This window comes from Furipterus horrens, unplaced genomic scaffold, assembly GCF_987537825.1.
Source record: "Furipterus horrens unplaced genomic scaffold, mFurHor1.1.pri manual_scaffold_3, whole genome shotgun sequence".
Classification (NCBI taxonomy): Eukaryota; Metazoa; Chordata; class Mammalia; order Chiroptera; family Furipteridae; genus Furipterus; species Furipterus horrens.
Genome location: NW_028327173.1, coordinates 17,077,482 through 17,199,377, shown reverse-complemented (window position 1 = coordinate 17,199,377; position 121,896 = coordinate 17,077,482). Strand labels below are relative to the sequence as shown.

General features: G+C 50.3%; 3 protein-coding genes and 1 pseudogene across 3 annotated transcripts in view; 3 read left to right on the top strand and 1 right to left on the bottom strand.

Annotated features, from left to right (window-relative positions):
• The first annotated feature begins 957 nt into the window (after positions 1-957).
• SLC9A1 (solute carrier family 9 member A1) lies at positions 958-50,246 on the top strand. The gene is made up of 12 exons (XM_090268877.1): positions 958-2,119; positions 38,160-38,620; positions 41,559-41,809; positions 42,652-42,869; positions 43,810-44,012; positions 45,795-45,884; positions 46,288-46,358; positions 46,486-46,659; positions 46,936-47,050; positions 47,206-47,307; positions 48,813-48,885; positions 49,482-50,246. The coding sequence occupies exons 1-12, from the start codon at positions 1,768-1,770 to the stop codon at positions 49,811-49,813; spliced, it is 2,442 nt and encodes an 813-aa protein (XP_090125003.1). The 5' UTR covers positions 958-1,767; the 3' UTR covers positions 49,814-50,246.
• Positions 50,247-73,871: 23,625 nt separating this feature from the next.
• On the top strand, positions 73,872-74,386 carry LOC150014429 (ferritin light chain-like; annotated as a pseudogene).
• Positions 74,387-104,866: 30,480 nt separating this feature from the next.
• Positions 104,867-111,771, top strand: TENT5B (terminal nucleotidyltransferase 5B). Its single transcript, XM_090268876.1, has 2 exons — positions 104,867-105,319; positions 109,903-111,771. Exons 1-2 carry the CDS (start codon positions 105,056-105,058, stop codon positions 110,923-110,925), a joined length of 1,287 nt encoding a protein of 428 aa, XP_090125002.1. The 5' UTR covers positions 104,867-105,055; the 3' UTR covers positions 110,926-111,771.
• Positions 111,772-115,339: 3,568 nt separating this feature from the next.
• Positions 115,340-121,896, bottom strand: part of TRNP1 (TMF1 regulated nuclear protein 1) — an 8,002-nt gene continuing 1,445 nt past the window's right edge. Inside the window, exon 2 of the mRNA XM_090271506.1 lies at positions 115,340-116,081. The gene's annotated coding sequence lies outside the window, so the exon portion shown is untranslated. The remainder of the gene's footprint in view (positions 116,082-121,896) is intronic.

Here is a 121,896-nt window from a genome sequence, read left to right as displayed (position 1 = left end):
TGAATCCTACCAATTCCAACCAACACTATACATTCAAATCTCAGTTCCACTACTATTGTAGGCTGAACTGTGCCCTCCAAAAGATGCTGAAGTTCAAACCCCCAGTACCTGTGAATGTGGCCTTGTTTGGAAGTAGTGTTACTGAAGATGATCAAGTTAAGATCAGTTCATTAGGATGGGCCCCTAATCCAGTCTGACTGGTGACCTTATAAAAAGGAGAAATTTGGACCCAGAGACAGAGACACAGGGATATTGCCATGTGAAGATAGGAGTTGGGCTGCGACAGTCAAGGAACACCAAAGATTGTCAGCAAACCCCCAACTTTGCCAACACCTTGATTTCAGAGCTCTAGCCTCCAGAATATGAGACAAAAATTTCTGTGTGTTTTGTTTTAAGCCATCCAGTTTATGGTATTTGGTTAAAGCAGCCCTGGCCAACTAATACAGCTATTTACATACTAGCTAAGCAACTCTCTTCACCCATTTCCTCATGTGCAAAACTTAAAACAATAATAGTAGTTCTGTGTACCAGGCTTCTTTTTAGACACTTTACGCAGACTATCTCATTCAGTCATCCCAGTGTCCCACTGATAGGTACTACCACCATTCCACTTTACAGATGGAAAAGTGTGGAACGGGGAGGTTAAGTAGCTTGCTCACACTGTAACTGAATTCGTAAGATAATAATATATCCGTCACAAGACCATTGGGAAGCCTTATGAGACTGCGGAGTGGATGTGAAAGAGCTTTGTAATTAGTAAAGCCTTTTACCCCTTTTTGATAGAATCTGTAGACTCAGGACTTTTTTTTGCGCCACCTCTGACTCTTTCTCTTACGGAATACTTCCTTCCGTTGGTGGCAAGGGGTCGCTGCGCCGCGCGGCTGCTGACGGGTCCCTCTAGCCTGCTTACGCTGGGTGCTCGTTGGTGCCTATAAATATCAGCTACCGGCTCAGTGAGGCATCAGTCTGTCGTGGCTGGGACTGGACCGGTGCAGGAGCTGGAGCTGGAGCTAGCCGCGGAGAAGCTGAAGCGGGGTCCGGGCGGAGCGCAACGCCGCGCCGGGGCGCAAGGAGGGGCGTGTTGCTGCTGGCCCACCGCGAGCAGCCCCCAGCTCGCATCGAGGCGTTCCAGTTCCACAGCCAGGCCGCCTGTCTCCGCCTTCCTCCCCCCTCCCTCTCCCAGGAATCTCACCCCGGCGCGCCTGCACCCCGACGCTTCTCTGGGTGGGGGAAAGCTCCGGGCTGCCTTCTGGCTTCACTCCTTCCTCGCAGCCTGGGCTCCCAGCCCCTTTCTTATCTTCCTGGACTGGGCCACCCCACCCCCTTCTGTTCCCTTCCTTAGGCTCAGGTTCCCTGCCTCCCTTAGTGGAGTCCCCGGTCCTCACTCACCTTCCTCAGCCAAGGGTCCCAGCCTTCCCTCTTCCTTTTCCTTTCCCGGGGTACAACCTATCCTGTCTCTTCCTCTGTTCTAGGGTGCAGTCTATTTCTCACTCCTTTTCCCTGGCCTGGAGTCCCAGACCTTTTGGTCTCCTGTGGACCTTTCCTGGGTCCTTGTCTCTCTTTCCCAGTTTGGAGTTCTAGATCGAGAACCCAGCCTCCCTCCACCTGCAGAGGACTGCTTCCACAAAAAGACCTCTCTAGAAGATGAACTCTTAGAGACTACTCTAGTCTTTTTTCCCCCGCCTGCTAACCCCTTGCTACCTATGTCCCAGGTCTGATTTTCACTTTGCTAAAGGTCAAGGCCTGCTGGGCTAAGGGAGGGGCAGGATGCTTCTATGGTCTGGCATCTGTGGCCTCTCTTTGCCTCGAATCTTCCCTTCATTCCTCGTGGTAGTAGCCTTGGTGGGGCTACTACCTGTTCTCAGGAGCCATGGCCTCCAGCCCAGCCCGACTGCCAGCACCATCCGAGGCTCAGAGCCACCACGGGAACGCTCAATTGGGGATGTCACTACTGCCCCCCCAGAGCTCACCCCTGAGAGCCGCCCTGTTAACCATTCCATCACTGAACACAGCGCGAAGGCTCGAAAGCCCTTTCCAGTCCTGGGCATCGACTACCCACACGTGCGCAGACCCTTCGAGATCTCCCTCTGGATCCTGCTGGCCTGCCTCATGAAGATAGGTAAGTCCAGTTTACTCTGATGCGTTCACGCCACCAGGCTGGTGAGCTTCTTGCCCCATCCTTACCACTGGAGGTAGGAATAAAGGTCTGGACTCCTTCTGTAACATAGGCAGCTTCCATCCTGCTGTCTTGGGTCTCCTCAAACTTGAACTGTGGCCTCTATGGTCTGAGACCTCCCAAGATTGGAGCCAGCATCGTGCGTGGGAAAAAGCAGAACTAGAGCATGGGATGGCTCTGATACTAGGTACTTTCAGCAAGGCTACCAGACCTGGCAAGTCTCCTGTGGCTGGGCCAGGCCCTGAGGGGAGCCAGGCATCCAGCTGTGTGTAAGGCAGAAGGGAGTGTCTTCCAGCAAGTGGCACAGTCTGCCCTGTGAAGAGCAGCTCGTGCAATTACATGCTTCATGGGAGGGTGTCCCAGGATGGGGTATATTTCTACTTGGCCCAAGGAGTTTGATTATAATAGGGGATCAGTGTGCTGGAGACCTAGAAGTGTGGTAGAACATGAGAACGATATTGTCACCTTCTTTACCTCTGGAAGATTGTCTGTCAGCTTTGCATGTCCAGGCTGGTCAGGAGCTCTTGAGTCAGTTTCCGCCCCAGGAATGCCATTCTTTACACAGTTTATGGTACAGAAGGTCCTGGAATTTCTGAAGTCTGTTTTGGGGGTGGAGGGGGAATGGAGGCAGTTGAAACTTGGTCTGATCACAGCTCATCTCCAGACTGGCACCCGACTGTGTCTTAAGGTGGTGTCTGAGCTAACCAGTCATGTACCACTCAGTCAAGTGGGAGAGGGACTCAGGATGGAGGGGCTCAGGATGTTCTGGTCTGAAGAGACTTTGAAATGTTCTTTTTGGGAGAAGGAAACATGAAAGTTGTTCCCTTCCAGGGGGTTGGTTTTCCTGCTAGGCCTGAGCACTCTGTTCGGCTAGGTGATTGATGGAGCTCACCAAGGCTGCATAGCCCAAAAGTCCCTGGAAGGAGGGGGGCGGGCAGCTTTAAAAGCTGCCTTTGCTTTTGTGGCCCCAGCTAGCTGTAGAAGCCTTGAGGATCTGGGACTCTGATGGTTTGGGTTTGGGGACTTTGTGACTCTTGGCAGGAAGCCTTGCAGCGTTCCCAAGGACATGCAGGAGCTGAGTGGTACTGCCAGGTTGGTGTGAGGCAGGCTCTGGGACATGCTGCAGGAGGGCACTCCGTTTGAACATATCCAGGAGCTGGCTTCCTGGTGCAGGGCTTGTGTGCCGTGACAGAAGCAGGGCCTGGCCTATGCATAGACCTGGGCCACTGACATCTACACCCTGCGGGTAGCCAGCTTCCTGGAAAATGTCAACAACTGGGCCTGGGGAGCCATGTGTACAGATTCTGACAAATAACATGACCTTGAACAAGCTGAGTCCTTTTTCTGCAGGTCTTGCCCACCTGTGAAACTGACAAGAATCTAAATTTCAACATATCAGTTGAGCCATAAAACCTGTGTTTTAATTTGTTGTAAGAAACTAAAGTAACCATGGTGTGTCATTTGCTGTGTGAGACCAGGAAGAGACCTCACAAGCACCGTCTATAAACTGTCCTCCTCTCTCCAACCCCCTTACCTCCCAACCACACCTGGCCTTGTGTTAGAACATTGGGGGCTGGTACACACATTGTAGGTCTCAGTGACTTCTGGTGGGATGACAGCATGGCTACAAAGATCCTACTTTTGGTAGGCAGGAGTTTGTCCCTACAGGCCTGATAGCTGTAGTCCTAATGGAGTCAGGCTTGGCCTGCTTTGTCCCCACCAGAACCTGTGCCAGGGACCCTGGGCAGCAGGAGAGCAGAGGTGGTACCATGGCAAGGGTATTAGTCTAGAAGTTAGAAAACTTGGCATCTCATCTCACCTCTCTCTTTGACCTCGGGCCAGTCACCCATCTCCACCTATCAGTTGATCTTTGTGGCCCCTTCTAGTTCTCCTGCCATTTCTGCCATTTCACTGACTTGGGTAACCCTGGCAAGTCACTCGGCCTGGGGGGCCTCAGTTTTCCCATTGTAAAATGAGGAGGTTGGATATGATCTTGAAGGCCTTCACTGTTCCAAAAGTCTGTGTTTCTGGCTTAGAAGAGCATTTTTCTGCAACTGAAAACAGAGGAGTCCTAGCATCTGGCCATCCTGGGGAAGAAAAAAGAAAGGTGAGCAAAAGATCTTAAGGATCCCTGTTCAGGTGGCAAAAGTGAAAGGCCATTTTTTCTTCACCTTTGCAGTGTAGAATTAGATATGGGCTCCACGACTTTTCCGCTCGCCCTCTCTGTGCCTCAGTTTCCTCATGTATAAAATGGAGAAATAATACATCTAGCCATAGTGCTGCTGATGTGCCAGTGTCATAAATTAATGCACATAAAGTTGTCTTTGTACCCACAGGAAGCACTCGGTGAGTGGCAACTGCCCCTGTTAGAATTTTAACCACCGAAGGCAGAGCATCCCCCTTCCTCATCCTCCCACAGTCTTCCTCTGAGGCTGGAGGATTACATACCTCTCAACCCTAGGCTGCCACAGGGTGTCTTTCCTTAAGGTTTCAGGGTTTGGGGTGTGTCCTACCGACTTTGTTTTTCCTTTCACTTAAGCTGCCTCCCGAACTGGTCCTAGCTGGAGGGGAGATGGCATCAGCTGACTTAGGAGATCAGGTCAGGGGCTGAGGCCATGCTCTGTCTGCGTTATCAGATACCCAAGAACCTAGGAGTTCATTCTGGGGTCTTGTATGTCCCCTCAGTGCCCCAGTATGGGTAGGAGCATGTCGGAGCATTCTGTCATGTGTGGCAGCTGCTTCCCTTGCAAGGTACCCCTCCTTTAAGAATAGAAAGGGCTGTGTGCAGTTCTCATTCCCATCCTAATCTTGAGCAGAGCCTTAGGCAGACGCTGTCAGAGATGGGTGGGGGAGCTGAAGTTTTAGAGTAGATGCTTCTGGTTTCTCTGATTGAGTGGGTGGGTAGGCAAATCACTTCCCTTCTCTGGGCCTTTTGTCTCGCTGACAGTCAGGCATTCTTGCCTTTTCCCTGGTGTGGAGGGGCTGGTGGCGTGAGGGGGTTTAGACTCCTGGGAGAACTGTGAGAGTGACCCCAAGCCTTAGGCGAGGTCCATTCCCCACCCCCACCGCACATTGGGATTTGGACCCTGCATGAATTCTGCTTTGTCCTCTGTTCACCTGGCTCCCCAGTCCAGTGCTTGTTCCAAGGAAGAGCCTCTCTGTAACCCAGCTCGCCACTGGCACCCACTGGGTTTGTTTGCCCATATCCCTGACCTGGAACTCCTGGCAGAGGCCTGGGAGCCCATAAAGCGGGTATTCATCTTGTCTCCTGACCAGAGGCAAACAACATCTTATAGCTTGTTTTGATCTTTGCAAGGTGTATCCTGACATTTCCTCCTAGAACAAGCCTGTGAGTGGGGGAGAATGGGGGTCATTATTGCCCACTTCCCATGTGTGGATATCAGAGCCAGCAACTGGTTTCCTGTAAAAATAATACTAGAACTCTTCCCTCCCACTTCTCAGAAGGAGAGAGGAATAACTTAAAGGTCACCTTGAAACTGTCTCAAGAAATCCAGATGGGACCTTTCTAAAAAGAAAGAGGTGACCTTTTTCTCTTTGGGAAAACAGCTGACTGCAGGACAGTGGGAGGGGAGGTCAGCTGAGGACTATGAGGAAGCCTTCAGATAGGATATGTGTCTTCAGAGGTGCCAGGGCACTTACAGGGCCTGGGTTGGTCATACTGCTTGCCCTTCATTTAGCTGAGCACCCGTGAGGCATGCCTTTCCTCTCGGCCCTGCCCTACCCCACCAGCTCTGGTGGAAAGGAAAGACATGGTCGGAAAGCCTGGGCCAGGCACCTTGTTCCTCTGGACCTAACTTGCCTCATCGGGACGGTGGCATGCTGTCTCTACTTTGTAGGACCCAGGTAGGGAGTGAATGTGGGAATGCCCAGCGTAGTGCCCAGCTCTCTGTGGCAGCTCTCAGGGCCTGTTCAGACTCTGATCCCTTTGGGCCGTCTTTTCAGACCTTCCAGCCCACAGCAGTTGCTTTCACTTCTCTCCCTGGACCCATCTCCCTTATTGTTTATCCACAACTTTGGCATCAGGCCTAGCCTGTCCTGTGACATCTCTTCTGTTGGGTGTGTATGTGTGTTTTAATGAGAATTACCATTTATTGAGTATCTACAGAGTAGAGTCAGGCACTTTATAAAAGTGATCTCACTTAATCCCTACTAAAATATGAGATAAAGGCTATCTTTGTTTGGCAGATGAGGAAACAGCGCAAAGAAGTCATCTGCTATGATGCCGAATTGTTTATTTTCTGCTTGAGTCCTGGCATAGCCTCCCTGAGGTGCAGCTACAGCTCCTGCCTCTCACATTCCCCTTGGCAGATGCACATGGCACTGCCCCGAGTAGGAAGGTGCCCCGCTCACTGCACCTACACTGGGGAGTTGTAGGACCTTCTCTAGGGACTGGGCAGATGTCAATGGTGGGAGCCCTCTTCTTGCCCTGAGAAAACTGTAAGGGTTCTGTGCTGGCTTTGGGCCCATTCTCTCTCCCTGTGAGTCCACATGGGTGCACCTGAATCTTGCAGTCAGGCCAGGCCTATCCCTTATCCTCTGGTAGGGACCCTGCCTGCCATCTCTTTGCTAGTGCCCTTTTGGTGGTCTGACCAGAGCTTGCTTCTTCCCTGCTTGGGCAGGGAGGGTGCCAGTTAAAGGGTGGTTCCCTTTAACCAGCAGGGGGTAGCTAACCTTCTGAATGTGATCTCCTGCCTCTGGGCAGAGAAAGGGTGCTGGGTTGCTTTTGGTTACCCTCAGGGCCCAGCAGAATCCCCTGGGAGACAGCCTCTGTGTTGGGATCAGGTGGCACAGCCTTCATTATCCCTAAAAGGCAGGCTGAGTTTAATAGTAATTCTTACTGGTACTATAATTTGCATATACAGTAGTTAATTCTGATCAGCTCAGTGGTCCTGTGGGTTAGAGTAACAGGTAATACTGATGTACCCATTATACATATAAAGAAACCGAGTCTCAGGTTGTGACCTGCCTGAGGTCACTTAGCAAGTATATGGCAAAGGACACATTCCTGGACTTCTAACAAAAGGCTCTATTCTCTTCCCTGCCTGCTGACATTCGGGTCATTGAGAGGATCAAGGGGAACCAGAAATGCCAAGGGACTCTGAGGAGAGTAAATGACCAGACGCATCCACGCTGGTAACCTGAATGGTTATCAGGAGGAACACCAGTTCTTCCTGCAGGAGGGAAGGGGGCTGAAAGAGCAGGGTGATCTAGGGTCCAGGTCAGCTAGGGTCCGAGTTCTTATCAACCCCTCAAAAACACCTGTACTTGCCCAAAGGTGGAGCTTGAGGGCTGGCCCAGCCTTGGGGCCTGTCATTCTCAAAGCTCTCTCTGTGGAGCATCAAACCTTTGCAATGGAGGGCTTTTCCTTTCCCTTGAAGTGCTGTAGGTCCTCTGGGAAGAGAAAGGAGAGACAGAAGTGAATCAAAACAGAAGACATGCTGGAATGGGGGGGCGGCGAGGGGCGGAGGTCAAGAGACCTGAGATCTGATTTTAGCTCTTTGCTGCATCGCTGTGTGACCTTAGGCAAGGCTCAACCTCTCTGAGCTCCTGTTTCCTAATTTGTAATGTTTGTGTTGCATATTTGTTCATTATATTAACTGCCACTTACTAAGCTTCTGTTTCAAAGGCTGGGTCGGGTACTTGCAGATCTGTCTGACTTGGGAGCCCATGTTCTTTTCATCATCATGCCCTAGTTTGGAAGTTTTGTTTTTTTCCAAAATTATTTTGAATAGGGGAGTCTTGGCTGCTCTCTGTGGATCATTTCTTGGATTTGAGGGAAAACTGTGACCCTCTCCTCCAAGTCCCACTGTGAAGCAAATAGTCCTTCTCAGAGGTGGCTGGCATTGAGAAACAGGAGGGGCTGGGAATTGGAGCTGAGGGGCCCCAGGCTTCCTTTGGGAATGCCAGCCTATACACAGCTGGCAGGCCTTCCTCCTTCCCTCCCTCTTCCCATCACCCCCCATTTCCACCCTAGCCCTGCCCCCTTTCCTTCCATGGTGGGGAGAAGGCTCACTCAGCAAGCCCCAGGCCTGGGTTATTCCTGAGTCATCCATCGCCTGTGTGAGCCTAATTTTGCAGCACTCACTCCCTCTGCAAACGTCTGAGTCAGACATGTCTCCCCAAGGTTGTCTGCACACACCGCACTGGGCCAAACCATCTCTTTAGACACCAATAAACGTCAGCTGATACTGTAAGGCAGCCCGTGATTATGTGTGGGTATTTTTAATCTTATGGGCCAATCTAATTTTAACTGAACTAAGTTTTGGATTGGGCCTGGATTAGTGGGCTGCCCCCTTTCCCTGGGGTCACGTTGACTTCATTTTCTTTTCCCTAAAGCTCATTCAACATGCGGGGTATGTTTTGGGGCTCTGTTAGGCCAGCCCTGACCCCTGAGTTCTGATACTGACTTGCTGAAAATCTGGAGTTCCCTAATTTACCCCAGCAAGCTCTTTCCTGAAAAGATATGTCCTTAAGCAGCTCTGAGTGAGGCTCAGGATGAGAAGTCCTCTTCCTTCCTAGTTGCTCTTCCTGGTCTCTTGGGGCACACATACCCCTAAACCCAGACCGGCCCTTCCACAGTGCTCAGGCTCTTTGAGACCAGGTGGAGAGATGACGTCACAGCTGTGTGTCAGGCAGAGCCCACAAGCTCACCAAAATAATAAATAGCTAACAGTTACATAGCACTTGCCTTGTGTCGGGCAAAATTCACAAAGGCTGTGCCTGCACTGGCCAGCCAGGACTGAGAGCAGCTAATTAATTTGTCAGTTCAAGTGGGGGGTGGGGGGTGGAAGAGGCAGGTCAGCTGAAATTATCCCCTTGGCCTTTAACTTGTAGCCCATCGGGGAATGAAGAAGAGTGAATCCCTGGCCCTGCTCATTAGGAGCTTCCAGTCTGCTTAGGAGAAAGTGGTTGATTTGTGTGGAGGGCTGGGAAGATTCAAGGCAGAAACAAAGTTCTGAGGGAATAATCAGCCCTCTAGGGCAGGGGTGGTTAGGGAAGGCTTCTCAGAGGAGGTAGAACTGGAGCCAGTCTTGAAGGATGGAGAAGAATTAGATAAGCAGGCAGGACATAGAGAGCTTTTTTATTAAGATATTATTTATTTATTTTTAGAGCGAGGGGAAGGAAGGGAGAAAGAGAGGGAGAGAAACATTGATGTGTGAGAGAAACATAGATTGGTTGCCTCTAGCATGCCCCCAGCTGGGGACCTTACCTGCAACTCAGGAGTGTGCCCTGGCTGGGAATCAAACCGGCAACCCTTCAGTTCTCAGGCTGATGTTCAATCCACTGAGCCACACCAGCCTGGGCTAGAGAGCTATTCCTAGTACAGATTCCTACCAGAATGTAAGCCCCTTGAGGACAGAGCATTTCTGTGCCTGGAAGAGAGCAAGGCCTCCTGAATATTTGAGGAATGAATGAGTGCTTGACAGACTTCCAGGTAGACATGGGGTTCTTGTGACGCCTTCGGCCACACAGAAACCAGTTTGCTCAGAGGAAGGAGAGCAAGGGTTAGAGAGGCTAGTCGCCAGACTGAATGCCAGGCCGGGGAGTTTAGCTGAGCCTGGAGAATGGCACTGAATGATGCTTTACATGTCTGTGTGTTGCTCTTGCTTCCTGCCTCCTCGCTCCCAGCCTCCTTCAGCTTAGCTCTAATGGAGGGTCTAGCAAGGGCATCTTCTCTGGGCTGGGTGGGGTCTCTCTGGGCAAGCCTGGGTTTGTTTGGCCTACCCTTTATCTGTGTAAATAAAAGCAAGATACCAGAGCTTCCTCAGGGAGCTGCTGAGAGCCCTAATTGAATTAAGCTTTTCCCGGGAAGATTCCTCAAAGCCCCTCGAGGACACAACCACACCGTGACTGTGAATTAATGAGACCAGTGGCCATAAACCACACAAGAAGGCAATCTTGTTAATTTATAGTTGTACCTGGACAGGTTGACTTATGGCTTCTCTTTGCTTTTATGTGTGTGTTGGGAGTGGGTTGGGGCCAGAATCTCCTTTCTGTGGCAGATTTATATTTATAATATGAATGAATAAAACAAATTTGTGGTAAAAAACAGCAAAAACCCAAACAAATAAAAACAAAACCCAAAAGTACAGAAGGGTATTAAGGTACAAAGTAAAACTTACCCTCCTCACTTCTCTGACCAGCCCGCTGTCATGCTCCCCAGGACGTTTCTGTGCATGTATGAGTGTCAGAGTGTGAGGGCAGACTTTAGTTTTCATAAAACCATTGTGTAAAGGAAAAGAGCTGTAGACTGGGACTTGGGGATCTGGGTCCTAGTACTAGCTCTGCTGCTTTCTTGCATATTGACCTGTGGTGAGTCATTTTGCCTCCCTGGGCCTTAGTTTCCCCAGTCTGTCAATTTACACTGTTGAAAGGCTCTCTGGGACTTTCCAGCTTGAAAGACAATCATGGGGGCGGGGGCCTGCACTGGTGAGGCCTGGGCAGACTGTGAGGCCCTTGGAGGGAGAGGTATCTACACAGCCTCATCATTTGGAGGATGGCGGGCCCATTGCTGTCATGACCCCTGGCTTCAAAGCACAGAATCCTCAAGTACAGGATCATGGTCATTTCCACCTCCAGCTCAGGGTTATGGGATTAAGTAAATGAGTCCTCAGGGAGCCTTGTCTCTTGTTGGGGAAGACAACATACAGGGAGAAAGCACAGGTGGGAAATTGTATAGCTCAGGCTGGGATGCTCAGGGGATCAGAGAGGAGGAGGAGAGGTAAGGGAAGGCTTCCTGAAGGAGGTGATCTTGAGTAGTGGGCCAGGTGGAGAAGAACATCATTCAGGAGGCCTTGTTGTTAGAAGGGAGTCTGGCTTAGGTGGGAGAATGAATCGGATGATCTGTTGTTCTTCAAGAGTATAGATTTTTAAGATTCTTCCTGAGTGCATGATGGAGTTGAGGGGATGTAGGGACTCACCCCAAAATAATCTGTGGATATTTATATATGTGTGTTTTTATCAGAGGGAGAAGGCCCATAGTAGCATAGCCCCAGATTTTCAGAGGGATCTGTGGACCCCCCAAAAAAGTTGAGAGCTTTGGCCTTTTGTGCTATGTGAATTTGAAGAAGAGTAGAGGATTTTCCTTGGAGAAAGTGGTACTAACCCTGGGATGAATGGGGTTTGCTGGGGGAACTGCAGAACTCCTAGGTAAGGGGGACAAACCCCGTCAGAATAAGTAAGCTGTGTCTTGGGAGAAGAGAAGGGGAAATGACTCCATGGAAAGCAGAGAAACACTTTTCTGGATGGGGATTGAAGCAGCTGCAGCAGGGAAGGTCATGAGTTCCTTCTGCCCCCTGGGTCTGCTGGGTTTCTATCGTGAACATAGTAGGAAGCTCAGTTCCCTGCCTGTTCCCTAAAGTGTCTATGGCCCAAACACACCTCTGAGGTTCTGTTATGTGGGGCAACTACCTCTCAGGCAGCAGAAGCAAGGGATTGCCCCTGAAGGGGACATACTTGGAGGGCTTAGTGTTAGGCAGCTTCAGGTGGCCTCTGCTGTTTTTTATCACCTGCTCTCACCCTGCTTTTGGAAGTAAAAGTAGAGAATATTATTCTACCTCTAGAATATTAGAGGTAGGAAGAACCTTATCATAGCCAATGGCCTGAAAGGGTAAATGGAAATGTTTTGATCCAGTCCTCTCGTTTTCCAGCTGAGGCCCAGAGAGGATGTGCCCAGAGCCACATATGAATCAGGGGCAGAGGGAGTGCTCTTTCTGTTCTGTTAACTAACCCAAGGGTCTGTAAGTGATCAGAGCTGGACCAAGAAGAGAGACTATGGCCTTTGGACTAGACGTTGGTATCTAAGTATTGGTTAGTCTCTAGTGGGCCCTTTAAGGCTAAGGAAGGGCAGCTTCCTGCTCAAGTATCTATCAGAGAATTGTTAGTGGCAGGGAAACCATGTGGCCGTGGCCACACAAGTCCCTGCAGGAGAACCAAGTGCAAGGCATGGGACCTCTGAGCCAGCCTAGAGGCTTCTACCCTCACCCATCAAATTCCTCAGGCTTTTGTATTCCATCACAAAGCAATGTTGAGCCTGGGTGCTGTGCTTTTTATAGCATCATTTGCCGTCAATCCAAGGAATGAGATCTTATCCTGGGTCCTGGGCCAGGGCCTGCAGGAATCTGGATGCTGCACAGGCTTAGGCAAACAAGCAGGCAGGGTGCCAGCATGAGGCGGAGCCAGCTCACCTAGTTGAGCACAGCCCCCGCCTCAAGTTACACCTCAGTGGGGGAGGGCAGCAAGCACCCTTCCGGGCCTGCCTGCCTGGTGCAAAGAGCGGGATGCCGGAGAACTGCTTGCTCTCTCTTAAGGAGCTCAGGGACTGGTTTGAGAAGTGCAATATAGACGCAGAGAAGTCAGGCAGTAGAAAGTGGCTGCAATTCAAGGTGCAGATGGAATTCTGTGAGGGTTTAGAGGAGGCAGAAAAACCTCACCTGGGAGGGTGGGGGGAGTTGTGGTAATTGGTGAACTAGGGTTTAGACGAGATCCATTGCGCAGAACCAGAAACCTCTACGTGGAGCAGGACCTTTGGATTGCACAGGGGTGTCCCACAGCAGTTCCCTTGGGAAACACGGGGGTTAAGAACATAGGCTTTGCAGTGTAATAGACTCCGCTTCAAATCTCAGCTTTACCACTTTTTGTGCACCATGACTCCGGGCAAGTCACTTCCCTTCTTTTTTGAGTCTCAAGTTGATCATCCGCGACATGGGGTAACACCTGGCAGGGATGTCAGGAAGATATGGGGAGAGTACTCGTGTAAGGTGGGTGGCACAGAGTTTGGCATGTTCTGAACATACATTAATGGTGGCACTTAGGAGCCCCTCTCAGATTCAGGAGGAGGGGAAGTGCTGGCTTATCTTCTCTGACTCCTGAATCTTCCAGCATCTGAATAAGTAGGAGGTACTGGTGCTGTGCTATGTGTCCAGTGCCGTGCTAAGCGCAGGGGCACGGTGGCTGTGGATAAATACTATTTCTCCTTTGAATAAGTATACCCTTGAGGCAGGCAGAGCGCTTTCCAGCATGCATCAGGATACCTTTTGGGGAGATGCTGTTATTCTCTTTTTTTTTAATCAGTGAGAACAGGCCCAGAGAGGTTAAGTGACTTGCCTAGGGTCATATGGCCTGACTGGCGCAGCTGAAGCCAGACCCAGGGCTTCCCGTTCCAAGTCCTGTACTATTTCTCCTACTTAACAGTTATTTCACTACCTAGCTGGGGTAGCAAGACTCACCACTTTAAACGCTTAATAAGCAAAGCATGATTTTGTGTGACAACTTGACATGTAGCTCTAAAAGCTACAATTTTGCAGAACAGATGACGGTTTTTAAAATAGACCCAGCTATGATGAGGTGCCAGGTGAGTTGTGCCAGTCTTAAGGGCAGAAGGTTCTGCCACTTCGTAACTGCGTCGCCCTCTCTGAGCCTCAGTTTCTCCAGTGAAGTGGGGTAAAATGCCTTTAAAGCCCTGAGCACATCATAAGCACCCAGAAGTGGGTGTGGCCCCTATCCTGGCAGCATTTAAAGAAGAAGAGGTGAGAGGAGAGTCTAGCAGTAGAGCATGGTTTTAGGTATGTGGGCCAGCAGGCATTGGGGTAGGGCTGAATGTCCCCAGGACTGGTAAGACCGTGAACTGAAGTGTCAGAGTTTGGTCATTAGTTGGGAGAGGGGGAGATGCATACTCAGTAAACACCGATTCATGCCTGATAAATGCTGTACTACAGGTGGAAAGATGAATAAATAGGATCCCAGCCTCATGGTGGGGGGTAAGGGAGGCCACTATGCAAGCAGGCACTTGTGATGTGCTGTTAAGTGCCACCACGGGGACCCGCAGAGCTGTGGGTGCATGGGAGGAGCTGGTTGGGGGTGGGGGGGGCGAATCAGGAAAGGCTTCCCAGAGCTTTAAGCTGACGTTTGCCCGCTCACATGGAGGGGGAAAGGCTCAGAGAGATGTGAATAATGCAGAGCCATAGGTCACGCGGAGCCACTGACCTTAGCTTTTGAAACCCATTGGGGAATTCTTCACCCCGCCCACCTCATCCCCAAGCATATTTCACCCACCTGCCTGGCTGTGCAGAGAAGCTGAACCTCCCAGTGGGGCTTTGGGCCCCAGCGGAGGGTGTTGCCACGGGCGGACGGGAAGGAGGGAGCTGCCATTGATTGAGACCTGTTGATCAAGACCTACAGAGTGTCTGGCCTGGCGTGAGGGCTCCACATAGCACATCATGTCCTCGTGTTATGACAACCCTGAGGGACGTGAATTGTGGTATCTGCCTTTATCTAGCTTATAGCTGCCTCAGGAAGGTAAAATAGGGAATAATTAAGTGTATAATGATTGCTCTGCCATTGCCTCAAAGCCCAGAAGGACTTTAGGGAGTGGAGAAATGTGGCTGGAATGGGCCGGGAGCAGAGGCCTTTGTGCGGGTGTGGTCACAAGACTTTCCCAAGAGGGGAGGTGGCAGATCAGGCGAGGGTCACAATACCAGCTGAGGCTCTGAGCAGTGGGTGTGAGTGGCACCTGAGAGGAGGCCCAGCCAGCTGAGGCTGGGTCTGGGCTGGGCTGGGGGTCAGTGAGAAATAAGATTGGGGAGTTGGGCCGGCTGTATTCCTGAGTATCTAGGACTCCAACCCGAGGGGTGTAGACTTGGCCAGAGCTTCTCAGGCTGGTGGAAAGCATGGCTCCATGGGTTGAATGTTTGCCCCTTCATTTGATTTCCATTTCTGCTTTCCCTGTCCAGCCATGAGCATCACTAACCTGGGTGACTCCAGTGGCCTTCCGATTTGTCTTCTGGCTCCACGCTGCTTTGCCTGTTCTCAGTTCTCCATACAGCAGCCAGAGGGATTGTCTAGAAATGTAAACCAGAATGTGGTGCTCCCCTGCTAAAAACCTTTCCATTGCTTCCTGACGAACTCGAGGTAAAATCCAGGGGAGCTGTGGCCTACACCTGTCTCGACCTCACTCCCTGCTGCTCTTTCCCTGACTCTGCGCACACCAGCCTCCCGGGGTTCCTCCAACCCACCAAGTCTCACCAGGCCAGTCCCTCCAGGCAGCCACTGCACCCGTGTTCCCCAGCCTAGAACTCTCCTCAGACACTACCGGCTCCTTTGTTCAGGCCCTAAATCAAACCTCATCTCTCCAGACAGGCCTCCCTGGTCACCCAGTCTAATGTGTAACACACCCCCTGGACCAGTCCCACCCCCCATGTCAGACATTATTCTGGGAACTAAGAACACAGCCAGGAGCAGGACGAGGAGGCTTCTGATGTCGGGCTCACTTGCCAGTGTGGGGTGTGAGAGAGTGGACACAACCGTGTTGGTCAACGATAAGTGTCCTGAAGAGAATAAATATGAGAGATTCGCTATTTTCTTTTCTAACTATAAGCAGAAGTTTATTTAGAAAGTCACAGAGCTAGAAGAGGAGTCAGGATTGGCTACTTTGGATGGTCAGCAAAGGCTTGTCTAACGAGGTGGCTTTTGAGCTGAGCAATGAGAAGAAGGAGCTGCCTTTCAAAGACCAGGGGACATAAGGAGTGTGTGCTCAAGGAACCTGGAGTAGAGAGGAAGTGTGTGAGAATGGAGAGGAAGGGAAGGGTCAGGTCACATTGAGCCTGTGGGCCTTGGCTTAGGCGTTGGGTTGGATTCTCGGTGCTGTGTGGTGCCACCTGAGGGTTTGAGCAGGAAGGAAGATGTGATCTAACCCAGGAAGGATGTGCAGACCAGCCTGGGAGTCAGAGATGGAGAGGTGGCTCTGGCTTTGGGCTGGCCACAGAGAGCCAAGCAAAGCAGGGCCCTGGGCCGTATCTGCTGGGTTTGAGAGCAATGAGAGCAAAGCTTCTAAACAAGGACCTCTGGCCAGGCCAGGGTGGGGCAGAAGCTCTGGCCTGGGAGAGCTGTTTTTCTGGAAGGGTGAACAGGGAGCAGGAGCAGAGCAGGAGGGATGAGGGTAGGACGGGATGAGGATACCAGCCAGCATCTGCTGAATTCCTACCCCCTCCTTTGTCCAACCCCAGCGCCTGCAGGCAGGCGATCACCAGACCTGTCATGTGGGAGGCATGGCACTGTTGAGCTGCAGGGCCCTGAGATGCCTGCTCCCAGTGAACCCTGTGGTCTCATGTGGCCTAAGGAGCTGTCAGCCCCAGAGAGGGCAAGCCTAGATTCTAGCAGAGAATCAGACCTTATTGTTGGGAGGGATCCTAGAGACAGAGTGAGGAGTCCAGGAGACATAATAGAAAAGATAAGGGGGTTGGGGATCAAAAGGCCTGGACTTGAATCCTGGCTCTTGCTCTTGCAGCTGTGTGGTGCTTGATGTGCAGATTTGTGGAGGTTCAATGACAGTGTTAGGGAGTAAGGGCTCGGAAATGTTTGGTGAACAATGACAGCGCCTGGGCCCCCCCTCCCCAATCTCATAGAGAAGGAAGCAGAAGGCCAGAGCGGAAATGACTTGCCCACAGGCTACAGTGGGTGGGGGTAGAGCTGGAGTTAGGTCAGGTCTCCCAACCCCTAGTCCATAGCTCTTCTGCGATGGTGTAACTGGTCATTCTTTCCCACACATTTCCCTCTGGAACAGTCCCCTGTTCCTCCTGCCGAGGTGAGGTGGCTGCCCCTGGGTGTCCCACCTTCTCTTCCTCTGGCCTCTGAGCACCTACTATGTGTCAGCACCACTGTGTGGGTGGAGCTTCCCACCCTTGCAGCGCTGCCAGTTTTGTGTGGGAGATAAGACATGCAAACAGCTAAAATACAAGGCAGGCTGAAGTGACACAGGGAGGCAGCGTGGGCCCTGGTGACAGACAGCTCTCGATTCTGGCACTGCTACTTAGTGGTAGTGGCGATGAGGCCCATACCTACTTTGGGTCAGATCAGGAAGGCCTCTGATTTAATGCAGATGGGCAGGAACTGCAGAGGTTCTGGGGGCATAACCATGATGGGTCTGTGTTTAGGACGGTCTCTCCTGGCAGGTGGACAATGCACTAGAGGAAGTTTTTCCCGGTGTTCTTGGCTCTGGGAGTTTTCCACCTCCTCTCTCCGTGGATAATTATCCTTTCTAAGAAACTGGTCAGATGGGAAACTGCAGGAAATGGTTTAGGACAAGGATTGTGTAGGAGTTGGGGGGAGAGTGGAGAGGATGCAGCCGGAGTGGGGACAAATGCCAAGCAGCAGGAATGGCTCCCTTTGGAGGGGGCGGGAGGAGAGCCTGGGCAGGCTGGGAATTGAAAGCAGAGTGGGTGGTTCTGGGGGAGCCAAGTTCCTCAAAGCTCCTCTTCTCCTGAACCCTGATGGGTAAGAGGGGTCTGGTTGACTGGCAGGGTCTCGCTTTTCTGAATCAACAGGGGCTGGGGTCCTAATGGGAAAGTGTGAGGCAGTGTGGCCCAGCGGCCAGAGCACTGTCTAGTTCTGCTGCTCAGCTATCCTTCCACGACTGAAATCCCATCACTGGGGGCCAGAGCCTCTTACGGCAAATGAATGGGCACCGGCCCCCTTCCCTGGTGTGGGGCACTCTTTCAGCCCCAGTTCCCAGTAGGCTCAAAGCTTTAGTTGTGGGCCTGGCCTTTGCTCTTGTTTGGCCTTGACAGTTGTTGAACGGCAGTTGTCAGTGTGCTGAGGCTTATGGGACACCGGGCTCTGCTCAGCATGAGCCACAGCGACCGATTCACAGTGAGGAGCAATTAGATCCCTACATTTGAACCCGGGGACCAGGCTGCCCATACAGTGCCCGGATGGTGGAGATTCCGGGCATCCTTTAGGACAGTCAGGAGTTAGTTATCCTGGTGGCTTAAGGTCATCAGACCTGTTTTTGAATTCCAGCTTCACTACCTGCCAGCTGTATGACCTTGGGCTGAATACCTGACTTGTGAGCATCATTTTTTCTGGAGATAATTTTCCCCTGCATGTTTTTTTTTTTAACCTTTTCCTTCTCTATTTGTTGAATTGAAAGATAACATACATACAGTGGTGATCTTCAAGTGTGCAGCTCAATGATTATTTACAAATGTTTGCATCCACGTTAGCAACCACCCAGATCCAGATAGAGAACATCTGTGTCCCCTGTGTCCAACTGAGCCACACCAGTCAGGGCTCTCTGGCCCACTTTTCCCTGCAGGGACTTCCTGCTAAGGAAAAAGGACACTCTGGAAAAGTTCCCAGCCCCAATCTCCCTCCAGTCCCTGGCTGAGTCCATAGGGGTGACTAGAACTTCCAGGCAGTGATCTGTGCCCATCCATTGGTTCAGGAAGATGAAGAAGCAGGAGGGTGGGGCAGAGGAGTAGGGGCTTGGCTGGGGAGGGATATGCTGCCCAAGTCTAGGCCACAGCACCTTCCCTATCCTAACTATACCTTCAAACCTGGGTCCACGGAGCTTAGTCCTTCTCCCTAAGAAGCCAGGCTAGCACCCCTGCTCCCTGTCCTTTTGGGTGGATGATGGCCTGGATTTGAGTAGTCTCTTAGACTTCTTTCAGCTCAGTGTTCATGTCTCCTTAGCCTTTACCCTCAGAGCTGCCATAAGGATAGAGAGGTGTCCCCTGGTTCGTGAGATTATGGCCTAAGCTGAGGTCAAGAATCCGGAAACCAAACCCTGATCTGCATGGGCTGAGGCCAGTGCCTCACTCACCCTGCTCCTCCCCAGGAAGAATTTGGCATGATAAGGTTTGCACTGTGCCAGCCCAAGTGGGCTCCACTCTCCCCTGTGTTTAGCCACTGTGCACGGTACCAGACACGGGTGGTGGAAATGGCTCCGCAGTTCTGGTTCCCACCTCCCTTGGAAAGCGGAAGCTCATTATGAAAACGCCCGCAGCAGTGATATTAGGGAGCCAGGCAGGGCCCGCCTGGGAGTGCCCTGTTGGTCGAGGGTAGGGTTTGGGGACTGGCGCCGAGCTCTGGTATTTGCTTTCAGGGTGAGGTTGTGGAGTGACACGTGTTCTGGTGGCTGTGAATGGTAATGCCACAAGAAAGGTGTGGAAATGAGTGACCTTGAATCTTAGGAAGCCGCAGTGGAAGAGCCATTTGAGGTTACCAGGTCCTATTTCCTCATATGTCTGAGCAGACCCAAGGCCCAGAGTTAGGGCAGTGTAGGGACTGGCGTTCAGGGCCAGCGTTCTTTCCGCTACATTGATGACAATAGCCTGCTCCTTTGAACATTCTGAGACAGTTCTATGAGCTCCATCCTTTGGAGAATTGAGAAAATAGTATCCAGAGCATTTGAATCTTGCTCCCTGGCATGTGTCCGCAGTTTGACTCAGATAAACTCAGATAGTTGAGAAATGTCCTTTCAGTTTCAAGTCAGCTTCCTGGGCTTGAAACCTGCCTGGCCTTGCCACTACCAGCTAACCAGCCAGGTGGCATCAGACAAGTGACCTAGTCTCTCTGAGCCTCAAGTTCCTCACCTGTGATGTGGGTATGATAGCTCCCTTCACTCTAGGTATCTGCGAGGACTAAGGCGCCCTCAGTGGGTACTGTCATCATCAACACCCCCATCTCACGAGGAAGGTGCGCCCCCTTGCTGATGAGAACCAGAGCTTCAGCTGAGGTCCAGGCCCTTCTGGGCCTGCCCTTGCCTGCATGGCTGCTTCTCCAGGTCCTCCTGCTGCTTCCAGCAGCCCTGCCTCTGGGCCACGTGCAGAGCCCTGCCCAGGTGGAAGCAGGTGCTGGTGGAGGCTTTCTTTACTCCTCAGGGACTTCTGTCGCGGTAGGCTGGACGGATTCCCAGCCTCCAGCCAGGCTCTCCTGCGCAGCACGTCTGAGCCAGACTCTGGAACATGTGCCTTGAGGATGAGGGCAGCAGCAGGAAGCCGTTTCAGGCCATTCCCGTGGAGCAGCCTAGCGTGAGGGCAGAGGTTGGCCTCTAGGATCAGGCAGTCCTGGGATCAAGTACCGGTTTTGTTGCTTCCTGGCTGTGTGCCATTTGGGCAAGTCTTTAGCCTTAGTTTCTCCTCTGGAAAATGGAAATAGTGCCTTATCTCACGGCATTGCTGAGGCTAAGTGAGAAAGCACAGGGCTTGGTGATAATTATCCCTTTTCATGCTGGCGTGTGAGGCTGGAGGGCTGTACTATGTCTCCCCAAGGCAGCGTGCACAGGTGGTCAGAGGGGCCTTGCAGGCCTGGCCCAGCCGTGGGGTGTTCCTGGAAGAGTTTCATTCCTTCTCACTAGGGTGATAGCCCCTGGTTCCCCTGCTGGCAGAGCACTCATGGAACTAGGCCGTACTGGTTCTGCTAGGGGCCTTCGAGGGAACCAGAGGTTTAGAGTGAGTGGGTAGCTCACCCCCAAGATTATATAGGAAGTGAGTGACAGCCTGACATGATCCGGGGCTCCTGTTCCCACACGGCAGACAGAAAGTCAGGGCTCAGTGCTGGAGGAAGCGTGGTTGGGCCGTGGCTGTGGAGTCCCAAGACCAGCTGTAGGGCCTTGGTTAAGGCCCTTCACCTCTCTCTGCCGTGGTTTCCTTAGCTGCAGAACGAGGGTAGTGATACCTACGTCCGAGAACTCCTAGGAGCACCGTGCAGTTAAGGTGTGTGAAGCATCACAGTGAAGTGCGCAAAAAAAGCCAGTTTAAACAAAGGTGGGAGTAGATGAGGGGTGGCATTGGGTTCCAGGTGAGGTTCAGCTTTGGAATACGAATCCAAGCCACTGCCTTTCTGTGTGATCTCAACCAAGTGCCTGCCCCTCTCTTGGCTTCATTCTTTGCATCTGTGAAATGGAGAGGTATTATTGGAGTAGCTTTAAACAAATTTTTTTTAATAAGAGTTTCTTTGAATCAAACTGACGATTTATGCTGAGGAGCAAGATCTCAGATGTTTCCCCGAATGGTCTTGGGAGGCCCTGCTTCCTCTAACCTCCTGTGGCTTCTTGGTGCCCCTCTTCTGCCCCAGGAGAGGCCTGACCACCCTTTGCTGTTCCTGGAGCCCTGGGCCTTCCTGGCACCGGAACCGAGGCCTGCAGCCGACCGTGTCCTCATCTTTTCTCTGCAGTGTCCTCTAAAGGGCAGCATTCTCTGAGCATGCTCAGCTCTTCATCTGTTTAGTACATCTTCTGGCTCCTAGAGGCCTGAGATGACAAACTGTCCCCAGTGGGCAGGGAGAACCCCTCCAGTGTGCCCTGTGTCCCCCTCCTTCGTGATGCTCAGCCAGCTGGGCTGTTCTTAGGAGATGCGCTGGGGGGACTTTCAGGGCATCCCCTGGAGATGGATGCCTCAGGCACCTGCCTAGGGGGAGACTCTGGCCTCCCCACCCTGCCAGCCAGCTTCAGGGACCTGCAGCTTAGGTTTTAGGTAACCTGCATCTGCCTGGCTCAGCCACTTGTACAGCTCTTGTGACCGATACTCAGGTGGCCTGGAAGGAAGTTTTACAGATTATATAGGGGCCAAGAAGTCAGTGCAGTGGGGCTTCAGAGGGCTTCTACCTCCTCTCCGCCTCCTCCCAGCCTCCCCCCACTTCCCTCAGCACCTCTGGGTACTCTTGCCAGCCAAGGCTGAGCCTAGACCCAATGATGACAGGGACAGGCCACCAAGCTCCGCTTTAGAGGGGCTGCGTCAGTGTGCCCAGTCTCGTGACTCTGGCTGCTTCCTTGGCAACTGTGCGGCCCTGTCTGGGCCTGGGGATCTTAACCCCAAGGGAGGCTCAGGGCAATATCACGGCAGTGATGTGATTTGCCAGAGATCACTGAGTTCAGGTTTAGAACTGGGATAGAAGCCAGCTCCTGGGGTCGCCGGGGTGCAGAGATGGAACCCTGCTCTTTGCTGTGCATTCTTAGGCAGTCCTTTGCTCCCGATACATAATCTCATCAAATCTTCAGAACAACCCTTTGAGATAGAAATGATCATGAGGTCACTTTTCAGATAAAGGAGACTCAGAGGGTGAGTGAGTACCTGTCAGTGCTAGTAGATGGCAGAGCCAGGAAACCAGGCCACCACGTTCTCAAGACCGGGCTCTCTCTTAACCACAGGGCTCCCTGCCTCCCCTGACTCATAGCTGAGTTTGAGTTGAAACTTAGGGCAGATCCCTGAGCCAATGCTCTTGCTTGTTTTTTCAGGTTTTCCCTTCCCAGCAGTCTCACTCAGGATCTCCCAGCCTGCATGTGGGACCACCTCCCCTGGACCGGCCCTCCTTATGGACCAGGCCCAGTCCCTCGGCCTCAGTCCCCAGAGTGCTGGCTGCGCAGCCTCCATGAGCAGCTAGCTGCCTTTGATACAGGCTGCTGCCTGGCTAGCGGGTCCCCCTCTCAGTAGGACCTGGCTGTGGGGCTGAGCTGAGGCCCCAGAGTGAGCCAGGCAGGGAGGGACCCCTGCTCCAGCATGATGTTCCTGCAAAGAAGAGCTGTCACAATGACCACTGCAGTTCTCTAGGTGTTTGTTTTTTATTTTCTCTGAGGGTTTTTTGTTTTTTGTTTAAACCTCCATTCCTTCTTCTTTTTCACAGCTACCCTGGGGCTATGAGCATTGCTTATCTTCATGCTAGATAGGAAGGAGGTGAGGCTCAGGGCAGTATCAGGGCAGTGACGTGATTTGCTAGAGATCACAGAGAAGTTCAGGTTTAGAACTGGGATAGAAGCCAGCTCCTGTGGTAGCAGACCAGGGCACGTTACACTGCCCTGTGCTCCTTGTACGATCTTTTTTTTTTTTTTAAGTATATTTTATTGATTATGCTGTTACAGCTGTCCCAGTTTTTTCCCCTTTGTCTTCCTCCTCCCAGAACCTCCCTTTTCTCCAGCAATTCCTCCCCCTTAGTTCATGTCCATGGGTCATGCATGTAAGTTCTTTGGCTTCACCCTTTCCTGTATTATTCTTATAGTCCCCGTCTGTTTTGTTCCTACCAGTTATGCTTCTTGATCCCCGCACCATTTCCCCATTTCTCTCCCTTCCCTCTCCCTGTTGATAACTCTCCAAATGATCCCCATACCTATGATTCCGTTCCTGTTCTGGTTGTTTGATTAGTTTGCTTTTGTTTTTTTTATTTTCTAGACTCAGTTGTTGATAGTTGTGAGTTTGTTGTCATTTTAATGTTGATAGTTTTGATCTGCTTTTTCTTAAATAAGTCCCTTTAACCTTTCATATAATAATGGTTTAGTGATGATGAACTCCTTTAGTTTTACCTTGTCTGGGAAGCACTTTATCTGCCCTTCCATTCTAAATAATAGCTTTGCTGGATAGAGTCATCTTGCTTGTATGCCCTTGCTTTTCATTACATTGAATACTTCTTGCCAGTCCTTTCTTGCCTGCAAAGTTTCTTTTGAGAAATCAGCTGACATTCTTAAAGGCACCCCTTTGTAGGTAACTTTCTGCTTTTTTCTTGCTGCTTTTTAGATTTTTTCTTTATCTTGAACCTTTGGCATTTTTTTTTTTTTTAATTTTAAATTCCAAATTACATTTTTTTTTAATATATTTTATTGATTATGCTGTTACAGTAGTTCCAATTTTTTCCCCTTTACTCCCCTCCACCCAGTATCTCCCTCCCCCAGCATCCCCCCCCCAAGTCCATACCCATGGTTCGTAAAAAATAACTATCCCTCCCTCTCAGATATTAAGACCCTTTGTAATCTTGTAAAGGACAATGGGCGAAGGTCTCAAGCTCCTCTAGCTGCTTCAAGCTGGACATGGTCGTCGTCCTACCTACCCTTGGGTCCAGAAATCCCTAATAAGAGTGGGGGTGTGGAGGGGAGGGTGGCCTTCCCACATGGGGAAGGATCATGCAGACTCCAGGTCAGTTGGCTGTCTCCGGACAACGGCGTGCTTGGTTTAGCAGGCTGGCATCCTTGTTGTGTTCTGGGGGCAACAGATTTGGCAAAAAGGGTTAAAAAGCATCATTCAATCCATAACTACTAGGTGGCAAAAGGCAGGGATTAATTTTTCAATGTTCCACATTAGGAGAAAAAAAAAAAAAAAAAAAAGGGCTTCTTTGGAGGAAGGTGTGCTAGGCACATCTCTCCTGTCCAAAACCCTTTTGCCCATTTTATTTAGTTTGGGCTGAGGGAAATAGTTTATGTTTCCCCCCTCTCAGACCTCTGGGCCCTTTCTGTCCAAGCCATTAGGATAGAAAAGAGAATTCAGTTTTAAAGTGAAGCCCACAGACCACCCCATTCTTTACCAACTCAGCCATTTAGTTCAGCCAAACTGTTGAGTCTCCGGAGGCAGCGCTGCAGAGAGGATTAAGTGAGGCTTATGCGTACAGACAATCACTCAGGTAATGCGGTCATAGGCTTATGCCCTTTGAAAACAGAAAACACATGTTAATTTATGTAACATAACCAACAAAAAAGTCTCTAAATCTGTAAGACTGTCTTAAAACCTTTGGCATTTTAATGATGATATGTCTTGGTGTGGTCTTCTTTGGGTCCAACTTGTTTGAGACTCTGTGTTTCCTGGACTTGTATGTCTATTACCTTCATCAAATTAGGGAAGTTTTCTTTCATTATTTTTTCCAATAAGTTTTCAATTTCCTGCTCTTCCGCTTCTCTTTCTGGCACCCCTATGGTTTGGATGTTGGTAGGTTTAAAGTTGTCCCAGGGGTTCCTAATCCGCTCTTCGTTTTTTCCATTCTTGTTTCTTCTTTCTGTTCCGGGTGAATGTATGTTTTTTCCTTTTGTTCCAAATTGTTGATTTTAGTTTTCTTCCCATCACTGTTGGTTCCCTGTATACTTTTCTTTATTTCACTTTGTATAACCTTCACTTCTTCCTTTATTTTGTGACTATACTCAATCATTTCTCTGAGCATCCTGATCACCAGTGTTTTGAACTCTGCATCTGATAGGTTGGCCACCTCTGTTTCATTTTATTTTTTCTGGGGTTTTGTTGTGTTTTTTCATTCGGGCCATATTTCTTTGCCTCCTCATTTGGCAGCCTCCTTGTGTTTGTTTCTGTGTATTAGGTAGAGCTGCTTTGACTCCGTGTCTTGGTAGTATGGCCTCATGTAGTAAGTGTCCTGTAGGGTCCAGTGGCACAGCCTCCCCTATCACCCAAGCTGGGTACTCGAGATGTGCCCTTTGTGTGGGCTGAATACACCCTCCTTTTGTAGTTGAGCCTTGGTTTCTGTTGACAGATCAATTGGGGGGATTTACTCAGGCCAGTCAGCTGCAAGGACTGGCTGTGACCACTGACCACCAACTCTTCCCTCTGCAGGATCAGCTGTGTAGGGGCAGGGTGGTGGTGCTTCAGTATGGTCTGTAGCTGTCCACAGGGTGTGCTAGCCCTGGGGTTCTCCAGGTGTTGCAGACCAAGATCAGCCCCCACCTGTGTTTTGTCCAGGGCCACCCTGCCTGAGCTATAAAGCAATCTGAGATGGCTGCTACTTGTGCTGGGCTTGGAGATTCCCAAGTGAAGCCAAGCTATGAATCTAGGCTGTCTGCTGGTAATGCAGGGCCTGGAGCTCACTGAGGCCAGCTGTTGCTTGTTTGAGAGGATTTAGGAAGTTGTGAAGCATAAGCCAGGACCAGCCATTCATATGGAAAAGCAACTTGGGTGGGCCCGGACATTGGGTGGGGCAGAATCTCTGGGGATCTCCAAGGCAGGTCAGACAGTGTTCCAGGGTGATGGAGTCTCAGCTATGGCACCAGCTTGCCAGCTCCAGCTCTGTCTCGATGGATGTGATTTCTTTATTTAATTCCATAGTTGTCAGACTTCCGTTCAACTCAATCTCTGATGTTTCTGGTTGATGGCTGTTTTATATTTTAGTTGTAATTTTGATGTGGTTGTGTGAAGAGGCAAGCCACGTCTTCTACGCCACCACCTTGTTTTGAATATCTCCTTGTGTGATCTTGCTCTGCACGAAGACTGTTCTGGGCCTAGACACTGTGCTGGATGGTGAATGTACTGGTTTTATCCAGTAGCAGAGATCATCAGTCAGATTTCAGAGCTGGAAAGGCTTTCAACACACCTCTGAGGGTGGGGAGACTGAGCCCAGAGAAAGGACCTAGCCAGTTGGTAGTGTTACAGAGTAAGTCCCCCCAAATCCCCAGAGCCTGTGGTTGGGGGGTGGGGGAAGGGGACAGCTTTCAAGATACCTTTGCATATCTATGGCTGGTAGCTAGTGTCTTAGTTATGCAAATGATTGGGTTCTTCCAAGGCCTCAAGAGATGAGAGGGGTTTTGACTATGGAATGGTGAGGAACGAGTATACAGGGCCTGCGCAAGGTTCTGTGAATGGTCAGAACTGGTTACCCTGCCCACTGCGTCACAGGCCACTGTAAGGAATTTAAAAATAAGAGGCAGCAGCCCATTTTAGAGAGAGTTCCACATGGTTTCCAGAGATTAGAGATCTATGCGGTTTGTAAGGGAGAGTGAAAGAGGGACCCACAGAGGTAGAGAACCATGCGGTTTATAAAGAGTCAGGAGTGCACCATGCGGTTTTAGAAGGAAATAGAGATCCACATGGTTTGCAGAGAGGGAACTCCATGCAATTCGCGAGGTGGTAGAGGAGAGAGTGATCCATGGGATTTGCAAGGAAGTGGAAGAAGAGATCCATGCGGCTTTGAAAGGGCAGAGAGAGAACCACGCATGATCCAGTGCAACATGGCACATGTTTTCCTGGACTGTTATATGGAGGCTGATGACATCGTACCCCAGATCCTGAAGGAGAGAGCTGACAGATAAGGGATGGGGAACTTCTGGGCATGTTTTTGGCTTCTAGCATTTGGGGGAGCAAGGGAAGTGCTGGGTCCCGTGGGAGAATGGGCTCTGAGCTGAAGTGCTCACTGCCCTCCCCAAGTTGGGATATTGTAAATAAAGACTTGTTTTCCTCAACACTAGTTGTTGAGTTGTACACCATGACACCACGTGAAAGAACCCCCTTTTGCTCTGTAACAGTAGCAGGGTCTAGACTCAATGGAACTCAAGTTTTCTGATCCCAGCCTGGACTAGGTTCAGGCCCTCCTTCCTCTCTCTGAATGTAGCTTTGTGGTCTCTTGAGGCATTTGGACGTGGGGTGGAGAGGGCTCACCCATCCTGCTAGAATATTCAGGAGGCAGTGGCAGCTGCTCCTGGAGCCTAGATTTAATGACAGTGCTATAGACAGCTCTGCCCCACCCCAGGGTGCTGAGCCAGGGTAGGGGTGGGGGCCTGCACCATGCAGGGCTTTCACATGATCCCCAGGTCAGAGTCCCCTGGTGGCTCTGCCTGGTTCACCAAGTTGACTCAGAATTCCCTCTTAAAGATGTTTAAGGCCTTGTACAATCTGGCCCTGAGTGAGCACTGAGCTGGGAGTCAGCAGTCCAGATTTGAGACTTGGCTCCAGGCTATCCATGTGATCTTGGGTGAGTGTGTGGACCTCTCTGAACATGTTTTTCCTCATCTGTTGCGTGCTGCCCAGTGAGGACCTGAGGAACAGCTGCTTTATGGCCACCTAAGTAGTTATTTCCTCTTCAGCCTTCGCTCTCATTTGCGCCCAACAGAAGTCTTCTACTGTGGCACTCGTTCTCCTGTCCTGCCTTTCCACACGCTTCTTCGCCCAGAAGGCCCTCCCAGTGCCTCCCTAATCCCAGCCCTTCCTTCAGGTTCAGGCCAGTTCAGCTAGTGTTCTGTGCACACAAGCTGAGTGCCAAACACTGCAGATTAGGAAATCAGGCAGGAATTCTGCCCTTGAATAGTCAAGCAGGCTCGGGAACAAGCCTTGACCCTTGCTGTGTGCCATGTTCTGTGCTATGTGCTGGAGGGTCAGAGGTGACTAAGACAGGGTCCATGCCCTTGAGGAGCGGTGTGGCAGGGGAGAGGACAACCAACCACATGCTGTGAGCAGACTCAGTGGGGCCATGTGTCCTGGGTTCTGCAGGACCAAGTGTGACTAATTTCTGCCCTGGCCGGTACTTAGGCAAAACTACTCTCCATCCTGACAAGGTCAGGGGCTGGTCCACACTATCATATCTGTGGTCTCGTGGGATCCTCACAACTTCATGAGGTCATTGAGGCAGGAGATGGTCATCCATTGAGGAGATACTGCTTGTGAGCCTACTGTGTGCCTGGCACAACTCTAGGTGCTAGGGGACAACAGTAATGGGACAGTCTGCCCTCTCGGAGCTTGTGTTCTGAGTGGGGAGGAGCGTCAGTGAGCACGTGCAGACTGTCAGGAAGCGCTGAGTGCTCCAAGAGGATAAAGCAGGGGAAGCCAAGAGACAGGCTTGGAGGAGACCCCCCCTGAGGAGATGGCGTTTGGAGCAGGGACCTGAAAGGGGTGGGGGGAATCTGTCCTTCACCCATGTGATGTAGAGTTCAGGCAGAGGAAACAGCACATGCAAAGGTCTAAGGGTAGAATTGTATTTGTGTGCAAGGAAAAGCAAGGAGGCCAGGGGGGTAGAGGAGGGTGAGTGGAACCAACAGAGTTTGCCACTAGACCGGATGTGGGGTCTGAGAGAAAGGAGTCGGGACGATTCCAGGGGTTGGGGCCTGAACCACTGAGTGATTCTAGGGAGATAGAGACCATTGTAGGAGGAACAGGTTTGGAGGTGGGGAAATGAGAGTTCTGCTCCTGTGCCCTGGCCACTCTGCAGGTCCACCCCTTGGCTCACCCAGACACCCCAGCCTGAGGGTCACCCCATGCCCAGCTCCCCACCTTCGTAAATCTAATCCAGGTTCTGTCATCTGAGAGTCATTTTCTCTTATCTGTGAGGAGCGCCTGACACCCCTTCTTCATCACCAGCCCAGACACTGTGAGGCACCTGAGAGACCCCGGAGCTGGCGGAGCAGCAGAGGGCCCCACACCTTCCCAGGGGCAGCTGTTCTCTCTTCCCACCAGCAACCCCGCCTGAGGTTTGAGGTTTGTTCTCCCCAGCAGCTCCCCTCCCTCCTCTGTAGCAGCTGAAAATGGGCCGCCTGACTCGCTTTCTGCTCGGCTGTTGTCCTGGAAATGGTAGAATCTCTCTTTGTACTGCTTTCCTCTCACCACCTATCTGCACTCCACCTCTAAGCGAGATGCTATCGCACGCAAGTCCAAGTTATATATAATGGGTGTAAGTCATCATTAGGCTTCTAAGCTAAGTGACTTTAACCTGGAAGGGACACTTAAAAACAACAGCTATTTGATATGCTCAATTTTGCAATTTGCATTTTGCATTTTGCAAATTTACCCTACCCCCACCAAAAGGAAAGAAAAGAAAAATCCACCTTCCCATGGCTCTAAAGTTTCTCAAAGTGGAACCTTTTTTATTGAGCCCCTTGTTCCTTCCGCTGCCCCAGGTATGTGGCAGACTGGTTCTTGGAGCCCCTGCTGCTGCCTGCAAGAAGTCACCGACAGCGCCCAGGAGCGTCTGGGTTGGGGGGAGGGAGAACTTGAGCTGGAGGACCCCCACACCTGGGGCCCCAGAAAAGGAAGGGGATAGATAGTGTCTTGAAACCAGACTAATCCCATGTTCTTTTCCAGCTCAGACATTCTGTGCTTTCACCCTCTCCACACTCCCTGGGGAAATTCGCGGAGCCAAGAAGGGCCTCCTTTGCAAGAAATGAGATTTAGGTTTTTCTGCTGCCAGTGTACCACAGGGTCAGGAGAAGGTGCCGAGGGAGTGGACACTGAGGCCCTCTGATTTCACTGCCAGCCACAGAGGCAACGCCTGCCCGGGGCTCTTAGTGACGGATCTCAGTATAAGAAACCTGCCTTCACCTGAATGCTGTAGTGGAGGAACTGACTGTTCAATACTTTATGGCACAGGCAAGGCCTTAAAGACAGTGAGGTCACTCCCTGGGGCTGGGAGAGGGGGTGGGGTCATCCTGGGGCTGAAACACTGCTCTTTAGCGCTGGCTCCTTGGAGCCTGTACGTGGCCATCCCTCTGATGTTCTCTTTACTTATCTTAAATTGGTGATAATAGGGTTGTTGAGAAAATTAAATGAGCTGCTGCGGTAAAGTGCTCAGTGTAGTCTTCCTTATTGAAACAGTTATAGAAAGGTACAAAAAGGTTAAACTGTAGAGCAGAAAAGTTTGGAAACTTGTATCCTGAACTGTTCACAGTGTAGACTTGGGGTTCGGGGAGATGCTTGTCCAGTGGCTGTAGGGAAAGGAGAGTCACTGGGAGGTTTTCTCTTTCTACTTAGATACTGTTAGAAAAAAAGTTTATATGACCATGACTCCATTTAAAATCACCAAAGCAATATATTTCCATTTTGAAAAAAAACAAAACAAAAAAAAAACCAGTGTGTGTCCTGGTCAGCTGCTCGGGACCCAAACCAGATGTGAGTCTCTGGAGCCTGAGGGTCCTGCCCCTCCCCCCTGAGCTGCCGCCCCTACTGGCTGCCTGGAAACCTAGCTCTCGCCAGGCCTGTTGCTGCCTGCCGGGCTCCGTATCTTGTGAACACATAAGGACTGTTTACTGCTCATTCCCGGTCCCTGTCCCTACCCTGCCCCAACTCCTGAGTCATTCTCCACCTCACTGCATGGGGACTCATTCCAGGTGCCTTTTCTGTGGGGGGAGGGGAGACTCTGCTAGAGTGAAATTCATTGAACAATGTTTATGGAGAGCTTAGGTGATGGAGGAGGCCAGGCTGGGTCCAAAAGGTGCTGCCCCAGCTCAGGGTGGGGTGAGGTGGGGTATATGAGACCCCCGGGTAGAAAGGCTGGTGGGACTGAAAGGCAGGACAGGAGTAGGACCTGGATTAAGACTAGGTCATGGGCACCTGGGGCCAGACCCGAAGGTCTGCGACGTCAGCTTGGGCCTCCTGCCTCAGCTCCTGGCTCCAGCTGTGTGCCAGTGTCCCCCACACCGTCCACTCACGTTTCCAGGCTGGCCGGAGGCTTCCAGGCCCTTGGAAGACTTTGAGATTTCTTTTCTTTTCATTTGTTTACACTCTTCCTCTACCACTCCCCTGCCCTCGAAACCCAACTTCGATCCATCAGTGAAGCTTCCATCATTCCCTTAACCTGCTTTTCCTGAGCATCACCTCCGCGGGGCCCAGGGCCGGGTGCTGGGATGCCAAGCTGACTAGAGCACCAGCTGCAGTGCTCCTGGCTCCTCATCTGTGAGGAGCACGTGACTCAGCCTGGGAGGTTCCAGGAAGGCTTCCCAGAAGAGGTGATACCTGCACTGGGGTTTGAAAAGTGGATAGACGTTCAAGGCAAAGAAGAGTTTCCTTCTGTGTGCAGGCAGACAGAGTTTGGGGACGTCTGGCAACTGGAGTACAGGCATTAATGTGGATGGGTGGTTACGTGCTAAGAGCTTGATCAGCTAGCTCCCCAACCCTCGAATTCTGATCAGTGTACAGCAGTCCCTCTCTCTATCGCGGTTCACTTATCGCGGCCTCACTGTATCGCGGGATTTCTAAAAATATTATATTTAATTATTTATCACGGATTTTTTGCTATATCATGGAATTTTGCGGTACTGTATACGTATGTTGTTAGAGTTATGTAGGTTTAAGAGTGTAGAATAAATGTAAGGTTCCTACTTCGCCGAGGGGTCTGGAACGTAATGCCCGTGATAAGTGAGGGAGTACTGTACTTGCTCTGGAGCAGACTCTCCTGCTAGGTCTCTGAGGGGGCCCTGGCAGTCGCTGCACCGCGACTCGGGTCTCCTTGGCTGCTGGGCCGCCTCCAGCCCATGTGGTTTTCCTCTCCTAACCTCTCCATTATCAGTCATCTCCGAGGTTTGTCTGCTACTTCACAGTGTGCAGGGTGCTTCTGTGCCCAGTCCTTTGATCTCGCTTGTCTACACACAAAGAAACTGGGGTCTCTCCATGGTGTAGTGGTTTGCCTAATGGTTACTAGAGGGCAGAGTAGGTCTTGAACCCAGGGTTTGGCCTCCTGGCCCAGTTTTCTTTTTTCCACACCCTCAGGTGGCCCAGCATATGCTGCTTGTGTTCTCAGGGAGCTTTTTAGCTAATTTCTCAGACAGATTTGATGTTCCCGGAGGGTGGGACCCTGTCTCCCTGAGATATGGATTGAAACGAGCAAGAAAATAGAGGTGCTGTTTGGAAGAATGATAGGGAAGGCACAGAGAGAGAGACTCTGCCCCCCACCCCCAGCATGGGGAACGATTCCCACCTAGGTACTCAGCACAGACTGTTTTATGGCTGTTTTTACGGGGCTGGCATGTCGCAGACTTTGAATTCTTTTCCTGTTGATTCAGACAGCTTACTTTTCATTGGTGCAGCGTGGCATAAAGAACTGGCAATAAGGGGGCCTGGGTTCTAATTTTGATTCTGCCACTTCCCAGCTAGGTAGCCTTGGGCAAGTCATCTCACCTCTCTGTGCCTCAGTTTCCTCATCCATCAATAGGAACCAGAGGATGAGATGAGATGAGAGACGTGTAAAAGGCCCCAGCACAGTGCCAGAGACTCTTAAGAGTCAAATCCATGGTTTTCTCCTTCTCTGTACTGGAGGTTGTATCTTGACATGAATCACTTGTTTACATTATTAAAAACTTGTCATTAACTGAGGGACTCCTGTGGGCTAAGAGCTCAAATTAAATGATCTCAGTGACTCTTACAGCCACCCTGGGGGTCGAATCACCACGCCAGTTACAGAGAAGGGACCAAGACGCAAAATGTGTCACAGGTGTTGTGCTAAGGGTCTTTACATGTATCGTCTCATTTACTCTTCCTTACAGAGCTCATATCTGGGAATTGGCAAAAGCTTGGTGAAGTCAGCCTACCTTCCTATTTGTCTTTTTCTTTCTTTGCTTTTCATTTATTTATTACCCATGCATCCATTTGCTGTGTGCAAGTACTTGCTCTGGGCTCTTTAGAGGACACAGACCCAAGAATGACTTTTCTCCTGATTCTCTCTCTCTGACAAACTTCTATTGAATCTTCAAAGCCCTTATTCAAACAGTCCGGACTCTGAGAGCATCACCTGCTCTTGAAATTTCAGAGCCATTCCCACCTCCTTCCTTTTTCTCACACTTCATATCTGAAAGTTAGCTTTATCTCATTTCACAAATAAGTTAATGCCTACTCTATACTGGAAGCTAGAGTTCTAGATGACTCTAGAAAGTTCCCACCCTTAGGGAGCTTAAAGCCCAGTGAGGGACAGATGTATACCAACAGGTCATATAATTTAGAGTAATTCATGTTTTACTTGGGTTTTGAATGAAATTATAATAATTATAGCAGTCACCATTTTTTGCTAACTTTGTTTGGCATTCTTTTACCCTTATTATCTCCTCCTGTACCCTCTGAAACAGGTTTTTACATGTTGGGAAACTGAGGATAGGAGATACAATGTAACTTGCCCATGGTCACCCAGTTGGTCAGTGGCTGAACCCTGATTGGAACCCAGGGCACAGTGGCTAGTGCCACGTGTCTTTGTCTCTGCTCGTCTGGCTGTGAGGCTGTTGAGGCAGCGGCTGAGTCTGGTTTATCTATCTCCCTGCTCCTCATGGCTGATGTTGTTGGTAGGACACTCTAGGCCCAGTGGAGACGAGCTGAGTACAGATCAGACAGGAAGTGGCTGAGCAGTCTGGTCCTTCCCACCTCCTGCCTGAGGAGTTTCATGGAGAAGACTGACCCCTTCTGGCTTGGTTAACTTGGGAGGGCTTCCTGGAAGGGGCAGGCCTAAAAGATAGGATTTCCCAAGGTCTTGACTAGGCCAGTAGAAGGGGAGGAGTGGTGAGACTTCCCTGGAGAAGAACTCATGGAAAGAAATACCACATCTGGCCCTCTGGGAACCATGTGGGGCCTCTTTTAGTTCTAGGTGCTGATGTCCCCTTAGAAACAAAATAAGAATAAAACCAGGAGAAAGCGTGTCTAAGAACACAGACTTTGCCTGGGTTTGAATCAGGTTGCTTAACTTTTTGGTGCCTTAGTTTCTTCATCTATAAAGTGTAGGGGACGGTAATTGTGACCTCTGAGATCTGTGATTAGGTGCAAATGAGTGAAAAAGTATCGAGCACACTGCTGTAAACTGCGGAGTGCCACGCTTTCCTTGGGAGGTATCACCTTTCATTACTGTGGTTGAGACTGGTTGCTGGGGCAGTTGAAGAGGGAGTTAAAGAAATGGAATCGTTGTGCAACCAGCAATCCCTTGGGACCTGGCCGAGTTGCAGCCCCAGAGTCCTCGGGTCCGGAACTAGGGCGGCGAGCCCCTCTTGTGCCCCTGGGTCCCTGGTAACCCAGCACCAGTGTGCCAAGGAGGCCCCTCTTCCCGGCACTCCCTGCTGACTGCCAAGGCCAGGGGAGAGACACAGGAAGGGGATCAGGGGTGTCTGCTCACCCTGGCAGCCAAGGGTGATGTGGAGCAGCCTCGCCTGCCTGCTTCTGCACCAGCCTCAGCAGATGGGGGCAGTTTGAGGAGAAGTAAGTAAAACACTCGCATGGTGCAGAGCACAGAAGCTGTGGAGGAACTGGAAGCCCCTCACCAATTCAAAGTTTGGTCAAGTGTCTGTCCAGTGTGTGTGTGTGTGTGTGTAACAGAGTGTGGGTGAATGTGAGTAAGAGAGATTGGGAGACTGTAAGAGTGAGAATGTGTGTGGGTAGGTGTGTGTGCGTGTGTGTTTCCCTACTACCCCACATCACCCAACTGCCACCTATACTGGACAGAATAAGAAACACTTCTTCCCTCCCCCAGCCTCTTCACTTAAAAGGGGAGCCAGGCCCGCACCGTATCAGCAGGTTTGTCCTGCGGCTGCAAGATGCTGAGTTCCACTCTGTCTCCCGCCCTTGCTTTGGAAGTACCGGACGCCCTCACAGAAAGCCATGGGGTCTGAAAGATCACTGGACTTAGAGCTTCACGGGCTCTCATGGTGGAATTGGTCATGTGACCATTTTTGAGTCTCAGTTTCCCTAACCACGTAATGGAAGATTTGGATGTTCTCCATGGTCCTTCCCGCTCTCAGAGATCTAGATCTGATTCCACTGCTGCCCCACCCCAGATTCCGTGCTGGCGACATCATCCTGCCACAAGTTTGTGCCTTGAAAGTTTTGCCTCATTTCTTGGCATCTTGCGAACTCACCTCAATGCTGGGCCTTTGTCAGGGGTCCAAGGGTTCAAGTGAGCCCCTTTCATCACACCTGGGGTCAGCAAGTTTCCTGCACTTTGAGGAGACACTTCAGGGACGCAGGGTGGGGACGGCTGGTGGAGTCAGGGCCGTGAGGGAGGGACAAGCCAGAACAGGCCGGCAGGCGGCCCCTTCCCTGGGCCTGCACATCTAATGACAGAATCTGCCCCCTTGTCCCTGGAAGCTCTTTTCCCATGGGCAAGGCGCCAAGAGTGGATAGCAGACCTTCCTCCTCAGCCTGGGTTCAGCCCTCCCCTTTCCTGGCCTGCCAGGCCCCAGAGTTGCAGCTGCTCACTGACAGGCAGGGCTGACACAGGAAGACCGGGGGAACCCACTCTGAGAACACGGCTCCAGCCCTGGGTCCTGGGGGAACGCACTGTGTCTGAGTCAGGAGGCCCGGGACCCGCTCCTGGGTGGCCTGGGCATGTCCTGTCTCCTCTGAGCTCCAGGTTTTCTCTCCAATAGGACGCCAGCTGTCTCTTCACCTGGTGGTGGAGACGTGATGGCCCAAAGGTCCCGAGGTTGGGAAAAGCATGGTGATCCCCACGAGCTCTTCACAGAGACTCTGACCCTAAGCCACCTTGGTGTCCCCAGTGCACAACTCCAGCCTAGCTCAGGGAAAAACACTTGAGTAACGGATTACAGTAATTAGCTCTCTCTGCTCTAAGTTTGAGATGCTTTCAGCTAGAGTAGAGTTCCTCCCTTAGACTCTGGGGAAGCCACCGAATCTTGCCGAGCCCCCGCTTTTCTCTTCTGCAAAATGGGGACAGTACCTATTCCACAGGGGTGCTGTGAGGACTTAAAGAGATGTTACGTGCCAGGCTTCCAGCACAGAACCCAGCTAGCTCATGGCACACCTTTAGGAGTAAGGAACGTTCTTCATATTACTGCTCTTGGCTTGTTTCATGTGCCTCCCTCCCACCCTCCCAGGGGCCATGGCTCACTCGTCTCTGGGTCTCCAGTGCGCTCTCCGGCACATCTTAGGGCCGGAAAAACTTTGTGGCATTTTAAAGTTCTAACGTGCTAGGTCAAAGTGGAAGCTATCATCTACCTGCCCTGCACTGTCTCTTTAGACTGCTTTCTCCTTGGGTGTTCATCAGCGCTCAACTCTAGGGCAGGTGGGGTAGGGTGTGGACAAGCCGGTCTGCTGGCTGGAACTGGAGCTGGACTCCTGGCCTTGAGAAGCTTCTTCCTGGCTCATGCCTGCAGGAGGAGCTCTGGTCCCCTAAAGCCCCCACTCTCTTATCTCCACTGGGAGTATGGTACCATTCCTGTATGCACAGGTTGTCTGACCTTGCTGGGTGCCAGGGAGAGAGAGGAATCTGGGCAACCACTGTGGATTGAAGATCATGAGAGACATGACCTGGACAGATGGGAGTGGTCAGGGAATGGTTCCTGGAGGAGCCAGGCAGAAGGATATGGTGTCAGCCACAAATAGTGGGGGTCCTCTCCTGGCCTAGAATGGAGATATGTTTTTCCCCTCAACATGTTTTAAGTGTCTCCTGGGTGCTCGGCACTGCGCCAAGGTTCTGGGCCTAGATAGTATTTTGAGTGCGAGTTGTGACTTGCAGCTAGTCTGACACTACCCAGATCAGTACCTGAGAGTAGGAGGGGCTTTGGACATGGGGCGGGGTGTTTCTCCCCCCCCCACCCCCCCCACCCCCCAGATCTCAGGAGTAATGAGAGCAGAGACCTGGTTAGATCAGCTGTTGGAAATCACGTGGGTAATGACCCAGCCCTGTGCCTTTTCAAATCAGTAGATACTTGTTCATCACCTACTGTGTCCCCAGTCCTGCGAATATAAATATAAACAGATATGGAATCTGCCTGCCCAGAGCTTACAAGGACAGGAGGAAGCCAAGAATTTTCACCTTGAGCAAAGTGCGGTACCTTCTTAACCAAGCTCAACCTGGGGCTTACAGTTCCCAACGTGCAGTGAGATGCCCAGGCCTTCACCCACCTCCCCACCCAAAAAACAACTCAAAAACCCAGAGGGAACTTGGGGCCAAACATGGCATTGAGAGAAACTGTCTCTGAAGGGAATTTTGCCACCTCTCAGCTCTGGGTTTAGAGCCCCAAGGTGGGTCACTGCAAGTGGCCTTCTGCCGCCGCCGGCCAGGACCTGCCTTGGGGAGATGGTTGGTGGGTCTCAGGCGGAGGGGCATGTCCAGGCCTTGATAGGGAGTGGGCATTGGAAGGGTTGACTTACAGAACTGGGGGATTTGATGGGAGCCGGGAGGTCTGCCCCTAGAGTCTGTCCTGGTTCTGCTACTGATTTGCTGTTGTGACCTTGGGCAAGTCCTTTCTCTTTTCTGAGCCTCAGTTGCCCCATCTTCAAAGTAGGTGAGGCTGGGCTAGAAATAGGGTGACAAGTAGGTTTTGTCTCACATGCGAAACTGATTGATTGCTGTTGGTTTCTTAAGCAGCTCTCTGGGCTTGGCAGGGAAGCATGCAAGTCTGGGACTGGAGGTCGCTGCCTGCATTCTGCGGGTTTGCAGTCTCCAGGTGGTATGATCCCCAAGCTCCATCCTGCACGGATATTCTTTGATTCTTCTGTGCTTCCTTCTATCTCCTGTGTCACTTCTCCACCAACCTGTGGTCTGCCTTCTGCTTAAACACCTTCATGATGGGGGAACTCATTCTCTTCCCTCAGACAGAATTGTTAGATTGTCATGCCTGGTCTTGAGCTCACATCTGCCTCCCTGAACTTGTGCCCGGAATGATGGATGGCTTGGGTTCAGGTGTAGGTAACGCCCTTGGGTACTTGGAGCCTCAGTGATGGAAATATAATTTCCACCTTGTGGAGGCATACAGAGAGCTGCTGCTTTCTGCTCTTTTATGAGCGTGACAGAGCTAACATCTGTATATCCCTTGGAAAAAGCACTTTAAAAACATTGTCACTTAGCTTATACGGCAACCCTGTGAATCCTGTGGTATTATCATCACCTCCATTTTATAGCAAGGAAGCTGAGGTTGGAGAGTTAACAGAGCCGCCCCCTGGGGCCAAGCCGCGTCCCTGTCCCCAGCCTTCTGTCCTGGCTCCCCACAGCACACAGCCTCCCGTTCTCTCGCCCTCCTCAGGTTTCCATGTGATCCCCACTATCTCGAGCATCGTCCCGGAGAGCTGCCTGCTGATCGTGGTGGGGCTGCTGGTAGGGGGCCTGATCAAGGGTGTGGGCGAGAAGCCCCCCTTCCTGCAGTCGGACGTCTTCTTCCTCTTCCTGCTGCCACCCATCATCCTGGATGCGGGCTACTTCCTGCCGCTGCGGCAGTTCACAGAGAACCTGGGCACCATCCTGATCTTCGCCGTGGTGGGCACGCTGTGGAACGCCTTCTTCCTGGGCGGCCTCATGTATGCCGTGTGCCTGGTGGGGGGCGAGCAGATCAACAACATCGGCCTCCTGGAAAACCTGCTCTTTGGCAGCATCATCTCGGCCGTGGACCCTGTGGCGGTGCTGGCCGTCTTTGAGGAAATTCACATCAACGAGCTGCTCCATATCCTCGTCTTTGGGGAGTCCCTGCTCAATGACGCCGTCACTGTGGTGAGGGGGTGGGGACCGCACCCACGTGCACACGGGACACAGACCCGAATCCGAGTCCAGAGTGACCCACATTCGCCTGCTAATAATAGTAATAAACAGCCAGTGTCCACGGCTGCTTACTGTGTGCCAGGCAGCATGCTGAGCATGAGACACGGGTGATTTTATTTCATCCTCATGGCAACCTTAGGAGGTGCTTAGTATTCTCACTTTATAGAGGAGTGATCAGGCCCAAAGAAGGTAAATAACTTGCGAGGATATGACAGAACCAAGGTTGGAAGCCAGGTCTGTCTGACTCCAAGGCCCGAGTTCTCGGCCTTACCAGGTCATATGCTCTGTTCCTGACTTGGATTGTGATAGATCTTGGTTAAATTACTTACCCTCTTTGTACCTCAGTTTACCCTTTAGACCATTTAGTCTGGAAGGGGCATTTCAGCTTTCATGTTGGCTGGGTCTTAAGTTAGAGCTTGATTTGTGCAGAGTTCTGGGGCAGCGGTTGTGGAAAGGAACCTTGTCCCCAAAACCTCCAGAAAGTGACTAAAATATGTTGGCCTGGGTTGGCCACTTCGTCTACTGAGTGACCTTAAGCAAGTTACTGTACCTCCCTGGGCCTCACCTTGACCGCTGCAAAGTGGCAAAGGATTTAGTGCTTTCCTCCCAGGGTCTAGGGAGGATAGACAGTCCCAAAGCAGGGCCCACACACGGCAGCTCTACATAAGCCTGCATGCGCCCTTCCTCCCAGCCAGCTTCCTCGGGAAACAGATACGTGTATGTCCACATTCACCTTGTGTTGTGAAAGCCTCCCCGTCCCCATCCCAGCTGGACCCCTCAGCAGCTGCACACAGAGGAAAACACAAGGACATGTGTGCACACCCAGCGCATGCTTGTACATGCACTTCCTCTTCACCCCCAGCCCCCTCAGGAAGCTGCACCTTAAAGGAGAAACAGACAGTGGTGATCGGCTGCCGCAGCCCATGCTTCCTCTTCTTACCCACACCTGCCCGCGTTGGCGCCTCACGAGGCTGGTAGAGCAGCAACCTGGCTTGAGCAGGCAGGCCTCGGTCCGGGCCTCTTTTAGCAGCCCTCTCGCCCAGGGTTACCACATGAGCCTCGTTTCTCCATCTGTAACAGGGATTGCAATACTTAGCCTGTCATCCTCCCAGGGTCCTTGCAGGAGTCACACTCACTAATGTCTGAAACCACTTGGCGCCAAAGATAAAGTCCTTTCCTTGGACCTGGGTGTTGGGTTGGCACTACCAGGGAGCAGCGGGACGTGGTGTGTTAAGTGGACACCTCACTCTGGCCCCCTTGGGCCATAGCCACGCCTCGCCACAGCAGTGCCAGCGGTGGTAGTAATCACTGGTGTTCATTGAGCACTTCCTGTCAGAATACATATTGCCTCATCTAATCTGTACAGAAGCTCCATGAGGTGGGCACTCTTGTTATCCCTTTTTTTTTTTAAATGAGGAAACTTGGACACTGAGATGCTGCTAACTAACTCATCTGAGGTCACATTCTCTGATAAGGGATGTGACCAGGGTTCAGAGTTGCACAATCTGAGTCCAGAGCCCAAGCGCTTACCACTATGCCATACTGCCTCCCTAATCCCAGGGAGAGCAATGCCAGGCCGGGAAGGAGGACCTGGTCCTTTATACCTGCCCCATTGGCCAAGGTGGCATGCCCTGAGGACTCCTGCAGGCCAGGAGTGAGTGTAGGTAGCCCAGGGGTGAGAACGCACCTGCCGTCTGCAGCTGTCCTGCCCAGTCTCCCAGTCACGCCCTTTCTGGAGCACCTGGTTTCCCAGACAGTAAACCTGAAGGCTGCCTCAGAGTTGCATGGTCTCAGAGCAAGTTGCCTCCCCCAGCCCACCCTCCCCGCCTTCAGCTGCTGCCCAGGTACTGGGAGCTTTGGAGGGTTCCCTCTCAGGGCTCCTCAGCAGCCCCCACGCCTGGAAACTTTCCAGCTGGTTTCCTGGCAGAGTTGTCTAGGAGTAGGCCAGGGAGCCAGCACCTAAGAGGGGGAAGAACCTCAAAGCTGAACCTTCCAGGGAGGCCCTGCCTAGTGCTGTCAGAAAGTAAGTTCTAGGCCCAGTTTTGCTGGGCCCTCTAGAAAGTTGCTTCACCACTCTGAGCCTCAGTTACAGTTAGCAAGGGAGCAGGCACCCTTGGCCCACCTACCTCCTGGGGCTGTTGTGTCTCAGGCAGCATGACCATCGTCAAAGGGCTCTGCAGTGTCTTAAGTGCTACTTAACTGTCTGGCGGTAGTGTTACAATGACTGTTTATTTCCCAGTCCAGGAGGTGGGGGGGACAGATGCTAGTTCCATGGCATCTGAACTTGGCTGTTCATTGCAACCACCTGCGGAGCTTGTCATGGAGATTTCCGGGGCCTGCCTCCAGAGGCTCCAAGTAGGGTATGGCCTGGCCTTAGGCATCTTCAGGAAGTGTCAGAGGTTAAGAAGTCCTGTTGTTCATTGTCTGAACTTTCCCTGCTTTCTGCTGAAGGAGGGACATGTGGTGCCCGTGTAGCTGACACTGTCACGGGCACCGCGCTAGACATTCTGCCTTTGCAAACTAATTTCATCCTCACAACAGCCCTGGGAGGTTGGTACTGTTACCCCCATTTATGTGGGCAGGAGAACGAGCACCGGGAGATTGAGTAATTTGCCCATGTGTGTGCTAGGAAGCAGCAGAGCCAGAGTTGCACCTGGGCAGGTTGGCTTCAGCACCTGTGCTTGTAACCAGCGTGGTACTGTAGGTCCCAAGCAAGACCCTCCGGCCAGTGGTTCTGAGCACCTGTTCGGCACTAGGGTTTCTCTGTCACCATGTGGCCTCTTCTTGTGGCTGTGGTCATTGGAGGGGACAGGATCACCCTAGTCTGACCCAAGGGAGCCTTGGGGCAGGACCGTGCCCTCCTCCTGACCAGCCCGCACACCTTCCCCAGGTCCTCTATCACCTCTTTGAGGAGTTTGCCAACTACGACCGCGTGGGCATCGTGGACATCGTCCTCGGCTTCTTGAGCTTCTTCGTGGTGTCCCTGGGCGGGGTCTTTGTGGGCGTGGTCTACGGGGTCATCGCCGCCTTCACATCCCGGTTCACTTCCCACATCCGTGTCATCGAGCCGCTCTTCGTCTTCCTCTACAGCTACATGGCCTACCTGTCTGCTGAGCTCTTCCACCTGTCCGGCATCATGGCGTGAGTCTGGGCTTAACATGGGGCGGCCACCCGCCGGGATTCCCTGGGCTTGTAGGGCCTCCAGGAAGCTCTCCAGGGCCCAGCCTCCAACTCCAGGGAGGAGACCCAAGCTCCACGCCCTAGGCCCTGGGACTGCCTCTGGAGGCACTGAGTTTCAAGTTCTGGAAGTCCAGCTTCACTACTTCTTTCCTTCATCTGTCTCAAGGAGGCGCCTTGGGGTTAGCTGGACACAGGTGCTCCCGTTCACTGGTCCCCTCAGCAGCCCCAGCAAGGAGGCTTGAGGCTCCTGCTGAAGTGAGGAGTCCTGAGGCCTCAGTGGGTCCTGAAGTCAGAGGCACAGGTGTTCCCAGTAGGGAAGGGCTTCGGGAGTGCAGAGGTGGGGCTGGAATGGAGGATTCTGGGTGACAGTGAGAAAGCCGACCAGTGGAGCCCAGGTGTGGGCTCCAGGCAGGGAGCACTTGGGCTGCTGCTTGGAACAGAGCTCCCTGTGGGGACCCCCATGCGTTAAGGGGACACCACACTCGGGGATCAGGGGGAATAAACCGTAGGCCACAGACATGTGTAATCGATTTCCTGTTAGGCGCAGGCTTTGAAGTTGGCCAGACCTTAGTTTGTGTCTTAGCTCTGTCACTCGCCTGCAGTGTGACAGTGGGCAGGAGACTGTTTTCCCTCATCGGAAGAATGTCTGTGGGGTTGAGTGAGAAGCTTAAGTGAGAACAGGTGCAGAAAGCCCATGAGAGGCGCTCAGTCAATGGGCAGCTGTCAGCCTCCCTGGCAGCGGAGGGGCCCCGGGAAGGTGCAGCTCTTCTCTGAACCCTGAACCCCGGCTTCCCTCACCCCAGACTCATTGCCTCGGGAGTGGTGATGCGCCCCTATGTGGAGGCCAACATCTCCCACAAGTCCCATACAACCATCAAGTATTTTCTGAAGATGTGGAGCAGTGTCAGCGAGACCCTCATCTTCATCTTCCTCGGCGTCTCCACCGTGGCCGGCTCCCACCACTGGAACTGGACCTTCGTCATCAGCACCCTGCTCTTCTGCCTCATCGCCCGAGTGCTGGGTGAGGTCCCCGGGCCCGAGCCAGGGGAGGTGTGTGTGATTGGAGGGTTTGGGTGTGTGGGGGGCGTGTGTGCGCATGTGCGTGTGTTGTGTGTGTGGAGCGCCTGGCTGCTCCCCGCACCGCTGGTTCCCAGGGGCTTCCTCAGTCCTCCCTCCACAGCGCCACGTGCTGGGCCCTATGCTCACAAGTCAGTCACAGTGCGTCAGAGCGGAGGGGCCTACCAGGATCTGAGGAGGGGACCGAGGCCCACACAGCCCAGGTCTGTGCGTGTCCTCTGTGCTGTCCCAGGGCACAGATGACTTCAGCGCTTGCAAAACTGTGTGCAGCTCCTCCAGACCTGTGCTGCCACCTGGGGCCACCCACGGGACCAGGCCTCGGGTCCTTGGGTTCTGCTTATACTTTGCAGGCACACCTCACCTCCGTGGCTACCTTGCTTCCCAGTCTGGGCCTCACTGACCTCTCTGAGGTCCTGAGCCTGACTGGGCGTCACAATTCCTTGGTGTACTGTTTTAAAATACCTCTAATCCTGGGTCTCATCCCCCGTAGATTCTGTTTCTGACGGTTGAGGTTGGACCCAGACCTCTGCATTTTTAAATTTTGTATTATAGGAAATTTCAAAGCAGAGAAAAGTGGACCCCATATACCCATCGTATTTATTTAATGGGTATCACTCTGTTTCATCTCTTTTCCCATCATCCAACCTTTGGCCACTGGAGGCCTCTGTGATGTCTCTAAAGTATATCCAGGTTGGGGGCCCCCTTAAGGATCCACCCAGCTCTTGGATTGAAGGCTTCAGAGCACCCTAGGCTGAGGGACCCAGAAAATGAGTGAGCTGGGTGGGCTTATCAGTGGAGGCTTCCACCAGACAGAGAAGTTTCTAGTGCAGAAGCCAGGAGGGATTGGAGTCAGCCTGACCCCTCTTCCCCCCTCTCCGTGGCAGGTGTGCTGGGCCTGACCTGGTTCATCAACAAGTTCCGCATCGTGAAGTTGACACCCAAGGACCAGTTCATCATCGCCTACGGGGGCCTGCGAGGGGCCATCGCCTTCTCTCTGGGCTACCTCCTGGACAAGAAGCACTTCCCCATGTGTGACCTGTTCCTCACTGCCATCATCACAGTCATCTTCTTCACCGTTTTTGTGCAGGTACTGGACAGGGTGGAGCAGCCCTGCCTGGGGACCCTGACTCTGCCAGTGGAAAGAGGAAGCTCGTGACCCAAGAGGAGGCCATGGGATCTAGTCCCAGCTCGACCAATAACTTGCTTCACAACCTTGGGCAACCCACTTCCCCTTTCTGGGCCTCAGTTTCCTCAATTGTTAAGGGGAAGTTGTAATATAAGTTTTTTTTTTTTTAATTTATTGATTTTGGAGAGAGAGGGAGACAGAGAAACATTGATTTGTTGTTTTGTTTTTCCACTTACTTATGCATTAATTGGTTGATTCTTACATGTGACCTGACTGGGGATCAAACCTGCAACCTTGGCGTATCAGGACAACATTCTAACCAGCTGAGCTACCGAGTCAGGGGAAGAGGGAATTGTGATAATGAGTCATTCTGAGAAGACCAGTTGGAATATAAAGGAGCGAGAATACTGCTTAACTTGGGAAACAAGAGGGAGAGAAGTTGGTACAGTCAGCAGGCCCCCAGTGCTTACTGTAGGGCTTTAGGGAAGTGATTTAGTGTTTTAGGATCTCAGATTCTGTATCTGTAAGATGGGAATAATGACACAACACAGGGAACTGGAAAGGTTGCTGAGCCAGGCAGCAGGAGGCCTGGAGTCAGCCCAAGCTCTGCTGGTCTCTTCGTGACCCTGGGAAATACCCTCCTCCTGTCTCTGGGTCTGTTCTCCATCTTTGAAGTGAGGGGACTGGACTAGACGATCCTGAAGAATCTTTCCATCTTGCTTCTCAGTGACTTCTGTGCACTTGAATGACCCAGGCTTAGCTGAGAGCCCACCCCCATCCCACCTGTAGTTCCCAACGAAGCCCAGCCTGGGATTGTGCAAATCCCACCTTGCCTGATCTGTGACCTTGGGCAAGTAAGAAAACACTCTTGTCTGGGCCTCCGTTTCCCTGCCATCCCTACTATCCCCTCCGTCTTTCCCGGACACTCATCCTTGCAAACATTGTTGCCTTCTCAGGAGAAAATAATGTAGAGGACACTTCTTGTGGCTGGACTTATTTTCTGTCCTTTAAAAGGAAAGGGGGCTGCCTCTCTTTTTCCTCTTGCGCTGCTTTCATCTCAGAAACATTTTATCACCTTGACTTTGCAGCTGTATATGCTCATGGTTTACAAAGTCCATTTCAATGAAAGTAGCACTGAAATAACCATCTCCCTGCTTGAGTTTGAATCCAGCTCTACTACTTCTTTGAGACTTTAGACATTTACTTAACTTCTCTGGGCTCCAGTTTCCTCATCTGTAAAATGGGGACAATGAAAGGACCTACCTCTTATGGTCGTTGTAGGTATTAAAAAGCTAATACTAGGGAAACACAACTGGCTCTGACGCGTGGTCATTGTGCAGTGAAATTAGCTGCTTCCGCCATAACTAGGTGCCCCTTGGTCACCATCCTGCAAGGCAGGCAGAGCACAGGTGGTTCTCCCCGGTATCCAGGCCTGACTTCCCTAGGGTTGTAAAACGTGCCTGCGGTGGAGCCCACACCTAAATCCAGGCCCTTGACACCCAACACAGGCTAGATGACCAGCGTGAGTCATTTGGCTAGATGGCTTCTCAGACCTCTCTGCATCTTCGGGACGAGCAGGCCTTGGGGACCTGCCTTTGTAGAAGTGCTGGCATGGAGGTTGAGAGAATGGGGACCTCAGAGCAGAGGGCATCTCAGCCTCAGGCCCTGGGGGGCGGCGGGAGGCTCCGTGACCTCCTCGCCACAGTAGGAGAAATGAAGGGCCTGACACCCACCTCTCTCTAGGGTATGACCATTCGGCCCCTGGTAGACCTGTTGGCTGTGAAGAAAAAGCAAGAAACAAAGCGCTCCATCAATGAGGAGATCCACACTCAGGTACTGGAAGCTGGGCCCTCAGCCGCAGGAGAGGGCTTGGGGAGAAGCTAGGACTCAAGTCTGTGTCCTCGGTCAGGACCACCAGGTGGTCTTTAAGCCTTTTGAGGCCACCAGGTCTTGTCATAGGGAGGTGTGGTATGAGCAGCTGGGAGCCCGAGGAGGGGGCACCAGTCACATGTGGGTTTGGAGAAGGGAGGTCAGCCATGCCCCAGTGGCAGAGGGTTTGAGGTGCCACTGAGGTTCACAATGACCGAGGTGTAGGCGCCACCTCCTGGCTGCTCCCAGAACTACAGGGATGGTCTGAGCAGAGCAGCGCTAAGTTTGAAGGTGGGGGTCTATTCAGAAGTCTTGGTAGGGAAGGAGCCCAGTAGTGAGGCTTGACCTGGCCCTGGGCCCATTTCAGTTCCTGGACCACCTTCTGACAGGCATCGAGGACATCTGTGGCCACTACGGCCACCACCACTGGAAGGACAAGTAGGTGGCAGGCCTGGTGGGCAGGTGGGTGGGGAAGTGGGGAAGGGCAAGTAAGAGTCTCCCAGGGCCTGGGCACCTCCCCACCCCTAGGAGCTCGCGCCATCCACCGTTTCCCTTCTCCCACCAGGCTCAACCGGTTTAACAAGAAGTATGTGAAGAAGTGCCTGATAGCTGGTGAGCGCTCCAAGGAGCCCCAGCTCATCGCTTTCTACCACAAGATGGAGATGAAGCAGGCTATTGAGCTGGTGGAAAGTGGGGGCATGGGCAAGATCCCGTCTGCTGTCTCCACCGTCTCCATGCAGTGAGTGCTGACTGCCAGCCCCGGCAGCTCCTGCACCCACACACCAACCCCTCAGTGCCAGCCTGGGGCAGGCCACCCTGGGGGGCGGGGGCAGTGAGCGGGGCCCCTCAGTCGTCCAGTCAGGGCTGATGAGAACTGCAGGGCCACACCGAGGACCTGAGGCTTTGCTCCCCCACCCAGGGCCATCCCCAAAATGACTTCTCTCTGGCCCAGTCCAGAAGGCTCCAGGGTCACAGGAACTTCCTTGGGGACCTAACCTGTGTTGTGTTGTCCCAGGAACATCCACCCCAAGTCCCTGCCTACCGAGCGCATCCTGCCTGCCCTCTCCAAGGACAAGGAAGAGGAGATCCGCAAAATCCTAAGGAACAACTTGCAGAAGACCAGGCAGCGGGTGAGGGGCTGATCCCCGCCCAGGCCCCCTGCAGGACAGGAGCCTCTCTGCCCCCTGTGTGCTCCAGCCCTGCCCCGCACGTGGCCAGAGCTGCTCCAGCCCCTCCAGGCCCAGCCTCTGGGGCCTGCCTTGCTTGACAGCCATTCCTCCCACAGCTGCGTTCTTACAACAGACACACGCTGGTGGCAGATCCCTATGAGGAGGCATGGAACCAGATGCTGCTCCGGAGACAGAAGGCCCGGCAGTTGGAACAGAAGGTGTGTCCAGGACTGGAGTGGCTCCTCCCCCTCTGGGTTCTTCCTCTTCCTGCACCCCACCCCCCACCACACCCTTTTGAAGATAGAACACTCAGGTCTGTCTTTTCGGCCTCCTCCACCTGTTTCGAAAGCTAAGCCCTAGAGCAGTTTCCAGAAAGCCGTCTTCCCCACTAGAAGCAGTGAAGAGGCCAGGCCCCTCATCATATTCTCAGGCACCTGCCCTGAAAGAGTGTCCATGTGCTCTCACTTTTCATTTTCTTCTGAGAAAACTAAGACCCAGGGGGAAAGCGAGCTGCCCAAAATCACAAAGCAAGGCACACGTTCACTCGTTCATTCATTCCGGGAGCATTTGTTGAGTGCTAAGTCCCTAAGTGCTAAGCCTCTGTGAATCTGGGGGTATCAGCCCAGCCCCTCCCTCACAGAACTTCTCATGCAGTGGCCCAGGCAAGACAGGCAGTGCAAGGGGCCCTGAGCACCTTGAATAGGGACAGGGCCAGGGTAAGCTTAGGAATCAGCCACGGTGAAGGCTGTGTGGGCAGAGGAAGATCCAGGCAGGAGGAAGTACATGTGCGTAAGTTCCCATCACAGGATGTGGCCCATTCTAGAAACAGAGGGTTCAGCTTTCAAAGGAAGATTGTGAATGGTGTAAGGGTTTGGGTTTTGTTTTGTTTTTTAAGATTTTTTTTTTTTAGAGGGGGAGGGAGAAAAAGAAGGAGAGAAACATCAACGTGTGGTTGCCTCTCATGAGCCCCCAACTGGGGACCTGGCCTGCAACCCAGGCATGTGCCCTGACTGGGAATCGAACTGGTGACCCTTTGGTTCGCAGACCAATGCTCAGTCCATTGGACCACACCAGCCAGGGCAGGTTTAGGTTTTATTCTACAGGCATGGAGAGCCGTGAAGAGTTCTGAGTGGCAGAGTGGCACAGGAAGGGGTGGTGGCAGGGAGAGATGGAAAGGAGTAGATTGAAGGGACATTTAGGAGGTGGAACTAACAGAACTAGGCCAGCAGTTTGAGGTGGGGCTGAGGGAAGAGGAAGAGAAGTCAGGGGTCATGTCTAGCCTCCTGAATGGGGGAGTTGGGAGTGGTGGCTGTGAAAGGGGACGCCAAGGAAGGAACAAGGTTATGAGGAAAGATAAGAAACTGAGTTTTTTTTTTTTCAGCATGTTGCATTGGGATACCTGGGGGCCATCCGGGGCCCAGGTGTCCGCTCCTGAGTTGACTTTCTGGGTCTGTACCTCAGGGGCAGGTGGGGCTGGAGCTAGAGACTGGGGCAGTGTCACCATGGGAGAGACAGAGCAGTGCAGAAGTGTTCAGGGCCTCCCGGGAGATTGCAGAGCTTGAGGAGAACCTGGGCCGAGCCCTCAGGAACCCCCGAAGTGACACAGCCTAATGAGGAATTGCCAAGAGGGAGCAAGTACCCCAAACACACCTGTGGCTGCCAGCCTCCGGGACCCCCCAGAGGGGCTGCCCGAGCTCACACCTGTCTGCTCTTTCTCCGTCAGATCAACAACTACCTGACAGTGCCAGCCCACAAACTGGACTCGCCCACCATGTCTCGGGCCCGCATCGGCTCAGGTAAGGCAGAGCACAGGGTGCCTGGTGAGGGGCCCCCCTGCTGGGCGCTGGGTGCCACCATCTCCCGAAGATGAGGCTCCAACAGGAACAGGCCTCAGAGAGCCAGCGGGGAGGGCAGGGTTCCCCTTCACTGACCTCCTCCCGAGTCATGAGCTCTCCTGCATCAGGTGGAGCTGGGGTCACAGCCCTGCTGCCCTCCCCAGGGACAGAGCTGCTCCACATGGGGCTGACAGTGAGGACTGTGAAGGGGGTGGGTGCCTGGCAGAGACGCAGGAGGGGTCTGCACCGCTGGGATCTCCAACAGAGGGAGGAAACGAGGGCCTGGGGGCCGACGGTGACTCAGGAAGGACCCCAAATTCTTGGTCTGAGGGGGATCACCCGTGGGAGCCCCTGGTGTGAGGACAGGAACGGTCCTACCTTTGAGACCCCAGCCTGAGGGGAAGAGAAGCTGTCTCTGTGAAGGCTCTGAAGGCCCACGTGGAGTAATTCGGGGACACACCAGGACTGCTGCACTCACAGGAGGTTCTGTGGGAGCTGCTGGCGTGGGCTGAGGCTCTCAGGCAGCAGCCAGCTTGTGCCTTGCTCTTGGTCCCCAGATCCACTGGCTTACGAGCCCAAGGCCGACTTGCCTGTTATCACCATCGACCCAGCCTCCCCACAGTCGCCCGAGTCTGTGGACCTGGTGAATGAGGAGCTGAAGGGCAAGGTCCTCGGGCTGAACCGGAACCCCAGAGTGCCTGCGGATGAGGACGATGATGGGGGCATCGTGATGAGGAACAAGGAGCCCTCTTCCCCAGGCACTGATGACGTTTTCACCCCTGGGCCCAGTGACAGCCCCAGCTCCCTGAGGATGCAGCGCTGCCTCAGTGACCCAGGCCCCCACCCTGAGCCTGGGGAGGGAGAGCCTTTCATCCCCAAGGGGCAGTAGTGCTGGGGCCAGCGGGTGGTGCCTATCCCACCACGGACTGTCACACCAGAGCAGGGGCTGCTGGGAGCTGGGGGGGCTCCCCTCGTCCTTCCCCCCACCGCATGGCCGCTGGGCCCACTGCAGCACGGCTTCCCCTGCCTTCTGGGAAGCGTCCTCCCTTCCACCAGAACTGCCTTCTCAGTTCATTTGGCAGAACTCCTGGGCTGTGAGGCAGACCCCGCCCCTTCCTGTCCAGGCCCTCTCCCACCCCTTGCTGGGGGGTGGGGTGGGTTGGGGGGTGCTCCGGGTTTCCCAGATCTTGGTGACCCCCTCCTTCTCCATCACCCTCCTCATTCAAACCAATCTTAGTTTCTAACCAAAGAGCCTCTGGCTCAGCCTTGGTCCCACCTGGGAAGGGAAGGAGCCCAGGCCTCTCTTGGCCTAGGCCAGGCCCTTCATTAACAGGGGAAAGACTAGGGAGAGCAGACTTTTTTTTTTAAGGTTTTTACTTTATAAGGGAAAGCACACTTTTTTTTGAAAAAAGTAAAGGGTTTTATTTTATTCTCATTTGAGAGAGAGGGGATGGAGGAGAGAGAGAAAGAGAAACTCCGACACGAGAAACACTGATCGGCCGCCTCCTGCCTCCTGCAGGCACCTACCCGAACCCGGGATCAGACCTGAAACCAGGGCATGTGCCCTGACCAGGAATCAAACCAATGATCTTTGGGTTACAGAAGACGCTCCAACCAACTGAATCATGCTGGCCTGGGCGCAGGGAGCAGACATGTGACAGGGGAGGGATTGGTGACCCATAGCAGTCTCAGCCTCCTGCCAGCTCTGTCATCCTGGCCAGCCACCCTGACATGTCCTTACTCAGAGCTGCATCTCTGAGCTTCTTATGTGGAACTGGGCCTCTCTGGACTGGGATGTGACTCAGCTTTTTAAATTGCTCCAACAGGGACCACTAAGCCCTCCAGCAGAGGGACAGACTGTCAGGGGCTCCGGAAAGTGCTGTCTTTTTTATCTCTTTTGTTTGTTCACACTTCCATATATGATCTGTGTGCACAGAGGCCATTCCTGTTTTTAAACCATTTTGAAAAACGTTGGCTGAATGAAGCTCTGGCCCTCCTACTCCAAAGAATTACCCTCCTCATTTGGGTCTGTCTGCCCAACAGTTTCCCAAATCGGCCCTCTGCCTCCTGGACTCATAACTGTGGCCCCAAGGCTCTGATTTCAGAAGTGACACCCCAGCCCCAATCATGGTTCTCTCCAGCTCGCAGATGCTGGGCCTTCTGGTCCTTCTTTGCTCTTGGGCCTGACACCCTCAGTTCCTGCCGGCCTGTTCTTTCTCTCATCCCCTCCGTTGGCCCCAGGAACCTCTCCCTCCTATGTTCACTGCACCCAGCTTGCTGTGGAGCCCAGTCCTCAGGGGAGAAGACCTCCCCTAAGTATCTCCCACCTGGCCAGGGCTGGTGGGTGGGCCGAGTTCTAGGCTCCCAGAGTCCTTTGCTCCCAGGTACACACTCCCATCCCCACTTGCCCCATGGCCAGACCCAGGACTATTGGTTATTGGTGTCTGTCCTTTTCCCCATGGTACTCACCCAGGATTGTGCAATAGTCAAGAGTGTCCCTCTTTCCAGTGGACTGGGCAGTGGGTGCTCATCTGTCCCCCCTTTCCATGCAAGTGCTGGTTTGGGCAGGAGTCACCATTGCAAGGGTGACGTTGACAACCATGTTCAAAGCCACCACAGCCGCTGCTGCTCTGCCGCCTATACAGAAGAAACCAAAACTTTTTCATATTCTAATAAATCCATGTGAGTTTTTGATAGAGTTGAGAGCTGTTTCCTGGGAACAGGGACTTTGGGGAGTAGGGTGGCCTGGGGGCCTGAAGGACTTAGCTCAATGGCTGACACAGAGAAACACCTTACCTGCGTCAGCTGCTGGTGAGGGTGCTACTGCAGGCCAGCACCAGGGATACGAATGAACAAAGCACAGTGCCCCCTGCCCTTGGTTGCCTTCAGCCGCGGGAAGGGCAGCAGTAGTCAAACATACATACCCAATGTGTGGAAATGACAGTGAATGAAAGGTGGGGGTGGGGAGGGGTGGGGAGGAGGACTTTCCTAAGTGATATATCCTAGGAGAGGACTAGAGAATGTGCTGAGGTTAACCAGGTGATGGAAGTTTTAGAGCAGCTCTTCTCAACCTGTGGGTCGCGACCCCTTTGGGGGTCGAACAACCCTTTCACGGGGGTCGAAAACACATATATAATTACATATTGTTTTTGTGATTAATCACTATGCTGTAATTACGTTCAATTTGTAACAGTGAAAATACATCCTGAATATCAGATATTTACAATTCATAACAGCAAAATTAGTTATGAAGTAGCAATGAAAATAATTTTATGGTTGGGGGTCACCACAACATGAGGAACTGTATTAAAGGGTCGTGGCGTTAGGAAGGTTGAGAACTACTGTTTTAGAGAGTTCCCAAATAATCTACTTGGGAGCGAACACCCCTAGGATCTGGAAAAAAGGCTGGTGTGGCTGGGTTAGAGTGACAGGAGGGGAGGCAGAGAAAGGGCCCTGCAGTCCGGGGTTAAGATTTTGGCTTATACAAAGGACAATGAAAAGATTCTCGCCTTTAAAGTAGAGACAATAACTGCAGAATTAAATGTACTCAGCTGTGGAAGGGGCTTAGCACACAGTACAGGTGCCCAGTGAGCTTAGTTCAGCTGGTTGGGTTCCTGCGTTTTCAGGAACTGACCACCAGAGGGCAGTAGGACCTTGGCACACCACCCCAGCGCCTTCGGGACCTGGGCTGTCCAGGAAAGCATCTCCTTTGCCCAGCCAGGGACCTCTGTAGAGCTGGTTTGACTCACAAAATCTGAAGTATTCAGTGCCAAATGACTGTAGGGAGGGACCACGCCATTTCTATACCAATTGGTGACACACCAGGAAATGGATGGTATACTCAAAGGGAAATTGAAGAGCCTTCAACTAAGGGATTTTTGCAGGGGTGTGGGTAGGGGTAAGGGAACCTACCAGGGATGGAAGCTCACACTACAGGAAGCCATTACAACCCCTAGACCTGAAAGGCGAGAGGAGAGAGTGTTACCATGGGCGGGGCTGCCCTGCTGCAACTGCAGCCACGAGGAGCAAAGCACGGCCCCTGCCAGGCAGAGACCCATCAGATAAATATTCTGACTTGGATCCTGCGGGTGTCTCTCCTTGGCCAAACCCAGCTGAAAGCCAGAGGAAAGGCATCTGAGTGACTTCATTGAGTTCAGTCCACAGAGGTCAGCCTTCCAGTAAATGGAGCAAGGGGAGAGTGGATTTAGAGGGGAGACAGAACACCCAAGCAGAGCAACTTAATTTGTCCCCCATCATCCACTCTCGTCCTTTAGATGAAAAACCCACATGTCCCTGTTGCTTGATGGTTACAGAATTTCAGTTTAGGGTGATGAAAAAATTTGGAAATAGTTGTGGTGATGGTTGCACAATTTTGTGAAGGTACTAAATGCTACTGATTGTTCATGGTAAAATGTTTCATTCCATGTTAGGTGAGTTTCACCTCAATTTTTTTTAATGGAAGGAAAAGAAGGTTATTCCCACCAGGGGAAACAGTATCATCAGTCACCACCTACTTGTCATATTCACCTTGAGCCTAACTTAAAACAGTTATTGGGGCTTTTTCAGTAAGAGAGCAGAGGGAAATAACAAAACCTGCTACACACACACACACACACACACACACACACTACCACTACCACCACCACCACCACCACCACCACCCCGCCCTGTATCTGGTCAGAAGGGCTAAGTTAGCAATCATGAATCCTCCTTCCACTCCCTTCCATGTTCCGCTTACCAGCTGCCAGCAGTTTAGTTGATTGGGTTCTTGACTTGGTGGAGTGTCCTAACCCTTTATTCCTAGGCAATTCAGGTTCTTATTGGTCTTAGGTTTGTCAGGTTCCCAAGTTTCCTGCTGACCGATATTATTGGACATGCCAGATCTGAGAGGTACCCAGTAAATCCTGGATGCCAGACATAGCCTTCATGCTCACCCTCCATTTTCCTTCTGATCAGTCACCCTATCTGGTATGGTTGACCCCCTCTCTGCCTTTTGGTTCAGCAACATACAAAGCTCAAAATGACCAGCGGGAAGATCTTCCAATTTAAAGAAACTACATCTGTGTTCCCTGGGGGAAGTATCCCTCCTTTGGGCACCGAGGACTCCAGACCCCTGAACACAAAGTTGAGGGGATGGAAAACAAAAAATTTTTCCATTAGGTTATTTGGAATAATAGTGAGAGGAGCCACTCCCATCTCTACACCCTGGCCCCTGGGCTTCTGTGTTCTGGCTGTGAGAGAGGAGCCATATATTGGCCATGATTTAAAGCATGTACTGCATCCTGCCCGTCAATAGCTAACCTTGCAGGTGTTGCCTCCCAGCTGGCACTGTAGTGCTATGCTATTCTATCTGGTCAACTGCCTTGAGTGACAGGCCCCATTATAAGTGCATTCCATGGGTGAGACCATTGCTGTATGCCCTTCACCCTAAAATGAAGATAGGCTATTTGCTGGTGGCATAGTGATGAATTAGGCATTCTGAAAAAGTCCAGAAAGGATGGTGCTGGCAGAAGTATTGCAGGCAGGGAAGTTCATATCTGGGATACATATTTATTACCATGAAGTAGTAACTATTATTTTTAAGAAATAAGGGGTCAGTGTAGTCAACCTGCCAATAGGTATCTAGCAGGTCATCACAGAGCAGTGGCTCTCAAATTTTTGGCTTCAGGAGTCCTTCATACTCTTTAAAATTATTGAAAAATTACACTCAAAATTACAAAGGGTTTCTGTTCATGTGGGTTATATATCTTTTAGTGGATTAGACATTAAAGTTTTCATTTGACTTGGGGTGGTGAACACACAATACAATGTACAGATGATATACAATTGTACATCTGAAACCTATGTAATTTTATTAACCAATGCATTCAATTAAAAATTAAGGCTTTATAGTATTTATTTAAAACTAATAAACCCAATTCAGGTTAATGTAAACATAACATTTTAAATGAAAAATAACTTCTTCAGAACACAAATTGTGAGAATAGCATTATTTGACATTTTCGCCAGTCTCTTTGGAATCTGGCTGAATAGAAGACAGCTAGACTCTCAAATCTGCTTCGGCATTCAGTCTGTTATACACATCTCATGTAGCCTCTGGGAAAGTCCCTGATATGCTCTTGAAAGAATGACAGTGGAAATGGCAAAGAATGTCTTAGTATTAGTATGTAAGTAGATTTGGCCTCACAAAACACATGAAAGGTTCCTGGGCACCCCAGGAGCTCGTGGTCCCCTCTTTGCGAACCATTGCCCCAAGGAATGGGACCATGTAGAAAACTCGGCCTGGTCTTTGCTGCTGGCAGCTTGAGCACTCAGCAGCCAGATCAGATTTGGTAGGAAAATGTGTTGGGCCCATGTGTATTAGTTTTCTATGGCTACTGTAATAAATTTCCACACCCTTAGTAACTTAAAACAACACAAATTTATCCTACAGTCCCGGAAGTCAGAAGCCTGAAAAGGGTCTCACGGAGCTAACATCAAGGTGTTGGCCGGGCTGTGTTCCTTTCTGGAGTCTCTACAGGAGAATCTGTTCTTTTTGCCTTTTCCAGCATCTAGAGGCTGCCTCCATTCCTTGACTTTCACCCTCCTTCCATCTTCAAAACCAGCCACGGCCAGTCAGGTCTTTCTCACATCACACACAATGACTCTGCGTCTGACTTCCACATTTAAAGACCCTTGTGATACCACTGGGCCCACCCACATAATTTAGGGTAATATCCATATATTTTTTAGAGATTTTATTTATTTTTAGTGAGTGGGGAAGGGAGGGAGAAAGAGGGAGAGAAACAGCAACATGTGCTTGCCTTTTGCACACCCCCAACCAGGGACCTGGCCCGCAACCCAGGCGTGTGCCCTGACTGGGAATTGAACCGGCGACACTTTGGTTCGCAGGCCGGCACTCAATCCACTGAGCCACACCAGCCAGGGCTCCATATTTTTAAGGTCAGCTGATTAGCAACCTTAATTCTGTCTGCTACCTTAATTCACCCTCTGCCATATAAAATATAGCATATTCACAGGTCCCAAGGATTAGGGCATAGACATCTCCAGGTCATTATTCTGCCTATCACACTATAAATAGCCCCCTCTCCCTGCCACCATGGCTGCTTTGTATGGGGGCCTATTGAGCAAGAACCAGAGTACCTGGGGAAAGGAGTTGACATCTACAGAATGGGTCACCTTGTCCACCTGATTATTGAGAGCCTCTTTCAAAATGGATGCCCTCTCAGGGCATTTGTGTGGATTAAAAATAGCTTTACTACCTGTGCCCCTTTCCAGCAGTCCATCCATGGATTTCGCCCTTAGATCTCCTCATCACCAATCTTGGTATTTTCAAGGCCCTGACCACCCAGCCAACTTGTTAGCCACTGCTCATGAATCAGAATAGATCTGTACCTTAGTTTATCTTTTCTCCTATGCAAAATGGACAGCCAATATAACCAGAAGGTCTGCCCATTAAGGAACTATGTCTTTTAGAGACACCCTGAGTGTGGCTTTAATGCAGTAGTTGTCCATTTGTGGCTGGTGCTAACACACCTTGCTGATTCACTTAGAAATCACGTCTGTGCTTTTCCCTCTGTGTTAACTGGTCACTTCCCCAACTGCGGGTTAAGGGAGAAGCAGTGAAGCCGTAAGAGTAGGTACCATAAAAATTTGCTCTATCTGCTCATTCAGCTTCCTTGTGCCTTCTGGACTTGCTCAGACCTAATCTCATATATACTCTTTAATAGCAGAATGCTACCATGCATGTCCAAGTTTGTGATGAGATGGATGAGGTAATATCAAGCTCTGGTTGCATGGGTCACAAGGTGTCCCACAGTCAGGCAGTTAGTCTCTGCCACAACCAGTTGTGAGCCAGGAGCTGTTTTTAAGCGGAGGATGGTTATTGGTAGAGACAGCATGAATTAATCCAAAGCCCTAGGGGTCTGTAACTCTAGTGCTACTTTCCTGTAGGAACTTGTCCATACCGGCATGTTTTTCTGCCATAGTCACTTCCAGATAAAAAGGCTCGTGTGACAGGGCAGCTTGCTCTGCAGCCTTGACCTGCCAGAGCCCTATGTTGCTGCAGGCCTCACCCAAAACTTGTAGTCTTACAGGTTTTACAGTAAATGAGCAGAACAGCACCGTCACATCTGGTATCTGTTGCCTCGGAACTCCAGAGGCCCATTAAACATTCTGCTTCCTTCTTTGTAGTGGGCAATAAAGTTTCAATAATTGTCTCTTACTTTAGCGGAGATATCCTGACATGCCCCAGATCACTGGATACTCCAAAAAGTTTGCTGGCATGACATGCCTCCCAATATTTATGAGATTTATCACCGTTCCTTTGGCATACATGTGTTCTACTAAGAATCTAAAGTCTGCAATTTCCTGCTCACTGGGCCCAATTTCCATAATGCCATCGATATAATGGACCAACATGTTTTGAACTATATCAGGATGGATGATCAACGTCCCTTTGGACTATCGCCGGCAGCCGTCCGTCTCGAGAGACGATGGTGTAGCTTCTCAAGAGTCTATCTGCACCGCCGAGAATGGCTGTGCAGTCCGACTCGGGAGTGACACGGTATCTGTCTCCTCCCGTGTTGAATCAACATCTTGCGATGACGCTGGAGTGTCCTCTCCAGTGAAGCTGAAGCTACAGAGCCTCGAGAGACGATGGTGTAGCTTCTTAAGAGTCTATCTGCACCGCCGAGAATGGCTGTGCAGTCCGACTCGGGAGTGACACGGTATCTGTCTCCTCCCGTGTTGAATCGACATCTTGCGATGTCGCTGGAGTGTCCTCTCCAGTGAAGCTGAAGCTACAGAGCCTGGGCAGGGTGATATGGAGGGTCTGCTGTTGCCCATGCAGCAGACCCCCCCTCTCTTCGCAGCTGAAGGGTCCAAGGGAAAGACGGAGTCAATACAGCTTGGCTTCAGGTGCGCCACAGGAGTTGCCAGTGTTGACTACAACGTCATACCGCCTTAGGGACTCCGGCTCCGGATTTTCTGTCGGGGTTTACTCCCTTAGCCTTTCCCCTGAAGAGGTATGCCGCAAGGCAGCGGAGGTTTTTTGGAGTCAGAGTTTTCCTTCTCTGATGTGCCCTGACTGGAAGATCGAACCAGCGACACTTAGCTCGCAGGCCAACGCTCAATCCCCCTTTGGACTATAATATGACAGAAATCAGGAGACTAGACATAGCCATGAGGTCGTAGAGTGAACATGTACTGCTGCCCCTGGTACACAAAGGCAAAATATTTCTGATTATTTTTACTTAGTGGAATGGAAAAAAAAGCATTCGGGGTCAACAATGTACACCAGGCCCAAAGCTGTGTTGGTTTGTTCCAGTAAAAATGTCACGTCTAGAACCACAGCTGCAACTGACATCACACTAACTTCACAGTAATCTACGGTCATTCTCCAAGGCCTGCCAGGTTTCTGCACCAGACACATAGGTGAGTTAAACTGAGTCTTGATAGGAATGAATGACCATCTGTACATATTATAGATCTTTGATGGTGGCACTAATTTCTGACATTTCTTTAGGGGTGTGGCATTACCTTTGGTTTGCTGTTTTGATGGTGGTGAAGTTGTTCAGGGGCTTCCATTCAGCCCTTCCAGCCTTAAGAACTCTCAATTCGTGAGTCAGGAGATCAGCAGGGGGATTCTGTCAGTTAATTTCCAGACACAGGATGGGTCTGTGGCCCCACTGGATCCACCTGGGCTTAGAACAGATTCAAAGCCTTGAACTTGTGACTCTGTGCAAGTGCAGAAGTTCAGAACACCTCTAAGGGCACACATGGCAGAAGACCAAGCCTGGGCCCTGACTGTCAGGATCCCAGGGTGGGAAGGTGCGTGACATGAACTACCCCACCCTTTGGAATGGGACCCCAGGAAAGGGATTGGGACATTTGGGTAGAACTTTGAAACCCCAACACACTCTGAATCTTCTTTGGAGAAGGCAGCACCCCCTGCCCTCAGTCTGAGGAAACAGCCGTTCCCAGCACAAAAGCCTTGCGGTGACTTCACTTGGAGCAGCCTCCTCACAGGGGTGCTAACTGTCCCCAGGACGCACCCCTATCCCCACTCATTGCCTCCAGGCCCACAATGAGAATTATATCCCAGCACAGCTCAAGTCAAGGCTTTTAGTGTTTTTTTTCTCCTTTGTGTGTTTCCCAAGGCAATCAGATGGAGCCTCAGAAGGCCACTCCAGTCTCTGTAATCACGACTGTCACCATAGTGACTAAGAGCCATAAGCACTTGTTCTCCCCGTATGGTACCAGTCTGTCTCTGGCCACCACCATCATAAAGTCAGTAACTGTGATGCCACTGCATGCCACAGATTGCCACTGTCCATTACCCCCATCAAAGAGGCTATTCATGCACTAATCAAGATGCATGAGCAACCCAATCCCCGACTCCAGAATCCCATCTGAAGATCGGTTTCCCAGGGCTGTCCTGGTGCCCATTATGGTAGCAGTCAGGGCCCTGGATGGAATCAGATAGCACACTTAATGGGGTGTTCGAAAAGGCTTGATGAATGGACTATTACAAAGCAGTGGGCAGAGTTAAAGGAAGCAGCGAGGCTGGTGAAGCCCTCAGGGCTAGCAGCAGCATGAAGTTTTTACCACCGGAGAGCAAAGGAGGGTCCCAGAGCTTGGGGAGAGCTGCAGCCCTGGGAAGAGTCAGCGCCGGCTGGCCAGCGCAGCATGGGGGAGGGGGAAGAGTGGGCCTGCACTGGCAAATAGGGAACGTCTGACATGACGCCCCACTGTACAGATGAGGAAACTAAGGCTTAGCTGCCCCTGTGCAAGTCTACAGATAGGCCCAGAGAGCACGACTGCGCGTCGTGCATGCGCGTGTGTCCTGCGTGCATCCGTGTGGATGTGGAAAGAGGGAAGCACAGAGCCCTGTCCGGTCCTGTCTGAACTGGCAGGCTGGCGGGGCAGGCACTCGGACTCATCCCCTCGTCTTTAACGGGGATTCCTAGTTCCTGCCCACAGCATACACTCAGTAAGAGAGTCACGTGAGAGTCAGGAAAGCAATTTTCCATCATGGAATATTTTTTGAGCGTCCACTATGTGCTGTGCTTTGTGCTCAGGGAAAGGATGGGGGTGGGAGGGGACACTTGTGGATAATTGAAACCCACCTCCTTAGCCCCCTGGGTGTCCCAGAGAGGGACTTCAAGACAGAGGACCACGGGCAGTGAACCAAGCAGGGAAAATCCCTCATACGAGGCGGGTCGGGGGAGGGGGGCAGTGTCACGAATCTCTGGACCTGTTTTTCCGTCCAGTCCCACAGGAGCCCCTGACACCACCCTAACGTGGTCTGTGTCTGCTGACTGGGCGTGTGTCCTGAAGGACACCAGCCAGACTCACTGTTTCAGAAGACCACCAGCGCAGGCCCACCAGCCAGCCCCTACGGCCCCCTTGTCTGGCGTGTTGCACTGGTTCGACGTTGCTGTCGTGTCTGAATTTGAGCATAAACAGTGGGATGTTAGGCGTGTGTTAGTTTAAGCTCTGCCCCAGGGGCAGACAGTTGCTCTGAAGGTGAATTCACACCGAGAGGAGAAAGGGCAGGTGGGGTGGAGGTTATTGGCCCTTGTTTAGCCAGCAGGCCATTCTCCAGCCCTGGCCACGACCAGAGCTTCAGTTTATTTCATTTCCCATCCATCCCAGAGGCTGTGTCAGTTAGCACCTTGCATATTAGAAATGGGTCTTGTTGGTAAAAATAAGTGGTGTTAAGATATGTGGACTGGCTGGAGTATTATAGAAACTTCACTGCCCTTGCCTGGACAGGGTATAAAAATCCAGCCACCAACAGTGGTTGCCTGTGGGGTTTGGGATTGGCTGGGAGGGGCAAGGGGGAGTTTCTGGGATGCAGAAGTGTTCTTTCTATATCTTGATCAGGGTGTTGTCAAACTCATTGAATAGTACACACAGAATTTGTGCATATTCTGTGTATAAATTTTATCTCCAGTAGGGAGACTGGAGAATCCCAGATAAGATGATGGTGGCCAAGACTAGGATGCAAACAGTGCTGATGTAGACATATGTCATTTCAAGGTAGAGTGACAGACCCTCATGCGCTGCATATGAGAAGTGAGGGAAAGGCAGGAATCAAGAAAAACTCCAGGTTCCAGGCTCTAGCGATGGGGTAGGGGTGGGGGGTTGGGAGGGTGCCATTCACTCAGAGAGAGGGTTTGGGGATCAGGCGATTCAAAGTTCCCTTTAGCACATGTTTAGTTTGAGATGGCAGTGAGAGAGCCACGTGGAACTCTCAAGGGAGTCTCTACATAATGATCTGGAGCTTGGGGGGAGCGAGCTAGAGATAAAATGGTATGATTCTTACAGTATCTAAATGGAGAGGGTGTGGGTAGAGAAAGGATGAAGGTGCCCGAGGAACCACCAGCATTTCAAGGTTCATTGGAAGAGGAGCGAACTGTGAAAGAAATCAGAGGCCTGGCCAGAGAAGCAGAAGAAAAGCCAGGAGTGTTATCGAAACCAGGAGTGGGGAGTATCTCAAGGAGGAGAAAATTGGCAGCAGTGTTAAATGCTGCTACAACCATGAGTCTGATCACAACAGAAGACGGCCTATTGGATGGAGGCAGGAACACGTGAAACCCCACCTCAGGGATTCAAGCAACCAAATCTGGAATGAGGGCAGTTCTGGAACAATGACTACGTCTCTTCAAAGATAAGTGGCACAACACAAAAAGGGAGGGAGGGTTAGAAAGGAGGATTGTTGCTGAGAAAAAGAAATTTAAGGACTATATCAACCAAATACAATGAATGGCTCTTGTTTGAATCTTTTGTTTTTTTAAAGATTTTATTTATTTATTTTTAGAGAGAGAGAAAGGGAGGGAGAAAGAGAAACATCGATCAGCTGCCTCTTGCATGCCCCCAACCGGGGACCTGGCTGGCAACCCAGCCATGTGCCCTGACCGGGAATCAAATTGGAAACCCTTCAGCTTGCAGGACAACGCCCAGCCCACTGAACCATGCCAGTCAAGGCTCTTGTTTGAATCTTGAGTCAAACTAACCCACTGTATAAGATATTCATGGAGCAATCAAGGAAATTTGAAGGCGGGTTTTAGGTAATATTAAAGAATTACTATAGCCCTGGCTGGTATGGCTCAGTGGATTGCGTGCCGGCCTGTGAACCCAGAGGTTTCTGGCTCGATTCCCAGCCAGGGCACATGCCTGGGTTGCAGGCCAGGTCCCCACTTGGGGTCATGCAACAGGCTATCAATCAGTATATCTCTTGCACATCAATGTTTCTCTCTCTCTCTAAAAATAAAAAAAAACTTAAAAAAAAAAAAATATGGGGTCTGGCTCTTTGGCTCACAAGCTGTTCTGACTCCTGAGCTGGCTCTGGCTCTGGTTCTCAGGCTCTTCTTCCTTGAGGGTGCCTGGGTGATGGTGCTGCAGCTGCCTGCGTTTCCCAGAGGAGGGTATTTTGGATGGGAAGCAACTCTGAACACAGCCTACTGTCGGGCTGGCCTGGCAGAGGGTGGCAGGTTTATTCTTTGGGTGTTCTAGATGGAACAGGCTCTGAGACAGAAGCCTGCCATTCTTCTGGAATTGTGTAACTTCTGTGTTTTATGTTGTTTTAGTTTGTAAAATAACCCTACAGAAACTAACAGGGGAATAATGGGAGAACCCAGGTGTTAGAGTTTAGCTTTAATTGATAGGCTTAAGTGATTGCCCTTGAATAAAGACTCCTTTCCTCAATCACCAAATAAATAAATAAAAATTTAAAAAAGGAATTACTATTAATTTTCTTATTGACAATGCTACCATGGTCATATTTTTAAAAGTCATTACCTTATAGAGTTCTACCCTGACGTACTGATTTATTTACTAATGATATAAATAACTGGAACTTGCATTAGTATAACCCAAAGAGTAGAGGGGAGAGAAGTCGTAGGGTAGAGATGAAACATTAGCCACGTTTTGATATTCATTGAAGCTGTGTATTCAAGGTCATGGACAGTCATTCTACTGTTCTCTTTATCATACTTATTTTGAAATTTTCTGTAATTAAAAAATTTTTTAAGAAAGAAGAACTCGAAAGGAAAGTTGCTATTGGATTTGGCAAAATGGGTACCAGTAACTTAACAAGAGTAATCTCAGTGGATGGAAGGCAGGTTGGTCTGGGATGAGGCGTGGGTGGGAAAGGGAGACAACAAGTCTAGACTATCTTCCAAGGTTGCTGTGTCAGGGAGAAGGGGCTTGAGGCTGTAATTGGAGGAGCTAAGAGTAGAGAGATGCTGTGATAGGCAGGAGCCTAAGATGGCCCCCAAGGTTCCTGCCTCGTGGTGTGTGTGTGTGCTTGAGTGTGGGCTAATCCCATTCAAGAATGAGGCCATGGGAACCTCTGATTCGTAGCCAGGTCATTGTGGGTAACCGGGGGACCTACTACTTGTGATTGGCTTCTGAATTGGGGGGCAGTCTCCTCGGACAGAATTGAGTTAAATTGCAGGATGCCCAGCTGGTGTCGCGGAGAATTGCTTGGCGTGGAGAAAAACTCCCACATGTGTGGTAACTGGAAGTATCAGTGTGAAGTGTTCTGTGTGAGTAGCACAGGAGACACAGGAAACAAAAACACAGGAGAAAGACACATACACAGGAAAGAAGAACTGGGTTTTTCCTAGCACAGAAGAAAGAAGAACTGTGTAGGTTTTTCCAAAACACAAGCTGTCACCCGATGCCTGGCTGAGCTTCAAAGGTCCAGTTTTGGCCAGTCAGAGGTGATGGTAGCCAGGCTGGCTTAGGTGGGGCGTATTCATGCTGCTGGGGCCAGGCAGAGCCTCCATCCTGCTTCTGTGGCCACTCATTCAGGGCCTCAATGATTGGGTTCTTGACCAGCTGTGGCTTATGGGAGACGCTCAGAACCCAAGACATCACTATGTAACAATCTGCCCTCCACTGGGAAGCTGATGGAATTAACAAACTGTGACTATTAAGGAAGTTATACCATAGGATAAATTACATATACACATTGCAACAAGGGGAAAGAGAACATGTGATATTTGTGAAGTTATTACAGGAATTTGTCCTTGTCCTGGAAAAAAAAAAAAATGCTGGCTTGCTGTTTACCATTTCTATTAGAAAGTTGAGGCTCTTCATATTTCAAGTAAAACAAGAAACTCATACTGGGATGTCACCTCTGTAGCTGCTTTAAACTAGTAAGAGTCACAACCAAGTTATGGCCAATTCTGTCTCCAGGGAATAATAGTCCAATATTGCTTGGTATTACCTTAGGTCATAATAATGGGGCAGGGAAGAGCCTGTGAATGGTCTGTATCTCTTGTTCTCAAATTTAAGATTCATGGCAATTAGAAGTGTCAAAGGTAAGGCCCAGCTGAGGCTGAAATATATTCTTGAATTTTGTCCAGGTCCTAAAAACTGAGAGGGGAAGATGGACACCCATGGATGTCCCTGATTGTTAAGCATTGCCTTCCAAGGGATGCTTCTTGATGCACAGTCCCTTGGCACAAGCATTCTCTCACAATCTAGGCCCCTTCTAAGGGTCTAACCATGGAGCACCTCCTCGTCCCGGATCCTCCAATCTCCCTCCTTCCACGCCCTGCCCACATGGCCAGGCCACCAGCCACTGCTCAGAGCTGACATAGAGCCCGACCTCAGGTCGCTTCTCCTTTGTGTGAAACAGACAGCACACTGAAGTGCTGGAGCCCTGGGATGGTTTCTCGCCACTGTTACTGCCGCAAACAAGCAGCAGTGTCACCACAATCGATTTTGGGCTGCTTGCAGAACCATCTGTTAACAGGCCTGTGGAGAGAGCTCAGAATTGTCTGAGAAATGACCTTGAAGGCTCATCCTGGGTTACCTGGCAACTAGCAAGCCAACGATGGCTCCCTGTCCCTAAGGAGGAGCGATGCCTGAACTCAACTTCCCATGGGATGAGGGTGAGGTGGGGCCCAGGGGCCAAGTCCTCTAGACCAGCACTTTCCCCAAACAGCTGACCCTTCAGTTCAGTCTGCTTAGCTTTCATTCCTCACCCTCCATCAACCCCAGGTCATTCTCATAGTCACCAATGAAAAGGGAGAACATAACGGGGACCAGGGTCCCTCTGTCCCATTGTGTCTTCAGCCTCAGAGAGAGACCCAGTGCTGCTAGTGTTCAGCCTGTGAGTCCCAGTCTTCACCAAGAGTTGCTGTGAGTCTCCTGAGCTCTTTGCATGGCACAGGCTGGAGTTTTCCTTCTTGGGGCAACCCGGCCTAGGGACCTGCACCTGAGATGTGGGTGGAGGGAGGGACAGTTGGAAGCCCGCTTGCCTCGGCTTCAGGACAAGCCTGGACCTAGTCCCTCCCCACATGTGCCTTCTCCCCTTGACGACAGATGCTGCTGGGCAGACCTGACTTTGTGGCAAGGTCAAACAGCACTCAGCTCGCATCACACGGTCCCCAGGAGCCTCATGTCAGGCTTTCAGTGTCTCCCAGGGCCCAGCAGCTTATGAAAGCCATGAGCTGTTTTGCAGAAGGAGGCACAGCTTTGCTCTAAAATGCTGGCTCCTGAGCAGAGCTTTGCCTCCTGGGGCTTGTCCCAGGCTCCATGAGGGCATCTCAACATGCCATAGACACACGGGGCCTCATACAATTCCCGGTCTGGAGCAACTGCCATGTGTGAGGGCTGGGGTGGGGAGGCAGGTGGTCCCTCCACACCATCCAGGAACCCTGGTGACAGAGCTGTCCCCTGGGAGAGGACTGCACAACACCTGCCTCAGGAGATAGATACAGATTAGCTGAAGCCCTGGGACCCTGGACCTCTGCCCACAAGCCCTCCCCAATCCCAGAGCCCCTGTGTTGGGACCCTGAGCTCTCCCTGCCTTTATTTCTACCCAAGGGATCAGAATGGAGCCCTGATTTTTAAAGACTCACGAGTACTAGAGGCAACAATAACACACTGTGTTCTCACCTGAGTGCGTCAGAAACCTCTGGGTAGGCAGCTTGCTTAAAATAGAACTGCCCAGGCCCCAGCTCTGGAGAGTCTAAATCAGCAGAGCTAAGGTGGGACTCAAATACACACTTTAACCAAGCTCCCCACCCTGTGGTTCTCATTCAGATCGTCTGCTCTTTCCACTGGTGCAATGCCTCAGGGTCAGGCAAGCCTGGGTCCAAATCCCAGTTCTGTGCCTGTATTGGACCAGAATCATTTCAGCTATGGGTGATGGATAGCCAAACTAACCGGGGTCTAAACAAGACAGTTTACTTCTCTCATGTGATTGTCTAGGAACACAGTCCAGGATGGTGCGATGGTACCACAGTCATTAAGGACATAGCCTTTTTATATCTTGTTAAAAGTGCCAAAATCCTCCACATTCAGCTTTTGCCTCTTGGTCCAAAATGGCTGCTCCTGCCCCAGCCATCATGCTTGCTTCCTCTGGCAGGAAAGAGGAAGGAGAGGGAGCACAATTCCTCCATTTAAGGGGAATTCCTAAAAGTTGTGTTTACCACTTCTACTTATATTCCATTGGCCAGAACTCAATCTTACAGCTAGATATGCTGCAAGGGAGGAGGGAAAACATAGATATGTATTTGTTTACAAATGATGATTTAGGCACAGAAAGAGTGTCCAAAGGAACTGAAACAGAAGGAAGGGGGTGATGGAAGGGAAAGATATGAGTAAAATCCGCTAACATCTTGTATACTTATTGCGTGCCAGTCATGGCTCTAAGCACTTTAAACATAACCATGACTTTCATTTGTCTAATCATCCGTGGAGGTAGGCCCTGCCATTCCTTACTTGCCATAATGGGGTCACACACCTACCCCAAAAACACACAACCTGGAAGGTCAGCCTTGCCTGCTTACTCCCTAAGTGACTTTCAGCAAGTTCTTTGCTGGTGAAAAAAGAGAGAAGGAGAACCATATTTAGTTCAGGCCAGATACAATTTACACTGCCCCCAAGACCCGGACACAATGCCCCCCAAAATCTTGACAAAGTTAGGCCTCTGCCAGCCTGGAAGAAACGGCACGTGCTGCCCTGATGTCTATAAACGAGGAATCAGTAGGGGTGTCCCATGAGACTGAGGTGAGTTTTGCTCAGACCGCATCTTGCCCTGTGGACATGCTAGGGCTTTTCCGGCTTGGGCTTCTTGCTTCTGCTGAATTCCTATCTGTGGGTGTTTGGCGCCAGGAGGTGCAATTGCTGGACTCTGGCATCTCGGGGTGGGATAGGGTGTTTGCGGTTGGTGCAGTGCTGGGCCCAAACCAGATGCTCCATAAATGCTTATTGAATAATAATGGTAACAACTGTTATTTAATATGTGCTTACCATGTGCCAGGCACTGTGCTCAGAGGCACTGAACACTGACAACTGCCAAGATTTTCATTTCACCAATGAAGAAAGTGAGACTCACAGAAGTAAAGTACTTCCAAGGTCTCACACCTGATAAGTGGCAGAGCTGGGATTCGAAGCCACAGATTCTGAGCTGCACTGCTCAAATGTCCACACCCTCAATCAGCCGTCCTTCTCCACCCACATGTACCTGGAAGTCCCAGGAGCCTGGAGTGTAGGCTGATGGTCCTGTGGACCAACACCCGCAGGGAGGATGAGTTTTGTCTGGGCTTCCAAGGATGCAAACAACTGCTGGACACTCCTGTTCTGTCTCCTCTCTTTCCTCCCCCAGCTGCCCACACCCCACTAGAGTGAGCCTGCACAGCACTGAATGGAGGCCATTCACTGTGGAAGGAGGAGTGAAGGACGGGCCTCTCATCCACAGGGCACTTGCAATTTCCAGAAAAGCAGAATAGCATACAGTTGAGAGCCTGCCACTCCTCAGCTTTGTGGCCTTGACCAAGCCAGTGAGGATTAAGGAAATGAATACACCTTGCATAGAACATGGAGAAAGGGCTGGCTGCTGTAAGTCCTGAAGCGTCAGCCATTGTCAGGGCTATTTCAACTCAAGCTGGTAGCAACACAGGCCAACCACCCCAGAGAGGGCTGAGAACTGGTCCTGCTTCTTTCTTTTTATACAGAATAAAACTAGTTTTTAATTAACAACTGGTAGAAAATATAAAAATTCAGGTTCAAAAAATCACCAACAATCCCACTCTTCAAAGATCATCCTCCTATTCTTCTATTTAACAAATATAGTGATTTGGTGCTTCCCCCCTGCCCTTGGAGGGTGACTGGCATTTGTGGTTCTCCTGCCCATCAACACCTGGGGCACACTGGTTCCAAACACAGTAGTCACCTAAGCTTCTGGGTTTGCTCATGAGACAAGTGAAAGAGGCTGAAGAACAGGCCATGCAAGTGTGCCTGGCTTGTCCCCAAACACCCAGAGATTTTATAAGCAAAGCATTTTAGCAACTTTTAAAAGGTGACTCAGAGCTGCCACCTCCTGCTTTATATCCTTTCAGCAGCTTCCCATTGCACTTAGGAAAAGGCCAGGATCCCACGCTGTCCTGTGCCTGAATCTTGGCCTCCATACATTAGTTAATTGTATGACTTCGGACAATTTATTTAAACCTTCTGCACCTCAATTCTCTCATATAAAATGGAAACAACAGAAACTACATCAGAGCTGTAATGAGGGCGAGGCAGGAGAGTAAAGAGCTAAGAAAATTCCTTGGCAAGTGGAATGGGGAAACTGAGACAGACAGCTGAACAAAACGGCAGAGCAATTTATAGCCAGCCACAGAAGGTCACCAGCAATGACTAATGGCCCCCTGCCCTGGTGCTGACCAGTCAGTAGAGACCATGACCCTGAAAGGGCACACCTGGAAAACTGATGAATATTCTGCTGAAACCCTCCCCTGAGACCTCCTCTAGGATTCCTGCCTGCAAGAGATAAAAACCCTCAAGAGGAAGAACCCAGCACCTGTGCCTTCCCTTCCCCCACTTCCCCTCTAGGCATGCATCTCCTAAACTCTAAGGGGCCCCTCGTGACTTGCAACCAGGGGAGTGATGAGCAGTGGCAGCTTGTTCCAGACTAACTCCCTGATCCTGTCTGCAAGGCCTCCTTTTTTCTGATTTCCCAGTGAGCTAAATCAGCCCCACCTAGGCTCATTTCTTTCCTATAACATTTCTAGAGAACCAAAGCAGCCCCACCTAGGTCTCCCCTGTTGCTTCTTCTATGCTAAGCCCTTCTTTGTTTCTGTGTCCCCAGATTTAATAAAAGTACCATCAAAGTCACCTGGGTCTGTATTGTGAGAATCTGCACAATACCAGCTGGCCCTAGGCAGACCAGCTCAGGGCTGGGTCCCCTGTCTAACAAGGGCAAGTACACTAAGGGAAGTGCTCAGAACAGCACCTGGCACGTGGAAAGCCCTTGAGACATGTTAGCAGCTCTTAGTATTATTATTTTGATCCATTTTTCCCTTTGTCCTCTCCTAGGACGCTCTCCCCAGCAGCCTAGCTTTGAGCCCCCACTTACAACCCCTCTGCCTCATGATCTCTGACAGTGTCCAGAGGCAAAGCCACAGGGCAAGGCTTCTCCTCAGACGTCTTTCTTGTTTTATGAGGGGGTAGGGATGGCGGGTCTTTCCAGAAGCCCCTTCTGTCTCATTGACCAGAACAGGATTCCACCCCTGCTCCTAAACAAATAACAAACAGGGAATAAGTGGAATGCCCTAGTTAGACAACACCTGAACAAATCCGTCTTCTCTTAGCTTTGACCACTGCTTCTCAAACTCCATGTGCATTAGAATCCCCTGGAGAGTTTGTTAAAACACAGATATCTGGGCCCCACCCCCCAGGCTTGATTAGGTAGGTCTGTGGGGGGTCAAGAATTTGCAATCTCACAGGTTTCCAGATGCTGCTGGTGCAGATGGCTAGGAACCACACTTGGAGAATCCTGGGGGGGAAGAGGGATAAATGTCTTCCCCAAAGATGTAACCCAGTCTCCGACTGCCACCTCCGCCCCTGGAGATTGAGATGGGATGTGTGCAAACCCCGGCGTGACCGTGACTGTGACCATGACCGTGTGAAGAGCTCCTAGAGATTTCTGCCAGTTCTCAGGCTATGTTCTCATGGCCACTGTCCGGCTTCAGCTGATTTCTTGCAGCTGTTGCCTTTATTTCTGACCTGGAATTGAACCAAATGAGGGACAAGGGAGGGAGAATATTTTCCCCAGCTCCCAGAGCAGCCGTGTGAGCAGGACTTTTACTAAAGACACAGCGCACAATGGAAAGTAGCACGGGAGACATTGCTGTTCTCAAAGGCCCTGAGGCCGCCCTGACATGAGATGGTTCTCACGTTCTCACAGCCCTTCACCCCACACAGCTGCCCTCCCTTCCTCCTCCTACACGCCCCTCCTTCCCAAGCTCCTTAAAGGAGTCACTGAGGGTTTTGAACCTCAGAGGCAGAGAACCTGCAGGCCAGGCAAGGTAACCCCTAAAGACAACCAGAGGCACCAGTGAGGGGGACAGGGGGTTAGAAAACTCCAGGAAGACAGTATCTTTTAATGCAGTTTGATTCCATCTCATTAGGTTCTGGAAAAGTGACTGTGTTCTTCATTGAAGGTGCTTAGGGACGCCTGATGACAGGGGGAGGGAAGACTCTCCCGGATGTCAGCTTATTCTGAAATTTCAACTTCCAATGCACCTGGAGGAGTCCAGAGCGAGGCATTGGTATTTATAATGCTTCCTTCGCAGGAGAGCAGATCCTGCATTGTTAAATAAAAGGCCCTTTTGTTCTGAAGCCCCTTGTTGGGTCTGGTCCAACAAAGGCGGCCTGGCAGGGAGTTTGGGAGAAGGAGGGGCTGGGAAGGGCCAAAATGCACCGACTGTTGTTGGTGTCAGGAGGGAGCACAGGAAGCCCCTGAGGACACTGCGGTGGTGGGTGGGGAAGCTGTGCAGGGAGGAGGGGAGGTGGGACTGAGCCAGTGGAGGGGAGCAGGCAGCCCTGCCAGGGCAGTAGGGAGGGAGCGGGGAGCGAGGTGAAGGATGAAAGAGGACCACCTGGTGGCCACGGCACAGGGATGTCCCAGTGCCACTTTCAGTTGTGTGCTGAGCGGCACATCACTCCCAGAGACCCACGACATATTCAGTGAAATTCTGCTCACAGAGCAGCCTGCTGTTCATGGTTTCTTGGGAGAAGAAATGGGCTGTATCCTACGTTTGAGTCAATTCCAGGTCAGAAATAAAGGGAACAGCTGCTATAATTCAGCAGAAGCAGGAAACCAGAGCCACAGGATTGTGAGCCGGAGAAATTGCAGAAATCGGGTGGAGGGTGAGGGATGGTGTCTGAGCCAAACTTATTTCAATCCCAGTGAGCTGGAAACCCCCGCTAAGGCTGGGTTCCACCATCGCCATCAGGCCAGACACTAGCCCCCGTTTTCTTGCTGAAAGAAGTCTGTTTTGTTCAGGTGAGAAGGTGGAGGTAGGGAGGCATTATGAATGGTCAAAGGTAATTATATGTGTTTCCACTCCCCTCTACTGTGATTGGGTTGAGTTAGGCACGTGACCTTGTTCTGGATGATGAGACTGAAGGGGAAGGCCCCCTGGGGGCTTTTGAGAAGGACATCCCTCTCTAATAAAAGGAGAGAGGGGATTTAGGGCAAGCCCTTTCCCAGCTTTCTTTCCTGAAATACTGTCTGCGGCAGAGCAGCTGGGCCCTTAAAAGTGGGGGCTCCAGAATCAGAGTTAAAAGCATGAACCTGCTGCTGATTAGCTGTGCGATCTTAAGCAAGCCTACCGAACTTTCTGCCTCATGTTCCTCATCTGCAAAATGAAAATAATGGTACCTTCCTCAGAAGGTTGTTGTGAAGATCAAATGAGTGACTACACCTAAAATGTTTACGCAGTTCTGGCCCATGGTGAGCACCTGATACATGGTAGCTGCTATTATTTTCGTTATCTGTGGATACGATGCTTGGAGCCACTGTGGCCATCTTTCAGCCACGCAGTAGGGCGCTTGGCACAGCAGATGGAAAGGCAGAAAGAAGAAAGGAGTACTGATTGAAAAACGTTCTACTTCAAGACCTCTTAAGATAATGATACAGTAGTCCCTCTCTATGTCGCGGCCTCACTGTATCGCAGGATTTTTAAAAATATTATATTTAATTATTTATCCCGGATTTTTCGCTATATCGCAGGATTTTGTGGTACTGTATATGTATGTTGTTAAAGTTATGTAGGTTTAAGACTGTAGAATATATTTAAGAACATGAATAGTTTTTGTAAAAGTGTGGAAAAGGTTAATAAGGGAGTGGGGAAGGTTAATAAGGGACCGGGAACAGTTTATAAGTGTGTGGGAAGGGTTTATAAAGCCTTAAAATATATATAATAAATGTAAGGTTCCTACTTCGCAGATTTTCACCTATTGCGGGGGCGGGGGGGTCTAGACCATAATATCTGTGATAAGTGAGGGAATACTGTAATCTCTTCTCAGCCTTTCGGCTAAGATCAAGTGCAAAGACAATAAAACTCTTAACTCTTTAGGCAACTTTTAGTCGACTATTGTTACTTGCAGCCTAAAGCATCCTAACCAGTTTGTACATTTGCTTGAGACAGACCATGGCATTGATTGCTGGTTAATATCAAATATTTAGTTTCTCCCTCTTTCTTTAATAAAAAGAACTGCCATAGTTTAGCTGGGCATGTGCTGCCTAACTAGAATTTCCTTTGTAAGTAGGTGAAGCCATATGCCCAAGTTTGAGCCAAAGGAATGTGAATAGAAGTGATGTGCGCCACACTCAGGCCTGGCCCTTAAAAGGACTGGAGTGCCCTCCCCTCGCTTTTCTCTCTTTTTGCTTGTGGGAAGACAGCACGAGCTGGAGCAGTCACCCTGGACCCAGAGATGGAGGAGCCATTTCGTGGGTGGGCAGAGTAGGCCCACTAGCCCTGAACCTCCTACCTCTGACCTCTTACATACAAGAAAAAGAAACGATCTTGTTTAAATCACTGTATTTTTGGATTGCTCCTCTACTGCAGATCTCTATGAGGTTTCAGAGCATCAGGCCAAATAGTGGCACAGAAATACTGTTCTGTGGTTAGTACTGTGACTCTATGTATCAGTTAGCTATGGTTGCATAACAAAACACCCAGAATTGAGGACTTAAAACAATGAGTTGTTCTTTCTTATGATTCTGTGGGTCTCTTGCCTTCTTATGCTGGTTTTTCCAGGGCTTGTTTGTGCAGCTGAGACAATGGGGATGGCTAGGCCTCCCTCTCCATGTGGACTTTCGTCCTCAAGGAAGATAGTCCAAGCTAGGTTTCCTCACATGGTGATTCCCTGAGAGTATCAAGAGAAAGTCCCAAAGCACACACTCTGTGTGTGTCATGATTGCCGATACTCCATTGGCCGAAGTAAGCCACATGGCCAAGCCAAGCATCAACATGGAAGGGTGTAGATACCAGGAGGCCTGATTCACTGAGTCATTTGGGTAACAATCAACCTCACCCTCTCATGCCCCATGAATTTTGGAAGCTCATTAAGGATAATTAGAAATCCTAGTGCAATGCTCATTAGGCCCATCTGCACAGGGACTAATTACCCCCTAGGAATAGGAAAAATTGAAATTCATTCCCTTATTTGGTTATCACCTAGCTCCAAAGAAGTGTTTCAGATTGTTTATGTAAATACAAAAGGTTTTTAAATGATTAAATTTAAAATGAGCATTAGAGAGAACCAGAACAGGAGGAACATGAAGGTAGGAATAAAAGAAAAAGATGGACCAGGATGAAGGTCAGAACAAAACATTCATATGGGGGGGTGCATACTCCTGCTAGGAGAGAGGCATGAGGGTGTCAGGAGGGTGCTGGGACAAGATCAAGAAATGGTCAGGGCTCATAGTGGCCTCCGCAGTCCTGGGGCCTGCGTCTTGCTTCAACAGGTTTGGACAGAATAGACCTAGGGACGCCCCTTCTTTCCAACTACCATCCAACCTCTTTTCTAGTCACCACCTTTGAACCCACGTCAGCCATCCTCAGCCTCCGAAACCAGCCAACACGGTGTTTTGTTTTGTATTTTACACTAATTCTTCATTGCCAACAACCATGAGCTCCCAAATTCGTCAGAATTATTCCACCGAAGTGGAGGCTGCCATCAAGCACCAGGCCAACCTGCATGTGCAGGCCTCCGACACCTACCTCTGTGTGGGCTTCTGGGACAATGTGGCTCTGCAGGGCGTGGGCCACTGCTTCTGAGAGTTGGCCGAGGAGAAGGAGGGTGCCAAGCATCTCTTAAAGCTACAAAATCAGCACAGTGGCCTCATTCTCTTCCAGGATGCGGTGAAGCCTTCCCAAATGAGTGGGGTAAAATTCAAGATGCCATGGAAGCCACCTTGGCCTTGGAGAAGAACCTGAACCAGGCCCTTTTGGACCTGCATGCCCTGGGCTCTGCCCTCACAGACCCTCATCTCTTTGACTTCCTGGAGAACTACTTCCTGTGTGAGGAGGTGAAACTCATCCAGAAGATGAGCAACCACCTGACTAATATCCACAGGCTGGCCAGCCCCCAGGCTGGGAGGCGTGAGAATCTCTTCAAAAGGCTTCCCCTGAAGCACGACTAGGAGCCTTTGGAGCCCAGAGGCCTTTGAGGGGCGCCCCCTGCATTTCCCTGGTATCTGGCTTTTGCCTGAGCCTCTCCTTGCAACCCTTTTAACCAGCCTGGAACCCTATCCCATGCATTGGACCAAAGAGAGAGAGAGAGAGAGAGAGAGAGAGAAAAGAAAGAAATGGCCAAGGCAACCTTCCCCTGTATCCCACTTTTGGCTGAGTTGGCTTCAGTCCCTGGCTTCCAGAAGTACTTTAACTGCTATAGGCTGGCAGAATGAGATGGGGTCAGAGTTAGTGGGTGTAAGGTTTTCCCTGTGATCCCAGACTGGGCTGTCCCCAAGAAATGGGCGCATCTAGCCAGAGGCAGATTAAGGTTGGTTGAGGCCTCAGGCACAGAAGAAAATATTGGACCCTTAAAAAAAAGAGAGAGACCAGGGAAATAAAAATACCTGTTAACCATATTTTTAAAAATTATGTACTATTAATGTTTTATTTCCAATAAAATTTGAATATAATATATGCATAATATAATTAATAATAGCATAATAATAATCACAAAGTTTTGAACTAATAGTTGAACATATGTAAAATTATAATTATAATTAATGATAGTATATGTATAATAGCAGTAACAATCAGAAATATGAACAAAAAATCATAGAATTTTACTTGAAATTAAAATTACAAATGTGAAAATATTCAAATAAATTCAAAAATTATTCATAAACTACGAAAATCCAGGCACTGATTAACAACAGGGATTAATTTTATCTTAATATAATTTCAACAATAGAAATTAATTTTATTTTAATATAATTTCAACTTACCTGAATATTTATTTATACCACAGGAAACTATTTTTAAAACCGTAAATGAAACAAGTACCTATCCACAAACTAATTTCCATCCCTGCGTACTGGCCGGTATCATAAGTCTGCACCGCAGGAGAACCTCTGTAAGTACAAAGTAGCAAACGCGATTCCGTTGCTCCGATGATGAGCGGGAGCGCAGCCGCGCGGGGCCTATGCAGCGTAGTAATGAGATAATGAAAATAAGCGAATGTAAACATACTATCAAGTTTTACCGCTGATTGTAAACTTGTAGGTAATTAAAATTACACATATGAAACCAATCTTGGTGTCATTAGAAAAAAGTGTAAAGTTGGGGTTTTGCGGGGCCCTTCAGAAGTCGGGGCCCAGGCACGCGCGCGGTGCACCCGCCGTTAAATCCGCCTGTGCATCTAGCCAAAGGCTGAGGCGCTACTGCAGGAGCTGGGGCCGCCTGGGAAATACATTTCCTGCGGACTCTGGACTTGCTGCCCAGATGCAGAAAGGGGGAGATCAGTGAGGAGCAAAGGGGGAGGAGAGCTGAGGGGAAGGTAGCGGGGCCTGCAGGGGGCATCATCTGCACAGCTGCTCGGACAGAGCCCTCCACGGGCTGAAAGAGATGCTTCCGGTGACTAAATAGTCCTGGGGGGCAGGGAAGTCTCAGCGACTGAGGTCCACATTTCTGAAGATTTACCCGAGGGCTGATGTGGTAGCCAGCCTCCACAGTGCCCGGCCATCCCCGCCTCCTGTTGCTCAGGTCCTTGTACAGGGGCTGCCCTGGGTGACCAATAGGATATGGCAGGAGAGATGGCAGGTGATTTTCGAGGCCATGTCATTCAAGGCATGGCTTGGGACTCACTCTTCTGGATGGAGAAGCCAGCGCCATGTGAGCCTGCACAGCCGCGCTGTGGAGAGGCCCGTGAGGCGAGGACTAAGGCCACTGGCCATGTGAGTGAGCCACCGTGGGAGCAGTGGCTGCCGTCCTGACCGACATCTTGACCACGACTTCATGGGAAATCCTGAGTCAGAACCACTAGCTAACCTGCTCCTGGACTCTGACCCACAGAAGCTGTGTGAGAGAGTAAGTGTCCATTGTGGCTCAGTGTGGGGACAGTCGGTGGCCTAGCAGTAGATAACTAGCACACTGAGCGTGACGATGGGCCGGACTTGGAATATCTCTCCAGAAAGAAGTCACGAAGGGGATGGCAGGATAAGACTGTGACTCAGACTTCCCTCAAGGGGACCTCGGGCACCAAAGGCAGCCTCGCAGACCCCCCCAACTTTTCCTGCCCAGGCGATAAGGGGAAGGGGAGCCCCTCTGGTAGTTGGGGGAAGGATCCCAAACCCTTGGAAACAGCTGCCAAAGTCCATGTCCTTGTAGGGTATGTCCTGCTTCATCATCCCGAGGGCCAAAAGAAATTCACAGCTCCTCTGATATTCAAGTTGCCGGGATTTCTGAGTGCCCATCCTAGTGGCCTTTTCTTCTCCTGAGGTAAAAGTCCAAGGATCCCACAGTGTCTGCTAATCCAAACGAAGCCATCTTGATTTGTTTTTCCTAGTAAAGGAAAAGAAAACAGAAAATCCGGTCTAGACCATAGAGGGGACCCAGTTCCCAGCTGCACAGCCACCTCCAAATCAGGCGTTGCAGCAGTTTCTCAGCTCATTCCTGAGAAGTGAAATATTGCCTTCACAAAACACCCAGGGACCTGTCCTAAAGGAATGATTCAGGGATGTCCCAGTTTGTTAGAGCAACGAAGTCCAGGCCACTGGTACAAGCTGTCCTGGAAGGCTGTCAGGCTGCACACTTCCCGGCTTGTGCTAACAGCGTGGGCACTTCGGGCCTGTCTGGACCTGCCATTCCCCTCAGGGAAAGGTAGGCTGAGGGTTTATGATTCTCCTTCTCTTTTCTGCCTTCCAATTTTCCACGTGCTTTTCACCCCACCATCGCTACCTCATCCCCAGCACCTCTCACTGCCTGCAGGCCCAAGGTGCGCAGAGACCTTTACCCCTGGGATCCGCTTCCCAAGTAGTCCCACTCCTTTCTCTCAGAGGTTCCTCTTTCGGGAAAATTCGGATGGGCTTGGCAATAGCACTGTGGTGACATCTGTCCTCCTGATGTTACAGTCATTGTGTGGGGACAGGGACCCTCACCCAACCTCACTCCCCACCTCCCATGCTAAGAGGAAGTTTTCTTCCACAATCCTGGACCCAGCATACAGGGAAGGGCCAAGGAGCCAGGGTAGGACCCTCCTGGGAAACTCTGCCTGGTCCCCAGTGGGACACATGCACCCTTGGGTGGCCCCTCACCACGGCCCCCACCACCACTCTTTTGTCCCAGCACAGACTTCAGTACCATGATGGCTTTCAGGACCTGTCTGCCCGTCTCTACCCCTGGGCAGGCTGTCCCTATCCCAGAGCAGGGGTCTCAGCTGAAGAGGGAAGTGAGGTCACTCCAGAGAGACTTGTCTGCTGAGTTGGAGTGGGACTGAGTTTGTAGTTACTCCCAGTACATTCTGGAGAACTTCTCAGCTGGGAAGAGCTGGGGAGGTGCTTTACACTCAGGCTTCTGTGAGTGGGAGATTATAAGAAGGTCAGAGAAATGGTGTGGTCTAGAGGGCACATCCTTGGGCCTCAGCATTGTCAGGGCACAGCCTAGAGGGAGGGAGGCACGGCCTTCCCACACGCACACCACCCCAGAAGAGGAGGAGTCTGCTTCCCCACCTGGGAAATGGGAATAATAAGGAGATTATAGAAGTGATGCCTTTATTCAGCCTCTGATGAGGTGAATTTTCCAAAGGGAGATGACACCCTGGTAGGCAAGGCAGACTTGGGATGAAGTGAGACCCTGAGATTTCAGAATTCAGCCTCAGAGAGGTGGCGCTGAGTCCAAAGCCAGGCAAGCAAAGACAAGGGCTGATTTTTTGACACAGAAATCTGTCTGGAGACCCTCAAGAACATGATTTGGTGTCTGGCCACATGTTTGTTGAATGAAAAAAATGACTGAATAGGTGAATGACTGAATTCACGGCTCGAGGTGAAATCACTTGGGAAACGGCACTGTGAAACTCTGAAATCATAAAATCTGACTCCTAGAGGTCAGCAGTGGTCGAAAATTGGGAGCTGTCCCCCAATTTCTTATGGTGCTGCTGAGAATCGCCTCACGCCACCTGCTGGCGGGCACTGACTCTGGCCAGCTCCTACTACAGTTGGAAGTCTGTCGTCACCTGGATCCCGGAGATGATGAAAGAATGGGGACTGATCTCTCTCCAGGAAGAGCTTTTACCTGACTTAATCCATGGGTCAGTCAAGAAAATATAGCAAAGCCTTGGAAAAAGCAAAAGAGATTCCTGTGTTTCCTTCAGAGGAGGGGTGGGTGTCAGCTAGGTGTCCTCTGGTGATGATTTGATTCTTTTTTTTTTAATTAAATATTTTATTGTTGTTCTATTACAGTCATTCCAATCCCCCTCCGCCTTTGCTCTCCTCGGCCCAGCCCACCCTGACTTGATTCTTTAAGGGTGAGTGAGATGACTTTGACTGACTTTATAGCCCACAGAAATAGAGGTAACTTGCTCAAAACAGGTAACAAGGCAAGTGGTCCCTGTTCATAACAGTGCAAAGGAATTTTGTCCAGTAGAGAATGTAAACACCTGAAGTCAAATTCTCACTTGAACTATTTTCAACATCTTGCTGGTTCCTTGTCAATAAATGAGCTAAAGAAAATCTTTGAGGGTCAAATTCTTTTAAATTGATTTGAGCGGGAGAGAGAGAGAGAGAGAGAGAGAGAGAGAGAGAGAGAGAGAGAGAGAGAGAGAGAGAGATCAATTTGCTGTCCCACTTATCTACGCACTCATTGGCTGGTTCTTGTATGTGCCCTGGCTGGGAATGGAACAAGCAATGTTGGTGTATCAGGACAATGCTCTAACCAATTGAGCTACCCAGCCAGGGCCAAGATTTTACCTTTTTAAAAATTATACTTGAGCAGATTCTCGGTCCTCAAGGAATCTGCAGTCTCTCCCACCTTCCTTCCCTTCCTGCCCCCCTACCTGTTCAGGTGGCACCAGCAACAGCATCCTCTGGGTCACCACTGTGCCCAGCACAGACTTTGAAGACAAGCTGCCCTGACAGCCTTTTCCTCCAAACAGCCAGCTCCCAAGGGCAGGGGTCAGTTCTGCTTCTCACTGGATCTGCAGAGCTCGGTAGATGCTATTGAATGAATTTATGAATATAATTAGTTTGAACCACACTTCACTGCTGGCGAAGGAGCCTGGTGTATAGGAAGCCAGGTCTACATGGGACATAACACTTCTTTTTATTTTTTAAATTAATTAATTAATTTTAAAGATTTTATTCATTTATTTTTAGAGAGAGGAGAGGGAGGGAGAAAGAGAGGAAGAGAAACATCCATGTGTGAGAGAAACATCAACTAGTTGCCTCCTGCACATCCCCGGCTGGGGACCTGGCCCACAATCCTGGCATGTGCCCTGACCAGGAATCGAATCAGTGACCTTTCAGTTCATAGGCCAATGCTCAAAATCCACATCAGCCAGGGCTATTTATTTATTTTTATTTTATTGAATCTATTGGGGTGGCATCGGTTAATAAAACCATACAGGTTTCAAGTGTACAACTCAATAAAACATCATCTGCATACTGTATCACGCACTTACCACTAATAGCCAAGTCTCTTTCTGTACCCTTTTTCCTACTTCCACCTCCCCTTGTAATGGGGTGCTGAGTGGGGGGGGGGTCCCCTGAAATATTCCCCACATTCCTTGGCTGGGGAAAGGGGGTAGTGGATGATACAGCATTTAAAGATAGTTTGCATAACAATGGCAAGTTAATAGCCTTGTCTTTCCTGAAGGGAAACGAACTGCTGCCCAGGGCAACAGGTGTACAGACTTTAACAGTGTAGAATGACTCATGACATAGCCAGGGGAGGTGGTTGCCCCCGTATCACAGGGAACTCTTGGCCTGACTAAAGGTGGCAGCCAAAAAAAGGGAAAGGATCCGGGGGAACCGGCAAAAGTAGCACATCATAGGAAGGGCTGGATATGAGGTCACAAGGAAGTTCTGGGACAAGCACTTAAAATAAAGGCAGGCGGGAAGAGAAGGGGGTCTAGTTTGCCATGAGGTCTGGTGTGTAAGGGGGAAGCTATGTGGTTTGGAGGAAGAGCACGCTATGAAGGAGAAGGAGAAGATGGCAGCAGAGCTGCTAGAGCTGTGTGGGGACCTGCCTAACCAAGCACGGATCCGTGGGAGATGCTTGAAGCTGAACTGCGGCTGGGAATGCTGGACTGCAGACTCCTGCTTCTGTAACGGATGTGTGGAGAAGCCACTTCCCTGGGACGTCTGCCTCGTGGGCTCCACCAGGATCCAGTGGAAAAGGGCACATGTTCCCCTGAACCACTACATGGCGACTGAGGACAACGTCCCTCAGATCCTGAAGGACAGAGCTGGTGCACATTCCAAAGAGGATGAACATCTGTTTGTGAAGCCGGCTTAAGAACAGATAAAGATATGGAGAAGTTCTGGGCATGGTTTTGGCTAATAGCCTTTTGGGGAGCAAGTAAATGCTGGGTCTCATGCGAGAGGAGGGCTCTGAGCAGGAGAGCTCTCAGCCCGTTCCTGAGAACTAAAAACCTGTTTTCTTCAACACTAATTCTTGGGTCATGTGTCAAGGCCCACGTGGCCAAGCCCGGGTTTGCTTGGTTACACCCCCTTCCCCTAGGACATAAAACTTCTGAGCCTCAGTTTCCACATCTGTGAAACGAGGATAATAGTTTCTATGTGTTGAACATACAGATGGGAAGGAAGTTTTAAGTAACTGCTGCATGCCTTCCATTTCCCCTCTTTTAGTTTCTAGTCCTACCTCCCAGCCCTCCCCCAGGATACTACAAACAGGAACAGTGTCATTTCCTCTGGCTCCCCACCCTGCCAGCCCCACAGAAAGTGTTCGGTTAATGAATGATAAGGGAAAGGGGAGGTGGCTTGAGGGGCTGAGGGGCGCCTCATCAGGTGGACAAAAAGCAGGACTTTCTTAACAGAAGCCCTAGGCACAAACGCTGGGGGAAAGGCAGGGCTACCTGAAAACAAACAAGGACACGCCAAAAGAAAAACCAAAGGGAGAGAGAGGCTGGAAAAGGCTGGATTTCAAGTAGCTGCAAGGCCCCACACCAGCCCCAACCCATTCTAAGTCACAGGAGCCCATCTACTTCTAAGGTCTCTAAAGTTTCATCAGCTAAGAACCGCCGGCTCCCTAATAACTGGTCTTTGGGCGCCACCTCGTGGCTATTTCTGAAACTGCAACCCAGGCTGAGCGGAGCCAGACGTCCAAGAGCAGAGGGAGCCAAAACACTCTTCCAACGTTCCTGGCCTACCCATCATTTTCATCCTTATCTTCCTCTCCCTTCCATTTATTGAGCGCTTACTGTATTCCAGGCTCTGTGACCAGCCATTTTTTAGGACTTTAGCATATCTAATTCCTGGAACAGCCTTAAAAAGCAGGTAATACTTAATACCATTTTACAGGTAAGGAGACTGAGGCAGAGTGGTGAAGGACTGCACAGCTAGAAGGTTGACCAGAAGAGCTTCTCTCCGTTCAGGACAGTGTCGGTGAGGGAGTCAGTTCTGCCCCTTGGGGCCTTTCAGCTCTATTCTGATATATTTCTGTTGCTAGCTATTTGCCAGACCCTATACTGGGCAGGCACATCCTATACGGGAGCTCCTGTTATCCTCTATCTTGGTCCCTGTTAATCCCTTCCACAGCACTGATCACCATTCGTATGGTCTGATTTACTTAAGTGTCAATCTCCCACCGAGACTGTGGGCTTGGTGAGAGCAGGGACCTAGTCTGGTGTGTGTTTTTTTTTGTTTTAAGATTTTATTTATTTATTAGTTTTTAGAGAGATAAGGGAAGGAAGGGAGAAAGCAAGGGAAACATTAATGTGTGGTTGACTCTCCTCCGCCCCCAACTGGGACCAGGCCCGCAACCCAAGCATGTGCTCTGACCGGGAATCAAACTGATGACCTCTTTGTTCACAGGCTGGTGCTCGGTCCACTGAGCCACACCACCCAGGGCTTATTTATTTATGTTTAGAGAGAGAGGGAGAGAAACATCAATGTGAGGGAGACACTGATCAGTTGTCTCTTGCACGTGCCCCATCCAGGGACCAAACCTGCAACCCAGGCATGTGCCCTGACCAGGAATCAAACTGATGATCTTTTGCTTTACAGGACAATTCCCAATCAACTGAGCAGCACTGGTCAGGGCCCTAGTCTGTTTTCTTCACTGCTGTGTCTCCAGAGCTCAAAATTGATCCCAGAACACAGAATAGGTGCTCAATAAACATTCATGAATGAACTAATAAATCAATAAACGATACAAGATTTAAAAAGCAAACCTGTCCCTGCCCTCGAAGCACTGACAGCCGAGTGAGGCAGACAGATTGGTAGAGGGGAAAGTGGTTCTCGTGCCGCCCCCACTTTCCCTCGGCGCTTTACCAGAGGGAACTACAGGAAGTTCAAGAGCCCAGAAGAGGCATGAGACCTGGCCCAGGGCTTCAGGCTTCCTGGGACAAGGCAGCAGAGCTAAGACTTATAAAGGAAGGAAGAGGAAAGACACTCCAGGTAGACGCCACAACATGAGCAAGTGCCTGGAAAGGAGAACCTGGGTGGTGTGCATGTGAGTTCTAAGCCTTAAGGAGGAACATAAAGGGAGAAAGAGAGGTCTGCAGGGGATTCATCAAGTGAGCCATTAGAAACAAACCCCCTCTCTTGACTATGCTTTAAATTCCTCATCCTCAAAATGGGAATAAGAACGGAATGAAACTCAGGCCTTCCCACACAGTAACTGAGGTCTCACCACTGGCCGATGAACATCAGGAGTATGACCACCAGGGGGTAGTATCAGGGCACCAGAATCCAAGCTGAAAATAGCCTGAGGCCTAGTGCTGGGAGGACTGAATCCCGCTGGTTTAAATCAGAGCCTCTGAGATGGCTTCACCAGGAGACCCGTTGGGGTCTAAACATCCAACCCCCATGAGATTGCGGAGCTTCATCCTGCAATGCGTGGGAGCCAGGTCAAAGAACTGGGGTGGACCTCATATGGAAGGCATAGAATAGAGACTTGGACGCAACCAGTGATTCATCCTTTCCTCCAGCAAATGTTTATTAAGCAGCTACTATGTTCCAGCTGTTAGAAGTCCTGGGGATACAGCAAGTAAACCAATATAATGTGTGATTGTGTGTGTGTGTGTGTGTGTGTGTGTGTGGTAGATGTTGAAAAGTTCTTCTAGGGAGAAAAAAAGATAAGAAGGAAATTAGGGAACAGTTTTCAATTTTAAACAGGATGGTATAGAAAAGCCTCCTGAGAGGGGGTCTTTGAACAGAGACTAGAAGATGTGGTGGAAGCCATGAGGATATCTGAGGGAGGAGTGTCCCAGGCAAAGGGAATAAGATTGTGCCTGCTGTGATTCAAAGAGCAGTGAAGAAGCCAGAGTGGGGGCTGGAAGGAGGGAGCCAGATGACGCAGGGCCTTATAGGCCACTGGGATGCCCCAATGAGGATACAACTCTTAGTGACAAAGGTGCGCCACGGGAGAGAAGCACAGAGCCACTCATTAGGCAACTCTAAACTTGGGTCTCATTACGCAACCACGCCTCCCACAGTGCACCATGAATTAATATTTTCTATAAATCCTGTAATTATCTTGTGAATAGCACAATTACATTGCATTGTGTTTGTGTGTGTTAAAAGCATTCATTTGTTAAATGTAAACATTTAAAATATAATATAACATGTATTATGCAGCCCTTTTTACTTTTTTATTTAATAAACTGGAAGCCTTAAAATTGGAAGCAGAGGGGGCTTTTCTTGGCCTCCAAGAATTTCCTGGAGGCGGGTCTACTCTCACACTCACCTACACTGTCACATACACACACTCACACTCACTGGCCCACAGTGCCCTGCCAGAACCCAGAACCCGGGGCTGGAAGGCAGAGACCTGTCCACCTGCTGCCTCTGTCTCACCTGACCCAGCCCTTGGCAGTTTACAGAGAGAATCCTCATGGACCTGTGATACAAAATGGGCAGGAATTAGTGTGTCCATCTTACATATGGATACACTGAGGCTCTGAGAGGCTCCTGCTGAGGATGAAGAGGGGAGTCTGGAGAAGGCAAGATGGATATGGGGAAGATTTTAAAGTTTAAAGGTGAGGAGAAGAGCAGGAGAGCATCCTTGCTCTCTGGTGGATCATGACCTCAGACAGACCTGGGTTTGAATCCCAGTCCCACCATTTATTTACTGTGGGTAAGTACCTTGAACTCCCTGAACCTCAATTTCCAGATCTCTACAATGGGAATAATGACGGTACCTTGTGATTTTGTTGTGCAGATTAAATGAGGTAGTCTGAGTGAAACAGCTGTCGTTTGTGACGTTATTTCAGTCTCAGCAAGTCCTGCGGTTAGAGGTGAAGTGGGATGGGGTAGGGAGGAGGCTGTTCAGATTACACCCCACCCAGCCACAGTCACACACTGGCTAGCCTCATGCTGTGTTGCTCCCTCTGCTGGTAGACAGCGGTTATTGTACAATTCTTACAGGCCAACATTTGCACCACCCCCTGCTTTATAGTCTACAAAGTGCTGTCATTCATTCATGCCACACTTGCTGAGTGCCTCCTGGATCAGCCAGCACAGTGCTGGGTCCTGGGTGTCTCCTGGCATTTCCCTGCATCCAGAGAGTTGACATCAAGTAGTTAATCATACAAATAAGTACAGAGCTGGGTTAAGCGCTAGGAGAGAAAAATATAGAGGGACCAGGAGAAAGCCTCACAAGGGCTCCAATTTAATCCCAACAAACCTTACAGCAGAAGCCAAGGATAACTCTCACCCCCACTGCCTGGATGGAGACCCGAGATCTCAGGACAGGGCAGGCACTGGCCCACGGGCACCGATGAGGTGACATGAAGGATCAGCACAACCAGCTGACTCCTCCCACCCACGCTGGCCCAGGGGGAGGCAAGCTCTGCCAAAGAACCACCCTGGAGTGAGGCCTTCGGGAGCTGCCAGGGAAGAGAAAGAGATGTTCATGGAGGCCCAGTCCTTGCATATCTGGTTTGCTTCTCCTGAGGGCCGGGGGGCTGGCTCAGGCCCCTGGGACCTGAAGAGCACCCACTTGGACACATGGGCCTACCCTTTAGGCATAGCTGTTCCAGGCTTGGGGTGTAGGGGGCCATGCTGAGAGTTGGTAGGGGGAATGTTGCTCCCCGGAGAAGGCTGTGCTAAGCTGACTTGGTAACATGCCCGCCTTGCAGGTAGAGGGGGCTGGAGGCTACAATGCCTCTGAGTTGGGTTTGTTGAGCTACTGTTGGTAACAACCAAAGAGTCACCAGTCTGTGGGCTCTGTTTTGCCACTTGCAAAGCCCTTGCACAACTCCTATCTCTTTTGATCCTCACCAAAACGCTGACAGGAGAGAAAAGGCACTGGGCATGGAGCCGGAAGACCAGGGGCCAAGTCCTACTTAGTACCAGATCTCTTTCATTCAGTCATTCAACAAACACTCACAGAGCAGCTACAGGGTGCTGGGCACTCAGCTAAGCGCAGTGAGCAAAAACAGACCAACCAAGGGCTCTTCTGAACAGAAAGTAGTCAAATAATCATATAAAAGCCAGGGTTTCAATTCACAGGCGCTATTATCCTTGTGTCATCTCTCATGTCTCAGCCAACCCACACTTATGTCCTGTTGGCTCTACCCTGTCCACCCCAAGTCCAACCACTTCTCACCCCAACACAGACCCCTACCCCACACCATCACCACCTCTTGTCAGGATTGTCGCAGTGTCCTGCAAATGAGGCCTCCAGCTTCCCCTCTGACCCTTCACCTCTGCCGGAGCCAGCTTCCTAACCACTGTCCCTCTGTCCCCATCATCTTTCCACTCAGAATAAAACCCAAACTCTTTCTGGGGATTTTTAAAAAATTATCATTATTTTAAAGTATATTTTATTGATTATGTAGTTACAATTGCCCCAATTCCTTTTCCCTTTGCACCCCTCTGCCTACCAATCCCCTCCCTCCAGCAATCCCACCCCACGTAGTTCATGTCCATGGGTCCTGCATATAAGTTCTTTGGCTTCACTCTTTCCTATATTATTCTTAACTTCCCCCTGTCTATTTTGTACCAACCAATTATGCTTCTTAATCCCTGCACCATTTTCCCATTTCTCCCCCTTACCCCTCCCAGTTGATAACTCTCCAAATGATCCCCATACCTCTGATTCTGTTCCTATTCTGATTTGCTTAGTTGGATTTTGTTTTCATTTTTTAGATTCAATTGTTGATAGTTGTGAGTTTGTTGTTATTTTAGTGTTCATAGTTTTGATCTTCTTTTTTTCTTAAATAAGTCCCTTTAACCTTTCATATAATAATAGCTTGGTGATGATAAACTCCTTTAGCTTTACCTTGTCTGGGAAGCACTTTATCTGCCCTTCCATTCTAAATGATAGCTTTGCAGGATAGAGTAATCTTAGTTGTAGGTCCTTGCTTTTCATCACTTTGAATACTTCTTGCCAGTCCCTTCTTTCCTGCAAAGTTTCTTTTGAGAAATCAGCTGATAGTTTTATAGGAACCCCTTTGTAGGTAACTTTCTGCTTTTCTCTTGTTGCTTTTAAGATTCTCTCTTTATCTTTAACCTTTGGCATTTTAATTATGATGTGTCTTGGTGTGGTCCTCTTTGGGTCTAGCTTATTTGGGATTCTCTGTCCTTCCTGAACTTCATGTCTATTTCCTTTGCCAAATTTGGAAAGTTTTCCTTCATTATTTTTTCATATAAATTTTCAATTTCTTTCTCTTCCTCTTTTTCTGGCACTTCTATGATTTGGATGTTGGCATGTTTAAAGTTGTCCCAGAGGTTCCTGAGCCTCTGCTTATTTTTTTCAATTCTTGTTTCTTCATTCTGTAATGGTTGACTGTTTATTTATTCTTTATATTCCAAATTGTTAATTTGAACACCAACTTCCTTCCCTTCACCATTGGTTTCATGTGGATTTTCTTTCATTTTACTTAGCATAGCCTTCACTTCTTCCCTTCTGAGTTCACCGTACTCAAGCATATCTGTCAAGCCTGTGAGCATCTTTATCACCAGTGTTTTGAACTCTGCATCTGTTAGGTTGACCATCTCCTCATCACTTAGTTCTTCCACTGGAGCCTTGACCTGTTCCCTCTTTTGGGCCATACCTCTCTGTCTCCTCAACTTGACAGGCTCCTGTGTTCGCCTCTGTGTCTTAGGTAGAGCTGTCACTCCCATTACATTGTAAGGGGCAAAGCCTTAGGTATTTTTCAGTGCCAGGCAACCCGTTTCACCACGTTGTGGTGCTGTATGTGGAGGAGGGGTCTGAGAGGGAGAAAAGTCGCCTGCTCAGCACTTACCCCTTTTCCGGGCACTTCTCCTACTTCCTGTACAGAACTGGTGCCTCTCTAGCTGTTGCCCTGGCTGTTGCTCCCAGAGTGGGTGGGTCTGCAGACGTTCTAGGACTGTGGGGGCCCGTTAAACAAGCGGATTCTGCTGAGAGACTGACATTTTCTTCCTCTGCCCCAACCCCCACTGGTTTGCATAGTCAGGAGCAGGGAGGCTTTATTTTCCCTAGCACTCGATCTATGAGCTGCATGGTCTGATCTGGGGCTGGGAGCACTCCCCAGGTGTCCCTCCCTACTTTTTTTTAATGTGTGATGGGGCTTTCCTCTGGCTGGCCACATCCACTGCTGTCGCCACCACACTGCATCCTCTCCGCCCCTCCTACCTGTCTGGATGAGTATTTCTTCTTTATATCTTTGTTTGTTGGACTTCCATGCAGCTCGATTTTCTGGAACTTCTGGTTGTCTCCAGTTTTGAGGTAGTTGTATTCCTACTTAGTTATGGAGGGAGACGCAACATGTCTGTCTACGCTTCCATCTTGTTCTTCCAGGGATTTACCAGGCCCTGCATGACCGGGTGTCCTGTTACCCCTCTCGCCTCATCTCCTGTCACTCTGGCCCCCATTCTCTCCATCCTGAACCCACTGGCCTCCTTGTATCTCAAGTTCGAGGGCTGCAGGGTCCTTTGCACTTGCAGTTCTCTCTGCCTGGAATGTTCCATGCCCAGATGTTTCTCTGTGGCTTCCCCTCATTTCACACAGGCCTCTGTTCAAATCTTACCTTCTTACAATTGTGTCCTCCTTCTTTCTATCCTTTTTCCTGCTTCCCTTTCTTCCAGAGCGTGGATCAGCACCTCACGGTTTATTATTTAGGCATTTGTTATCACCTGTTCCCGTCCCTGCCCACCCAGGGTAGGGTTCTGTCCTTGCTCACTGCGGTGTCAGTGCCCAGAATGTCCCTGGTACATAGGAGGTGCTGAAAAAACAAATGAAGTCAATTACAAAGTGGGACAAGAGGAGGAATGAAAAATACAGGAAACCTACAGATGAGGGAAGAGGAGGCCTCACCTAATTGGTGGCAGAGTCAGAAATAGTTCCCAGAAGGGCTGGAACACCCTTCAGTGTTAACCTAGACTTGGGTCTTTGAACCTCCCTGTTGATCCATGATCTTGTCCCTGAGAAAGGGACATTTGAGCTGAAATCTGAAGGATGTGAAGGAGCTGACTGACATGTGGGCCAGAGCACTGGGCGTGAAAGCTGGGAGGCAGTGGAAGTTTTCTGCCATTGGAGGCACTCAAAGGAGGTGAGGGGGGCTGGTGGGTGGTGAGTTGGGCCACAGGACTCAGGAGTTCAGTTTATCCAAAAAACAATGGGAAACCTAGAAGAGCTTTAAGCTGGAGAGTGGCTGGACCAGCTTTGAGTTTCATGAAGATCCTTTGGGCTGCCCTGTGGCGAAGGTGCTGCAAGAGGACAAAGAGGATGGAGGGAACCACCTGGGAGGCTTTGGTGATTCATAAGCAAGCTGACACTTGGCCTCAGCCTATCCCATGGGGAGCTGGGAGCTGGCAGCTGGGATGGCCCTTCATGTTGGCCCAAAATGAAGCAAGGAGGCCAGTCCTTTGAGACTCCCAGTGACCTGTCTCTGAATACAGGCTGCCCCCAGTGAAGGGACATGATCTTGTACTAGGCAGCTTCTGGGGGAATGAGTGCCTCAGTTTGGAAGGGGGGTCTGGGTGATGCATCTTAGCAACCATGAGCAGCATCTTCACATGACCCCCCCCCCCGCCCCTCCAGAGGGGCCCTCTTCACCCCAGCTTAACTGTGGAAAATCTAGATTTATTACAAAGCTCTTCCCCACCCCCCTGTATTTGTGGGGACTTCAGCAGTGTTTATATATGTACAGGAACCCTCTTGTTCAGTCCCAGCCTGGTATGCAGTAAGTGCTCACTAACTGTTAGATGGCTGGAATAATGTGGAGGAAACAGGAAGAAGCAAGTCCAGGAAAATTCCCAGCTTTTCTTCTGGTTTGGGACCCTGGCAAGGCGGAGGCCAAGTTGGAAAGAGGACATATAGTGGGTTTGGGACACACCAAGGCTGTGGTGTGACTGAGATGTCAAGGCGCTGGGGCTTGGTGACAGCTCCCCGAGGACCCCCACCATGAGGACTGCACAGGGGGAGAGGAGCCTGGGAGAGTGGAGTCTCAGAATCCAGGGAGCAGCAATGAGGGCAAAGGAGATGGGGACTGAGAAAATGTGGCAGGGCCTGGGGGAGGATGCAGAGCGGGAGTTGGTGATGGGCCTGGAGCTCAGTGAGGGTATGAGAGGTCCCCCTGGTAGTCATGGAGGGAGAGGTGGGGAAAATAAGGCCCTCTGGAGAGGAGCTAACAGGGAAGCCTGCCCCAGAGCTCCACCGCCACTTAAGCGCTCAGATCTCCTGCCCCCCAATTCCACTCTCTCAGAGCTCAGGGTCAAGACCCCTCCCTCCTCTACCACAACTCCTACGGTCCCCTAGGACTATGACAAGGTATCCTAACTGAGGTTCCTCCCTGGGAACTGTTGCCTCGGCCCAAATTCAAGTCAGAGAACAGGGAAGTCTTCCCAGTTGGGAGGGGTGGGAGGTCCTGGACCAGGTGAATGGGGTCATTTCTGCCCCAAGACAAGGGACTGAACACGGTGATTTCTGGGGGCCCCTTTCTAATTGCTGGACACAAAGAGCAGAGTCTTCTCCAAACTGAATGGGAAAGGCAGGGGACCGTTTTTGAATGGGGCGAGAGGTGAAGCACTTGCTGCCAACAAGCATCAAGGTGAAGAACTCAGACTTGTGCCTGCCTTCTTGTTTTAAAATCCCAGCTCAGTCACCAACCAGCTGTATAACCTTGGGTAGGTTTCTTAACCTCTCTGTGCCTCTGTCTCCTCATCTGTAAAATGGGAGCAGTAGTACCTATCTATATCTTCAGGCTCTCATGAAATGTCAGTTAATGAGTTGAAATGTGTAAAGTGCTCAGAACAATACCTGGCATAAAGTGAGAACTATACAAGGTGGGGTGTTGTTTGTATGGAAAATAATACAATAATTAATAAATAATAATTCAAGAATAAACTCTGTTTCTTGTACTCACAACTACAAACCTACTTTTGCCACACCCTGTATAAGTGTTTGATAAAATAAGCAAAAAATATTAGTGACCTCCATTTGACAGCCCCCTGGGGCACTGGGCACTGGGCCAGCTTCTTTATTTACATTCCCTCTAATTCCTGCATTCCTCTATAAAATAGTTCTTGTAGTTCCCATTTTACAGATGAAGAAACTTAGACCCACAAAGGTGAAGCCACTTGCCTAAGCTGAGCTAGGCTGACTCTCCCAGCCCTCTTTCCTGTACTAGGTTGCTTTTCTCCACCACAAAGGCAGGGGAATGGACAGAATGGCCTCCCAGAGTCTGTCTTGGGCATTCTCACCCACACTCACAGCGGAAGGCCCCTCCAGTGTATAAACCATCCTGGGTTCATCAGAGCCTGGGAAGATTTCCTGCTGGCACAGTATAACTAATAGCTCAGAGCTGCAACCATCTCATTAAGCAATTAGCTCTGGGAGCTCCAAGGCAAGGAAGTGACCTCACTGGCACTAGACACTGCCCTGCCACCGGGGCTGGAGGTAATGGGGGTAATCATGGCAGTGGTGGTAATGACATTGACGGTGGTGACATTGTCAAGTAATGGAAAAGATGATGGCTCTGTCAGATCTTGATGTTGGTGGAGGAGGTGATGAGGCTGGTAATTGACTAGGTGGTAGTTAAGGTGATGACTAATGGTGGTGGCAGATCCTACCGTTGATGGAGAGGTGACAGTGGCGGTGATGACCCTGTGGCTGGGCTCTCAGTCTCCATTCCACCCTCCAAGATGGGAAGGCTGGAAAGCAGACAAATACATTCCCTTCCCTCGCAGCGTCTGCCAGTGGAACATGCCAATTACATTCACTCAAGCAAGATCGGAACTCAAGTGAGACTCGGTTGTTTCCCTGCTTCAGTTTCCTCACTTATAAAATAGGGCTTATAAGTGTCCGTTGTTGTTGCTTTTTTTTTTTTTTTCTGTTTCCTTCATTGCTTCTTGCCCCATTTTGGCTGTTTCTGCCCATCAGCAAGGCTACAGTAATGGGAGGGTTTTCTGCAGCAGTTTCTAGTGTCCGGTCTCCTGCCTTCCAGAATTAGTCTCCAGCTTCCAGCTGGCCCAGAGGCAGTGGCAGTGGGGAAAGTGGTGGTAGAAGCTTCTTAAGTGCAGCTTCCTGATCCTGGGTTGAAGCTTCTTGGATTCCCAGCTCCTCCAGAGGTAGTGGTTCTCTGGTGGGTCAGTGTGTATAGTCCTAGGAGACATTCCTGGGTGCTCAGCTCATTGAGCTTCTCTAACGATCGTTCTATATTGAATGTCTTTCTGCTAAAAATACCAAGTGGTGGTGGGGGTTCTGTTTTCTGCTCTGAACCCTGACAAATACAGTATGAAAGACGGATGGTTAAAGCTGCTGATGCTTGAGGTGACAAATATGGTGACTGGTGAGGATTATGGGGCTAGTTTGACAGGTGTTGAATCTTGGGATTGATGGCAACAGTGATAATGACAATGTCTGGTGGTAGAGGCAGGTGGTAACAAGAGGCCTTGGGTGAAAACAATAGAATGTTGGCTGCTTGTGAAGAAAAGGAAGCTATGGAGGAGCTGATGAGGACACAAAGCCTAGAGATCCTGGCTCAGATAAGAGTAGGAACAAAGGAAGTGACAGCACTGGACAGACCAAACCCCACTTCAAGACACCAATATATAACTGTCACCATCAGACACCACATTGACCATTGCTACTAAAGGCCACCTTTCTGAGCAAATTCCAAACCCTCCCATGTTTGCATCACTCACTCAAGATTTAAAGTCCTGGGCTGAAGCATCACTTGGCCCAGCCCAGGTTATGTGACCCTGTCCTATCTGCCAGAGAGTGGGAAGAGGGGTCTGTGGTCCCTTTCTGCTTCAGTAGTAGACAATGGGGCCATAATGTCCATCAAGACTCACACAGTGGGGGCTTCCCTCTAAAAAGAAATGGGGTTTGTATGCAAGACAGCCAAAAATCAACAAAAGCCCACTCAGTAAGGAAGCCTGGTGGTGATAATGGAATAAAGAAGCTGAAGGAGATGCTGCCTTCTTTATTAAAACCAAACTAAGGTTGGGAGCAGCAGGACCTTTCAACCTTGGCAAGACCCAACCCCCTTGTGATAACCCAGGAACTTCTGCTGTCACCACCACAGGTGTCCCTGTGGACATGGATCCCCCTTTCACACTCCGGTCAAAAGCAAATGGAACACTGACCCTTTCCTTTATAGCCCAGTGTAGAGCAGGTACCAGGACACTCACATAAGATGCTATCGACGGCCCAGGGAGAACAAAGGGGAAAGAAGCACAGACATCTTTTCATTTATTCCACGTCCATTTATTTAGCAGCAACCAGGTACCCATTAGAGCAGAGAATGAGGGCCCTCCCCCATGGAGCTTACAATCCAGTGGGGAAGACACTCAAACCAGTAACACACAAATAGAAAAGGTAAGTGCGGGGCTGGGAACACAAGGAGGGTGCAATGGAGAGAGTGTAGGGGATTCGGGGAAGTACCCTTGGAGCTGAAGCTGGAAGGATGAGCAGCCAGAAGTGCATGCGGAGTTCTGGGGCAAGAGCAAGCTCGCTGTGCTGGTGGAGCAGAAAGGTGGACAGCGTAGCTGCAGCATAGGAGCCAGGCGAGGAAGTGGCATTTCCCACATCAATAAGGGCTGTCCTTTGATAAGAGGAACTTGTCCTCAGGCATGAATTAGGAAGGAGAAGACGGGCACAGTACAGGCACGAACGCAGATTCAGTGGTGGTAAGGTAAGGGCTGCCCCCACTCTGGGCTCCTGCATCCTCAGCTAGGTCATTACTGCACAGGGGGAGGAGGAGCGTGGCAGGATGTGAGCCCCTTAGGCCATGTCAGGTTTCTGGTGTCCTGGACAGTCATGACACAGCCCTGAGGAACCCAGGCCCTAATTGGGTCTCATGCTCCTAGGTTCCTCCTGGTAGTTTCCCGAGGGGGATGGTGGCACTTCCTGGACTGATGCCTCCCTGGTCACTGAGAAGAGACCAGTGGTAGCAACTGAAGCCTCAGTCATCACAATCAGAAGGTCAAGTACAGCCACAATCATAATCCCCATCACCTTCATACAAGGACAGGATAGGAAATCCTCAAGGGCACCCTGACCCTCAGAGCTGGCAGGGTCCCAGTCCCTTTCTGAGCCTGTGGAAAGCAATGGGACTGTCCTGGATCAGAGCCAGCTTGCAGGAGCAAATTCTGTGAATCTCTTCCCAACTCAAATGCAGTGACATGACGTAGGTAACTGGAAACTAGCCACCATGCAGGGCTTTTGGTTCTTTTTCCCAGTCCATCAGCATATCTCTGGACAGAGCCCTGAGGACTGTGAGAGACCCTGATCCTCACCATTTGCCTCTGTGAACTCCAGAGCCTGGAGCAGGAACAGAGGAAGGAGCCCGCCAGCCATGTACCCAGAGTTCTGACAGGCAGGCCACCTGGTGGGAGGATGTAGCAGAGATAGGAGGTCACCTTCCCGAAGGACACACGAGATGGCAGACCAGAGACCCTAAGCATTAGCCCAGGTGCACCACCTTCACCAGAGCCTCTGCTGCAGCCCAGGAGCCTAAGGCCTGTGGCTTTCAGCCTGGCTGCCTGACTCACCCTCCTGACATTGGAATCTAGAGCGGGGTCTGTCCTGGGAGGGACCAAGGGCTGCTTCTCCCTGTTCCCTGATCCCAGGATGAGCCCTGACCTTGGTCATAAACTGGTCCTAAGCCTGGTGACAAAGATCTCCACCCAGGCCCAGGGAGAGCCCCACCCTGGTTCTGGGTTGGGCACTAATCGGGCCACAGAAAACACACTCTCACCTCCATCTGCGTCTGACACAGACTCAGCCCTAGAATCGTGACAAGCCTGGACCTTGAGCGCAAAGTGGAGCAGGCCAGAAACGAGAGCTTGACTCAGCACCGATGTTCACCTAGTTGGGACTAGGGCTCTTGCCTGGAGAGCAGATCAGATCATGAAAAACAAAATCAAAATAAAGCCCATGCGACCTCTCCTCTCCTCTCCTCCTTGTGACACAGTCTCTGTTCTAAGGCCCTACCCCTTCCCACCCCTGCTAGGTTCCCTTTTTTTTCTTTTCTTTTTTTTTAAGATTTTATTATTCATTGATTAAATTATTTATTTATTTTTAGAGGGAAGGAGAAAGAGAGGAGAGAAACATCAATATGTGGTTGCCTCTCACACACCCCCAACGAGGGACCCGGCCTGCAACCCAGGAATGTGCCTTTACTGGGAATCACACCAGCGACCTTTTGGTTTACAGGTTGGCACTCAATCCACTGAGCCACACCAGCTAGGGCTGGATTCTCTTTTAGGTTTGGAGGATTCGTGCTTTAAGCCATCCCTCCCGGCTATATCCAAGTAGCCTGCAGGTCACCAGGAGGACTGGGAGCTGTGAAAGCCCCTGGTAGGTAAAGGTCAGGACCTTATCTGGTTTATGGGCTGGGGCAAGACACTTCTCTGCTCTGGGCCTCAGTTTCCCCACTTATACAGTTATGTGCCACTTTATGATGAATACATTCTGAGAAATGCATTAGGCAATTGCGTTGTTATGTGAACATCATAGTGTACTTACACAAACCTAGATGATATAACCCACTACATACCTAGGCTATATGGTCTAGCCTATTGATCTACAGGGAAGGAAAATTAATTTTCTCTCTGTGCTTCGGGTTCTTGGCTGAGACATCCTTGTAGTAAAAGACAGAGTGGGCCCTGGCTGGTGTGGCTCAGTGGATTGAGCACCGGTCTGTGAACCAATCAGTCACTGGTTCAATTCTCAGTCAGGGCATATGCCTCAGTTTCGGGCCAGGTCCCCAGTTGGGGGAACACAAGAGGCAACCACGCATTGATGTTTCTCTCCCTCTCTTTCTCTCTTCTGTCCCCTCTCTCTAAGAATAAATAAATAAAGCCTAAAAAAAAAAAAAAAAAAAAAGACAGAGTGGCAGGAGAAAAGCAAACAAATCTTTAATAACATATACCTCCTGTATGCATACATGGAGGGATACAGGAAAAATGAGTAACTTGCCCAAATGGCTGAAGCCACCACCTCAAATACTATCTTCAGATGAATACAAAAGAAGAAGTTGGGGAAGGAGAGAGTTATGGGAGGAAAAGCAGGAAAAGCACAGTAAGGTTATTAGGCAGACTTCAGTCTTAGTCTTCTGCATTGATAACAGTTCCTAGAGATAATGTCAACGCCCTACCCCTTCCAGGTACATACAGCAAGAGAGACTCTCTTACAAATGGGTATTTTCCTTACACATATAAATATCTTACAAAGGATGTAACCTCTACTTGGTTTTCAGAGCTTCTCCCTGTCATTTCTTAAAATTAAGCAGCCGAAAGTAATCCTATGCCAAAGAGACATATTTGGGGATGACAAATTCTGTTTCCCTACACAGCTCCTAGGTTACAAACATGTAGAGCATGTTACTGTACTGAATACTGTAGGCAATTATAACACAATGGAAGTATTTGTGTAATGCATTGTGCTACAAAGTCAGCAGGCTACAAGGCTAAGACATCATTAGGCATGAATTTTTCAGCTTCATTATAATCTTATGGGACTACCATCATGTATATGCGGTCCATAGTTGACCCAACCATCATTATGTGGCTCTCTAATATCCAAAGTTAAGGACTCTGGTGGAAATGTAGGGCCCCATGTTCAAGGGTTAGAAGGGTTGCACTTCCTGGATAATTCAGACTCAGGAGACCCAGAAAATCTCCCCTAAAACATGTATGGGATACTGGGTTCTCCTGGGATGTCCTCTTAGCTCTGGCACCTTGTGCTAGCGACTTGGCATCTCTGGGCCTCAGTTTTCTCATCTGACAAATGGCCCTAAAGCAAAGTTTATGAGGATCAAGTGAGATGGTGGCAAACAAAGTTCAGTCCTCATGGGAGAGAGGGGCAATTGTGATTGCTCTTGTTACAGGCTAATAATGTTTTGCTTTCCAGCAGAGCCCAAACAGTGGATCAAGCTGGCCTGGCTCTCAGGTTGGTGGGAGAGCTCAGAGACTCCCAGAACCTACTGCCTTTGCCCAGAACCAGCTCTATCTGACAGAGGTCTTCTACCTGGCCTATCCACCTCACTGGCCACTGAGGGATCGGGGCTTTAGAGTTGGACCAGCTTTGGAGAGCCTCAGATCCCATCCCTTCAGGATGGCCCAGACAAGAGAAGGGCTTGCTAGATTGCTTCTGGAGGCTGGAAGAGAGTTCCCTCCTACGCTCCTTGTTTGACAGAAAACCTGCTTAAAGATGAAAGTTGTCTGTTTACCTATCTGCTGGTCACTAGGCTGAGTGTCTTCAGAGCAGGGAACAGCTTGATTAATCTGGGTTCCCCACCATAGGGGCCCAGCCCAGACAGAAGGCAAAGGGAAGGAGGGAGCATTGGGAGAAAAGGGGGTAGGAGGGTGGGTAGAGTAAGTGATCAGTGCAGTGGGATTTACTCACCCTAGCTGCTGTAGGGCGGAGGGTGGGGTTGGCGTGAGGGGGAAGGGGACACAGAGGCCCCACCCACTAGGACGTCAATTCCCTAGGCCTCCCTCCCTCCCCAGAGGCTCATTCCCCAGGGCGGGCCCCTCCCGTGGGAACTGCTGTTCAGGCAGCGGGCGCCCAGCCACGTGTGTGTGCCAGGAATGAGGCTGGGCTGCAGGGCGGGCACTTTCCTGGGCAGCTGTCTGGGAGGCCCCAGACAGGGCGCCCCTTGCCTGGGCCTGGGGAAGGGGGTGGCTGTGGGCGGAGGCTCCTCAGTGGACCCAGGGACCGGACGCCTCCTGCAGCCTGCAGAGCAGCGGCGGGACAACACCCGGAGCTGGTTAGAGATGCGGACTCTCAGGTCTTGCCCCAGACCTGCTGATTCCTATCTGTATTTTAACAAGATCTCCAGATGACTCCTATGCACATTTCAGTTTGAGGAGCCCTGTTCTACAAGAGTCGGCTTGCATAAAAAGAAAAAGAAAAAGACATCTACAGACTTCCAATTATGAAATAAATAAGTCCCAGGGATGTAATGTACAGCACAGTGACTATGATTAACAATACTGTATTGTATATTTTCAAGTTGCTAAGAAAGTAGATCTTAAGAGTTCTCTTTCACAAGGGAAAAAAAATGTAACTATATGGTGATAGATGATAACTAGACTTACTGTGGTGATCATTTCACAATATATACAAGTATGGAATCATGTTGTACACCTGAAACATATGTCAATTATATCTCAATGAAAAATTAAACCATAAAAAAGATCACATTTCTTTTTCTTCTTTACATTTCAGTTAGAGCATTATCTTCTTTTTTCTTCAAAATCAGGAGTGGATAAATAGTATATATTATCTATGAATTGCATTTCATTACAGAGAAGAAGGTTTGCAAGATATTTGTTATAAAAAGGAGGTGGGGTCTGCCGGGGCTGGGAACCCACTGATGAGCACTTACCCCTATTTTTAGTTGGCAACATCAGCTCTGATAGGACAGAAATGGAAGCGAGCCACCCTTGAAACTGAGAAGCTTCCATGCTAATAGGGGAGATGAGACAAAGATGCATATTGCCATCTTCCTTAGCCTCAGTTTCCTCACCATGAAATGGGCTTAATCATCAGCCATCTCCACCAGCCTCCCCACAGGGTTGGACAGGCTCAAATGAGCTGGGGGAGGGGGAGGGACTCTGTGAACTGCCTAGAAACTGAGGGAAGTGAGGCCCAGGAGTGCCCTGCTGACAGGTCTGCCCTCTGCTGCCCCTCTTTGTCCTTCAGGGTCCAGCCCTTAGCCCTCCTGATTCTCTCCCAGAGCTTCATCCTCCTGTGATCTCACTCTCTCTACATCCTTCCTGTGCTGCAAACAAACAAACAAACAAGGACAAACAAAAACACCTGCTCCTGGGGAGAGCAAGCATGTATTGAGTGCTGACTACATGCCGGGCACCGGGCACTGCTCCCACAATGGGTCTTTTATGCTGCCCTGAAAATAGGTGATAATGACCCAATGAACAGATGAGAAACCAAGGCTCGGCAAGAGTGATTTTCTCTCAGGTTGTACAGACAATAAGAGGCCAAGATGGAATAGGAACCCCAGCTTTTGGCTCCCCCTACACTAGACGTCCTTGCCTGGCAAACAGGAATCAACTTTCAGTGACCTTGGGAGGACTCCCCAAGTCCCAAGTTCAAAGTTCCACATCAGAGATCTGGCTGTGGCCACACTGCACCACTCACTACAAGGTCTGGATCTCGAAGAGTGCTCCTTTCTCCCTTCCTCAAGTAGTCCTTACCTCATTCCAGGAATACTTACTGAATAATTGTCAACACAGTTCCAGGAGCTGGGATACACAGGAAACAGACAAAAGCCCTGCCCTCCTGAAGCTTTGAAGCAAGCAGTGAATAAATAGGTAAATACACAGCATGATGTGTGGATGGTATTGGGTGCAGTGGAAACAATAGAGTAGAGCAGCTATTTTCAACCAGTTTTAAAACATGCAAAATCTGACTCTTTAGTCAGGGGCACTGAATTCTTTTCCCTTAGAATGTCAAATAAAAAAAATGACAACAACCAACACAACAATAGCCATCTGGTGTGAATGAATCAAAATTATACTTTTTTTTTTTTTTTGTCAGATTGGCAAAAAATATCTTTTTTGGTGTGTGGCAGAATTTGAGTAGTTGGTGTGCCATGAGATGGAAAAGGTTGAAACTCGCTGGAGTAGAGGATGGCTGGGCTGGGGAGGGAGGTTGCCATTTTTATTGTGTTGTTAGGAAGGACTCACTGAGAAAGGACAGATGGAGAAAAGGATCAGGAGGAACTGGAGGAGAACCCACCTGGCTATCAAGGGGTAGAGGGTGTAGGGACAGATGCAAGAGCCACTGCAAAGGCCCTGAGGTGGGAGAAGAATGTCAAGGGAGCCCATGGGCCTCCTTGATGAGTGAGGGGAAGGGGAAGGAGGTGTGGGTGGGGTACTCAGTAGAGCCCTGTGGTGATTGGAAGGAAGGACTTTGGTTTTACGCCAAGTGTGATGGACATGATCTGACTTGGTTTTTTAAAAAAGATTTATTTATTTATTTTTACAGAGAAGAGAAGGAAGGGAGAGAGTTCCCTCTGAACTCTCCCTCTGAAACATCAATGTGAGAGAGAAACATCGATTGGTTGCCTCTAGCACACACCTGGAACCTGGACCCACACCAGCAACCCAGGCATGTGCCCTGACTGGGAATCGAATCAGGGACTTTTTGTTTTGCATGACACCCAACCAACTGAGCCACATCGGTCAGGGTCTGACTTGGGTTTTAAAAGGATCACTCTGGCCCTGGCCGGTGTGGCTCAGTAATTGAATGCCAGCCTGAAAACCGAAAGGCCACCTGTTCAGTTTCCAGTCAGGGCACACACCTGTGTTGGAGGCTGGGTGGCTCAGTTGGAGCATCAGGCAGATGCGTCAGGGTTGCAGAGCCCTCCCTGGTTGGGGCACAAGCAGGAATCATTAGTTCATGAGTGGGTAGAGTAACAAATCAATGTTTCTCTCTCTCTCAAACCAGTGAGCGGAAAAGGGAAAAAAGGGAGGGGGGGAGCATTGACTATTAGAATGGGAGAAAAATTTGCAAATCATATATACGATAAGGAACACATGTCTAGAATATATAAAGGCCTTCCAGAACTCAACAATACTTTTTTTAAAAATGGGCAGAGGATTGATTTGAATAGACACTTCCCCAAAGATACAGATGGTCCAAAAAGCACAAGAAAAGATGTTCAACATCATTAGCCCTCAGAGAAATCAAAATCATGATGAGATACAACTTTATACCCACTAAAATGGCTATAATCAAAATGACAGATAATAATTTGTGTTGGCGAGAATGTGGAGAAATCATAACCCACATACACTGGTGATGAGATTGTAAAGTGGTGCAGCTGCTTTGGAAAAAATCTGGCAGGTCCTCAAATGGTTAAACATAAAGTTACCTGATGGCTAGCACTTCTGCACCTAGGTATATATCCAAGAGAAATGAAAACATATATTCACACAAAAACTTATACACGTATGACACCAAGAGAGAGCCCCAATGTAAACTATGGACTCTGGGTAATTATGAGGTGTCAATGAAAGTTTATCAGTTGTAACAAATCGATCACTCTGGTGGGGTTTTGTTGACAGTGGGGGAGACTATGCAATATGGGGGGGCGGAGGCTATAAGGGAAAGCTTTGTACCTTCCTCTCAATTTTGCTGTGCATCTAAAACTGCTCTAAAAGGAGTTTTAAAAAACTTGTACATGAATATTCATAACAGTATTCATAATAGTTGAAGAATGGAAGCCCAAATGCCCATTAACTGATGAATGGATAAATAAAATGTGGTATATCCATATATCCATGGAATATTATTTGGCAATAAAGAAAAATAAAATATTAATACAGGCTACAACATAGAGCAACCTTGAAAACCTTATGTTGAGTTAAAAAAAATCACAAAAATCATATATAAAATGATTCCATTTATATGAAATGTCCAGAAGAGGCCAATCATATAGAAACAGAAAATAATTTAGTGGTTGCCTAGGACTGAGCTGCGGGGATGGGGAAAAATAGGGAGTGACTGACTGCTAAAGGTACAGGGTTTCCTTAGGAATCAATGGAAATGTCCTGAAGTTCATTATGATACTGCTTGAATAACTCTGTGAGTATCCCAATCAGTATTGAGTTGTATACTTTATATGGGTGAAGTGAGAGATTGCTCCTGTGTCAAAAAATTAGTGCCTAGTGTGATTCCAGGCTCTTGCTTGGCATCCCAAAGCTGAGGAGGGGCCAATGTAGGCACCAAGACTCTCCCCAGAACTCTCTCGCTTCCCACTACCTCAAATCATAGAAGGTGTGAATGGAAGAGCCCAACTCTTATTTCACTTCCACTTTACAGAATAGAAAACTGAGGTCCAGATAGGGAAAGTGACTTACCTCCATCACTAAGCCTCAATTATCATAGAGACTAAGTTTCCTTTTAAAATCAATCAAAGTAAGAATAAATATGGGAAATTTGTACAGGGGGGTAAAAACTCATATATAACATTTGAAAGCCAGTTGGACTCTTCAGGGTGTACCCCAGCCATCATTGTTTCCCTCCATTCACCAGGACAATTAAAATTTGGTTTTCGGTGAAAATTAAAAACTCTACTAAGTATACCCCTTCTCTCTCAGTATACCCTTTCTCTTTCTCTCTCTCATTTCTCCTCTCCTCTTCCTACATCCCCAAGTCACCCCCACCCCCATCACAATGATGTTCAGATCCTGTGATTGGGCAAACATTGGACCAATTAGCTTTGGAAATAGAAGTGCCCACAGAACAGTGATTCACAGTACATGAATTTTCTAATTGCTCTTCCTAGCACAGAAAGAGGAAAAGAGATCTATCTGTTTCCTTCCTTAGACAACTTGATTCAAATGGGGTGGGCACAGCACCAGGCCACCCTCACAAGGTCCTGCCCCTGTGTAGTTCCAGCCCCAGCTCATCTCCCTTGGGAAAATTCCTTCTGCTTTCTGGACCCCAGTTTTCCCATCTATAAAGTGCAAAGAGAGTGAACAAAATGATTGTCAAAAGAACTCCCAGCTTGAGCCTTCGGAGTTCTAGGAATGTGTGGCTTAGCACCTTCTCTGCAGTCCTATCTAGAAAGAAGCATAGAAGATAGGGCAAAAGTGGATCCAGCAGACTTAGTGGAAATGTCACCTCATTAGGGAGGCCTTCCATGATTACATCATTTAATGATATAATTGATCTCTCCAATTCTCTTTCTGGCTCACTGTATCTCTCTTTTTCACACTCACATGTACATCTGGTTGCTCCCTCTCCCATTATCCTGTTTTATTTTCTTCTTAGCAGTATCTAAAATATTTTACATATTTATTTACTTGACTATCTCTTTCTACACTACAATTTTAGTTCTAAAGGGCAGGAACCTTGCCTCTCATATCTCTGGGGCTAGCCCAGAACCTGGCACACAGTAAGTGCTTAGTATATATGAGTTGTCTGATGTATGAATGAATAAATGAAGGAATGAAGGAATGAATAGGTCTGTGGGTGGTGCCAGAGCTGTCCCAAACATGGCTGTGATCTGTACCAACTCTTCCATGAAGAGCAACTGAAAAATAGGGCTCTGGAGTCAGAAGACCTGAATGTGAGTCCCACACTGCCAATTAGTGGTTGTATCAGCTTAGGCATTTCACTTGGCCTCTGAAGGCCTTGGTTTCTTCATCTGTAAATTAAGGATAATGATCCCAAATCTCAAGGTCTACTTTTAGGAATTAGAGGTGGTATATATATAGTGGACTGGTGCACATCAGATATTCAGTAAATGTTAGTTTCCTTTCTCTTCCTTCCTCTGCTGAGGCATAGAAGTGGTAACTCAGGGTTTGGAGATTCTGGACTCAGCCAAAAGAGGTTGCTTATCTATTTCTTATCTTTCAAGAGAAGATAAAACAAAATCATAAGCAGCTTAGCTGAGGACAGTGCAAGGGACTTGGCCAAAGTCACACAGCCAAGCAGTGAAATAAGCAGCAGGTCCCTCTCTGGGGGCCAGCGGAAGCCCCCCCCCCCATTCCAGACAAGATGGAGGGAGGGGACAGGGAAGGATCTTGTTTGTGCTGGGCCTTCAGAAAGAGGAATGGCTGCTCTCCTTTGAGAGTCAGCATCCAGGGTTCTACCCCTAGGTTTGTCGGAAGCAAGCCAGTGACTTTGGAATATACTTTACTATTTTCAGGTCTTGATTTCTCTTTCTGTACATTGGGCTTATTACTCCTTGCCCAGCCTGCCTTACAGAATGGAAGTGTTAGGAGAATGATATTTAATTTGCTATATTGTTAAGATAATAATATTTTATTTCAGAGAAAATATTGTAGTGATGAATCAGACAGGCTCAATTTCTAGAATTTTGTCACAAGAACATATATTTAAATTCAGAAAAAAAAGTAAAAGTAATAATAAGCTGCATCCCTCTAGGCTCTAAAAAGTGAGAAACAAACCTGTAAACATATTATTTCGATAGAACATATGAAAATCTTTGGCTATTCATAAATAAATCAAGTTTTAAAAAAATGTTTACTGAGCACTTTCTTTGGGGCTGATGAGGAAACTGACTCAGAGGGGTTTAAAGTGACTTGCCTAAGGACCTCCCAGCCAATCAGAATTTCCCTGGCTCTGCTGACCAATGGCATGATTGTTGAAAGGCGGGGCAGCTCCAGCTGTATGACAGACGCTGGTACCAATGGGCATGCTGCCCGCGACCTGAGAAGGCCGAGAAAAGGCTGGCAGGAAAAGATATCCGCCAGTCACCCAGGAAATCCCTGATAAACGGGGCTGCAGAAGGGCCTGAGACGCTGGGTCAGGAAAACCAAGCCCCCAGTTCCAGTTTCCCTCTACCATTCAATTCCATAAGGGCCCTGGGTCTGTCTGTGCCAAGTGTAGTGGAACAAGCATGTGCCCACAGATTCTATGGTCCAGGGTCAACGCCAGGGCCGACATTGGGGGAGTTACGCGCTTCACCTTTCTAAGCAGGTTTCCCCTCCTCTGAAAATGAACCTGAAGGCTGGCCAGGCTGTGGTTGTCAAGGGCCAATCAAGAGAGTGCGCTAAGAAGTCTCTACCTCCGTATAATCTGAGTTTGTTACCTTTCTTCAGCTCTGGAAGATTGCGGAAAAGCAGGAGGAGGGCTGTGTGGAGTTGAACAAGTGGCACAATCTCTCTGGACTTCTGAAGAGTGGATAACTAGGACCAGGCCAGGTGAGTCCTTCCAGCGCCACAAACAAACAAAAAACTCCAGAAATTTTTTAGTGGTTCGACTCCGCAACAAACTCCACTGGTCATTTCCCTCCTGTCTGCCCCTAGAGAGCTCAAGCCCTTTAAGTCTAGGGCCTGCTCCGCCGGGGCCAATCACGGTGAACAAAAGTTCTTTAAGAACCAAAGGAGGGAATTCAGTCGAGAAGGAGGGCGGGGCAGGGGCGTGCCTCTCAGCCAATCAGAATCTCCCTGGCTCTGCTGACCAATGGCAGGGTCGTGGAAAGGCGGGGCGGCTCCAGCTGTATGACAGCTGCTGGTACCAATGGGCTTGCCGCCCGCTGCCTATAAAAGTCCGCTGGGACTGAAGCGACAAGCTTTGGGGTTGGTAAGTTGTTGCTGTTGCAGGTGTGCCGTGGGATTGCCTCGCCGTCGCTGCCGTCCGGTGCCTGCAGCCGCGCCCCCAGCCTTGGCTCCGGCCCAGCCGCGTTCCCCGCCCTCTTCACCTTAACCTCCCCCGCTTCTGCCTTCCGGGCCCCCGGGACCGGACTAATGATGCCGTCGGAGAGCGGAGCTGAGAGCCTGGACCCGGCGGCTGCGCAGGTTGGGACGGCTGCGGCCTCGGCGGTGGCCAAGGCCGCCCAGGCAGGCTGCGTCCCCGACCCGGAAGATTCTTCGACTTCCCTCGGACGGCACCTGAGCGGGCTGAGCTGGCCACAGGTGAAGCGGCTGGACGCGCTCCTGAGAGAGCCGATTCCCATTCACGGGCGCGGCAATTTCCCCACGCTGAGCGTGCAGCCTCGGCAGATCGTGCAGGTGAGAGGGCGCTGGGTGGGGAGTCTGGGATCTCTGTCCTGAGGCTCTCGTGGCTGGAAGGACCCGAGAGTCTGTTCGATTCCCTGAACAGCTAGGGAAAATGAGGCTTAGAGAGCGGCAGAGGCTGTAACAAAATTGCACAGCATTGATGGCAGACTATATCCCCTTCCCCCTGCACCTCACAGCCCCTCTCCTCTTGGCTCTCCCTTCCCCCGCCCCTTGGGAGCCCCGATTCCCCTCGGAATTCGCCCAGGCTCTGGCTTGGAGAGGGGAGCAGAATTAGGAGAGACTCGGCAGCTGGAGAAGAACAGTCCTGCCTGCAAGGACAAAAGATGCCAGGCAGCTCTGGGTGCATAGGTGTGCCTTCTTTGGTCCAACATAGTTCTTTTCATTTGCAAACTGTGACTCCTGGGCCTCACTCACACTCCTTCCCTCTCTCAAGGTCCTGGGGGCAGACTCTGTCCTGTGCTCCCAGAGGCCTTGGATCTAGAGCACCCTTGCTACGTGGAAAAGACTAGAAATCCTGACAAAGACTCCCTCTTAGCTGGGGTTGTGGCCAGAGGAGATTAAGCACCAGGCCAGACCTGATGCACGCATGCTGGAAGGCAACTTCAGGTGTCCAGTTCAGGTGTTTCTTCTCCTCCTCAGATTGGAAATGAAGGTCAGCCCAAGTCCCAAGCCACATTTCTGTCCTGGGGAGCTGAAGAGAATTCTGGTGACCCCTGTCCTCTTCCCCAGACTCCCTCTTCCCTTTACCTGGCCTTCAGCAACACTAAAACTGCTCTTTCATCTGTATAGCCCAAGTGTCATGCTCTGAAATACTATAATATGGTAATTGTTGCAGCTAAGGCCCCAAGAGGGGAAGTGAGCTGCCTAGACTACCTACAGAAGTGAAATCCAAATATAGAGGATCTTGGGTCTTCGAGGAGCTGCTGTTCAAGGCATTTCCACCCCTTCCCTAGCACCCAATACTCTACTTCTAAGTCTTATGAGGTGTCTTCTGATAAGAATCCAGAAAATCAGCCACAGATCCTACACATTCCTACCAGAGATGGACTTTCTTTCTGGGACAGTAGCCAACAAGCTAGGTGAAGTCTTAGCTTCCACAGAGTGGGAGGGGTGCTCACTGGGGGATTTACCTTGCTCTCCCTCCCAAGAAATTGGAGGGGGTGGGGACAGATTCTCCAGGGCTGACTCATCTGCAGCCCAGTGGTGCCTCACAGAGGCATTCCTCCACTGCCCGCTGTCATGGAGGAATTAGGAAGCCAGTTGACACTTTTCTCCCCAGGACAGTCAGGTCAACGTTGGGCCCCCAACTGCTGTACCTCCAGGAATGTTGTCCCAGGTGTGGGGGAGGGAGTGGAGGAGCCCAGTGTGGCAGCTCCTCTCTGCAAGGGTAAGGGATGCCCTGGAGGGAAAGTACCTGCCCTTACCAATATGGTTCAAACTGCCTTTACTAGTGCTGCTCTGTGCCAACCTCTCTTCATAGATATGACTGGTACCCAGCCTTTCTGCTTTCCAAGTCCTCCCAGCCAGGTGGGGGAGACTGCAGGTCAAGAGGAGCTGACTTTACAGAGCGATAATAGTACAATGTCCTCCTAGACAAGGATCAGAGACATCACAGAACACAAAGCTGCCTGCTGTGGTGGGGAGGGGCAGCAGAGACTTCAGAGCTGGGCTGGGAGGTTGGACATCTGGCTTTAGCACCTGGACTGTTGTCTGTTCCCTCTGCTGGGTCCCGTGTCCCTATATGTTCAATGGGGATGGGTTCTAGAATCCAAAGAGAACAGGTGCCTTCACCTGGCCTGTACGATTGCATCCACAAGAGAGAAATTCCATCTGTTGGCAGGACTCTGCAGCTGGCAGCTTCACAAACTGGTGGGGAGTTTGTGGTGGGGGTACTGGGGGTGCATGGTGGAAGCACTGGCTGTTGACTTTGGGCTTCTCACCAGTGCTGAATTGCCCCACGGTTCAAGAATTGGAATCTTTTTCTCCCCCTTTTTCCCCACAAGGGTTTCACCTACAGCAGCAATCTGAGCACCTACAGATGCTGTTCTTGCTTGACCGGGGCTGGGGGGGGGACCCACTCTTTTGTAGGAAGGCCCCTGCCTTCTGAGAGGCCTAGTTCTAATAAAGCTCAGCCATATATTGGCTGTGTGACCTTGAGTAAGTCCTTTGCCCAAGATCACAATCTTATCTCTTCAGTTGCAGCCAGAGGGCTTGCATTAGGTGGGTCTGAAGTCAAGTTTTATAAGCCTGCTGTCTGTCTGGCAGCACCTATAGTCTCCCCACAGGTCTCAGCAGTGGCCTGGGAGCAGAGTGGTTCTAGGGAAGGCCCTTGCACAGGAGAAAGGAGGGTGCAGCCGCTGCCCACTCCATAGCTGGAAAGTCTGATTCAGGAGGCTCCGAGCTGCCCTGCAGTCTTTGGGTGTGGCAGTATCTGGGGGCTGTCTGCCAAGCTGGCCCTAGTCACAGCTGGGAAAGAGACAACAGCCTCTGTCTGGCTGACATAGCCAGCCCCATAGCCTGACGCAGGTGATTTAACAAGGATACTGCTACCTACTCACCAGGCCAGATGCCATGCCCTGGGGTGGGCATCAGCCTGGGAGCAGGAGCTGGCACCGAGTAAGACTTAGTCAGCTCTAATGGTACTTGGGGAGGGGGCTGGTTTGCGCTGCAGGCCTGACCAGGTCCTTGAGACAAGATCTTTGGCCCATTTCTCTCCTTGGCTTACATGGACAAAGCTGCCAGAGTTTGGGTTAGAAGTCCCACAGCTGACTGCATCATCAGGCCCCTCACAGGCCTCCCCTGCCTGTCTGGCCAAGTCATTCCCCAGCCCCACCTTCCTGCTCCCCAACTACCCTGCCTCTGGGCTTCAGTGACTGGAAACTTTGGCCTCACTTTGAAACTTTGAGAGGGAGGGAGGATTAGAACCCTTGGTTCTGATCTCTGCTCCCTCGGAACCCTGGAATGGTACTGTAGTAGAAAGAGGATGGACTTTGGAGTCAGTCATACCTGAATTTGAAGGCACCCCTGCATGATCTTGGGCATGTGAACTCACTCCTGGGAGCCTCAGTGTCCCCATCTACAACTTGGAGTTCATAAAGGCCTATCCCCTATAGATTCTGGTGAAAAGGTCCAATGCCTGGCACCCAATAGGTGCCTAACCAATACTCTTCTTCCCCTCCCCCAGCTGCTCCCATCACCCCTGCAAGATTCTGGTGGCCAGTTACTCACCCCCTCATTGCCATGACAATACCTTCCTATAAGTCAAGGTCCTCCTCCCAGAAGCCTTTCTGGAGGGAGCCGCCCGCCTCAGATTGCCCCATTGCGGCTTGCCTCCTCAGCACTTCCACGCATTCTTTGTAGTAATTCCCTGGGAGGCAAGGAGGGCAGCCCCTCCACAGGAACGCTGACTTGGCAGCAATGCTTGCAGAGTCGCTCAGGATAGGAATGCTGCCTGGTCACTTTCAGGACAGTATGTGAAGTTCTCTGGGAGGCTCAGAAAATGGAGTGTTCAGCTCAGCTCCCCTCTTCTCCCCAACCGGGTCCTAGGCCTGGGAAGACTCCTCTGGCTAGAGCAGCAGGTTCAAGAAGACTTGTAGCTTTCCCTGTCATATGCTCCTGTGTCAGCAGGTGGGATCTGCTATATCTCTTCCCACTTGGTTTGGGAAGCTTCCTGAGATTTTGACCTATCCCCTCTCCCAAGAGTGGAAACGGTCTGGGTTTTAACTTCCAGTCCTACCATTTCTGAATGGCTTCCCCTCTGAGTGTTAGATATTTCACCCCTGTAAGCCTCAGTTCTCTCATCTGTAAAATTAGTATATTTGCTTCATTGTATCCTTGTAGAGATGAATTAAAATGAGTATCTCAGAGTCAAAAAGTGTGCCTGGACTTGAGAGTCCAACTGACCTGAGTTCTAGTCTCAGCCTGATCCCTCTCTCACCTTGGATGTGTTTGTTAACCTCTCTGTACCTCAGATCCCCCGTCTATAAACTTGGATAATAATACTTAAACATAGGTTTATTGTGAGGAATAATGTAATAATGTGTGTGAACTGACAATTATGTTCCCAACACATTTGAGCAGTTACCATCATGGCTAACACAAAACCAAGTATTTTACTTACAGTTTCAGAGAGGTAGAATAGCATAGTGGGTAAGACATGGGCTCTGTCTGAGTTCAATTCCCAGCTCTGCATTCACCAGCTGGGTGACCTTGAGCAAGTTATCTGGCTCCTCTGTGCTTCCATTTCCCCATCTGTAAAGTGGGGATAATAGTAGTACCTACCTCATAGGGTTATTGTGAGAATTACGTGAATTTATATCCTAACGTATAAAGTGCTTAGGTCAGTACCTGGCTTTTAGTAAGTTCTATGCTTGTGTTTGTTATCATTATTGCTGTGCTTTCTGAGGCTTTCCTCCAATAGGCAACTCTCTAGCTTAGGAAATCGAGGCTTAGAGAATTAAATGTCTTTCCAAAGGCACCACAACTGATATATTGTCACTATTACATGGAAGCCCATAGTGGACCTCAGGAGCCCAGGCTCCTGACACCTCTCCTTTCTGCTGTCCCCTCCACAGGTTGTCCGCAGCAGTCTGGAAGCACAGGGACTGCGCGTGCATAGTGTGCGGCTGCATGGCTCCGCTGCCAGCCACGTGCTGCACCCCGAGAACGGCCTGGGCTATAAGGATCTGGACCTAGTGTTCCGCGTGGACCTGCGCAGTGAGACCTCCTTCCAGCTAACCAAGGAGGTCGTGCTGGCCTGCCTGCTGGACTTCTTGCCTGCTGGTGTGAGCCGGGCCAAGATCACGCCACTGACACTCAAGGAGGCATACGTGCAGAAGCTGGTGAAGGTGTGCACGGACACAGACCGCTGGAGCCTCATTTCACTGTCCAACAAGAGTGGCAAGAACGTGGAGCTCAAATTTGTGGACTCAGTCAGGCGCCAGTTCGAGTTCAGTGTAGACTCCTTCCAGATCATCCTGGACTCCCTGCTGCTCTTTGGCGAGTGCTCATCCACAGCCATGTCTGAGGCCTTCCATCCGACTGTGACAGGCGAGAGTCTGTACGGGGACTTCAACGAAGCCCTGGAGCACCTGCGGCACAGAGTCATTGCCACACGCAGCCCTGAAGAGATCCGCGGTGGTGGCCTCCTCAAGTACTGCCACCTCCTGGTGCGTGGCTTCCGGCCACAGCCCAGCACCGACGCGCGGGCCCTGCAGCGCTACATGTGCTCCCGCTTCTTCATCGACTTCCCAGACCTCGTGGAGCAGCAGCGCACGCTGGAGCGCTACCTGGAGGCCCACTTCAGTGGGGCTGACTCAGCCCGCCGCTACGCCTGCCTCGTGACGCTGCACCAAGTGGTCAATGAAAGCACCGTGTGCCTCATGAGCCATGAGCGCCGCCAGACGCTGGACCTCATCGCCACCATGGCGCTCCAGGCACTGGCTGAGCAAGGCCCGGCTGCTGCCGCCGCCCTGGCCTGGCGCCCTCCAGGCCCCAGCGGAGTTGTGCCTGCTACTGTTAACTACTATGTGACCCCTGTGCAACCTCTGCTGGCTGGGGCCCACTCCTGCTATCCCACCTGGCTGCCTTGTAACTGACTCAGACCCTGGCCAGGAGCGGCTGGGCCTCCCCAGATGGAGGGGGGCCTCCAAGTGTGTGTGGAGGGCATGACCAGAGACAGGCAACTTGTGCCAGGTAGCCCAGCACTGCTACAGGGTTGGGCCTTCGACTGACCAGATCAGACTCCCCGAGTGAGGCCCTTGTGGGCTTAAGGCCAAGCTGGGGCTGTTGGCAGATGGACCCTTTGCTTATTGCAGCACACTTTTAAACCAGCATGATTGTGGGGTGCAGAAGCTGTTTGTCTTGGGGGTTAACTGCCCTACGGAGACAAAGCATGTGTGGGGTGGTAGCCTAAGTGTTCATCATCTTGAGTTGATTTCTGTGGCCTAGAAAGGGTCTTTTTGGCTAGAGCCAGCCTGCAGTGAGCCCAGAAGCCTCCGAGGGCCTGCAGCCCACACAATGGATAAAATATGGTACATTATGGGAACTAGTCACTTTGGGTCAGGCTGGGCACTCTCAGGGCCTGGTGGTCCAACCTGGCTAATCACTGTGGGGGAGGGAAAGGGAGGCATGAGGCAGATGTATGGCCAGTCCCCTAACACCCCTAACCTGAGCTGTCAAGGTGTGTGGTGGGCAGGAACCAAGTGGCCTAGGATGGGACACACCCCATGACCCTTCCAAGGTGTTGCTTTCTTCCTCCATGTCATGAGGAACCCTCCTGCCTGGGAGCTTGTTCTTAGGAGAGGCCCAAAGTGGCCACAGTCAAGTGCTCCCACCCCACTGGCCTGGTTACAGGGTTCTCTCTTTGGGGAGGAGAGCCATACCCTGCCTCCTGTTACTGTTTTGCACTTTTAACACCTGCCAATAAAAATTATCTACACTGAGCCTAGCACCATGCTTTCTTTTGGGAGAGGGGCCTTCCATGGCGTGGGGGCTGTGGCTGCCTCCCCCAGCCTGAGTCTGGCTTATATTATGGGAGGGGACAATGCGGGGGGAGGCCGTTGTCTGAGTTCTGAGCTGTGGCTGAAGGAAATGCCCCTTCTTCCTCAACACTAGCCCCAGCTTGACAGCGGTGCTAGGAGCTTATGTCTACATGTGTGACTTGTACCTGCACATTGCCTCAGCAAGTCTCTCATTCAAGAGTAGTATTTCAGCCCTGACTGCTGTGACTCAGTTGGTTGGGTGTTGTCCTGCAAAGTGAGAGGTCACTAGTTCAATTCCGGGCCAGGGCACATGCCTGAGTTGTGGGTTCGGTCCCCAGTTGGGGCATGTGTGAGAGGCAACTGATCAATGTTTCCCTCTCCCTCCCTTCCCCTCTCTCTAAAAAGTAAATATTTCAGTGTTTCCAGCTTAGAGTCCTAGTGACCCTGGACCTGGCCTCACACTGTGATGCTCAGGGCTGCTTGACTCCGCCTCTGCCCATCCTATCCATCCCTTCCCAGGAAGAAGGTGGAGAACAAGCTGCGTGACTCCAGACTGGAGACTTCTCCAGTAGAGGCAGCTAAGATTGAGATTTCTAGGGTCCCCCAGAGCCAGAGCCCGGGTTTGGCTTCCCTATCTGGGAGAAGTTCCCTCAATCCTATGGCTCCCTCTTTCATCTCTAAGGGACAATGGGTACATTCCAACTTGTTCTAAGTAGGTTCCCTAGAGGGGCAGGTCTCTTTTTTTTCCAAACCTACCTGGAGCCATATCCGCCTGTCTGGGACTGAATGTCAAGCTCACAGGGTATCAGCCAGTCATGGTCCTGGACGCTTCCCTTCCTGCTGTTTACCTATTCACTTTGATCCAGGGATTGCAAAACCCTTAACATATTCAGCCTTATTAGTGGCCTCTGAAGTGGTGGCTTTGATGGTTTCAGCCAGGGTGGAAAAAACAAGGCCACAGAGGAGGCCCTAGGTCACCCAAATGAGTCCAGTCCCCTTACCTGCTCAGTGGGTCCCTGCTGGACTCAAAATGGCTAGAAGGGTGAGTGGAAAAGCTTTCTTTTTTTGGTGACTAAAAATAGTCCCCACCTTCACTCTGACCATGCCCACCCAACTAGGGTCCTGGGAGGGACTAAGTTTGTCCCAGCTCCTAATTTGGACACATAGGGGGTGCTCACAGGGTAAGCACACAGGCTTAGCTTGGTAGGGTATGACGAGGGCTTCACCTGAATATGCTTGTTTCAGAGGGTGAGAAAGCCAGGAACCCATGGTACATACATGTGTGTACACCTGTATTCAGCCCACGGTGAGCCAGCTACCCCTCTGGTGGTTGGGAATATGTCAGCAAACCCAAGACCAAGATCCCTGCCCACTTAAAGATTATATTCTAATGAAGTAGACAGAAAATAAACTAAATTATATAGTCTTAGGTCAGTGATGCTCAAAAATATATGGACACATAGAAGAGTAAGAGATTGGAACAGCTGGAGTTGGCGATTTTTAAAAGAAGTCCTGGTGGACTTCACTGAAAGTGTGACATTTGATTGCACAGACTTAAATGTGGTGGGAAGCAAGTCATGCAGCCATCAGGGGAAAGAGCATTCAGGCACAGGGACTTGTCTGATAATGTACACATGCTCCCAGCAGGCATGTCTGGGGATGGCATGTGCACCTGAGGGTGTAGCTGGCCTTGTGCACATGTATATGCTCACTGCTCTCCATATGCAACCTGCATCGGTGTAAGAAGCAGGAGAGCGTGAGACAGGAGTTCCCAGTAATATTATCATTTCCAGAGTGTTTTACTCCAGGCCAAAGCTGTGCTAAGGCCTTCCGGTCATTGCCTCTCATTTCATCTTCACACCACGAGAGAAGAGCAAGGATTAGTTCCATGTGACAGAGCAGGAAACTAATGCCAGAGAGGTCAGAGAAGTTCCTGACTCCAAAGCCATTGCTGTTAAACCTTGCACTATCCTGCCCTTGTACTGACTTCCCATGGATGAGCATGAGTTTGTCTCCTATACATGTCTGACTGGGCATGTTGGCAAGTGACAGAGATGAGTTTGTATTTCTGTGACCTTTGCCATTTTATGTATGGCTATGGCAGTGTAGCAGTGTGACAAGACGGACACTTCCTTGATGTACATGTGACAACAGCCATGACTTGTGGTGACTTCGTCAGAGGCTGGTGGTGACAACAGGCATGCCTGAGTGTATGTTTGGTGATGGGCCTTGGGTGTGAGAAAAACATTGACTCAGGGGCGGCTCTCTCGTGGACAATTTCTGCAACCTTCTAAGATGCCAGGACAGGCAGGAATCAAGAACTGGAAATCAGCAGGCCAAAGAGGGGAAGGGTGAGGAAGGAAAGCCTCCATCCTCCGCCCGCCACCCCCAACCCCACAGTGCTCTCCACGCAACAGCCCACCAACCTCTTGTGACCGCAGCAGGTGGGGGGGACCCCAGAGGGAGAAAGAAGCATTACTGTAAACATCAGGGAGCAGGAGATACGATCCCCACCTCCCAAGCAGTGTTGGCCAGTCCAGTCCACTATGCACCCTACTCCCTGCTCTGTGCCCTGAGGGGGGTGACCTCTAGGGACTGTACATCAGTGACTCCCTTGTCCCCTACCTTCCTTTGGGGTTTGGCCAATGAGAGGCCCCAGCAGGAAACTGGAGGAGAATGGGGTGTTTATTCCCCTGCTCTGCCCACCAGGTTGTCATAGCTGGCTATATCTCTCAAAGGCCACTGTTCCTGTCAGGGACCCTCTCCACATGGCTGTACTCTCATCCCTTTGCCCTTCCCTCCTCTCCCCGACTTTAAGCCCAGGGGTTGTAAAGGCTTCACACTCTTGCCAGCCCCTGAGAGCTGCACCATCCTATTAGTTTCTTAAGCCCACATCTTTGGAAATAGTCTCTTTTAAATCTCTTCCCAGTTTGAGTGTGCCCTGTCTCCTGCTGGGACCCTGACTGACAAACAGGTCCATACAGTCACGAGCACAGTCATGCTGCCATGTTATCACAAACATGCATGATCTCCCCTCCCTCCTGGTCACACAGTCTCACATGTGTGTTCCCACCCCTTAACTTCCTCATCACAGCCTCAATCAGGGAAGACTTCCTGGAGAGGATCAGCTTTGAACCAGGTCAAGGGAGAAATTAAGTCTTCAAATCCCTGAACAGTCCCAAGATTGCCAAATGAAACTAAACAGAAGCTGCTCAAGGAACCGCCAACTTCAAGAGTGGTGACAGCCCTGGCCGGTGTGGCTCAGTGGATCGAACACTGGCCAGCAAACCAAGGGGTTGCCAGCTCGATTCCCGGTCAGGGCACATGCCTGGGTTGTGTGCCAGGTCCCTGGATGGGGGTGTGTGAGAGGCAACCACACATTGATGTTTCTCTCCCTCTCTTTCTCCCTCCTTTCCCCTCTCTCTAAAAATAAATAAAATTTTAAAAAAATTTAAAAATAAAGAGTGGTGACAGACACAAAAGAAAGGAGGCAAGGACGCTGGCAAAGTAAACCTCAAAACCACATGCATTATCTCATATTTTGAAATTTATTCTTCCTGAATGTATGAATCAGGAGACTGACTCAATATACATTCATTTTGCAGACTTCTACAAGCTCTGGGTTGTATATGAGTAAATGTGGCCTCCTTCCCTCCCTTACCAGGATATTTGAATAAGCGTGATTCCTTCTCTCATTTAAAACTTCTTAGAATTTTTATGTGGCCACTACCTCTTTCTGAGAAAGAGGTGTGTCGCCCCAGAAGCCAAAGCTGATCACCTTTCTGAGGGCCACAGGCATGCTCCCACACGGACAGGGCAAGGACGGTGAATGAGGAAGACAGGGATTTCTCAAACCGGTTTCCCTCAAACAGGTCTCCAAGCTGTTAGACCGAGAAGCAATGGCACCTACCAAGCTACATTGTGACTTGTTTAAGAATGATGACTATATTTTTAAAAGAAATCCTTTCATATTAGAAATGTTTGCTACACTCTTAAATAATCTGATTGTGTCTTACAGACCTGTAGGAACACTTCCAATTGTACAGTGTAAGCCAAAGTCAAATGTGGCATACATAAAGGAACTCATAGCACAGGCAACTTCCCCAGAATCCAGCCCCTTGCCTCTGTAAAACAAAGGGTTCGCCTGAAGTGAAGAGGGTTCAGCTGCGTAGGGTTGACTGAAGAATTCTTCCTGAAGGAGGTGCTCAGGGAAGGAACAGAATCCAGGACTTCAGATCCATAGAGCGGAGGCTCTGAGTTACTGGGAGGAGCTGGAGAGAACAATTTCAAGAGCTTCAATTACCTCTTTTCCACAGCCATCCAGCCCCACCCAAACACTTCATCATCTGCCTCCTTAAGAGGGGCCATTGCAGAGAGAAGGTGCCAGGGCAATATTATGGAACTGGGCTCCACTGACTCCACCCTGGAAGAGGTGGGGGCTAGTGGAGTAAGCAGAGGTTCTCTTGAGCCTTTGTCCTTGGCTGGGATCCCCACTGGTCTGAGCAGCTGGAATGGAATGTTCCTGGGCTAAAAAGCCTGCCCCTTCCTCCATCTCTCCCCTTATGGAATTCCCCAGGCCCGTGGTGGGGGAGAGGGGGCCCGTTCCAGGGATTCCTGATATGGCCATGCTCTGGGGAAGCAAAGGCCCACACTGCCTGGGGGCTAAGTCCTGGCAGCCTCTCCTAGGCTGGGCAGATCCACTCCATTACACATTTACAGATCTCCACTATGTGCCAGACACTGAGTGTGACCTCTCATTTAATACTCAGAAGTTATCTCCTCCCTAGCTGCCCGAAATGCACGTGTGCACGCACACACACAGAAAAGAAACTGCTTTAAGGGAGAAGGTAAGTTATCTGCCCAAGGTCTCTCAGCTGAGAAGTTCCAGGCCAGGACAAAATCCCAGGTCTGTCTTGTTGCCAGCCTGGGGTACTTTATGCCCCACCACAGAGCCTATCACCCTCCTCCTCTGTCACCCCAGGCTCTTTGCTCTCTGGCACCAAACATCCCAGCCCAGTTGTACAGGGAGGAGGCAGCCTTCCGAGGCACCTGCAGGCCCTCAGCATCATTTTCCTGCCCTTGCCTGAAACCAGGTGTGCTGACTCAACCTGACTCACCATTCTCCTTCCCCCACACAAAGAGGCTCGAGGCTCGGGAGCCAGCCTCTAGGGATATGCCCAGACTTCGGAGAGTTGCACCTTCTGCTACCCCTCCAACATCTTACCACATCACTCCCAGAACCAAGGACCAGGGGTCACTGGACCCAGACATAAAGGTGAGAGCCCAGAAACCCCCCACATTCACCTGGTAAATAAAAAGCCACATAGGACTTCTGGCTAAGATGGAGGCCTAGACATGCTGTGTCTCCCTCCACTACTAAGAAGGAATATAACTGTCTCAAAACTAGAGACAACCAGAAGTTCCAGAAAATCTAGCTGCATGGAAGTCCAGCAAACAAAGATATAAAGAAGACATACTCATGCAGACAGGTAGGAGGGGGTGGAGCCAGGGCAGAGAGGATGCGGTGTGATGGCAGCAGCAGCAGCAGCAACTGCAGGCCTGCGGAAAGCGTGGTCACACGTTTTAAAAAGTAGGGAGGGATACTTGGGGAGCGCTCCCAGCACCACACCTGACCACACAGCTCACAGTCCCTGGGGAAAATAAACCTTCATTGCTTCTGACTATGCAAACCAATGGTGGTTGGGGCAGAGGAAGAAATTACCAGTCTCTCAGCAGAATGCACTTGTTAGAGGCCCCCACAGCCCTAGAACATCTGCAGACCCACCCACTCTGGGAATAATGACCCGGGCAACAGCTAGAGAGATGACAGTCCCATACGAAGTGAGAGGAGTGCCTGGAAAAGGGGTGAATGCTGAGCAAGCAGCATTGTTCCCTCTCAGACCCCTCCCCCACACACAGCACCACAACGTGGTGAAACGGGTCACCCTGTACTGACAAATACCTAAGGCTCTGCTCCTTACAATGTAACAGGTGCAATAGCTCTAAGACACAAGAGGCAAACAAACACAGGAGCCTGTCAAGATGAGAAGTATGGCCCAAAAGAGGGAACAGATCAAGGTTCCAGTGGGAGAACTAAGTGACGAGGAAATAGCCAACCTAACAAGTGCAGAGTTCAAAACACTGGTGATAAAGATGCTCACAAGCTTGACAGATATGCTTAAGTACAGCAAAAACATAAGGGAAGAAGTGAAGGCTAAGCTAAGTGAAATAAAGAAAAACCCACACAAAACCAATGGTGAAGGGAAGAAAACCGGGGTTCAACTCAATGATTTGGAACATAAGAAAGAAAAAACGTCAGCCAATACAGAATGAGGAACCGAGAATTTTAAAAAATGAGGAGAGGCTTAGGAACCTGTGGGACCACCTTAAACATGCCAAAATACAAACCAAAGGGGTGCCGGAAGGAGAGGAGGAAGAGCAAGAAATTGAAAGCTTATGTGAAAAAATAATGAAGGAAAATTTCCCAAATTTGGTGAAGGAAATAGACATACAAGTCCAGGAAGCACAGGGAGTCCCCAACAAGTTGGACCCAAAGAGGACCACACCAACACACACCATAATTAAAATGCCAAAGGTTAAAGATAAAGAGAGAATCTTAAAACAAACAAACAAAAAAAAAAAGCAGCAAGAGAAAAGCAGAAAGTTACCTACAAAGGGGTGCCTATAAGAATATCAGCTGGTTTCTCAAAAGGAACTTTGCAGGCAAGAAGGGACTGGCAAGAAGTATTCAAAGTGATGAAAAGCAAGGACCCACAACCAGGATTACTCTATCCAGCAAAGCTATCATTTAGAATGGAAGGGCAGATCAAGTGCTTCCCAAACCAGGTAAAGCTAAAGTTGTTCATTACCACCAAGCCATTATTAAATGAAATGTTAAAGGGACTTATTTAAGAAAAAGACCAAAACTATGAACATTAAAATGACAACAAACTCACAACTATCAACAACTGAATCTAAAAAAATTAAAACAAAATCAACTAAACAACCAGAACAGAAACAGAATCATAGATATGGGGATCATCCGGAGGGTTATCAGCTGGGAGGGGGAAGAGAGAGAAATGGGGGAATGGTGCAAGGATTAAGCAGCATAATTGGTTGGCACAAAATAGGGGGAAGTTAAGAATAATATAGGAAAGGGTGAAGCCAAAAAACTTCTATGTATGACCCAATAACATGAACTAGGAGGGTGGGATTGCTGGAGGGGAGGGTGGTCTGGACAGAGGAGAGCAAAGGGAAAAGAAATTGGGACAACTGTAACAACATAATCAATAAAATATACTTAAAAAATAAAATAAAAAGCCACATAGTGAAATGTTTAAGGGATCTCCCACTCACAGATTCTATGTCCTTGGGCAAGTCACCTGTCTCCCTGACCCTGTTTCCTCATCTGTGGAAATGAGAATAATATGACTCCTGGCCAGGGTATGGCAGGTCAGGACTAATGGGGAAAGAAATAGGCTGGGGATCTCCCACTTCCCCAAATACCTCCTTCCCTGCTGGTTGTAAAAAGCCTATCCTTCAGCCCTGAGAAGCTGGGCTCCTGGGTTTTTCTCCTCCTGGAGACTACCCATTTGCAGGCTTGCAGCACATGAGCCAAGACCTATTGCTTCAGCCTAATATCTAGGAAGTCACCTTGGTGCCCAGGTGATGGTGAGAGGGGGTGTTCTGGTCATTTATCAGTGTAACAAATCTCTGAGAAGTGAAATAACTCTGGGGTTTTACTTTACTCAAATGGTGATCACCAACAGGGGCAGCCTCTTTCCAGGAGTTTCCTGATGGACCTTTTCGCTGGGCCCAGGGACCAGCCCAACTAGAAGGCTTCCTTTGAGCCCCTTCTCAAAGTGACCATCCCTAACCAATCTTCTGCCAAACACTTAAAGCTCAAGGCGAGGATGCCCTACCACTGCCAGGAAGAGGCTGGTTAGGGGCCCGGTTACTGGGAGCCCAGTTGTCCCGTGCCCAAGGAAGCAGCCCCACACTGCCCTCGGGTGGTGCCACTCAGAGTAGAGAGATACCTTACCTTAGCTGGGGCCAGCCAAGAGAGGAAAGGGGCTTATCCAAGGAAGGAACAGGTCCCAGAGGAGAACCCTGAACTGGTTCCCCATCCCCAGGTGGTAACCTGAAGAAAGGCTCCTGTTCCCTCATTTCCCTTTGCTGAGATCCCAGATCCACTGGTGGCCATCAGTGTTCTCAATGCACAGGTCCAATCCCCAGGGCTGGGGGCCATCAAGAAAATTTTTAGGAAGTCATGGGTGGGGTGGGGGTCAGTTTCCTAATCAGGGATTATAGTTATTTGTGAAGGCCTAAAAACAGCCCTCCAAAAACACACACTGCGCAGCCCCAGCCCAGAAGGTCCGCTGGGAAGGCTGCTGAGAGGAGGGCCAGGAGACAGAGCCTTAAAAGCAGAGATCCTCTGATTCAGTGCTGCTTCTTGAGCCCCTGGACTAAGTAGATATCAATGCTTTGTTGACTGAGGAGAAAAGGGAGCTTCTTAGAGGGGGGCCTGGGCTGAGGGGTAGTGGGTAGAGCATTGAACCAAGAGCTGGGGTTCAAGCCACTGAGTGCTGTGTGCTCTGGCCAAGACCCTTGGTGAGGAGTGGAACATCTGGATGTGAAGAGAGGAGACAGAGCTGCCTGTGACACCAGGACCAATTTCCATTTCCTACACACATACACCACTTTCTCCACCTAAAGTCATCTCTAATTCCCTACCCTGACCTCCAAATTAGGACAAAGCTGATTACCAATAAATCCCAGAGAAAGGCAAAATTGCACAGAGCACTTTGCACTATTAGCTAAAAGCTTCTCTGGCCCAAGTGTCCTTCTTCCGTGCAACCCAGAAAACAAACAGTTCTGGCTGCAGCCCAGCACTGCGCCAAAGCTACTCACTGTGTCCCCCCAGAAAGTCCTTGTCCTTTCTGGGCCCCTAGACCCAAATGACTCAAGTAGCTTCACGCAGTTCTCCTCTCCGGGGAGGTCAAAGGATGCCAGGGCTATCCATTGCTTTCCTGGTCCCCAAGCTCTCCTTGGTCTCTGAGACCTCCTTCTGGACTCTCCTTCCCCAGCTGAGAATGGGTTCAGGAAGGTCTGGCTGTTAGCTGAGAAACCAGCCGAAAGTCTGGTACCCGGGGAGAGGAAGAGTTGGTGAGGGAGGGCCAGGTGAGGGCCCCTGGGTTCTGCCTTTCAGTGCAGTGGCAGGACTCTCAGGGCTCTAGGGTTAAACCAGATTCCCTTGACACTGCCATTCTCATCCTACCCTCTCCTCCCCAGTTCCAAGCCCTGGTGCAAGGAGGGACAGCTCTGTTCAGAGAGACTGAGGAAACCAGACCAAGGAGCGGGAGGAGTTGTTCAAGGTCACACAGCAGACAAGTTGGATATCTGCTCTCTAGCCCCTGGCCCTGGGCAGGGAAGAGACACAAAGAGAAGTCCTGGGATCTAGTTCTGTCCCTTTGCTGGCATGTGACCTCGCCACTCTGCAAAATGAGGACCTTAAATAAGCTCCTGGCTCCACCAGCAAAAACACTGCCTCTTTCTAAGTGTGACTTAATAGAATAAAACATTCTTTCATAACTTTATGGGGGAAGAAGACAGACTTCCACCCTGTGCTAACCTCACTACAGCCCTTTCAGGTGGTAAAGATACCCACTTCACAGACTAAAAAGTAAGGCTGCAGTCAATTCATCTCGTGAGCACAAAGCAGCAGTGAGGCCATTCAGGAGAAAGGGAGCCTGAAGGGCATGTTGACAGGAAGAGAAGATCAGATCTCCTTTCAGGTCTGGCCCTTTAAGGCCCCCTTTTCTTGAAGCCAATGACATACCTGCCCCCTTGGGGCCTGTTAAAAGATGTCACCTGCCTCCATCCCTGGCAGAGCCATTTTAGACAGTTGGGAGGAGGCCCCTAGGAGTGCAGGTGAGGCTTTAGGCAGTTACCAAACACTGGTTATCTAAGTCAGGCTGTACTCTGAGCAAAGCTGCATGAAAGAAAAAAATAATCTCTCCTGGATGTGGAAGACCTTAAGTATAAGTATCAAGGGGGGGGGGGGGAATCCTCAATCTCCCTGGAATT

What these genes read in the sequence shown, in the direction of transcription:
- TENT5B (XM_090268876.1), top strand. Translation starts at nt 105,056, where the DNA reads ATGATGCCGTCGGAGAGCGGAGCTGAGAGCCTGGACCCGGCGGCTGCG. An exon ending in AGCCTCGGCAGATCGTGCAG is followed by an intron (nt 105,320 to 109,902) that starts GTGAGAGGGCGC and finishes TCCCCTCCACAG; the next exon opens with GTTGTCCGCAGCAGTCTGGA.
- SLC9A1 (XM_090268877.1), top strand. Translation starts at nt 1,768, where the DNA reads ATGCTTCTATGGTCTGGCATCTGTGGCCTCTCTTTGCCTCGAATCTTC. An exon ending in CACCTGTCCGGCATCATGGC is followed by an intron (nt 41,810 to 42,651) that starts GTGAGTCTGGGC and finishes CCCTCACCCCAG; the next exon opens with ACTCATTGCCTCGGGAGTGG. An exon ending in CACCACCACTGGAAGGACAA is followed by an intron (nt 46,359 to 46,485) that starts GTAGGTGGCAGG and finishes TTCTCCCACCAG; the next exon opens with GCTCAACCGGTTTAACAAGA.